Genomic DNA, 144,179 nt, shown 5'->3' on the forward strand with positions numbered 1-144,179 from the left:
TTCCATTCTCCTCCTTCGCCCCCCCCCAATAATAAATCCTGGGTGCGCCACTGTATCAATCTATAATTGTTTATATTCAATAACAATAGTAGATTCAATCAAAGATTCCGTTTGACCAAGCACATATACACAGTGACGTCTTTAGGTAAAGTGCCGCCCTAAAGCAGAATAAAATAATGCAACCCATTCCATTAATATTCTAAAATTGTACGGCTTATTTAGTTAATACTGCATATCGAAGGGTTGCCAGAGTAAACGTTTTATAACTTTTACACTTTTTTGCACTCTTTACTATACTGATAAGCCTCTTTGCGTAATTACCTCGCATAAAATTCGATCAAATGATATTTACTTGTATTAATATAATATATTATTTACTAATAAATAAATAGACAAACAATACAAGTAAAAAAAAAATTTTTAGAATATTTTAAATCATTTTCATCCTAGAGCTGGAGTGCAAAGTTATGAAGCATATACTCTATCAGGGAACTCTGAGTGTGGACATTGGCGACTAAAGTAGAAAGCCGATACATTCACAACGACTGGTCCTACTTTTTCCGCCCCTCTCGTTGTTGTCTATGGATGACCTGTCATTGTTCTATATAGTGCTCATACTGACGCGTCTGTCGTGTTCACACAGGGAATGGCTTGATTTGAATAGATAAGTTACATGATAAATAATACACTAGCATTAACATACCTTCTACAAATGTAATCAAGTAGATCAATGCTACATATTTTTTGGAAATCGATATTACCAACGGTTTTTGTGTGAAATACTAGTCTGACTTTGACCTGGTGATGAATAACAGGAATGTATATTATTTATAAATAACACTGATAGTTAATATATTTTGATTTGAGATTTTTGTATAATTCAATTTGAAACGAGAAAGGGCGAATCAATATGTCAAGCAATCTGGGATCTGATTTTGACAGCTAAACAGTGGACCGCTCGTTGGTTGTGCAAAAAGATATGCTCAGGCTTTATTAATCTAAAGACTGTGCTGGTGTGGAGTAACAGGCAACCGATCGCGAGTGTGGAAGAATATGAGATAAAATTAAGCACGGCGTGTCACACGTCAAATACTGACAACTGCTCTCGGTGTATGCATTGACGCTCATTCAATATTGGTGTATTGAAGGTTGCAACACACACTATTGCACGCCTATAATGTTTGGTTAATTTTCGTAGGACACTCACACATTCAAAAACCTGCTTCAAAATGTAATGTATTGGGGAATAGACTATCGGAATGATATTTATTAATCTATTCTGTGATATGAACTATGTATCATCATCGGCCGGGGTCAATCCACTGCTAGATGAAGGCCTCCCCAAGCTTCTTCCAACTCTCTCGGTCCTGTGTCGTTCGCTGCCACGTATTTCCGCCGAACTTTACCAGTTCGTCAATCCAGCGGCTTTTAGGGCGACCCTGTAGCCGTTTCGTGCCCCTTGGGTACCACTGGATGATGGCGTTTGTCCAGCGGCCGTCCTTTCGGCAAGCAATGTGCCCCGCCCATCTCCATTTCAGCTGTTTGGCAACGTCTATTACATCGCGTACTCCTGTCTACTTCCTAACCCATTCGTTTCTCTTACGGTCGTTTCACGTGATGCCCAACATACACCTCTCCATGCCTCGCTGTGCGACTCTTAGTCTTTGGACATCTCTCGTGTTGAGGGTCCACGTCTCGCAGCCATACGTGAGCACGGGTAGCACACATTGGTTGAACACCCTACGCTTAAGACATAATGGTAGGTCACTCTTGAAGATACTATTCGTCCGGTTACAGTCCGTCGTTACAGACGTCCGAAAGCACTCCATACCAGCTTTGTTATGCGAGCAATTTCATCGTGCATTCTTCCGTCTATGGACACCCGCTGTCCTAGATAGACTTAGCTGCTGACTTGTTCGAGTTGGGTGCCATTAATAGAGATAATAGCAGGGTCCAAAAAACAGTTCCTCATCACTTTTGTCTTTGAGACGTTTATCTTTAGGCCGACCGTTTGACTGACATCCGCGAGTTCTTGCATTCTACCTTGCAACTCTTTTGGGTCTTGTGAGAGTATAACAATATCATCTGCAAAGCGCAGGTGATTGAGGTGCTCCCCATTAATTGGAACACCTTTCTCCTCCCAATCAAGTTTCCTAAATAAGTCCTCAAGAGTAGCGGTGAATAGTTTAGGTGAAATGGTATCACCTTGGCGGACACCTTTGTTAATGGGGAATTTACACGAACGTTTGTGGAGTTTCACGCATGCTGTGGCATCACTGTATATACTGTTCAATATGTTTATGTAGCGTCTGGAAATTCCTTGGTTGCTGAGGATCTATTTTTCAAGATCCCTTTTTATGTAAAACAGACGCTGTTTCCGTAAATATGCAGATTTAATAAATAGATTTGCAAGAGAACGTGGAAGTATTTTAATTGAATTCTACAAAGGACTTTTACTTGAGGTATATCCAAATATAGTTAAAAACGCTTTATTTGTTTGGAAGTACCTATATTTGTGAAAAAACATTTTCTACAATGAGCATTAATAAATCAAACTTATATATATAACATATCGCATCTATTTTGCGTATTCACACCACAAAATTCGAGCTTAGATTACAGTATTTAGTTTCAAACAAACAAAAATATTGCAAAAATCGGTGTGTGTACTTATGTACGCGCGTTAGAAGTTATTCTTCTTTGGCGTCTAAACAAAAACAAAACTTGTAATAACCTAGATTCTTCGGCTAGCTCTGTGGGTCTATTCTATACTTATCGAACACTAAATTGATAAATAGTATCAAACTTAGGGTAGGTTTGTATCAAAATATTAGCACTTATTGTAACAATTACACGAAGCCGGTTTTTATTGTTGCAATAAGTGCGATATTTTAACAGCAGCAAGATAGGTGCTGTTAAAATATAGCACTTATTGCAACAATAAAAACCGGCTTCGTGTAATTGTTACAATAAGTGCTAATATTTTGATACAAACCTACCCTAAGTTTGATAATATTTTTCACTTTATCACTTTAGCGGTCGATAAGCATAGAATAGACCCACAGGTGTGGTGATTTGGAATCAGGTTCACAAAATAAATAAAAGTGTTTCTTTGGTTCATCGAACTATCCAAATTATTTGTTTTTCTTATTGGTAAGAAGTTGAATTGGAGTGCCGCTGGTTTAAAATTATCTTGTTACTTAATTCCGTGTTTATTAATATTATTTACTATTACTATTTTAATTATCTTGTTAAATTACACAGTCAGAAAAAGGCCCTTATTTGAGTGCCGCTGGTTTAAATTATTTTATTCCGCCTAACACAGCGATAAATATTTCAAAGTATTACGCAACCAGAATGCAATATAAATTATAAAAATTATGTGTTACATGGCGGCTGGTGACACGCGAAAAATACACTGATATGTTTTCCTAAACGTGCCAATATAAGTATAACTTCAAAAAAAAGCATCGCCTGGGTTGTATGATGAGTGCCTAGACATTTTCCAGTGCTTTTATAAGAATGTAGACTAAAGTAAATAGTATCATGACACCTACTTTTGTATTTCATAAACCATCATCTACTACCTACACTATACAGGGATTTTATAAGAACCTAATACATTCGCCTAGTATGAAAATATTTTTATTCATTATTTAAATTTAGTAAGAATGCGAAAATTCTAAAAGAAATTACCATGGTAACTATTAAACAATAATCAAAAACGAATTGTCTTTAATTGATTATAAAGCAATATATACCTACATAAGTTTATGAGTGCCTAATACATTTTTTCCAGTGCATCGATAATATTTGAAAAATAGAACATTATGATGATTTTATATTTTGTTCACAAACAATCTACCTTATCTATATTATGAAAGCCTAATACATTTTTTAAAAATATGGAATATCAATATTATTTTTAGCGTAGTAATAAATAGGTGAAAATTGTAGAAGGCATTGTCATTTCTTCATAAACAATCTACCTGCAGGATCTTATGCGAGCCTAATACATTTAAAAAAAAATGCGATATGTGTATTATTTTAAGCTAGGTGAAAATTCTAGAAGACATTGCCATTTTTTAAAAACAATCTACCTGCATGGTTCTATGCGAGCCTGATACATTTTTTTCAAAATATGCGATATGAATATTATTTTAAGATGGGTGAAAATTTTAGAAGACATTGCCATTTTTTTAAAAACAATCTACCTGCAGGGTTCTATGCGAGCCTAATACATTTTTTTAAAATATGCGATATGAACAAAGAGATTAGACTGTGGAGAGTGAACATATCGTCATTTTCTTACGAACACGTACGAACTGACTTTCATACATTATATTTCAAATAAAAACATTTTCGTTTTAATTAATCGATTTTTTGTATGAATCCATATTATATATGCAGGGCTTCTCTGACACGAATACTAAGTCATACCTAATGTAGTTTTAATTTCGGTCAACCCACAATATTCATGTCAAAACATAACACTTAAAAGTACGTAATAAAACCATCGTATTACAAGGGACACACAGCAGACAATTAATTGGTAGGTAAGTATATTATAAATACAATTATATCATATAGGTACCTACATTATTTATAATGTGTAGTTTTGTATTGTAGTAGGTATTCAAAATGAATTAAATAACACCATTTATCTATATAGTTAGGTACATTTATTTATAAACCCTAACTCCGGATATTAGGTACGAGGGTGGGTCAATAAGTCCTTAGAAAAGCCGACAGGTGGCGCGACTAGTACTGCAAGCGGTTTGTTTTCATGCAGCGGCACTACCGATTCAGTATGCTGCGAAGTTTCAATCAGATTGGTCGGGTTGTTGTGTGTTTCTCGTACATTTAAAAAAAAATTTGCTTGTGGAAAATGGAAAAATGGAAAATGGAGAAAATTGAGTTTAGAGTTGTTATTAAACATTTTAATATAAAAGGGTTAACAGCAAAGGAAATAAAAAATGAGTTGGATTTAGTTCACGGCATATCTGCTCCTTCACTTGCAACTATTTATAACTGGTTAAATGAATTTAAACGTGGTCGTACATCAACAAAGGATGAACCACGCTCAGGACGTCCTGTAGAGGTGACTACACCAGAAATGATCAATAAAATCCACGATATGGTATTAAGTGACCGAAGATTAAAGTTCAGTGAGATAATTGAGGTTACAGGGATCTCAAAAGGTAGCGTCATTTCTATTTTACATGACAAATTGGGCATGAAAAATATTTCTGCAAGATGGGTGCCGCGTTTGCTCACAGTCGACAATAAAAGCAGTAGGGTGGTGGCCTCTAAAGCCCTGTTGTCGCTCATGCAACGCAATCTGGATGAATTTTTTCGTCGCTTTGTGACTGTAGATGAAACATGGATACACCACTATACTCCCGAGACGAAAGAACAGTCAAAGCAGTGGATTGCGAAGGCAAACCATGTCCAAAGAAGGCGAAAACCGTAAAATCAGCTGGTAAGGTTATGGCTACTGTATTTTGGGATGCACGTGAAATTATTTTCGTTGACTATTTGGAAAAAGGAAAAACAATAACAGGGGATTATTATGCATCTTTATTGGATCAGCTAAAAAACAAAATTGAAGAAAAACGGCCTCATTTAAACAGGAAAAAAATCCTCTTTCATCAGGACAATGCCCGTGTTCACACATGTTTACGATCAATGGCTAAAATTGAAGAATTGAACTTCGAATTGGTCGACCACCCACCGTATTCGCCAGATTTAGCCCCCAGTGACTTTTTCCTTTTCCCAAACTTAAAAAAATGGCTAAGTGGACAACGTTTTTTTTCAAATGAAGAAGTCATCGATCGGACAAATGCTTATTTTGAGGACCTTCAGAAAACTTATTTTTCTGACGGTTTAAAAAAAATTGAGAAACGTCTAACCAAGTGTATTGAGCTCCAAGGAAATTATGTTGAGAAATAAAAAAAAAATACAAAAATAAAACCTGTTTTAATGCTTTTTTCTAAGGAATTATTGACCCACCCTCGTATATTACAGTGGCCAAATTTGTTTTGTGCACACAATAATAATAGAAGAAACCTACACAATAAACTGACATAATTTCTATACAAGATCATTACCACCTGGATACGTCTTTTGTCTTTTTTATGAAATGCAGTCTCCAAAATACCACCACCAAAATACAACGGATTTGTAATTGATTTATTTCAAAACACTACATTTTAGTTATTGATTTTTTAATTATATTTAGGACGTGTTGGTAGGTACTGCGTACTTTATATATAAAGATCAATATTATCCTAAATGAATTAAATAATAACTGCATTTATCTATATACCTCGGTAAAAACATTTATTTTTTTAAATTGAAGTAGGTATTGCTGTCTTTGTATTTTCAATAATACCTACTTACAATAAGTTTTAATTCAATTAGTCCACTGTCCGCACGCAAAATAATTATGTGTAGGAGGACATTTGATGTGGTTTTATATACAAATATAAATAAGGATACATATTAATACAATAAGAGAACATTTTTCACATATTTTTTTTATTCAAATGTTTTGATAAGATTATAGGAATCTGAATAAAACATTTGAAACCATAATATTCTAATAATAAAGATAATCTCCTAATATAATATTTTACCAATTACCACCAATAGCTGTTGATAATTTATACCATTAAAGAGCAATATTACTTACTCATATACTAATACTAGCTAATACTAATATATTACACAGGGAATTATAAATATAATTTTATTTATTTATAATATTTAACAAAATATTGCTATTTCGGTAACTTACAATATTAATGTCTAAATAAAACACTTAAAAATACGTAATAAAACCATCGTAATACAAGGAACACACATTAACAAATAGGTAGGTAAGTAGATTATAAATACAATCACATCGTATAGGTATAGGTATATTATTTATGTAGTTTCAACATTAAATTATTTAAAACCAATAAAGAAATCTCATAAAATTCGTATTGAATCTAATTGAAACAGCAAACTAGCGCCGCGCCACATGTTGTAGAATTCGTATTCCACGGTGAAATGTATTCCACGGTGAAATGTTCAACGAAGAACTCGTCATTTGATTAAATGTTCCACGAACTCATGCGGCGCACGAATAAGTGTTCTACGTTGAACTGTTTACGTACAAATTTCCGGATACGGGTATAGGTACACCGAGTGCAATAGACAAAAGATCGATAAACGAGAAATTAGGCTGTGAAGAAGAAAACGAGCCTATGGGACTAATTTACATTCTCCTCCTTGCCCCCAATATTAAATCCTGGGTGCGCCACTGTCGATTTGTATGTTTCTTTAAAAGAAAAAAATCTGTAATGCAAAAATCAGAAAATGTGAGACTCGCAGCGCCAGTAAAGGATTCTGCCCTACACATAAATGTCGGCATCAAAACTATAATAATTATTATATTTTAAAATTAATTGTATTTTATACGCATATTTATGAAACACATGAGTTATTTATTTACATCCTCCGTGTTATTTTTGTTCATCTAATGTTTATTATGTTTTGATATGTTTGTATATTCAAACATGTTTACACGTTTAGGGTAAAGGTAATATTATTTATCAAATATTTGCTTCAGCATAGCATTTATTTGTATTAAACTAATATGAAATATGTATAATGGAATCATGTTTAGTAAAACATTATGCGTGGCTTAAGAAATAGTATTAATAAATCCTTAGATATAACTTATAAAATTAAATGATACCATAATTCGGTGAATCACATTAATATTAATTAACGCTTTCGCTGCTGAATAGATAATGAGATTTTAATTGCCCCCTTTAAAATGCACGTTAATTACATCGATCGGCCGCCTGGTCATTACGCACCGTGTGCGTCTTCCGCGTCCAAAGTATTAATGTTTAATAATCATTATTATTTGTGAGCTTACACATTAATCTGGATGGATATACGCGCAATTTCAGCGTCCGGGAAAATTATTATATAAGCTTTTCGAAAACGGGAAGCTTTTTCTGGACATTAAAGGATACCGAACATAAAGCGCACTTTACCCGGCCTTGACATTTCACCTTTAGAGCAGGCAGGCTTTGAACATTGTATGTACAATGTACATAGGTACATGGTCGATTATTCAAATTGTTTGTAAACACGTCTTTCGGCTGAGGTCGCATAGCATAAACATGATTAAAGGCATTGTATTTACTTTTAAAAGAGTTTGCTCAAGATTATCTTTTGTTTGATATTAATTACAAGTGACAGGACACTCTGATGCTACGAGACATTGTTTGGGTTTCTTTGGAAACCAGTCGCCATCAAATAAATTGCTTATTATGTTATTATTATTAACTACAATTTTTTCGAACGTTTCATAGACAAAAAAAATAATTTAGTAAAGGTCACAATATTATATAGTACCTACTCAAGAAATTAAACAAATATAACAAGGTATGTTGTATATGTGTCATCAGAAATATTTTATCTCTGTTATTATTTTGTGTCTACAACACTTCTGTATTTAAAATTTTAGATATTATCTGAAGGTACATACTATGTATTTGTATGTTCAATAATTTATAATCATGTCAAAAATGGTAAATATTTACGTAAAACATACTAAATTTCTGATTTAAAATTAAATAAGTTATAATAATAAAATCAAGCAGTATTTTTTTGTCGACAGTATGCATAATATAGTATTGTATAATTAAATTATTGTTAATAATTAATACGATTTATCTATTTATTTTCTTTTGTTGCTGTCGGGGAGTCTGTTTAGATCGCGCCCGTTGTATCACCTTGAATTGCCTTGTTCCTCTTACCACTATCTTTTATTTTCTGCCCAAATTATTTAACATTACTGGCAATATGGCACGTTTATATTATCGCATATAAATACAAAGATGTACCTATAATTATTATTAATGTATTGATTGGGTGAGAGGATTTAGAAATTTACAAATGTCGGCTGCATATACATGGCAGGTGGAGATGAGGTAACTCAAATCAACCCAGAATAGGTATGGGTATCCTCAAGTAGTCGATTGCAAACTTGAAAGTACTCCGTTAATAATCGCTAATGCTGGATGCCGATAACCTAGAATCGGTCGATCGAACCCTCGGATATCCACTTCCTCTTCCCCGCCCGCTTCTGCACGCGCTTCTGCACGCTTCTTGTCATCTATGAGCAATGCGTGTCCTGCCTACCAAAGTCACCCAATCGAGATACGGTGTCTGATACTCTCATTATTGTATAGTATATCTATTCAATACGGCATGATTTTACCTAATATGCCACATTTCACAGATGTGAGTCGGGTTGTAGATTGTTCGCAGGATTTTCTTTCGAAAATACCCTTTTTAGAAAGTGGCCGAAGGAGCTTTCTGTAGACCAACAATTTTATTTTTCTGGAGAGCTTTTGTTAGCCAATAATAACTTAATAATACTTATTTGCTTTCAGGGTTAGTTAAGTGGGTTGCTTACAAATATAACATTTATTGTAAAAATCAATTTTTCATAAGATATTAATTTTAATAAAAAAAACTTAAAGTTCAAATAAAAAAAAATAGATTGAAGACGAAAACATGTGTGTTTACTGGGCGCTAGCACTATACATTTATGCAAAGGCTCCTCTTTCGGGGAATTATTTCCAGGTAAAACCTTAATGTTTCTAGAGTATAAATTTGTCATCACTAATTCGCGTTACTTGAATTCATTGATTGTGTCTCCAACATATTAATCTATGTGCAATATGGCAAAATTCGATCAACCGTTTATTCCGCGACTCACGATTATAAAATAAGAAACATAGAATTTGATTCATTTAAAAAAAGACGAATAATATATTTTGAAAAAATATATTTTGATGAAAATTTGCATTCGGTGCAGTATGTACCTAAAAGTTAAAATCTACCTACTCGTGTATGTGGTATTTTTCATATACTGCTCGAGTCAGTGATAAAAACGAAAAACATGTGGGTGTTTTTTGTAGGACGATTACCTAACCACGTATACGAAAAAAAATATTGTATGAGCTGAAAAAGGGTATAAATATTTATTACATAGGATCCCAATATAAAAAAAATACTGAGTACATTTAGATTCTGATATAACGCTTTGTCACTAAGCCATGAAAGAAGACGCGTAAAAATATTACATTCCTTTGTATTGTACGGAAATGTCAAAGGTTAAAGAATGCTTTTCAGTTTTATAACTCGAATCAATACGATTGATAATTGAAAATATGTTTTTTCGTGTGGAAACACAACAGAAGCAGGGCGATGTTTGTTCATTGTTTTGATCAATATCAAATTGTAGAATGTACACACAAACATGGAAAATACATATTCAATTACTCCGAACGAAGCTGTAGTGGCGTGCAGGGGCTATATTTATTTTTATACTGCAAATCGCTAGGCTCCATTGTGTGTCTCACTACTTCCACGATAGGTAAAAAGCGCCACAATACACACACAGGCTTAGAATAACTCCTTCTATTTATAGAGGCACATTTTGATTTATGACGTCTAAGGCATGCTTTGAAATAATATTTTTTTAAAGCGATATTTTACTAACGCAACAGAATATAATATGCTTTGTTGTTTACCGAATATATTACGGCACGATGACAATAAAAAATTTGTAGGGTACATTTGTGAACAAATATTATCGAATAATGATCAATCAATCATAAATAGAGCATGGAATTTAAAAAAAATACTTTCTTTTATTATTGTGTGTCTATTTTTCATTTATAATATTCATCGACGCTATCATTGAGGTAACTACGGAACTACCTATCTATTTTTAAATTTCGAACACATCAATATAAGTACAATTGTTTTACACGAAAGAATTTATATACTCGTATAACTAGAGTCATATCTATGAATTATGTATTTATATTACAATACTCCAAAACGTTTTTAGTGTGGTGGAATTGGTAACCATGTCAGTATGACATGTATGTACCTACTATTAATTGCGATTAATTATCTAAATATTGATACATTGAATGAATATATTATAATTGAGTTGAAATACCTGCGGTTTGTGACGTGTGTAGCCGATACTAGTGTGAAGTGTGTTATAAGCGAATCCACAATGTTAAATGACTTTTGCTAATTTTATCGTTCAACTTAGTAACCTTTTTCAGTTTTAATTTTATATAATTAGTCTACAGACCTTCGAAATAAATAGCATACCGTATCTAGCTGAAATAAAGACATTGAGTTAGAGTCAAGCTATCCTTAATGACCATCCTAATAGCCCATCGCTTTATCAAATAATATAATAATCTTTATTAATTAAACCATAAAAAATCTTAATCGGGATATTCTAAACTGACTGTGAGAACTCTGTTTTTTTATATATTAGATTGTAAGTAATTTATATCACTCATTCCTTCTTACATTTACTTATTCCCTTGTTACAATAATCAGTTAATCACTAATTAAATAACCATTATACAATGACAGATTTAAAATTCCTATATCCCAATTCCCAAAAAATCCAAATACTTTCACGTTATTAAATGGGACGGAAAAAAAATGATTTTTTTTTATCCATATCAGATTAAAACTTTCGCTAAGTAGTTTGAAATCAGATTATGATAACAATATATACTTATAAAGTTTATATCTATTATTACTACTTTCAAGATAGCCATTGCAGATATAAATCCATTTATCGTAACATAAAAACCCTTAGCAAAATATGTTCTCGTATTTCACAGGGAGTTTGTTTCTTAACTATAAGAACAAGAAACTAGTTTTATTATATTTCTCATAAAAATAAACAAAATATCACCATAAATATATAAGTCGGGTCTTTGTTTCAAAAATAAAATCACACATTCGTATCGGCCACAAGAGAATTCTTTCAGACATGGCAAACTTCTACCCCGTGGCCTATGAGCAATAAGATTTGTTATATTACTTATTAATCCAGAAAAGTTTCTGTTATTATAATATATAACATCCGGAAAATGAATATAAAAAAACTAGCTAGTTAAAATTTCAGTTAAACGTTAGTAACGATGAATAATTTTATAAAAGAGGTCTTTTTAATATATTATATCGTTTTCATAATAATAGTAATAACGTATGATTTCATATTTCACAATAAATTCAGCCGGTGAAGGAAAAACGCTTTTAAATAATTTGATCCTGTGATTTTTATAAATATATAACGTACAATTTTGACATGTAGGCGTAAGACCTAAATGATTTCTGATGAATTCTAAAAATAAAAATCACAATAAAACGCCTCATTTTTACTCAGACAACTATTCTACCCAGCTCCTCAAATGCATACATCACTCATTGTATTAGCCATTTATTTATATTTTTTAGAAAACAAATCATGGAGTATTAAGACATTTAATATTTTTTTAATATTTTTACCAAAGAATTGCTTCGTAATTAAAAAAATAATATTCTTATAAAACAAATGTGTTTGTTATTTTACCCAATATTGTTTAAATAAGAAGACTGTAATGTAGAATAATTAATTAGAATTTTTATTATGTTCATATGCTAAATTTCCATTTGCACGGTCAGTGACCTTAAAATAATTTAAGTTTTAAACTTCTGGTCTAAATCGGAGCTATATCTTTTCTCGACGAAAGGAGAGCGAGTTGTAAAATATCAGGTTTTACTTGTATCGCTGTTTCATATTCCTCGCATGCTCCATATAGCGCTGTCCCGTTCCATCGTATCGCGGGGGTGGTAGCTCTACCTAGGCTCGGTTTGGTCCTCTCCCGGGCTGTTTCCAGGCTCCACTCTTTGCTTTACCTTTATTTGAAAATCAGCGCGGAGAAACTAATGCCACTGACATGGTCTACGAGATGTCAAAGACAACAATGTTCATTATTTATTAAGAATATTGAATTTTAAATTTTATACTACACTTATCAGTGTCGGGATATTTCGGTGATGTAGGCACATGAGAAGAAAATTGAATAAAAACAGATTACTGTTATATCAATTTTAAGAGTTACCCCATCCATACGTGTGAAATATGCGTTGCTTAAGAGGGGCTGAAGTTAGAAGGCGGCATAAAATATTTCCGGTTTCGTTTTCATTTTACGTCTAGTACATACCGAAATGTTTAAAAATTAACGATCGTTATAAAATACCATGTAACTATTATAAGGAATACACCAAACCACAAAACACCTGTTTTAGCGTAATTAATCATTTTATAATTCTTTACATATTTGAAATAAAATGTGACAGGTAGGTATATTAATTAATCTAATCTTAGCCGCCTCCCATATCGAAACGTGAGCTTATATTAGTATTTAAATACATACAAATCACATTAATAATTCTTTAAATGAAGAATATACGCAGATATGTATTGAATTATAATACATAACTGGGAAAATATATACTTATTCAAAAAAATCGATTTATTGTTCCTTGAAAATTTGCATGTATTTTTTTAAATTAATAGAGAGTGGCAGAGAGACGTCGTTTTGGATTTCGAAAAAATTAACCTATGGTGTATACTGAAAACACTGTCTTATTCTAAATTATACGTTTTACAAAAAGGAAAGAGAATCACCATTTCTTCTCTACGCCTCAAAATGTGGAATGTATTTTTATAGACTTTTACTAGAGTTACCTGATTTTCTAATATTATTATTTTTAATATATAATATATATAATTTCAATATATTTTTAATCAATAAAAATATATTGAATGCAATGAAGAAATTAGGTTTTCTTTGTCGATTTATAGACGTAGGCATCCCAACAATACGTTGGAGTGACAGAGTGACTTATGTTGGCATCCTTGAATGAATGAAAAAGGACGAAAAAGGTCTCTTTAGCATCAACAGCAAAAAACTGCAGAACCTCAGATTATGAAATTACAAAAGAACAACATTCCTCAATTGATTTTCACAGGAAAGTTCAAAGGTATACATGGTACAAAAAGACTGCGCGTTTCGTGGCTTAAGAACTTCCAAAATTGGAAAGAGTGGAACTCCAACTCACTATTTTGGAGAATGAAATAGAGTAGAAATCATTCTGATGGTGGCCGACTTCCGATAAAGGATGGCACAGGAAAAAGAAAGAATATTGTAATTATGCATTTCCGGATGTGAAAATGTCAGATTAATTATCTGAACTGAATTTATTTGATTAAAATATTGTTGAATGTTCTGAATTGAAATAATTTCATAACTATACCCGATTCGTTATATTATATCTACGCATTTATTTTTCCCTCAACAAAAGTGGGCAACGCTGAACATTTTGTATTCTAGGACGTTCTTTTGAGTGGAAGAATGACAAATTGTTATAAAGTTATGTTAAAGTTTTGAAAGTTGTGAGATAAGTGACATAATTTAAAGCGAATCAACTAAGGAAGAATTCGCCATTAACCTTTCAAAGAATTAGGCAAGTTACTTCGACTAACAAAATAAATGTCAAAAAAATTAACAAAGGTCAGCGGCAAATGAAAGATTTTGAAAGGGACCGCAATATATTAAGTAAAAATTTCGCTACGTTTTGATTCGATTTTTAAAAATACGCTTGATTAAATACTATAGTATTTTTAGAAAAATCAATGTGTCGATAATTTTTAATGGAAAACAAACGTCTTAAGTATATAGTTTAAAATAATACAAATACTCCTTTTTGATAACCTAACATTACATAATATTTCGTAATAAAAGTTTAATGCCGTAAATTATATGGTTACAATTAGTATCAATAGAAACAAGTGGACTGTATTAAATGTGGGTTTCACTGCAACTACATTTGAAATGATGGGGGTGAATGTGAATTGACGGCTTGGTGTCATTGGCGTAAAAGTTGTCTTAATTCGATGAACGATCAGAATCCCAGTAGTAATTTGACGTTGATTTGGAAAAGGTGGCTTAAAGACTGGATATGTTTACAATTGAGGTAATTGGAATACTGATTGAACTAAAGTGAATTAACTCAAGTATTCATTGAGTTATGGTTTCATATGGGATCGGGGCGAGGAAAGTAGATAGGATATAATCGGGTCAAACAGAACATTTTAAATATGTAGATATATGTTTTTTATTATTATTCAGAAATACTGTTTATCTTTTCAAACTATGGGTTTCGGAACTTCTTAAACTGCAGGAGGCATTCGCGGCGTTGGTACAAGAATCCAATAACTTAAAAAACAGATAGGTACCGTATATAGTTTTCACAATTTAAGGAGTTTAGATAATCTAAAAAATACATTTAAACATAACTAAATTATATAAGTACTGTATTTTGACATTACTCAGCGATGACTTATCATATTAATTTTTTTATTAATTTTCAAACTTGTCGTAAAACACAAACACATAAGACATGGTACTGATACGACATATCACGTACGAAACGAACCTACGTCGATCTGTCTAAACAACATTAATTAATCGAATGGAATAAAACTACATTTAATGGAGATTTAAAAGAAAAATAAATGTATTTTACTATTATTGTTTAATTTAATAATTCGCATTTTTTTGTAGTACTAATTCCACTTTTAATCAATAAATTAGGACCGGTTTCGTCCGCCTCAGAGGAACATTTTCAACTGTATTTTACTAATTTAGTGACTGAATTGTTTTCGCAGATGTCAAAAAATCAGCAATTGGGGCCTTCACCAGTGTTCAAAAAAATATTATATTATCAATAACAACAAAAACATAGATGTAGTTCCGTATTATTTTAAAACTACTTTAATATGTAATTGACTGAAGAAAGAGAGAGAGTTTATATATATCTAGATATTGTGTGGAGGACAGTTATGTGGTAAAAAGTAAAACAACGTTGTTAACTCTCAAATTATCATAGAGTACCTACCAATTAAAAATATGTCATTATCATCATCAGCTTGAATCTATCCATTGTTAGATGGAAGCCTTTCCAAGCTGATTTCATTCTTATAGGTCCCGTGTGTGGTATTGCCACAGTACTTCTATAGGTAGTTATTCTGTCGATTCAGCGACCTCAACGTCTACCTACCGGCCATTTTAAAACCTCTTGAATATCACTACATATGCTCGTCTTGCCCATTTGCATTTGAGCTTTTTAGCAAACTCTAAACAATAGGTATCTTTATTTATTCTCTTATCAATTTATTCTATTTTTTGTTATTTCGCATATGCCCAGCATACACCTCTCCATGGCACGCTACGCTACTTTAATATTTGAACAATCTGAACCACGTAATTTACTAATGATTAGGATGGGTTTAATTTACACTTTCAATGAAGATTCAATTTGTCGTGTTTTTTATATATTTATTTATATTTCGTTATATTTATTAAATATGATTCTACCTTAATCACATAATATATTATATTTTATATCAACAGATTTCATAGATCTAATATAAAGAACTAATAATACATAGTCTACTTGTATTATTAAAAAATATTTCTATAATATTTGTACACATACAATGAAGTACTTGAAATATGTTAATGTATCAAATTTTCAATTAATATAAGTAATTCTGACAAAACACTAAAACAAGTAAGTATAAAACATTTACCTCCACAATGAAAAGTTTCTTTTAAAACTTTTACTTTGATTAATTACCTACTTGCTGTTTGCTTAAACTCTGGGAAAAGAAATTGATCCCAATACACATATTTCTTAAAAAAAAAAAAAAAAAAACAACCACGTGTGGATTTTACTAAAAGTATTCCCACTCAACACCTGTCAAGCGCAACTTATAACGTAATTTGATATTATGTTGTTTAAAATATATTATTATAATATATAAACCATAAACATCAACATAGTGTTCGATGCTATATTTATTATTTTAATTAACTTAGTAAGCTTGTTGTTTGCGAGCGCGAATAAAAATTGGAATCAAAATATTCATGGGAAAAGGCTTTTGGTTTTTCTTGTCGCGTCAAACGAAGCTTTCTGAGCTTTCGTGCTTTGAGGCTGTTACGCCGGGAAAATTATGCTTTGCGTGGCTCTGGACTGGCCGATTTTGTTATTAAACTTGGAAGATTATTCAAATAATTTCTATATTAAGAAATTCTAACTAAAAATAATGCGCATTCTGAAAAGTTTGCACGTGCCGTAGGTAAATTATAACCATCAATATTAAAAATAACATTTTTGCGGTGAATATATTAAAGATTTCGAATATTTGAATATAAATACCAACTACCTACGCAAGTTGTTTACGTCCATTCTAAATACGAATTTAGACCTTACACGTTGGATGTACAACGCGGATAATTTCATCCACTCAATTGAATTACTTCTTTGATAACGCAATGGTTAGTCAAACTAGTGCAAGTATTGACGCTTTGATCTCTGAAGATAACTGAATTATTGTTTTTAACATGCCTGAATGCACAACAGTGATTGTGGGAGGTTGGTAAAGAATTTTTCTGGGATTGGTGCTAACATAATTGGCCCAAACAGTATTAAAATTAGGTACCTAAGTAAAATAAAACAGGTAAATTAAGTACTTGAGTAGGTATCTAAGTTTTAATAATCATTTTTTGGAGCTTCCGGTATGTGAATATCTTCATGGTTTGATAATAGCCTGTAGTAATGTTTTACAAATTAATATGAAAGATATCGTCAGTATTTTCTCTCTTGTGTCTGCTGACGTGGCCGTAATAAACCCATTCTACGTACCTACATAATAATAGTAAACCGTAAAACAACTCACACACTAACAATGTCGACTACACAGAGAATAATAATAACTAACAACCGGTCTTATAAAGCAAATGTAGGATACGCCATGGCATAAATTCATAACTCTTCATATAAGTACGCCGTTATTGCCAGTTTTCAGTAAACTTTGCTCTTCCGAATTTCCAATCTCAGCAAAGTGAATACGTCAAGTATCGCAATACTCTAAATTATTTTTATTAATGTAACAATGTAACACGTAAACATCTTCTAAGCATACTCTGTATGGTATTTCTACTACGGTTCGTTTTAGTCTCGCATGATTTTTTGGGTTACATGTAAGTTGTACGTATGCAATTCATCGTGGGATACTTATTCGTGCGCCGCAGTACGTGAAACATGAGTTCGTATAACATTTTATCAAATGACGAGTTCTTCGTTGAATATTTCACCGTGGAATACATTTGTACGTATCTTACAAAATGCGGCGATAGTTTGCAAATAGTACTGTTCCAATTAGATTAACCCTAACCTAACCTAGCCTAACCTAGTAAAGACATCTCCGCATGTTGTAGCATACGTACAAATATACTCGACGGTGAAATGTTCAACGAAGACCGCGTCATTTGATTAAATGTTACACGAACTCATGTTTCACTTACTGCGGCGCACGAATAAGTATCCTGCGGTGAACAGTTTACGTACAAATTTCCGAATACGGAGTAGAGATTGTAGTAATATAACAGTGAGATTGAATAGTGGATACAACAATGTTATATCAACCACCACAAGTATCAAGTAGATTATGAAATTCAGATATCTGCTAAACTAATAAGATCCCAATGGTGACATTAAATGACAAATAAAGTTGTAGTCTACTTAGAATGCCGACAAGATATTGTTAAAAATATGGGGTCAGGCAGACCAAAAAATCACGTATTCATAAAACGCGATTAAGTTCTAAGTTAAAGCAGACTTATATATTGCAAAGCTTAGCGATAATGAGTTCAGCTAATCGGAAAAAAATATAGAATGCATATGTAGAAAGTATGACATGTGAAACTATAATATATACACGTTGCGTAGTAAACACACTGTTGTTTGTTCCCTTGGCAGACCTTAAAAAATTGAAAAATCAACATTGTAAAATTTTTAATAAACATATCTTATGATCTAAAAGAAAAAGATAAGATTATAATCACCATTATCAGGAGCAGGTATGTCTTCGCTTCCTCCTTTTTACTCTTTTATACTCTTTTAACTAGTCACTGTTAAAATGGCTGATTTATAAATATTTGGAAAAGCAAATGTCGATCATTGGTAGTGGCATCCAGGCGGCGATTATTATTTTCCGATCTCTTCTCGTACATTGGAAAAGTTGAATTGCGGGTTTAGGAACCAAACCAAAGAATAAAACCATAAATCATACGCTTTAGGAAAAATAAATATTATTGAGAATGACAGTGATGACATATTATTGTTTTTTTTTTTTTGCATGGGCCCCTTTGATATTAAATGCAAGGATTGTGTTGCTTGGAAGGAATTTTAAGACTTTGTATAATTGCTTAATTGTATGACCGATTTGAACTGTTTAAAAGCCCCCTGTTAAATATTCTAATGTATAGATTACTTAAAGTATGTCAAAGAATGGATGAGCTGAATTAGTCAACATTAAAAATAGTTTATATTAATGTTGAGAAGTTGGATAATTTTTTTGGAACATTATGTGATGAACATGACACGTGGCGAAGAAAGTTCAATTGCTAATTATACGTGTTGTGAACTTATAAACTAGGGCCATGTCTCAAGGACGAAACACATCCAACCGTTTAATCGGTTTCTCTTCCGTAAAATATAAGGGGAAAAAATGGTTACGAGGTGATCATACTATGAAGAAAGAGACAGCATTCATGAAACCAGAGCAACGATTTCTAGAGGTGGCTAAGATTCACATTGGGTTGTAGTGCCAATTATTATGATTATAGCTAAATTAATATATTAGAATTGGTACCTTCTGAGGGTGAATGCTGAGAGTCTCATGTATGGGCAAGAAGATGAATGATCCAATTAGCAATGCGCTGGTTTAGTGTAGTATTTGAATGCCGACCTCTAGATAAGAGTATAAATCCGATGGCAAAATTATTTTAGTCTTGATCCTTAGTCATAACACCGTGTTGAAAAATGATAATCCATATTTTGACAAGTCTCACCAGAATATTGGTAAGTACAATTCAATGGAAAGTATCAAGTTATATGAAAATTACGGCAATACCTAATAGTTATTATCAATATTAAATTAATTATCCGCAAGACCTCGTTTTACATTTCAGTGTTTATTACTTACACTTTGAAATGGCGAATTCCGCAAAAATTCTATTTTTAAATATTTAAATTAGCGCCAAATTTGAGTCACGGTATAATTTTGCCGTTATTCTACTGCTACTGAGTCTACGTACAGTAGTTATTACTAGCTAGTACGTAAAATATCCGCGAGTATTTTCGGTGGCGCCGTCTACGATGCTACGCGGATCATTTCAAAAATAACTTCCACTCAATAAAAGCATTTCATTGCAGGCGTACTAAATGGAAAAAGCGCTCCACTTCAAGAAAATGCAGATGATTTGTACCACTTGTGGGGAAACAATTGACTACTCTCCGACGAATAATATAATTTTATGAAAAGATTCAAATAAACAATTTTGAGATAAGAAGATAATATATACACAGTCACGTGCTATGGATGCATCTAAACCTAGAGTATAGAGAGTTTAAACCTAACCTATCTGTTCTTTGAGCCAACCAGAATCCAGTAACGTGGAAAACCGTTAAACACCATCCACAGAAAATACATCAATTAGTAGGATAAGTTTGGTACTCGGTTAAATTTTTTTCTAATTAGTTCGTTTCGGGGGCTGTCCTGAGTAATGTATTTATTATTGTTTAAGTTTAAGATTATAACGGTGAGAAAGTTCTGCTCCCAATAAATTTAGTACCTATGCTTACATTGATAATAACTCAGTAATTAAAATGAACAAAAATTATTGAACTTATAATTACAACATTATAATAATATTAAGTTCATCTGCTTTTCATAAATAATAGTGTTTTGTAAAATTGATTATTTACTTCCATTATAATCATGTTACAATAGAAACATGTGTGAAACATACGTATTATAAGGTATTGATTCTCTGCTATACAGAGATTTATAAAGTGCATCAGATTTTACTGCAATTGACCTGTAATTTAAACAAGTCTATTATCTGGTTGTTCCTAAGATGCCAACTAGACAGCGAAAATCTCGCTCATTGAAGCCATCCGCTATGGGTCCATGACCTGGAATATTCTTCGCACAGTTACAATAAAACAACTTTTTATTGGCAGACAAACATAATGACTTTTTTAATATTATCTATTGATTTATATGAGGTAAAAATTAACTGTTATTCACTATTATATTAATGTTTATATTAAACGATGTTTTTTAATGAACAATAATTACTTACCATAGTTTTATTGAACTTGAATTGTTATTTTGTAAAAAAAATATCAAATAAATACAATATATAATATAATACAGATGCCAGCAGATATTGTAGTATTATGAACTTTACTTAAAATTCTACCAACCGGTATGTATCACAACTGGCAGTGATCGACAACACTATCATTGTCATTATTTAACACGAACGAACGTATCATATTTGGCTGAGGACACTGAGGCGTTTCAATATAACAACTACACTTAGCAACCTATATTTAACTGTCACAAAGAAATACTCAATTTCCTATTTGTCGTGAAAATTATAAGTATCGTTTTCTTTTGAGCACTCATCGTCAAATTACCATCCATGTGCAAAGAACCTACTGCAAACCGATAATGATAAACTACTCTTTCTTTCACTCCTGCGGTAGGCCGTGGATGACGCAACATGAATCAAGTGATACGATGAGGTCACGCGAGTTTTCTCGTGGTTAATTTGAATACGTTAAGGATATACAAATAGGAATGATAATTGCTATTCCTTCAAAATATCAATAAAAGTATATTAAAATAAAACTAAATGTATGGTATGCTTTTAAAGTTTTCACTACTCAATTTCGATCGACCAAAGTCTAGCCTGGCACAGACAATATACATGTTTACTGTTAATTCTGTTTAAAACAAAGAAGCAGATAAGATATTTAAAATTAATATTCTCAAATTAAAGTTGTCAAAAAATACATACATATCTAAATTCAATAAATACGCCTTATAAATATTCTTACAATGAAACATAAGTATCCACCCATACATGATATCATAAAATTGTTGAAAATGAAGTATACTTTTTTTAAGTTAGTATAACGTAAGGATACAGGAAAAAATACCTAAACTATTTGACCAAAAAAGTCTCCTTAATTGAGTCGGGTTTTTTGTGCTTCCAATTTAATCATGCGGTATATTCGCAGCATAAAAACTATGAGGGGTGAGTTTTCTTGAGGGCGAGTCCGAAAGAGGGTTGAAAAGTGAGGCAACATAAATATAAGTGTTTGTCTCATAGTATAATACCCTTGAGAGTGAAAAACGTAAACAAATATTTCATTATAAGAATAACTCTCCAAAAACAAATTGTTAACAATATTATGGTTTTTACAATCACTTCGACGGCTACTTTTCACAGAAAGGCGTAGGTGTGGTTTTATTGAATACCGCAGTGGAATAAATTTTCAGAATTTTGTCTAAATATAGCTTTTGAAACAATGGCTATCATAATATATACCTACCTATTCCAATATTTATTTAATTAATAGTTCTTATTTTACGTATACCAGCGAAGTATATATAAATTTATTTATATAATTCATTGTGATACAGTATACGCACCACAAAAAAGTTTATTTGGTTATATTATAATAAGAATATAAGAGAAAGTCTAAATTTGTTATACTATGAAATAAATAAAATTTTATGAAACTTTATCAATAAAACATATTAAGTACATAAAACTTTATTTATGTACAAGATAACAATCTCTTCTATTTTTTCTTCGACCATATCAACTCCTTAGATGGAGCATATAAATACCGCACGGTGTCTCCAAGAATCCCTGTCGCCTGCCAGTCTTTTTACGTCATTCCAGGTCTCATGCCACCATAATGTAGCTTCACCATATACACTCTATAGATAGTATTTAGTGGCCTTCCAGGATGATGGAACTTGGTTGACTTGAAGAACAGGCAAGCCATGATGTGGAGTATCTGAGACTCACGACTGTACTCCAAAACCAAATGCCGCCTATTCGATGTTTGCATGCTGGTGGTGCTGCTTTACGGTAGCGATACCAACTTCAATCACTGTTGAAGCATCAATAAGTGGTTAAAGTTTTACATTAACGTCATCAGCCTAGATCACCCCATTGTTGGATGAAGATATTTCCAAGCAGTTCCATTCCTCTCAAATTCTTGTATTCCATTGACAAGCACCTCAATCTTCCTATGCTACTGAATCTTCTGGACCTATCTTCCACCTAGGGTACTTATTTTGCATGTAATTATATAGAACACACATTGGTTGATCACTTTGCATTTTATATCACTTTTAAAGTCATGCTTAAACATTGTGAAAACTAATATTATCAAAAGAAGTCAAAAGTATGATCAATGCAATGCGTCAATGATTAAAAATGTTCGAATAGGTATACAACAAAATTACCCACAATAATTTATTTTCAAATCGTATACCTAATTTCCACCCTAAATACACAATGCTAAAAAAAGAACATACGTTTTATAATGCCGTAACTCTTTCAGTATTACGTGACTAAAAATGTTTGCCGGTCTAAGAGAGAACTCAGGGGTTAACTTGCCTTTATATAGTCTAACGAAATTCACACGTGTTGCTTTTCATTATTTTTAGTTCTTTTGTTTACACTTACGTAGGTATATGAAGCCGGCTATATTTTACTGCGTAGATTGTAAGTGCTACGAACCTTGTCGCATAAAAGGTAATGTTCATGGTGCTACGCCATTTGGTAGTACATACATTATATGTTTTTCCTAACTTTTTATCGGATTTTTACGGTTGATTGATCATTATTGAGATATTCTTGCTCTTTGTGGCCTTTTTATCATTACCAATGGCTCTAAAAATTGATTTTCGCTGTCTTCAGGAAAGGTCTTAATTTTCTTCATTCTGAAGCAGGCTTATTCCTCTGCTTTAAACTCAATGATGCCGTGTCTCTTTCTAAATAGTCCAATTACCGAAGTAGATCTCTTCCTCACCTTTTTGGTAAATTGAAAAGGATCTTATTGGATGATTGGGTATCTCCCATCTTTGAAATATCAATATCCCAACGGCGTCAACGGCGTAACCAAATTTATTAGCCAGTGTTCGCCTATCTTCCTGGCTCATCTAATTTGCATATCATTATAGCATTTTAACTAACCTTAAATTTATATCACTGAATAGGTATTTGTATCAGACAATTAAACGTTTTAGGCATTAGGTCTTTTCCTTCTTCTTCGGCCATATGCGCCCCTTAGTTGGAGCATATGGACACCACGCGGCATCTACAAAAACCCTTGTCGCTCGCCAGTCTTCGTGCTTCATTCCAGGTCAAACCAGCAACCCGTAGCTTTGCCATTTACATTCTATAGATAATATTTAGCGACCTTCTAGAACGCCGGAATCCGGTCGGCTTGAAAAACAGGCAGGCTAGGTTAAAGTTCTCTTCTGGCATCCGCAGCACGTGGCCAAATCAGGTCCAAAGTCGCCTCTTCACTCTCAGCATGATGAAAGGCTGCTTGGTGCGTTCTCTTAACTCCTCGTTACTCCTAATGTCATACCGCCACACACCCAGTATGCGTCGCAAACATCTGTTTTCGAAGCTCAGTATACAGTTGCTCTGAGTCTTCGTGAGGTACCATGATTAAATTAGGATTAGACTTTATGTCACTAATTCAATTTATAATCAATAGTAGAATAAAATATACTGGTCATCCTTTTTAAATCTAAAAAGACGACCGAAGTATAGGTACCTACACGGAAATCTATTATGCAAGGTGAATAGTAAAAACATCGGAAATAAAATACCATGTCATTTTCACTGGTGATTGGTACTTTTAATGCATGGCATGGAGCGAACGCACCGAAACACCGTTTCGATTCATGAAATCAACAAAATTATCGTTGTCTCGTGGAAAAAATAATTTGATCATCTGAGCTAGATATGTCATTATAAAAAAAATCAAACACAACATACATAAAATTGATATCCATGTTGATATTTTCGGAAAAACATTGAGCACTCCGGTCCGTAAACTTTATTTCGAGCGCTGTTTTAATATAATACAAATAAACAGAGTTACATTGATTTTAAATAATTGCCAAACTAGATAAAAACGAAAAGGTTGCAACCAATAATGTTTCCATATAGATAAATGATAAATTAATAAAGCCTAGCAACGTGGTAAAAGTATACAAGGAATAACAATAATATAGGTAAAGTAGAAATAAACCAGAAAAGAAAAATAGAAAACGTATATTAATATGTTTTATATAATAATACTGGATTAGATGTATTTGTAAGATTTTTGAGATTTATACATATTATAGTGATAAGAAAATTGAAAAAGATATAACATAAATTTAAACTGGGTACATTATACAATATTATGTTGGAAATGGCGCGTTTAAAGGAAGCATGTGCGTTAATAAATTGATAAATATAACACTTTTGTTAATTGACTATTTCACCTACAACTTTGCTTATGCTCCTGTCAGTGTTGCCATCTTTTTCTATGCTGATTATAGTACAAAAGCATACAAATTATAGTATTTCTGAAAAATATATAGTACAGAAACATTTTTCGTCTTGAATCCCTTAAAATTATAGTATTTTGGTATATTTGGCGTAAAACTATAGTATTTTACATTTTTTGCGGAATTAAAATTATAGTATTGTACTATAATTATAGTACGGTTGGCATCACTGGCTCCTGTTGAAAAACGTAGAAGTCGATTCCTTAAGACCACGGGACCAGATATTATAGACATCAGTGTCATATTCTAATTTTATACACACGTTTTGATTTTGTAATATATCATAATATAACCAATTGCAACATAAATATACGATGCTTTTTCTAGTAGGTACAATATTATGTGGAGTGGTAGCAAGTCGCGTTATGTCACAGTACGTCAATCTATAGATATGTAGATTTCGTATATACCGCACCGTAACAAAAGGAAAATGAAAAAAATATATGTTAATAAATTATGTGAATAATCACGTACTTATCATTTTAATAATACATAATATACCCGCTGAAGAAATACAAGTATAACACCAAAATATTATGTCAACTGGGTGGTTATACCACATCACAATTAAATCCGTTCATTTAATGCTTTTACGGTTCCAAATTTTCACAAATGAACAGTTTATTTTTGTTAGTGATAATATTATATTTTTATACTATTTCCACTATCCAATTGGGAATGTCTAAAGGACGCATCTGGTCATGGAGTAAATAAAAAAATGTGGAAATAGTAAAAAAAAATATAATAAGTAATAAAAATAAAGTGTTTGTTATATATTAATACTAATATTTCCACCAAAAGATAAAAAAAAATAATAATGTAATCCGCAACTTTTTTGATTATCAGAGAACTAAGTATTACGGATTTTTGTTGAGTTTGAATTTTTTGAGATCAGGTGAACGTCGTTTAGGAGAGCACCCAGATACCTAATGTACGTAAAAATCTAAAGAGGCAGTGTCACAGCTGGTACGGATATCCTTGATTCATCAAAAGGGCCAATTATTGAAGAAATAATTTAGTTATTACATTTTTAAAAATATTTAAAAGTGTTTGATGTTGATATGACTAAAAAATATCACATTTGAGACTGTCTGATATTCAAGATTTTTACTAAACTACATAAAAATAGAAACCGTTTAATACGATAACATTGTTTCTAGTTTTAGAGATAATATAAAAACTATTAATACTTTCAGATGGGTACCTTCGATGGTTTGATATTTATTTGATATATTTGTCCCGATTAGAAATTGTAATACCGAATGAAAAAAACAATACCGGTATTTCGGTATTTCCTACTGTACTGTACTGTAATACTGGTTTTGATACCGGTATTAGTAAAATAATTAAAAAAAAAAAACAGAAGTATCTACCAATATATAAGTATATATTATATAAATATCTTTAAAATAATATTATTTTATAGCATGCGTCATTTATGGTTACTGATGAAGGGCCACGGAGGTAAACCATACATCGCGTAACCTTACAAAAAAATTACAGTCCTGTTAAGCTTTTTATGTTAATTAATACATTTTGTTTTCACTTCCGATACCGAATATATCGGTATTATCTAATTTTTAAAACCAGTATTTCGGTATCGACAAATACTGCGATACCGGTTTTGAAATACCAGTATTGCAATCCCTAGTCCCGATTACTATAACGATATTTGCAAATATAGTTACGATATCAACACCAAGTATCGATACCTTGTATAGAGTATTAGACGAAATCACGACACTCGAAATAACAAATACCTTTTTTATTTACCATTATCTGATAAAGTAAATTTACTGGTACCAAAATAGAACCAAAACTTGTTGAAAAACAAAAACAATCCTTTTAGAGAAATGATGCGAATTTTATTTCAGATTAATCTGTTGTAATATTGTTATCATAATATCATGATAATATCGCGCTCCTCCAATTTAATCGAGGCTGAAGGCATTATTGTGTGTAGTAAACACTTATCTTGTTATTGTGGCCATAATCATGTGTGAAGTGGGAGGGAGATAAAGAGCGACATGCGAAAGTATAAATATTGTCAGACAGGTACTTGTTCACGCAAACCTTGGATGGTAATAATGTAAACAAACTTTTAATGTAGGGAACATTTTGCATAGATATAGGAAAAAATATTTTACTGTAATCGATTATCATAAGATGTACAATTTTCATATTATAAGCTCACAATTCTTTCTCTCAAGTTTAAAATAACTGAATAAATAGATAAATAAACAATTAAATAAAGCAACTATTTCACCATAAAATCATGGTAAATAATGAAAAAAAGTGGAGAAACTGGATAAAACTTTGAAACAACATGAATGTCATTGATACAAAGATCAAAAATTAAACTCTGCACTAAAATTGTATGTCTTATTTTGATTAACTAACTCGATGTACCTACATATTATTTATTATCTATGATTTTTTTTAAATGTATGGGTTTGGGTTTGATTCGGTTCACATATTGACACATCGAATAGATTTAACTGCTAGGTTATACGTGTACGAAGAACTTTGCCACAAGAAAAAGTTTCAGAAATATCTCAATGGACAATTTTATTGATATATTCCTAAACCAGTTGTTTTAATCATTTTTGCGATACATCAAAGAATAGGTTCGTATATATTTATTTGTCAATACAAATTTTGCGTACCGCTTATAATGGTTATTTAAAATTGCCTGCTGTATGTAATTCTTTGTAATTTAGGGTTTTCGTATTAATGTAATATATTACGTAAAAATATTAGATATTTTAAAAAACAGGCTGACGACAGGCACGTTTTATAACAATTACTAGTGGTATTGTGAATACTAATGGTTTCAGTTTAGTTTAGAAGTAAATAAAAAATATTTCTAGGTACCTACCTATTTATATTAGAATATTTTTATTATTGAAATGGCATTAAAATAATTACAATGTTACATCGATTTATTCAATACGGCTAATGCGCTTATTTAAAATAACACAAGTTTTCTTTTAATATCTGGGTTGATGCTTGAAAGAGCTAGTTACATTACATTAAAGTGGACAATCTCATATAGGTACATACCTATAACAATTTGATAAAGTAATAATTACAATTAAACAAAATACATGTGGTACATACTTAATCCACATGATTTAATAATGATCGGGACTAGTTTTATCCACTTAGAAAGACACTGTCAACTCTAATCTAATAAATTATTAATACATAATATATTAACCCCACATACATGCAAATATGTAATTATTTCTCTATGAACCACCTTTGTACGAAAAAGTCTAAAATATTTTATAACGTAATAAAAAACTGTGACTGTTTTTCTTAATAAAAAAAATATTTAAAGTTTGCACTGACTTTTATAATATTATATATAATCAATGAACTTATTGATTGAAATACATACACAATATAATGTACTTACGAGTACCTACATGCAGCATTTTTTTACAAACGTTAAAAATAATAAAGCGTTTTCATCGATAAATAAAGTTACCTACATTTATTCTTACTCACCAACATTATCAAGCAATCGTTCACGTAGATTACACAATGAATTCAATTTTGCAACGTGAGAATAGTCATTTGAATGAGAATGCCTAGTGGTTCCTTTTGTAATGGACCGGGTTGAAATTTTGAATAGAGTATTGACAAGTTTAATTGCTAGCTGTCTGATAAACCAATCAATTTACAAAAGAGAGAATGAAATAATAGGGTGAGCTGATCATTTACTGACGGGAAATGTGAACACATAATAGAGTTTTATTTTCTGAGTAGAAATTTTTAAGCAAATAAAACAGTAGGTATTTTCAAACAGAAAACAAATGAGTTTCGTTTATTTATGGTACCTTCCAATGTTTTTACAACGTTTTTATTAGGTCGTATTCTTATTTGTCCGGTGCTTGTTTATCCGGTACAAATCTTGCAATCGATTTTTGACTAACTTCCCGACTAGCTAGGCATTTGAAACTTTTAGAATATATCAGAACACGATGCCAATGCATTTTTTAAATACTTTAACTATCTTTAAGTAGAATTGAATTCATGTTCAGTTAATTCTATTTTGTATGAAAAGTCATTTCGGAAGAAATCCGTAATCCAATCCAGTATTATTGGTTGCTAGGGGTCTGGGCTCCTAGCAACTAAATTATTAATACATACGTGCGTTACTATGGAAATCAATATGAAATGTCAAAATGACATTTCAGTATTATTTCTATCAAGTAAAAATTTTTTTGATCGTTTAAGCTAGTCAAGTCAAGTTTATATGATAATTTAAAAACGTTGTATATAAAAAGTTCTTTTTATCTTGTAATTATTTTACATATAAATAAGAAGAACAATATGATTACCTAATATATATTTATTAAAATAATATAATTACTCTATACTCTCTACTCTTCTGCCACAGCATGCGTGAAACTCCACAAACGGTCGTGTAAATTCCCCATTAACAAAGGTGTCCGGCAAGGTGATACCATTTCACCTAAACTATTCACCGCTACTCTTGAGGACTTATTTAGGAAACTTGATTGGGAGGAAAAAGGTGTTCCAATTAACGGAGAGCACCTCAGTCACCTGCGCTTTGCAGATGATATTGTTATACTCTCACAAGACCCGAAAGACCTCCAAGGTAGAATGCAAGAACTCGCGGATGTCAGTCAAACGGTCGGTCTAAAGATAAATGTCTCAAAGACAAAAGTGATGAGGAACTGTTTTTCGGACCCTGCGATTATCTGTATTTCTGGCACCCAACTCGAGCAAGTCAGCAGCTACATCTATCTCGGACAGCAGGTGTCCATAGACGGAAGCATGCACGATGAAATTGCTCGAAGAACAAAGCTGGGATGGAGTGCTTTCGGACGTCTGAATAGTATCTTCAAGAATGACCTACCATTATGTCTTAAGCGTAGGGTGTTCAACCAATGTGTGCTACCCGTGCTCACGTATGGCTGCGAGACGTGGACCCTCAACACGAGAGATGTCCAAAAGCTAAGAGTCACACAGCGAGGCATGGAGAGGTGCATGTTGGGCATCACGCGAAAGGACCGTAAGAGAAACGAATGGGTTAGGAAGCAGACAAGAGTACGCGATGTAATAGACGTTGCCAAACAGCTGAAATGGAGATGGGCGGGGCACATTGCTCGCCGAAAAGACGGCCGCTGGACAAATGCCGTCATCCAATGGTACCCAAGGGGTACGAAACGGCCACAGGGTCGCCCTAAAAGCCGCTGGATTGACGAACTGGTAAAGTTCGGTGGAAATACGTGGCAGCGAACGACACAGGACCGAGAGAGTTGGAGAAAGCTTAGGGAGGCCTTCATCCAGTAGTGGATTGACCCCGGCTGATGATGATACTCTCTACTATCCAAAAAACTGATAAAAAATATAAGTACTGGATTGTATTTATACTCTAACAGCGCCGCTCTATTGGTAACTATACATATTTTTTAACAATGGGTGCCTATGGCTTTGTTTCTGTGGAAATTTCTATACTGTTACCCTGGCGCTGTATAAATGAATGAATGAATTTCTTACAACAGTAACGTCTAACCCCTTTGGAGCTAAAGGCTATTTTAATAATCCATAACAATTTATCGGCATTTGTTCCAAACTTCCCAGAAATGGGAACCAAACAATCAATAATCCTAATTATTGTGAGACTCTCTAAGTTTGATGCAGGCTTTATTTAGTTTATTTGAATAGAAACCAAACATAACTGTTATTTTTTTGGTGTAAAAATAAAGTTTATTGGAATAATGAATTCAAATAGAATTCCAAAGTGTACTCTAATGGTAGATACAATCCATTCTAGCTTACACAAATTTTATCTAGTTTTTTTTGCAGTAATTTTATGTTCTTGCAGTCAGTTACAGGCTCTATGAGCTTGGACATGTTACCCGATCAATGTCATGTGGCGGAGAAATACAAAATATAAACCACATCTTCTGGGGTGTCTCCTGAAACGTGAAAAAAGAGAAAGGATGCTCAAGTCGGTCCAATCAGTTGTTGGACCCACCAGGACGTCCGACCTAGTCGCCACAAATGCCAATTTTGTTGTTGTTTTTAGTAGAATTGCGGCGTCTTACGGCGGATGTGATGTGTGTTCGTTTGTTTTTTTATTATTACTTTCTACTATTATTATTATTTTTTGTTAGTTATTCGTGCTCCTCTCCCTCAAGGGCACAGTTTTATTAAATAATTCAATTTAAACCCAGTCAAAGCACCCTTGAGTGCGTGATCACATCAGACTTGCGTAACTATTCCTGACACATTCCGAGACGTAAAAACTGCTGATGTATGACATCAAACGTAAGGCCTCGTGATATGCTCGATTAAGATGGAGTGTGGTGATGGGCAGAACGCTTAACGCGTCGCCCGCGCCAACCTGCCGATTAGTGATTCTACTAACGCGATTATTTGCATCTAACTTTGCCATTTGACCTCCGATCGAGCTGAAATAAACAACAATATTTTTTAAATGTACACATTCTAGCGACATTTTCAATAAAAAATGGGGGTTGCAGCTTTAACATCCGCGTTTCAAGGGCCTGTACGAGGCGGCCTTTTCCCGTAAAACCGTAAAACTGTCCCCGGGGTGTAACTGGTTAAATCTGAATCCCCGACCACGTACTCCGGCTCGTTGGCCTCCATCTACTATCTAAATTTTGTCGAAATCCGACTGCGCGTGTGGATTTGTATAAAGAAAAACCGAAGGATGGTACAAACATACAAACTGAACATCCAAATATTATATTCTATAAATTATAGTAAATATTGATGGAAAATGATATAAATTTATCCTCGGTGTACCCAGTACTTTTTTTGATGAACATATTATCATTCTTACTTATTTTCTAACAAATCACTCAATCAATCAGAGCGATTGTAATGTAATTAAGGCCAGCGAAACTTTGCATGCCCATTATGAATATTGAAGTACCAGGTAATGGGAACCTACTGCGGTGGGAGAGGTTGACTCTCAGATTCTTGGAAAATTTCTCATGTAATTATCCGTCACACAATCAACTTAGCAAAGTGCCCCGCTAGAAGTTGCCTTCACTTTACTACTTGTGTAATATTATATGAGGATGCCGACTCAGTGGCGTAGCTATTTAATATCTATGTGTTATTAATAACCGAACGGGGAAGTTTAGTAAAAATGAAAACACCATTTTTGATTTATATATGTGAGGTGTTTAAGGCGAAGTCTTCACTGAGCCTTTTTTAAAGAGGCACCTAGCGGAAAAATACGAAGCTTGCTATTTGAGATATTTTTTTGGTAATTTACAATTTCAACTGTATTAATGAATAAATATGTATCTGAAAACATTAAAAAGAAAAATATTTTTTATTTTAAGTCAAAGATAATTTTACAATTGTAAAAAATGTAATAAAATGTGAATTTGTTGAATCGGACCGCACCCTATTATTATTTATGTATGGTCCTAATATTGAAGCTTGATTTGATATAAATAAAAAGGATTTCAAGTTATAAACATTTATATTTTTTATAAAAATCGATGTTTTTTAAAATAGATATAAAAAATATTAAAACTATGAATTAGTCAAAAATCTCTTAAGTGATGCTTAGAAAACTTAATAAACTAAATTTTAATAATAAATATGACTATAATATGTAATAATAGGGTGCGGTCCGATTCAACCAATTCATATTTTATTACATTTTTTACAATTGTAAGTTTATCTTTGACTTCAAATAAAAAATATTTTTTTAATGTTTTCAGATAAATATTTATTCATTAATACAGTTGAAATTGTAAATTATCAAAAAAATATCTCAAATTGCAAGCTTCGTATTTTTCCGCCAGGTGCCTCTTTAAAAAAGGCTCAGTGAAGACTTCGCCTTAACTACACTATTTATTATGAGATTGTTTACCTACTAATAATTCGCTAGACTCTTTATCACTCTTCTTATTTTAACCACGTGCCATTTTTAACGAAGATTTTCCATCGTCATGGCGATCTTTGCTTTGTCGTCTGATACCCGGAATATTTATATGAAGCTACATTCATATCAATCATGGAAGTTCTTAAACCAATGAAATGCGGTGACGTTTATAGTTGATTTTTCCTCGGATGATGTAACCGTAACCAATGGTTGGTAGTTTAACAAATCATAAAAATAGTTTAATCGATGATTTTTGAAATAAATATAAAATACATTAAAACTATAAATTATCCAAAAAGGTTTTCTATATAATTTTGAAAAAACTTAATATATTTAATAAATTTAACCAAACCTAAATTTAAAAAAAAACACGAAACAAGATGAGATCCTTTGACGGCTTTAACGAATCCATATTTTATAACGTTTTTTTAATCTTTAATTAAAACACTTTAAAATTATAACACTTCTACTGCTACTACTGCTAGGTGCCTCCAGTAGGCAAAGCATTTGGCGACTAAAAGAAATATGGAAATATTATTATAATATTAATACTATCGATCGAGGATACTTGATGGAATTTGAATTTAAATTCTATAGGATTTAAGCTTTGTGCAATTACATTTGAGTTGATACACACAACTACAGTTAATTTTAACTTATATGAATACAATAAAGTATGTAAAACCTTTATCACCCGCCTGTCAAGTTAAGGCTCCTACTAAACAGTAGGTATAACAAACACATTATGAATAGTTTTTTGTAAAAAAACCCTACCTAATTACCAATAATACATACATTTTTTTTCGACCATGTCCGATCCTAATAGGATCATATGGGCCTCCACAGAGTAGAGGTTTGTATTAACAGATTTTTGTTTTTACGAGAAATGGATGTCAGCCACTTGCTCAACCTATTAAGTCCATACCCTGACTCACACACAAATTGAAAAACCCCCACGGTGGCCGCGCGGCTTAAGCGTTGGACCAGCACGCCGTGGGTCTCAGATTCGAATCCAGGGTCTGGCAAGTGCACATAATACATACAATAGGCGTATAAATCGTCAAATCCCTAATAATAGATCATTACTAACTACTCACTAATAACACAATCGATAGGCGTAAAATCGTAATAATTACTAAGTAACGTGTTGGGAATTTAATGTAGTTTACTAATGATAGATAACAATTATTTAAGTACCTACTAATAATAAATAGTACAAAACTTAAATCGATTAAAATTTAGATGCAAATATGCTTAAATACTGGAAAAGGTGTGTATATTGAAATATATTCTGCTATTCACATGTTATGTAAACATTAATTATTTTACAAAATATATATTCAGAAAAATAATTTAAAATCTTATGAAAAATTAACTTATACATACTTCAGACTTACGATAGATGCTAATAGTGAGTAAAAAATGTTCAGAAACTGTAATTTGATCACACAATTCCAGTTTTATTGATTTACAATTCTAAATGACCGGTAACAATTCACGTGGTATTGATATCCCCGATTAGGCTTAGTCTAATCTGCATATTATTCAAACCAACGTGATTTTATTATCCTAAGAGGCAACTTAATACCATCCGTAGACTGTATTCGACAAACAAATCTTCATCTTTACGTAGTGAGAAAACAATATAGAATAATAAGAAAGGTGATCACATTGATTATAATGAAAAGCTTTTTATTTGGATTAGTAGATAGGTATATCGAATTTGAATATAATTCGTATAATTTAATTATGAATGATTTTCATTTTGTCTAACAGAAAAACCACGAGGACAGCACTGAAAATTTCCAAGTAAACAGAGGTAAAGTCATTACGGTGGGCTCGTGTGGCGATGCTCGTATCTCGGGAGGCCTAATGTTTTCTCGAAAACCAGCCAGGCCAAATAATTCATTTCCAAAAATTGAAGGTTGGCTATTATTGAATTATTATGAACGCAGACTTAAACACATTTCCTGAAATTTTGATTAAACCGAAATATTATATTAAGTCTGTTTTAATATTTCATTATAATTCTTTACGTATTTTGAGGTTACAAATATTACAAACGTAATTTACACAGTTTTCAAAAGAGAAAATGGAAATGTGAATTTATAATTCATTTATTATTTCATTGTTTAGCTATAAAAAAATTCCGCTATATTGAACTGGACCCACGTGATATATTTATTGTATATATTAGTATGTTTATTGTTTTATTATTTAAAGCATTGACCCATTTTACTGAAACTTAAATAACAATGTTTTACTATTTATCTATAATTATTTAATCCTTTTTCATAGTATTATGTCCATACTTATAGAGATATTAATATACTGACTCAAAATCTATTGCTCGCGTCATGGTTTTTACGAAGTCGTCAACTACTCTTAATTCTGATGAAAAGTACATTTTTCATTTCATTCATTAACATAAAAAAATATACGGCTGTGCTATAATATATGTCTTAATTGTTGATTATTACATGTCGATTATCAACCATTTTTAATCTGGTTAGTTTCTTTATTGTGAAAAACACTAGAAAATGTGATGATTGTTAATTCACATGCAAGAACTACTTAGTTACAATTGTCGAATTAAGTAGAATGCCACTATATGATAATGGATATATGGGTATATGGAAAAGCACACCGGCGTAAACCCAGCGGTTACATGTTCATGTTCCTTTCGGTGTAGTATTTTTTTTTTCTAAAAAAGATTTTTTCTAGTTAGTATGTGCATGAGATGTTTTTAAATTATGTATATACAAAGTGATGGAAGATTTACGATGGATGATAATTAAATGATAATACACGTAGTTATAAAGTTTTTTTTAATGATTGTTTTAAATGTGTTTTCTCACCGTATTGAAAATATTTTTTTATGATGACGTAATAGGGGGTCGCAGGTTTCTTGGCAACTATATACATACAAAAGTGGGTCGCAACACGAAAAAGTTTGGAAACCAGTGTTCTAAAATACCCATGTGGGATATTAAAAAATAAACAATAGCAATATTTGTATTACCTAGTATAAATAATTGGTATAGGTATGTATTTACAAAGAATTTCATTCTGTTTTTTCAGTGAAACATTGAGTTTTGTGATATATTTTATATAATGTACGTATATATACAATATATTATATGGGTATAATTTCAATGAAGCATTGTATGGATTTTGATAAGTCTTCTATGACATATTATACTATAATATTATTGTACGTAGTAAGTCCCAATATATAAATATCCCCAGAAAAGAAGGGGTGATTACATTTTCCGAAAAATGAATGCGCGGGGATGGGAATATACATAGGGGACCTTTATAAATTAGTGTATGGAAGTCGTGAAATGTGTGAAAAGCAGACGAACGTTTTGCCCTTTCTGTTTGGCCCCTTCCCAGTGCGCCCCATTCTCCAACCGTCGAAGAGCGCGTGGGCGTCTGTAGCAGAATCCACCCCTGGCAGGCTAAAAATAGACCGGGCAGCTGTAGGAAAGCGCACAGCAGAATGGGCAAAGTGTTTGTCCACGTTGCGCAATCAGAAGCACAAGTAGGCCAAATAATATTATATATATGTGAGTACCTACCTGAAGTTCGAAACGTGTCGTGGGCTTTGCGGATTTATGAATTATTCAAGAAGGTATAACAATGATGTTGAATTTGACACTTGACTTGATACATTTAAAATTTTAGTTGAATCTACCATAATACATGGATATTGAACCAATAAATATTACGGATAGTTGGAGCCTTCTAGACGTGGCGGTATAAAAATTTGGCGAAAATACATTGGACTATCAGTATGACTAATACGTCCTCAAACTAATCGGAAATATAGTATTTATGAGATTATTATCCAAAGAAATATCAACGGTATACATGGCTGATGAAGACGTCGCATTTTGTGGTTTATGAATTTTTGTGATTGGTACACGTGCAGTATTACAGAACTGTTTCATGCAGCAGTCAATATTTTGAAGATAATTCTGGTGGTAGACGAGCTATAATATGTGACGAAACAAGAGGAAGCTATTCATAATTAATTTTCTTAAATATGTTTCTCGATAACGTGACATAATTTTTAATATAACGATTAATTTCACCAATAAAACGATGATTGCAAATGGTGGCCCTTGTGAACCAATATGTTAGGCAATGGATTCTAATAGCATCTGTACACGTGCATGGATTTACTTGCACCAATATGTGTGTATTTTAAACTATCGCGATAATAACTGTTTTACACGTAAAAGTGCTGACTGTCTCTCCAATCTCATTCTTCAAGCGTAAGCAAGACGCTATGTTGTCATCGTATGGTGCTATTTGATAGATTCAGACAGGTTTGGATAAGTTCGTAGATAGTCGGTAGACGTCACAGTATTCTGTGCGGTGTGTTCGTATTTTTTCCGGTATGTTTTCCACTATCGCTCTACTGTGCATGCGCACCCACCACGCAAGTACCAATTATTGCGTGAAAATTCAGAACTTTCGAATTTTTTTAATCATGCATGCAATCTTGCAACTTGCTCGTTAATACGTGTTTACACTTACATTTTCTTATTATGGCCACGGTAATACGTACTGTCAGCAGTAAATCCATGCACGTGTAAACGGGGTATAATTTCATTGCTACTAGTACTATTTTATTACGATTGTACCTACTACTTTCATTGGGCTCCGTTGCCTGTTGTAGTGTTAAATGTTTTTGGTATCTAGTATTAACATTTTAAAAAGCCAGTTTTTGTCCATGACTAGTCCATCCATAGTGACATCCAATAAAAAAACCATTACAACTCTTCTATGGAGTTAAATAGGCTTTATATATACGGTACCACAACTAAGTGATGGAAATAATGGGGGAGAGGAGCTTGAAATTTAAACCTAATCTAACATTTACTTTGACATTCGAGATTTTAATTGCAGGGATTGTGACATATCGGATGAACGGAACCTCGTGTAAAGATATATAAAAATAACGAAAAAATCATTTTAAAGGACTTTATATTCACGAACTGTTAAACAATTGAGAATATAAATGAAATATCAACAATATGCGTAAAATGAGCTTGGATAGTTTCATTGTGAGATAATATTGTATCATGATAAATATTTAAGAAGTAGTCACAATTTATATACCATAACATATTATAATTTACCTACATATAACTTGATTTCTTGTTATAATGGAGATTACTTGTTACTTATTACTGTTTGGAACAATCGATATTACATGTACACAAATGGACCACTAACACTTTCAAGTATAATAGTGTCAAACAAACAGGATAAAATTATATTTTTACACAACAAATTAACAAAAAATATAATATATTTATATGTAAAATAATTTACTATATTAAATTCGTAGAATTAAGGAAACTTTAGTAACAAAGTTAACAACATTGCCAAAAACGTTTTATAGTTATGTGCTAAAATTAAGGTATATATCTCCACATTATATATTATTTTAATAACGGCTTTAAAAAAAATTCACCATAGGTAAACTAACTCTATTTACTCTCAATACAGAGTTTATGAAGCATTTTGTGAAGGGATCAGTGTTGCGTAATAAGTAAGCATTTATTATAGACAAATCCTTTTCTGAAGAAAAGGATGTAGTGGGTGGCAAAATCGAATAGGCGGCTGATAATGAATCAGACTACTTTGTTTGTGGTTGAATGCTAACTAGAATAAGGCTTTCTACTAATGATCAAGCTATTCTTTCACATATTAGGTATACATGTATATGAGAAAATGTATGTATGTATGTAATAATATATTCCAAAAATAGACTGTTATACAGTCACAGAATTCAGCTATGGAATATTAATTAAAAGGCAAACAAGTTTGGATTGGCGACTACATAAATTTACTATATTGTATTGGGTATCGGAAAAACTTTCGTATAGAAATTCGTCGCGACGTCGCTTGCAATAAAGCCAAAATCAATGAAAATTTCTTATAAGTAAGTAATAATTATTTTATTCATAATTATGTCTATAATATGTTTCGCTAATAATCTACTCTTTTCAAGAATCAAAAATGATTTTAAACATTATTTAAGATTTAAAATTACAAATAAATTTTTACTCTTTTTTAAATTTAATGGAAAAGCTTATATACTACGTGTGAAGATAAATAATATGACGATTTACTTATTTTACACAATAACGTATTAATAAAATTATTATAGCTACTACATATATTGAAAATTATATTATTTTATGGTACAGTTCAGTTATGAGGAATACAGCGGAAAACACATTTTGAAAATACCCGATATACTGGATTATTTGTAAGTTTGGGTTAGTTTAGGTTAGGTTAGGTTGGGTTAGGTTAGATTAGCGGAAAACACATTTTGAAAATACCCGATATACTGGATTATTTGTTAGTTTGGGTTAGTTTAGGTTAGGTTAGGTTGGATTAGGTTAGGTTAGTTAGGTTAGATTAGGTTAGGTTAACCTAACAAATAATCCAGTATATCGGCTATTTTCAAAATGTGTTTCGGTTCGGTATACCTATTTTATTACTATTTAATAACGGATTTTTTCTTCCTCGTTGTAGTAGTCGCTACTGAGAGTCATAATTTTCATAATCTTTCGTTTACTTTAATGATAGAGGATCTCTATCATTCCTTCATATATTTCTGAATTCTAATAGCCATTAGTAGAGAAAAGCATGAGGCGTGCTTCGCGTGGTCACTGTAGCGAGTCGGAATACTTTCTTTTCCTCTTCGTTGTTCGACTTCCAGTGACTATCAGCATCTAAATTATCAGCGTTTCTGCGGAAACTATAACCGAAGAAAGCGGGCCTTAGTCATAATATCGAGAGCAGAATATACATCAATGGATACAATACTATTTAAAATATTATAAACATTTTTAATTGTACAACATAAACTAGTACAAGTAAATGCGTATAATATTAATAAAATGAGATGTTATTTTCAAACTTGTCAGAATAACAACTATACTTACTAGATTACGTATTCATAAACGAAATAAACAGGGTCTCTCGTGTATGCCCAAAAGATATTTCGTAATCATTGGACTTAACAGCATTTTCCCAAACGTGTAGAAAATAATATATCCTGCCAAGAATAAATTCACTATATTATAAGCTAATAAATATTAAATATACATAGTTTTTCGTTACAATGAATATTAAAATACACTTTCACCATTTATGTCAGAGGTTTTACTTGTCGGATGTTTGATTATCTATTAAAGTTTTGGCTATCTTTCTCCATAATATTTTTTATATAACATTTATTTATTACTCAGAAATCTACCTAATTTATTATTATTATTATTATTTGAAATATGTTCAAACTTTTACAGTGAAATGAGTGAATCCGGCTGATGTGAAAGAAGCCGCCAAGTGGTCTCGTACCGCTATATATCCTTGGGATAAGACCAGGGAACTCAGAAATAATGGGAACTGAAATACGTAACGGGTAAGGCGATAGCAGGTAACCGACTCCAGTAAAGATGAATTTGTGTTAAACTTACACACGTGTCAAGAATACGTTTTACGTCGAATACTGAAAACTGCTGTCAGTTTATGCATTTACGCTCATTTAATGTTGGTGTATTACACACACTATTGCACGTGCATAATGCGTGCTTCATTTTTATAGGATACTCACACATTCAAAAGCCTGCATCAACATGCGGCGTATTGAATATAGCCTATCAGTATTCTATTTATTATCTGTTCTGTGGATAAGACTAACTGCAAGTTAACTTCGTTATGTATCTATAATTTTAAATGAAACTTGAAAAATATAACTATCTCCGGTTGCTTAAACCTAAAAAGTTTCACTTCTGCCGCGTGTGCTTAAGTAAACACATACTTTTTAAAAGCATACTTTATTTTTGTATACGATGAATAGTATAATCTAAATAAAACAGGAAACAAGTAATAACCATTCCCTGCAAGTGACTGTGAGGAAATATGTAAACAATATTGATATACCTAATTGTAGAAATCTACTATATTTTATAATAATTAAAGAAAACATCAGAAATATACATATTAGTAAAATAAAACAATATTTGTTGTACCGAATGGGATGGGTGAAGAACAATTCCGATTAAGATACCCATATACTCGGCGTCCATTCAGAAATTTCCTAAAAACAATGCATTTTCTGTGTTATTTGAATAATATTATTTGGAATTCCTTTTGTAATGTTATTATTAAGGTTTTTTTTGATACATAATGAAAGTAAGGAATGGCCATTTGCATATTTTTTATGACATCTACTGATATATATATAAACAACCATAACGTCGCCATAATGCAACTGAATGAATATTTACATATTATAAATTAAAAGCATAATATGTACATAATATTTTCGCAAAAGCGGAATTCTAAAGATATTTTCCGAATAAATGATCGAGTTTCCGTACCTACCCATTTTTTTCTGTAAATAAAATAGATTTAGGTGGGTACCTACATATTCGTAGATACTGAAATAAATTACCATACAACGCTTAAATGCAGTTTTAATACCTAATATGTAACAGTGTTTCTGCAATAATTTGTGCCTTCGTTTCTAGGTCAAACTATATTACACGAAGCAAATGATAGGGTCAGGGCTTGAGAGCCTTGGATCGTGTATTAGGTAGATACATATTTATTCTCTATTGATATAAAATGCACCAGTAAGTCCAAAATATAGGTAATTGAAATAGATTAGGTAGGTACGTATTTTACAATTTTATTTGACAAATTAATTTTATTTGTAAATATAAAAAATGAGGTGAAGGAAGCACTTATAGGGGTGAAGGTAATACGGCTGAAGATAATAACATTCGTAACTGTATTCTGTGAAAATTAATATGCTTGGTAAATTTCAAAGCATTTTGTTTGACAAAGACTAAGTAGTTTATATTATGTTTCCATTTTCCTCTTTTATGGCTACTATTCTCTTCATTATAGTTTAATTTTTCAAATAATTAACGTAATTATAACACCTTCACTGTCTTAATTGTAACTTTTTACTAACAAAAACCTTTATCAATACGACATTGCTTTATGTGTAGGTTTCTATAAATGCAAATGCATAATATATATTCTAATTTCTATTTTAAAAATGGTTAAAATATAATTATAATTATACTATACTTATCAGGTTTTGAATTATAGAATCGAAATCGTCAATAAATAAATATATTTATAGGTGCCCAATTCAATGAACGAAATTTAATAATTAATTGTAGGCTAATTGAAATTTTGGTATCTTTTTTCCACTGTACGTACTTAAATGTCAATATTTCAAATCCATTCTTAAGTAGGAGAAATCGGTTAACGCCTTTGCAAAATATTAAAAACCCTTGTCACGAGCTTGAAAATCGAATGCCCGTGTTAAAAATAGGCTCGATTATTATTTGGTATGTTTGACAAAAGAAAAAACTCCATGAAAATCGAACGACTATGCTAAAAATAGACGCAAAATGTATACGGTATGATTTTTCGTGCAATGGCAACATTATTCTTGACTTTTATTCACATTTCCACGGTAATTTAATCGGGAAGCTTCCATTCTTGGAGTTTTCGGCATCGTGGAAGAGTCCAACAATAAAAATATCACCAGTTGAGTGGTAATCAGAACTTTTTCTGATACTGTTCACATCTATACTATAGTATGGGTTTATTACGGAACACGGGCAGCTTTCCCACAAAAGGCTTTGTTGCGTATTTAAAATTCGATTTTAAAGGGATTTTTCATGACTATAAAATATAATACATTTACCTAAGTAAAACAATCGATTGATTATGTAGAAGACTATGGTGATAGAATTCAAGATAACAAGTCAACAAATTTTAGCGCAGGTACCGGAAGTGCGGATATGTAGATACTTTCTACAACATTGAGGGATATGTATAATCATACTACTAACAATAATTATTATGTATTTTACCACAAAAGTATTCAATAATTCAATAATTCGAGTTCGTAGACAAATAAATGCGTTAGAGCATTGGATTTTTTTTATTTTATTCTCTTTCAAAATATACATCAACTATAACGGAATAGTAGAATTTTTGGAATAAAAAATCATTTTATTAATTAGTTGTAACGGAAAATTTTGACAAAGTGTTTCGGTTTCCTTCATAAAAATAACATAGTCACAGACGCAGTAGTGTTATTATGGTTTTGGTCTTTCTTTATTAATAATACATAAAAGTTTATTTTAATATAAATAGATTTCGTTGTCTGTATTTGTCTTAATTAATTTAATGACGTATGTCTAAAAGCTCTCCATTGACGTCATTCTATCATCAACCACTAGACACGCGTAGAATATTAACAACAATTTTCTCTATCGGTCAAGGTAAAATAGTAGAGAATAACAATGAAATATTTAATTCTTATATATTGTTTATTTTAGCAAAGGAATGGCATATTATACAATAACATGGTATAGTAGACAATAAAATTTCACTATCAAGGAAGTAAAGTGCATTAAATGTCTCAAGATATTTAGTAACGAATTAAAATATAATGATATACCTAATAGTAAAATTACTCAAGCTTAATTTATTGTCCTTCTAATTTTATAATTAAATTAACCTTACATAATATAATTTTGATGTATAATAAATGTTTTTGTATAAAAATATACCACGTTTCTACGCTCTACTATAGTTTGATAAATTTAATTTATATACAATCATCATCATCATCAGCAGCCTGAATTAACCTCATGTTACATAAAGGCTGTCCAAACTGATTCTACTTTCGGTTCTGTGACCTATTTTTCTACATAATTTAATAGAACTTGTGCATTTCGTCGATCAAAGGGTCTTCAGCGCATCTATTCTATACACAAGACTGCTATCGAGGGTAGTTTTTTATATATACATTTAAAACATTAAAAAGAAATAATTACAAGATAAAAAGAACTTTTTAAATACCACGTTTTTAAATGTTCTGTTGAATCATATAAACTTGACATTTCTATGTATTAATAATTTAGGATTTGTCAACAAATCATTTTTTTGCTATTTTGCAACAAACAAACAGATATAGAATACTGAAATGTCATTTTGATTTCCATAGTAACGCACGTATATATTAATAATTTAGTTGCTATGACCACCTCCTTAGCAACCAATAATAGTGGATTGGATTATAGATTTCTTCCGAAATACTTTTCATACAAAACAGAATTAACTGAAAATGAATTGAATTCTACTTAAAGATGGCTAAAAGTATTAAAAAATGCATTGGCATCGTGTTCTGATATATTCTAAAAGTTTCAAATGTCTAGCTAGTCGGGAAGTTAGTTAAACATCGATTGCAAGATTTGTACTGGATAAACAACCACCGGACAAACAATAATACGAGTTAAGAAAAACGTGATAAAATAAACTTACTTATCGAGCTTCAATATTGGGACCATACCTAAATAAGATTTGATATAAATAAAAAGGATTTCAAGTTACACATTTCTATTTTTTTATAAATATTGATGTTTTTTAAAATAAATATAAAAAATATTAAAACTATGAATTAGTCAAAAATCACTTCGGTTGGTACAATAAAGAAAATTTAATAAAATAATATATTATGTAACAATAAGATGGGACCCTTTAACAAATTCACATTTTTTAATATTGAGTTAAAATAAGAAATATTTTTCTTTTTAATGTTTTCAGATGACTATTTATAAAATATTTTAATGTATTCTGCTAAATCGCAAGTTTTATTTATTAAGTAATAATTAATTTAAAAAAAAACGAAAATGGAAAGTATAGTATGAAAAGAGATAGAGCGTTGACATGGTTCAAAGTATTTTATCTTAAAATTAATTTTCTCCCTTTCCTCTTTTATATAATGATGAATTACAATAGAACACAAATAAATTTGACCCACATCATTTCATCGCAGTTGACTTGAATTTAGGTCAGCAATTTCTTATCTGAAAATAAGTAGATAATAAACTGTTTACTTCCAAAGAAGTGAAGTGAATCTTTGAAGTTTCCACGGAAGCATTTAAATATCTTCCGTGAATTATCATATTCGTGAATGCTAAATTGACATTGCATAAAAAAGATTACATTAAGGTGGCAGATTCCATTTTTAAGCGCGTAAAATACGTTCGTTAGACAATCGATATTTTATTTTGGTTTCGTCCAAGAATGCTCGTCAAATATGTAACAAAGGCTATTTAAAGACTTAACATTTTACCTGTTACTCGTTAGTCTTTACAAAATGTTTTATTCATTGATTTATTCAGCGCGGCAATGTCGATGGGTGCCTTATTATTATTTCATGAGGGATGGACATTTTTATGCTTCTAAAGGGTAAATAACTCCAAAATGTTATGCATAAAATATGGGTTGTCAGTCGTCACAAAGAAGAGTTGAATATAAAAATGTAAATACCGCCATGTATCAATATTCTATTTGTAGCAAAAATGTTGATAGAATTAATCAACCGTTAATTTTTTCTTTGTAAAATGAAAAAAATATGAACGAATTATTGAGAAATCGAATGTGATATCACAGGTAATCTAATTAAAAGATATTTTATTTACTTATACTAATTTTGAAATAGTGTACTTTTAGCTTTTAGGAAAGGAATCCGAAATCATCAGCAAATTATATTATATTTAGTATAATTTATAATTATAGTACTTTTATTATTTTCTTCATTATATTATACTTAAAATATAAAGAATGATTTCACTCAATTTATTCTACAGTAAATTATTGTTATAATTTTATTATTTTTAATATTGAATTCTTACATTATATTTCCCTATTGCGACATCTGTATTGGGAAATTCGTTTCACCTCAAAGCTTCACTTGTATGAAAATATTAAACTTATATCAAACAATAATAGATGTCCAAATTATTTTCAAATATATGTATTTGTTATTAAAGATTATGAGAAAAGTCTAATTTTCTGCAGGTATACGTATAGCAGTTGTTTACTAAATTAGTTTTCCAAGAACCCATATAATGTTGCGATTGTTTTCGATAGATGTCGTTATTATTGGTTAAATTGAAAGATGTTCAAACTTGGCGTAGTTTTATGTGGTTTCCCTATAAAATTGCTAAAGTTACAGTTACAGTTTGAAGCAAGTGCCAGTTTTGTATGGAAAAAATATATCCTAAAGGTTGTTTGCCTCATTTTCATATGTTTAGGGTGTTTAGGCACAGGGGTTATCTCTATATTGAAGATTTCTTTAGAAAATTGCGAATACAAATTGTTCCAAATCAACTAATATGATAAATACATAGAAAATTAATTGAAATTAATGTAATTATTCCGTAATCATACAAATTCGGGATCGAATCATAAAATATATCTTTCGAATCGCTTACATGAGATGGGCCCTTGAACAATAATTATTGATTAAAACACTTATTACCCTAATTAGTTGTGCGCCTACTAGATGCACCTAGCGGAAAAATACAAAGCTTGCAATTCGTTTGTAAAACATTGAAAACAAAAATATTTTTTTTTATTTAAAATCAAAGTTTATACTTAAAATTTAAAAAAATACGTTGTAAAATATGAATTTACAGAATCCATCTCATTATTACATTTTTTTACCATGTAAGATCATAATATATTATAGATTTTTGATTTTACGAAAAATTAATATTAGCCATATGCTCAATCGATTAGGTTCATACTTTGATCCAGACGTACATTGAAAAACAACATGAAAATTTGCCAGGGATTCGGACCGCTCAGCCATTTTATTTTAATTTATTACATAGCTACTATTAATAATTTTATGGTCATGTTTATTATAAAAAAAAACAGTTTATCAAGTTTTCTCTAATGTATTGAAAAAAAGACTCGATTTAATAATATCTAAATAAAAAGGATTTCTAGTTATGCACATTTATTTTTAATAGAAATCAATGTTTTTTAAAAGTAAATATTAAAAAAAACGGTACATAAAACTATGAAATAGTGTATTCATCTGAAACCATGACCAATGCAATTTAAAAATACTCAATAAACTCAACCATAAAAACTGCTACTCCTACAATTAGCGAAAAATGAATAGATTGGTACTTTTCGTATCCAATTGGTGGGTATATTTTTTTTTAATACACCGTATAATTTTTACGACCATTAAAAATTGTATATGTACCTAAGTGGGTATTAGAAAATTGACAAATAATTTTTTGACATTTCGGAAGCTATTTTTTCATAAACGTCAAACTCGAATATTACCTACAATGTGCAGACAGATTTTTTTGGCAGACAAGATGCCAAAATATTAGGAGAGACAAGAATCCGTCTGAAAATTCTAAAATTTGGCAACGTCACAAGTTCATTACAAATCGAGCCAATATGTAAAACGCCGAAAAGAGTCAACGGTAGAAATTAGCCGTCGTGTTGAAGTTTTGACGGAGCGTCTAATAAATTTGTCGACAGATCATCAGGTTGCTTTGAATGAGTTCCAAACATTTTGTTTGAAAAAAAATAAGAAAAAACTTAGTTATTAATTAAATAAAAAGTAAAAATTCGAGATGTGGTTGTTGAATGGCCATTCGCATAAATGTCTTTATATTTGAAAAGTTTGCTCAATACTGAGACAATGAAAAAGGGAATATATACACGTACCTATATATGAGCAAACGATTTGTTTTTAGTTTTTTTAATGACAAAATAATAATGTAACACGAACGGTACCGCACACTAGAATTGCTACTATCAGACCTAGTTTTAGGGTGACTGTACCGATTTGGGTCAAATGGGTATCGCGCCTTGGATTGATCGGGAAAAATAAAAAAAGAGGTAAGTTTTTTTTAATTGAATCATTTTTTTTTGTTAGAGCATTTAAAACGCGGGGGCTCATGTATATTATAATCATAGAATTATGTGGGCAAAATTGAACGCCATTATTTAAAAATATATCTAAGACGTGTTTTTAATAAAAAAAAAACAGGACCACTATCTAGGACCAAGGTCCTAGGAAAGCACGTCATTAGAAATAAGCTAAAAATAAGTTTTGTAAGTGAAAAAAGGCGACTATGCTGTTTGCTGTCATTTACTGCATATACATGGCGGGTGGAGATGGGGTAACTCAAATAATTGTACATTTATTATCAACCACCACGAATAAAAATCTCCATGACATCCATAATAATTAATTGATGTGGATGAACTGTTCATAAATTTTATCACTGTAAATTGTGGCACCGTGGAAAGCTAGTACATATGTACACTATTACAAGCAAGTTGCGTATTGCATAGAATTGGCATACTGTATATAAGAGAATGAGATTTGAATAACACAGTTAGTAGGCATCTTTAGTGAAGAGTTTGTTTTGCCTACGGTGTAAAATAAAATTTACTGCTACGGGAATGTAATATTCGTGCCTCACACTATTTACTATTTAGGACCAACTCTAACCACAATAACAAAAAAGGAATCTATGCCCTGCCTATTCATATAACACGCAAGAAGTTTTTCAGGAGCAGAGTAAAAAAAGAATACCAAATCTGAATGCCAGTGAATCATTTATTGTAATTGAATCAGTTTTGTCGGCAATTGTACTCAGCATGTCAATTTAATTGAAATAATTGAGATAATAATATCATATATTTGACATATATACAAATACTAATTGCTATAATTATTGTAGACTGGAGATGCGTTGAAACCATCGCAGGCTGAATTCTGAAACTCAGAAACACCTGATAATGTGTTGTGACGATTGTCATTTTCCGTGGAACTTTTCGAAAGTGTCACAAGTACGTCAGGTCGAGGTGCGAGGTGGGCGGCCGAGGCAAGGGAGCGAGGTGGGCGTAGGGCGGTCGATACTCACCCGCCTACACACCGCCAGGCCGACGCAGGCGCATGCGCCCTTCGACCATCGATTTCTACTCAATGAACCCGCCGACGTTCGCGCCACTCACCGATATCCGCGACCATCGGTAAGTTGCAATACTGACATTTTCTTATTCGATATTATTTTTGTTTACACAGTGACAGTTTACGTACCTCTGGTTTAATTTTTCAAATACAATTCATTGCTTAAGTCAAACATCTCAAATTTACTGCACATATTACACGAAAACACATTGAATATCTTGTTCACAGTCGACCCATATCTGCCACATATTTTTACATGCATGGAAAATTTTGAATGAAAAAATCAACCTCTAAATTAAACATATTTAATAAAGTATTATGTTTACGTAAAATCAGCTGTTTTATGTAAAGGTAGAATTATATTTTTCATTAATTGGTATAGGAGTTTTACATAATATTTAAAGGTTATATTTAAAATTGTTCAATCCATATTGTTTAATTTTAAAGAAATTTTCTTTGTAATATTTATATACTGTGCATTAATACTAAAATGGTTATTTTTGTATAATATATGTAACTGTAGTATAATATATACAAGTGAATGTTTTCGGTAGACAGATACCATGAATCAATATGGCTTTTAAATGCGGGTCACGTAGATAGTATATTGTAATGCAGTTATATAGCTAAAATTAACAACGTATTTGTATAAAGATATAACGATTTTTATATTTACGTGATGTTAGTTGATAATTTCGTGAATCTACATTCGTTTGAATTTCCATTCATGCTAAAGAACAATATCCAACAGGTGGTGTAACTGAAGGTCAAAATATAGGATCGATCCTTATTTCAGAAACGAATTCTATTTATAGACCATTGTAAAAACGTTTCAATTTATTCTCGATTCAGCGAAGTTTTATAATATTTTTTTTAAACTTAAACAATGAAAACCAAAATTAAGGTATATATTATAAACCTATATATTATTATCGTAAATATTGAATTAAAAAAACACTATTATTAGAAATTTAATACAATTAGTATAAAAAAATCTTCTTGTATATTTCTTTTACGTAAAATTGGAAACATTTTTATTGATAAATTTTCTAAAAGCTCCATCGATTAAATATTGATTTTTGAGGGGCGTATCTTTGACGTCACAGTGATAATTGGATGGGGCGATGTTGATGGGTGTGTAGCTAAAGCTACTGTAGAAGTTGTGGCCAAGCTCGCAAGATTTAATTAATATTATCATGTGAGGGATATTGCATGTTGTCTTGTCACGCGACGTAATATCAACCCTTGCCGAATTTACGGATTTAAAAACCAATAAGATCTCTCAAGCTTCGACGCCTTATCCTCGGTCGAAATAAGGATAATGAATTTGATTTATGATGACTAATCTAACTTTATTGAACATGCTTTTATTACGGTATATGTATTCCAATTGGTTCAAATTGTTTTTTATTTATTCAAACATATTCAAACATATTCAAACGTTATTTGTTCAAACACGCGCGTTAACATAATTTTACTTCCTACTTTAATTATAGTTTGTCAATTTATTGCTACGCCCGTATGTTGTAGCTTAACCACTGGGGAATGCCAAAAGAAATGGCGTATTTCAAAAAAACACTACCTTATTCTTAGGTCAATAATTATTATAAAGCAATCATTATTCATAAGATGTTTATCACACTTGAATGGTCAAAGACATAGCTTATAATAAGTATCTTTATATTTATCTTCAAATGTGTTAATCTTGCCGATTTTTTGAATAATAACATGCCTAATTCTTGTCAATTTGGGATCACAGAGATTATCAATATAATATTTTATCGTGAATATTTTACAAAAATTATCTCGTAATAAATTATACTAATGGTTTTATAAATGCGTTTAAAAATTAATAAATGTAAAAAATCTTAACACCACTGCACAGTTATGTACCGAAATATGACTATATTCCAAAACATTAGAGCGAGAAGTTTAAAAGAATACTATTTTATGTAACAAAAATACTTTAAGCATTCATCAAATGTTTAAAATAACTATAAAGGATAATAAGGCTTCAAATTATATAAATAGATTATCTACAACGTTACAGGAGTGTCCAGGATCATGGTTTGAAAATACAATAAAAACTCAATTTTGACCTTCGACGAGCATGTCCCCCCTTAATTTATTACATAATAATGTTATGAAGTATAAGTATTGAAAATAGACACGAAGAAACGGTCTACACTCTACCTAAATAAAACGATAGGTCGCGGTTTCGATCCGCTGCTGGGCACAAAATTGGTGTTGTTTATATGTATTCACTGAAGGACCCAATGGGTTATAATCCAGACATAGGAATTAGGTCAAAATAATCCCTTACCTGGAAATAATTATTCCTCTCAAGCTTGACACGTGTATAGGGCCAATTTCCAATAAGGGCTACTTCCGCATCTTAGAAAAAAGAGGCCGATTTTAAATATATTCAAGCATTTAAAAAAAATAGTAAATATTCATTATATAATCATTAGATATATAAATGAATTCAAAATTTTAATTGAAAATCTGTTTTTTTTACATTTATTCCTATCCTACAGCTTAGTAACCATGGCAGATACGACGAAAATATTGAAATTAAATAATAATATGTACATTTTTAAATATTTTTTAAAATTCTTATTTGAAACCTTTTTCAATATTTTCAGCTTTTAATAACATATAAAAACTGAAAATTGTCCGTCATTTTCCAAGATGGCGGCCGTGGCACAGCATGTGCGAGTACTAATTTTTTGTGTGCGCTACAGGTGCTAGAACCATACATACTATGCAGTCTCCCTTTAATGTGAATTATTTACAGACAAAACCCTAATATTATGACTGGAATATTGGGCGAATAGCAATCATTTAAATCAATTTTAGTACCTACTACCTATATAAGTTTATTTTAAATTCCACCTATATTATTTACATATATCGCTAGTTATAGTATAATATAGTTGAATCATAATGTATTTATTGTCAATGTTTCAGAGGTCGCTAGCCATTTGACCACAATGGCACTACGCGTGGCGCTCTTGGCGCTGCTAGCTTCCGCCGGAGCTTTGGGCTACTTACCTCATGATGCTGGTCCAAAGGTGAAAGCTTTTTCAAGAATATATTTTTATTTAGCATAATATATAGAAGTAGTTATATAGCCCTAGAATGTCATTAAATGTAGAATATCAAGGATTTTAATGAAACACATGATTGCCGAAACACCTTTTTGCTGGCTTGTTGTTAAAGTAGACAATTCATGTGCTGCTTGGATGCAGCAAATCAAATAACTATTTCGCGGTGATTTAATTTATATAAGCTATACGCGTTGGTAGACGTCTCTATCAGAATTTTAAATATGTACGATGCATGTGTCTTTGAAGATTCAATAAAAAATAGTTGGTCAGTTGTGTAAAAAATAATAATTCCAGAAACTCAATTCAATGCACGCTCTCAAAATTCTGATGCATAGTTAGAATCTTTAGATGGTGTTTTGTTCAGGATGATACCGCAGCAGAAACAGAATTTAAACTGCTCTTCCCTTATCGCATCGGAGTTGAAATCGGATATGACCACTTCTAAATGGCTGATTACTGATCGATGCCGTTTTGGAAAGATTAAAAAAACAGAGAAATGAAAGGATTATCTACTCTTGGCATGACTCGGAAAACTATGACATATTATAGAAATAAATAGATCAATAATATTCTATAATATAAATTATGCACACCTATAAATTCCATATTCTCAGACATCATATCTGTACCTCAGAGGCAGACGGATGCAAGTGCCAAATACCCAATTGTTCAGGAGAGCCAAAAAACAATTTTTATTTTAAAGGAATACTCATAACTTCTAAGAAAATATACATATAATGGTCATTATTTTTTTTATTCTAATTCAATTAAAGTACTTCTGGAATATGTAAGAAAGGAATAAATATAATACAATTTTATATCTAAAAAAAATAAAATAAAAAATGTAGTGTGGATTTGCATCCTTCTGCCTCTAAAGATATTTTGTTAATGTGGATTTGTATCTTATTTACCTAGTAAATACACGCATGTGATTACGGGAAGTACACACTGGTTGAACACTTTGCACTTTAGGCACAGTGGGAGGTCATTTTCGAAGAAATTATTCAGGCGGCCAAAAGCACTCCAGCCTAGCTTTACTCTGCGAACAATTTCATCAAATATACATCCATCTATAGACACTTATTATGCCAGATAGATGTAGTTTTTCACCTTTTCGAGCTGAATGCCATTGATGAGGATCTCTTTTTGGCCCGCAAAGCAGTTGAACATGACTTTCTTCTTTGATACATTTATTTTCAAGCCTACTTTGTTGCTTACTCCAGCGAGTTCCTGCATTCTGCTTTGGAGGTCTTCTGAGTCTTGCAAACTACTATTAATTGTCATCGGCAAAGCGTAGATGACTCACGTATTCTCGATTTATGAGGACCCGTGTCATTCCAGTCAAGTTGTCTAAATCAGTCTTCAAGTGTAGCTGTAAATAGTTTAGGCGAGATTGTATCACCTTGTCGGACTCGTTTGCTGATAGGAAATGCGCGATGGTTTATGGAGATGTTGTTGCGCTACTGTATATATTATTAAAAATATTTATATAGCGTCCGGGGATTCCTTGATTTCGGAGTGCATCGAGTATTGAAAATTTCTTTATGGAATCGAACGCTTTCTCATAGTCTATAAAACCCATGGATAGCGGCAGCTTGTATTCTTGTTACCGCTCTGATTTCTCTGGTGACTTGGATATGGTCCATAGTACTGTATCCTCCTCTAAAACTCGTTCTCCTGGCTGGTTCTCGTCTAGTACATATTGCAGACGGTTTGAGAGAATTTTATCTTAGTGGATTATTGGATTTGCATCCTTCTGCTTCTAAGGTAGGTATGGCATTTGCATCTTTATGCTATGCATATCTTAGACTAGGACTTTCATCTCTCTGCCACTAATAGATAAAGCCTTTAGCATGACGATTCTTAAAAAAACTCATTTCCCCCAAAAACGGAGTTGCATCCGTCTGCCTCTGAGGTACAGATATTATCTTAGCACAAATTGAACTAAAATGTGAGTTTCTGATATTTTTTTTTCTTTATTTGTTTCTTATAATATTTAATTATTTTAAATTTAGAATACATACTAAATTGTAAATGATGTGATAAATGTACCCATATTTTTTTAATAAGTATTGAAACCTGCACATTTTACTTCTAAATATTTGATAAATACGAGGGTGGGTCAATAATTCCTTAGAAAAAAGCATTAAAACAGTTTTTATTTTTGTATTTTTTTTTTATTTCTCAACATAATCTCCTTGGAGCTCAATACACTTGGTAAGACGTTTCTCATTTTTTTTAAACCGTCAGAAAAATAAGTTTTCGGAAGGTCCTCAAAATAAGCATTTGTCCGATCGATGACTTCTTCATTTGAAAAAAAACGTTGTCCACTTAGCCATTTTTTTAAGTTTGGGAAAAGGAAAAAGTCACTGGGGGCTAAATCTGGCGAATACGGTGGGTGGTCGACCAATTCGAACTTCAATTCTTCAATTTTAGCCATTGATCGTAAACATGTGTGAACACGGGCATTGTCCTGATGAAAGAGGATTTTTTTCCTGTTTAAATGAGGCCGTTTTTCTTCAATTTTGTTTTTTAGCTGGTCCAATAAAGATGCATAATAATCCCCTGTTATTGTTTTTCCTTTTTCCAAATAGTCAACGAAAATAATTTCACGTGCATCCCAAAATACAGTAGCCATAACCTTACCAGCTGATTTTACGGTTTTCGCCTTCTTTGGACATGGTTTGCCTTCGCAATCCACTGCTTTGACTGTTCTTTCGTCTCGGGAGTATAGTGGTGTATCCATGTTTCATCCACAGTCACAAAGCGACGAAAAAATTCATCCGGATTGCGTTGCATGAGCGACAACAGGGCTTTAGAGGCCACCACCCTATTGCGTTTATTGTCGACTGTGAGCAAACGCGGCACCCATCTTGCAGAAATAGTTTTCATGCCCAATTTGTCATGTAAAATAGAAATGACGCTACCTTTTGAGATCCCTGTAACCTCAATTATCTCACTCAACTTTAATCTTCGGTCACTTAACACCATATCGTGGATTTTATTGATCATTTCTGGTGTAGTCACCTCTACAGGACGTCCTGAGCGTGGTTCATCCTTTGTTGATGTACGACCACGTTTAAATTCATTTAACCAGTTATAAATAGTTGCAAGTGAAGGAGCAGATATGCCGTGAACTAAATCCAACTAATTTTTTATTTCCTTTGCTGTTAACCCTTTTATATTAAAATGTTTAATAACAGCTCTAAACTCAATTTTCTCCATTTTCCATTTTTCCATTTTCCACAAGCAAATTTTTTTTTTAAATGTACGAGAAACACACAACAACCCGACCAATCTGATTGAAACTTCGCAGCATACTGAATCGGTAGTGCCGCTGCATGAAAACAAACCGCTTACAGTACTAGTCGCGCCACCTGTCGGCTTTTCTAAGGACTTATTGACCCACCCTCGTACTTACCTACCAGAAATTACACATTTAAACAAAAATATCTTGATCATCGTCAATTTGTGTTATGGTAGATACCTAATTATTTTTTTTGAATTTATATGTTATACTTATATAAACATATTTATTATGTTTTATGATTTCCAGGAGCAATACATTTCCAATGCTCTGTTGCGCGAAGTGATTGAGCGAATGGGCAAAGACCTGGCTGACACCTCTGATTCGTACCTGGACTTTCCAGGGTCCGAGTCTCGTCTCTCGCTGATGGCACGCGCCAGTAAAGATCTCGAGAATGAGCAGTTTGACTATGACTCACTTTTGGATGGTAACCCTAATCCAAGCTTGAGGGACCAAGAGTATTTACAGCACAGGTATGATGCTTTAAGAATTTACTAATATCTATGTAGCAAAACTCCATCATGAATGAACTGGTTGATTAAGAATAACTACTCGATACGATATTTTGAATAAAAAAAATAACTGATATATCATATATAACAAACAGTGGCGGCTCGACGACTTTAAAGGTGGTGGGGTTTAGCCAATAATTATTAAATATACACGCCTACTTACTTTCTCATATTATTATACACTATGTAGGTACCAAGTTACTTATAATTTTATTAATGAGGAAATGAGTGATTTTTCACAATAAATAATATGATTATCTGAGTTCTTACTTAATCACATCTATAAAGCGTGCTCAAAAATATTAATTTAATTAATAATAATAATTATTATAAACTTACCATTATCAGTTTTGAACAACGACCTACAGCGAGCGTTTTTTATCACCTAGGGGTCATTTGATTCGCTCCCCAGTATGCGTATACTAACGCTAATGCATTCACACCCTTTGTAAAACGAGATTTATACCGCGGTGACGTGGTGGGACTGAGTGACCCCGGTAATCGAAAAATAGACGCCGTTGCTTTCTTAATTTGTACATAGGTGTCACCGTGAAATAGGGCGTATTTAATTAAATTAAGTATTTTAATACCGCGTAATCATCATTATGTTATTACATAATTTACAATCATTGCTTTATTTATTTGTATAATAATAATACATATCTCTATAAAATAGATCTATATAATTTTGTAACTAAGTAGGTATATTATGAGAATTATAGAAATATCGAACGTATATTTTTGACATGATAACGATGTGAGGATAGTCCCTACAAGCCCTTAAGGTGGAGCCACCCTTGCAAACAAACATATAGCTTGAGTAAGGTTACTGAAGAACGTAAGTATTGTTCCCCATTATGAAAGGCATACAGTAACAGAATACGAAAGATGTGATTTTTTTACAAATAATAGACAATTAATATTTTAGTGTTTTAACATTAAAAAAGAAAAATATATTTTCTAAATTTCAAAGACAAACTTACAATTAAAATAACTGTGCAAAACAATTAAAACATGCGTTCGATCAATCTTATAGGTTGTTTACGATTGTATTTATATTTAAAATTTAGTTTCCTAAATTCTCTAGAAAATTGCGATGTTGAATAGTTATTTTATTGTATTTTTTATTTATATTATGGTAACCCTATAATCGGTAGGTATTATGAAAAAAACCACAGAATATTTTTTTCTTGGTAGAAAAACATCATCGCAATTTTACATATTTATAAAAAATATAAGATTGTTTGTGAATTTTTCAAAAATATAACTGTTTTAATACAATACTTATTGATTACATATTTAGAGCAGTTCAAAATATATTATTATCTACATTATACAACATGTCATGTTTTATATTATTCTGTCGCTATGTGTCCCTAGTAAAACTACGGTAAAGTATGCTACCAAATTACCTTTAAAATAAGAAAAACATTTAATTTTTAATAAATACATAGAAGAAAAAGATCTTGTGACTCTGAATATTTCTATAGTATGTGACATTCTAAAACTGATTTGACATACTTCAATAATTGTAATAATATTCAAAAGAAGCGATTTAGGTTAGTTTGCTGTATTTATATGATATATTATACACCCGATAAAAAAGGTACTTAACAGACATTATGAGATATAACGTTAGTAATAAATTCACTGTTATTTATTTCACGTCATAACTATAATCTAGAATCGTTTATATTTGTTTGTTTTCCGATAGTATCAATATTTATTAGAAACGCTTATCGTATAATAATGATAACCAATCGATTATGGAATGTTCAAAAAAGCTTAATTATTTTTAGTTTACGAATAATATTGGACGACATGGTGTTGGATTTTAATATAATTGTAAAGTATGTATAGACGGCGCCATAGTTTTCTCTTCGGGATGGATTTTCATTCAGTTTAGACAGTTTGACATTTCGCTGATTTGTCAGTTTTACGATTTGCATGTCGTCACTGCCATACAAATTTGGAGTCGTATGCGTAGTCTATTCTGGAGTCTGGCCTTCACAATATCGTCTGACACCACTTCAGGCTGCTAGGCCTAGCAGAATCGCCGATTGCTACCAATGACATTTTAATTTTAATACAATATATGTGTAGGTATGTGCATTTAAATATGATAAATAATTATACATCTCATTCGTTCGAATATACAGCAATAATATGTGATTATCTTAAAAAGCGATCCATTATATCAAAATATTAATCTCTTTCGGGTCCCATTTACATATTAGAAAAAGGTTAGCAGCATAAAAAACAAATTGAAACATTGTTTTATTTCATTGTATATAAAAAATAAATGCCTGCAGCCATAGAATAATATTTACAAAATCAAATTTTGAATTCAAAATTAACCTTAACCAATATAGTTTTCCAGTGCGGGACATTCATATTGAGACAAATGTTAATAAATAATTAAACAATACATATTATATCTGAGAGGAATAGACCAATTCTGATAAAAACAGGAATTTATAAAACCTAAAAATGTAGAATCAGCTTAAAGAGGCCTTCATCCAGCAGTGGATTGATACAGGTTGATGACGATAATGACGGTATAAATGGGTAGGTATATAAAATCACAAATTTAAAAAAATATAGCAGTTTATATGACTAAGAAGAGTAGAATTAGGTTGGGATAACCTTCATCCAGCAGTGGATTGACCTTAGTTGATGATGATAATGACAAAATTATGAATGGGTGAATATAATATCAGCAATTTTGATAAATATAGCAATTCATATGACCGTATGACCGACAGAAATACAAACAAATTAGAAAGGCCTTCATCCATCAGTGGATTGATTCAGGCTCATGATATAATATAAATAGATATAATATAATATCACCAATTTTGATAAATACAGCAATTCAAATGACATAAAGGAGTAGAATCAGGCTAGGGAGGCCTTTATCCAGCAGTGGATTGGTTCAGGTCGATGATGATAAGGACGATAGAAATAGGTATAATATCACAAATTCGTTAAACCTATAGTAGTAGAATTAGGTTGCGGAACCCTTCATCCATCAGTGGATTAATTCAGGCTCATGATATAATATAAATAGATAAATAATATACTCGTAATATCACCAATTTTGATAAATACAGCAATTCATATGACAGAAAGGAGTATAATCAGGCTATGAGAGGCCTTTATCCAGCAGTAGATTGGTTCAGGTCGATGATGATAAGGATGATAAAAATAAGTATAATATCACACATTCGTTAAAACAAACCCTTCATCCAGCAGTGGATTGATGATGATGATGAAATTCAAGACTATCAAGAATACAATCAACGTAGAGAGGTCTTCATCCAGCAGTGGATTTATTAAGGCTCGTGATAATAATGGCATTATAAATATAGATAGGTAGATAGTATAATATCACTGATTTTGATAAATATAATAATTCATGTGTAAGTAAGGAGTATAATAAGGCTGAGGAGGCCTTCATCCAGCAGTGGATAGGTCCAGATTGATGATGATAAGGATGGTAAAAATAGGTAGATATTATATATATTATGATATCACAAATTTTGTTAACTATAACAATTTGTATTAATTTATTTCATTGTTTGCAATGGCAACTTAATATGACTATATTGTAATCTATCGAAATTAGTAGCCTAATTATTCAATAAAAAAGAGTGCGTAAACAGCCACAAAGAAGTAGTAAAAAAAAACAAATTTGTTATTAATTAATAGAAAACTCATCTTACAATAAAAATGTCTTGATTGAAATTGATTATTTAACATGCTAATAGAAATGTCACATTTTTCGATTGTTTCTGCAAATTCTAAATTTGAATTCTGACACGTCAAATGAACTTGTTATAGGCGAAAACAATTGAAAATCAATCATATATTTCAGTTTGACAGATAAGTGGCAGTGAAGTAGTTTTAGATTATATTTTCGTAATAATTAGTGAGGAAATATGTATTTATTTTGTGTTAAAACTCAAGAATACGCCAATGTGCTACTTACAGATTTGAATAATTTTATGGAATATTAATTTAGATATTTTGCAATATTGATTATATAGAAAGTATTAAACGACATTATAATCAATTTGAGGTACACGGACAGCAAGATGCGAAAATGTATGGTGACGGATGTAAAACGCGATTTAAAAACGATAGTATCTGTGATTGTGTCGAGTTTTATCAGATTGTGCCCGATTCAAATGGAAGTAGATTCGGGACTCCAAAAATTGAAGTGAATTCCTTTAATAATCAACAAAGTGGTATTTAAATAAAAAAGTTGACGTATTTTCCAAAATCTCTTAGGATAATAATATATAGGAGATAATATATAGGAGATAATATATAGGAGATAATCATATTATCTATTATATTTAATATGCTTATACAAATTCCACAAAAATCTTCTATTTGATTGTTCATTTTCATTTACCACGAAGGCTGACATGCCCATGGGTCTTCTACGTAGTTCAATTGTTTTTAATCGATGACAGATAAACAAAACAAAAATAGCATCGCTGTCATTGGTGCTACGCAAAGACGTATTGGTGCTACGCGTTGAAAAATAGTTATTGATTAAATTATACGGACATATTGCATATTGTTGTGGTTCCTTAAAATAATGAGAAACAGTTTGCAAAGCATGAAACATGGAGGTATTTTGGCCATTTAAATGACTTTATTAATTATTTTGGAAATAATACTAAATATGTACATATATATAAGTATACCAAGAAATTTTCCTTTGAAAAAATATGCTGGGATTAGTTACCAACTTTATATGGCGACTTTAGGCAACCTTTTTTCTGTTATATTACATTAGCAATGTCCTCGGGTCCTTACCTATATATTCCCAGCATAGTGTTCATAATAAACATTACAATGTTCATAACGCGTGATTTATTCGTGGTAGTTTGTAGCTGTGCCTCTCCTCATTACATTAATATTTATAATTATTTAAAGTACTCTTCTTGGCCAATACCTGAACGGCGATAGCGGCGAAGACAGGTCTGAAGTTCACTCGGCTGCAGCTCCTCGCCCAGCATCACACCTGAAGCCCGACATCACTCTTCCAGCCTACTGCAATCCACCTAATCCATGCCCAGTTGGATACACAGGTAAATATTTCCCATTAAAATCAACACGTTATGTAAAATAAGTTATTAATTGAACAAGCGTTTACGCTGTAGAGAGCTCCATTATATGATTTTGAAACATAGTTTTCGTTTATTAATTCTAGTTTATCTGAGTTATTTATATTAACAGCTATTTCGAGGTATAAACCCATCTGAAAAACGGTCATCTGTAACTTCTTTAAAATAATATTTTGTATAAATATCTCAGATGAAATAAATTCAACAAAAAAACTATTTGAAAACCATTGAAATGGGTTAATTTCTAAGTTTAATAAAGGTTAATCCCTCAAATCTCATCCAAAGACAAGAAGAAGATTAACGATTAACGAGATCTTTATTTTGTCTTCATCATAATCATTTTTTGGCACTACAATTGTTGGCTTCCACCATAAACTTTTCACATCCTCGACGATATAGTACCTAGTGACGTTTTTCAATTCTTTGTTCAGATCTTCTCTTGCCCTCAGGGGATGAGTACATATACGATTCCTTGCTGGAAACTCATACGGCGTTCTAGTCATTGATATTCATAATTGTATAAACTTTGCCGCCAGAAATAATACTATAGATATGGAAGCTACACATTATCATGTCAGCATATACGTGCCAATATTTTCATTACAGATTCATTACATCAAAATATACAGTGTGTGGGCTCTGAGATGCATTTTATAGGGTAATAATTGTAATATGAGAAAAACGTAGCGGTACAAGTATTGCAAGTTTTTATAGAATATGCCATCATTCATCACCATCAGCTGGGGTTCACCTACTGCTGGATAAAAGCCTTCCCTAGATCCTCGATGGTACGTTCTTCCGCTGAACTTTATGAGTTCATCAATCTAGCCGCTAGATAGTTTTAGAGCAATCATGTGGAGGTTTAGTGCCTCTCAGGTATCATTGTATGACTACATTAATTGTCGAGCGGTTGTTTACTCGCCGAGCAACATGTCTAGCCTATTGCAATTTTATCAGCTTAAATATCTCTATTACATTGCGTACGTGGCTCATTATTCATTGGTTTATTTTGTAGTCTCTACGTACCACCTTGCGGTCGTATTATGAAGATTTTAAAAGGGTCATATACTATTATTATTTCATACCAGTATAATATTATGTATAATAGCATCAATATGTTTGAACACGTTCAAACGACAGTTCAATACTTACTCTCTTCTTATACCAAGCTCATCAATTTATCTTCCACTATGTGTGCGTAAATTAACTTTCAGAGGCACATGGCTGCATCACAAACTTCGAAAACACCGCAGCGTTCAGCCGCGAATACCAGGCAGAGCAGGAGTGCATGTGTGATGGAGAGCATATGTTCGAGTGTCCCGGAGGAGTAGGAGGTGGAGACTCTTCAGGAATTGATCGCTTCATCGCCCAGCAGATGCAGCTTGACGAACACAAGAACCTCGTCGCGAAGAAATTCCACGCAAAGAAAGTATGTATTTCGTTTGTTTCGCAGACTACTTAGGTCATTTACATTATTTTTTATCCAGGTTATTTTGATTCGTAACTTATTTGTTGGAAGCCATTGACTTATTAGATTGCAATAAAATGTGTTAATTAAAATAATACGCAATATCTAGTACATACTTAGGTAATTCACACCACTTCCACCCAGCCCAATTGAAGTGGACTAATGAGGAATAAGTAGTAAATGTTGTATTTTATTGTAATTATTACAATGTTTTCTACCAAGAAAAAAAATAATTGTGTGGGGTTTTTTTCATAATACCTAACGATTATAGGGTAAACATAATACATTGATTATTAAAAAGAGATCACCTAACATGGTAATTGTTATGTAAATATATTATACACTTAAGAAAATATACTTAAAAACATAGTTATGTATATGTATCTACATATTATTTAAATTATTTATATTTCTCTAAGGAACAATATTCTTTAGTTAGAGATATGTATTATACTATTGATTTAAGAAATAAGATATCATCTGATAAGTAGGTATGTAACCGTTGACAGGATATGTCTTTGAAAATTGTATTGTAAAAATAGAATATCTCTGATAAACTCAACAGTATGAATACAGGGGCAGCTAAAATGTTTTTTTTTTTTTTTAATTTAAAGTCAAAATAAACATACAATTAAAAAAAACGTTACAAAACGTGAATTCGTTAAACTAAAGGATTCCATCCTATTATTAAATATTATTTATTGGTCATGTTATCAAAATTCAGTTTGCGTCACAATATTCAAACTCGATTTTCAAAAACATTTTAAAATGTAAATTAAAAAAAAAAATGTACCAAATTGTAAGTTTCGTATTTTTCTCTTTGGTAGGGTGGAGTATTATACCTAACGTATTCATCTAATTTGGACGTTCGTTATAGCATAGATTGTTTTAAAAAATAGTTTATTTAATAAAGTATTACTTTTTATTCGACGTATAGGATATATAAGATTTGAGAATGTAACATTCTATATATTGAACATACATAATTTGAAAAAATCTCCTGCATAATGTATGCTCAATATATAGAATGTCACATTCATAATGTTGTGTCTTATTCGTTGAATAAAAAGAAATGGTTTATTAAATTATTAGCAAGTCTAAGTACGTTATAAAAACTAAATAATGTAGTGATCCGCGACGTCGGTTAGTAATTAAGGAATTAATTGATACCTACCATAATTTAATATACTAAAACCGATAGCCAACATTATAACACAATTCGATATGCATTTCATGTAAAAACTACTAGTTAAAATAGTCGTAATTAAGTAGGACGCCCGTAGTATAATTTGAAAAGCACACTGGCGTGAATCTAGTGGATACAAGTTCATGTGCCGTCGGATGTCGTATTTTTTCTACATAAAGATTTTTACTAGTGTGTATATGCATGAGATGTTTTCAAATTATGTATGTTAAATATTTTATTTTGCAATAAATTTCAAGTTGACTGAATACACGAATTATCGGGCTGCATAGTTCCTCGTCCGTATTCTAATTTGATGGGGAATAAAATTTTTGTTAATATTCCTTTAATGATTAAATTAGTGCCGGATAATCAATTAAAATATGTTGTTGTTGTATTTTCAGAGTGTGAACCCGTATTTGACAGGAGAAAAGCTACCAGTAGCCGCCAAGAAAGGAACCAACGTTGATGCGTACACTGACTAAATTTAATACAGAATCACATGACATAATAATATAATTTTATATTTTTATTTGCTAAAACAACATTTAAGTAATCATATTGAAATCTATGTTTCGTTCACCAGGGTTTTTTTTAAAGCTTATTATGATTAAATTTGACACTTACCAATCGATGATTTTTTTTAAAGTTTATAATACTGTATTTTTTTAAATTAAATAAATTGCATTTTTAAATTTTATATTATGACTCCATATGACCCACAATCGTTGACGACTTTGGCAAATGTATAAACGGAAAATGAGTACGACACTTTTCTGAAACTTGTATTTTTTAAATGGCATTCCATTCGATTCGATTAATGTTCGGTAAAATTAAAACTTAGTAGTAATACCAACGCATTGGCATGTCTACTAAATATTTTTAAACTATCATCAATGTTGCTGTACGTAATTAATGAATATAATAATTGTAAATTTGTGCAATCGCATGTTTATGGTTATCTGAAATGTTTAAGTATATAATTAACATACATTTTATTTTAATTTATATCGATGTCTACAGTTGATAAATATTTTTATCATAAAAGAGTGCTGGTACAGTGCGGTGTACTTAGAGAAAAGGGTGTCCTGAAAAGTAATACTGTAATTATTTTAAAAAGGGAATATCAATTAAATTTTTTAATTACTTACTTATCAAGATGCCGAAGATATTATAACGTATTCGAGCAGAATTAAAATATTAGAGACTCAATATACATTTTTTTAGTTTCAACGTATTGTGTTAAGTGTCGCGTAGTGGCCCTATGTTGTCATACTTCACGGTACGGTTTGCATAAAATTATCCGTTTAGCAGATTGTCATCAGTCAAGTATACATCTGATACGCGATATTTAATATAACGTTGCTATCAATCAATAATAAATTTACACAAAGATATCCAGTACAAATTCATCATTTTATCCTCGAATTGAATCTAAAAAAGAATATAAAAACACTCAAAAAATAAGTAAAAATACTGAGGCATTTATTTTACCGATATTATTTCATGAATGTCAATGAAAAGATTAAAACAAGTTATGGGTTCTTGTGTTTTGATTCTTGGATAAAATGGAACAAAAATATACTTATGATAATAATTATTCTAATGTATATTTTATATATATATATATATATATACATATTTATCGGAGGCATCAGAATTAAGTTGTATACGCATATATATGTATGTTAATGAAATATGGTTGAATGATGTGCGATGAGCTATTTAGTCGTGGGCCGTATTGCTTCTCGACAGGTCCACGAATAGTTGGCTCATTCATTTGGTCAACTCAAATTTATAAACATACGCATTTTTGGACACCAGAAGGTTTAATCCATCGTGGAATATATAACGTGGGTGGCATTTATGTTTTTTTTTATATCTTATATATAAAATGTGTCATATTATTAAGCACTTAATTGTTGATCAAAGGAGTGCAATTAACATAGTTGTAAGCTATCTAAAATCTAAGGCATTTTCTTTTTAAAATCATACAATTATTAGGCTACCGTATTTGCTGCTCATTTGAGGCACCGTATTGAGAGCATTGTCGTATTATTTCCATATATATATATATATATTTATTTATTATGTAACAGTAGATTTAGAAATATTTACTCATTGATATTTAAGAAGCATTTATTGGCATACGTAGTTGGTAATAATGCCAATGATAACACTAATAGTAATTTAAATTTTCCGGTATATATATATATATATATAGCGGAATTCTCCGCGGCATGTAGGTACTTAAAAATCAGTAATTATTGTATAAATATGGAAATAAAAACTCCAAAGGCGGATGTTCCATTATTTAACAAACATATATAATTATTATAGAATAATGTTAAAATATAAATGTTTAGGTTAAGAAAATGAAAGATCGCTGACCCAAACATAGCAACACGTAAATATAATAAATATGATTTTTAATATATGTTATATCTTAATATTGAATATATATATTTATTATTACATAATATAAAATGTATGTTATGAATAAAATTAGTCTAATAAATAATATCTCATTTCCTCCAGCAAATGAACCTATTAATTATTGATTACGATAAAGTAAAAATAAAAAGTCTTAGATGAACTAAACATATTTTCAATAATTGCCATAAAGTTTACAATTCGAAGAATTTTTGATTTCGTCAGAAAAACATTATAATTACTATATTTTTTTAAAATTGGCACTAAAATATATTTTACAAAAACCTTGTTGCGTTTTTTTTGATAGGTAACAGTAATTTAGTCTTCATTCTCAAATCATCGATAGATTTATCTTCAGTATTACTATCAGAAACCATTCATATCATTAATTGTAGTTATTTCAATATAAACCAAATCTTTATTTATCGTTGGTGAAAGACTAATAGGAATTAAATAAAATATAAATATTTCATTATTTAAATTTCACACATTTAAAAAAAAAATTTAATAACCAATTCAATACGCAAAAAAACAGCGTTAGTGTGAAAAAAATATTCAGTTGTCTATGTATATTTTAATAAACCAAGGACAGGGAACTAATATCACACATTATGACAGAATATGACTAAACCAAAAATGGTCAGTGTATATCACAAAAACTTTGTAGGTAAGTATATTCTTCCTTAATGTGTATATGGTAAGTAACGTGGGAATTAAATGATTAAGACAAACATTTTAACACTTAAATAATATATTTTGAGTGTCGAGATAAAGCTTTCAGTATCAATTATATATAATTTATATGCCAAAGCTTCAGAAATCTACCAATATACATTTATTAAAACTCTACTCAAATATTTAATACATGTATTAGAAATTATATTTTATAATATCATCTAAATAGAAATACAGAGTATTAGCGATTTTCAACTATCTCAATAAAAATGGCACTATTTATACTTTAGCTAAAATCTATTATACATATAAAAAACGGCGTAGGCCATTCATACAATATAACTGATCACCATTTCAAAATATTCTTATATACAAAAAATATATACTTAGTAAAACTCGAAGCCTAACATTATATTACCTAATATAATATAACTAAACAGTAATCTCTAAATTGAATTTAAAACATTTTCTAAAAATGTTATTGTTTAATTTAATTAATACTACACAAAATCAAGCTTGATAAATAGGTAAGTCACTTTAATAAGTACATTTTAATACTACACCATTAGATGCTACAATAAGTGGGTATATAGTCTATAATTTAAACATAATTAAGTAAGTATTAAATTTATTAAGATATTGAACATTTTTATACATTCCTGAGTGAAAATAGTTTTATTCAACTAACCAATGAGATTAAAAATAAATAATAATACGAGAATGTGTTACAAATAAATTCAATATTATAATAAAAAAATACATACTATAAAAATACATATTATAAATTTAATTTATTAAACTAAAACATAAATAAGAATTCATGATAAAATCAATATCAGAGAACTAAAGTGTATCTAAAAAGAGCAGTTTCGGGAAAACAGAATTTATGATTTTTCAGCCGTTTGATGATTATGGATTGTCGCCTATCTGATTTTAGAAATAAGTAAATATAGAAATGTGAGTTAACTGTGCTTATTTAAGTAAAATTCAAAATGTAGGTATTTATTTATTTCACGTACGATATACTGGCTCTGAATTACTGAAACAATCAAAAGCATGCAATTGTGTCGTTTTTTTGACAAAAATAAAATTAATGGTTTATTAGGATTTCATAGCAGCTATATAGCTCAATAATGAGATGATAAATAATTCTAATTAAAATCATATTGATTGGTATACTTGTCTACCGACTTTTAAAAAAGGTAAATAGATGGTGTCAGAGCAAAAACATTTGAAAATAAATTAAATACTACCCGATTAAAATATAATCTCTTCAGTGTTGATACCAACTGATAAATAATATATTTATATGTTTATTTCTTTTCCATGTTTGATTCTAATAAGATCATAATATGGGCAGAGGTTGTATGTACAGATTTTTTTTACAAAAAATTGATGATAGCCACTTGCTCGACATCGGAAAAAACGACATTGTAAAATTTTCTAGATCCGGGACTCGAAGCCGGGACCTATGATATTATAAACCGACCGGTTATAAATTTTAATAAAATAGACAGATTAAAAAAAATATATTTTGTAAATTATAATTTAAAATGTGTTATTACTAAAGTTAAATCACAATTTTCACTCCAAGATGAAACGTACAGACATCAAGGGTATTGGTGTCTGTCTGCACATGTCTGTCTACACATTCTATAGCGATGTATCGAACCAATTTACGCAATTGATGAGATATTTAATTTGAGATTCACATAGATAACGGAGTTCTCACCCGTAATTCATACACTCATTGCAAACATAATGCGTTGCACAAAACTTTTGTTACACGGTAGCGGGTAGACGATTAAATAAAAAAAAAATAGAAAGAAATATTAATAATATTTGACTCTAAGTCTCTAAATTGACTATGAAAATACATCATAATATTATAAAATGTATTTTAACTGCCAAATCTATATACTTAAGTTTTTTTACAACTTTTAATTTGGTAATTAAAATTCAGTTTTCAATCAAGTTTGGAATGCTCTAATATCTAATATCTAACAAAAGCTCATGTATTATGAAAATATATTACAGTTAAGTTATTAACTTAAAGTGAAAACTGTTCTTTTTTAAATTTATTATCATCAGTGATTTAGAATCATCAATGTCAAAAATCATTAAAAATCACATCTAATTTAGTTCATTTCTATTTACAAAGCAAAATATATATATTTTATATTGATTGACTAAAATATATATCATACACGATAGTATAAATATATGACCTAAAATATGTCTAATTAAATAACACATTAAAACAAAAAAAGTTACACTCACTTCAAGAAAGTACCTAATTAAATTCTTTTTTTCTATTAACTTCGTCAGTGTCTACTAGAATAATTATTTTAAATAGTATTAACAACATAAACGTAAGCACAAAAATAGTAATATTGTGTAATAAATTTCAAAGAAAATAATAACGATCATCCATTCGATCATCAGTGACGTGTGGTGACCTTTGCTTGTATGGATACTGAAAAAATAAAAATTATGATGATATATACAACTATTTGCTAAATTTAACTATTTAGGATTTGTAACTGTGGTATGTGGTTTAAAAAATATTTATGGAATACATAATTATTCACAATATTCTATTATAAATAGTGCTATATCGATTATTCCTGAAGATGCTTCGTATCTACAGCATCTGTAGACCACGCGCCACTGCCGAACATCTATAAAGGATAAACACCTTTTCCAGTAATTTCAGACACATAATTATTATTATTATTGGCTAACATTCTTAAAAATGGTAAGATTATTTATTATCGTGATAAAAATATTATATTATTTTATTAGGAACATTAGTTTTTAAAAATCGTAACAGTTTATTTATTAGACACATAGGTAATGAGAGGAATGTACAGAAAGCAACATGCCAGTAACCGTAGACACGAATTAAAATTTCCCGCAAATAGGGAATACCTAATATGATTTTAACCGGTCACTCGTTATGTCAGATACGTGGAATTAAACATTATATGTATTTCATATTATATACCGTATTGCAATGGTTATACGACGCATATTTTCTCCTATTCTCTGAATTCTGGTTGCGTCTTATACCTAATCGTTATCAAAATCAATATATATATATATTGGAAAACGCTGAGATCAACGGCTTTAAGTCGAAATGTGATAACGAAAAGTTAAAAACTGACCCTGAAGAAGTGTATCACTCGGATGACGAAAGTATATAAATAATATACTTATTTTTATTGTCATTGTATGACATTTATCGTCATAATATAGATTTCATGATCTATTTTAATTTTATTATTTGTATTTGAAAATAAGATTGTGTATTATAATCGAGGGTATCTTAAAATCAATGCAATACGATAATTATAAAATAAACAATGATTTTTTTCCATTCAGTCATTTCTTTTGCTCAGAAACAGCTTCGAAAGCTATTAATGGTTTTCAAAAGCCTCAATCATGAATTTTCTTAACAATTCAATTAACATTAGCAGCCGTGCACTTGCATTGTTTTATCCTTTGTATTCTTTTCTTTCTGAATGGTGGGTTTAGCGACGGGCATCTCAAAGTAACAGTAATCCATGTAAACTTTTTTGGTTTACAAAAAGCACACGATTTGAAAGCTGTTCCGGTTTGGTCAATGTCATCTCTTTCATCTTCTTGTTGCAATTGCGGCCGCAGACGTCGCTTTCGAGGATTCTTAGGAATATAGAATGAATTGCATTGACCATAGCAGAACCTGTTAATAACTGTCCTGGAAAGACATCCCTCTTCTTTGATTCTCTGGACCAAAGGCTCTGTCTTGCACCAATCTTTTTTTAGGTACTCTTTTTTAGTGACTACCAAAGCGTTTCTGCTGGATTTTAATAATTTATGTCCGTTGTAAGCGGCCAGTTCTGCCAACAATTCAGGTGATTGATATGGTGAAGTTGCATTGTATTGCTTCATGAGGATATCAATACCAATTCTGTTGTTATTTTCTCTATTTTTTCGCTTTTCGAATTCAGTTGGAGTATCGGGTGGTTCGTATAATACGGTCTCAGAATTAGATTCCAAAAATTCTTCGTCCAAATCATTCTGGGCAAGATATCTGCGGTCCGGACGGGAAGCGTTCATTCTTCGCGCTGCAATCATTCTTTCTACTTCTTGAGTGTTGATGATTTCTAATATGGAGTCTGAAGATGATCCTCTCTTATGGGCAATAGTACTGGTAATCGTAAGTAGTGCTGATATCGTGATTATGGAGCACACCCTGGGGAAGTTGAAGGAGTATCTGCTTAGACATCGAGCCATCTGGAATAAAAAAACATGGAGTAAGTATCATCATTCTCAAAGACTAGGAAACACAAAAATAATGAATTCTTGGGTGAGATAACGTATAAACTTAAACATGTAATATGTAATGTTTAATAATTCCGTCTATCTATATCATAATATGCATTAAAGTATATGCAAAAGAAATAAACCAATATTGGTAGTATTTTTCGACATTCAGGCGAACTTTCTAATAATAATTGCGTTTATGACCTGACCGTCATTTAGTAGTAAGCCGAAATAAGCTTAAAAGCCAAGGTGTCTGGGTTTTCTATTTTCATCTTATGAATCTATTATGTGATCTTCACCCTTTATGATACATTTAGAATCATGTGAGACCTGCGTTGCCGTGGGTCTTGGCTCATAGAGGTTATCTTATCTATATACATACTACTGTTTAAATAATACTCTCATTATTTCCAATACTATAATATATACGCTGGGTTCTTGCACCGAATCAAACATACGTATACATGGATTGTCGAGTCATAGGGCAACGAGAAGCCTTCGTGTAGTAGAGATAATGACGGATTAATTAAAATACATTAAAATTTAAATACTGTATCAGAAAATGGTGTAAAATTGCATTCTTCGTATCGTGTCGTTAGATGTCCTTGGAACACTGCACGTATCCTTAACAAAAATTGAACGGTTATAATAAAACCAGGTCTGGCTCTGTCTCTAAGTACCATACGGTGAATTGAACAACATGGTCCATGGCTTTACGTGCGTGCTGGATTGTATTAGTAGCTCGGGAGGAGTGGGCGGTTGCGAGCCACGCTGCTGGTATGAAGAACGGCCGCGTGAGGGCGGCAGAGTGGCCGCCGCCGCTCGCGGTGATGTCACTCCGCCCGCGGTCTCAAGTGGCTGCTACTTGCCACATACACAACATCTCAAATGTTATCATTATTATTGATTATGTCCATTAACTTATTCCCGACTATTATAAATTTCATTTAGAACCAATTTTATACTTGTGTTTTAAAATTCGAACAGTTTTAGTAACATCCCTATTACAATTTTGGGGGAAATTACGAAAGAAGAAGATATTTTTTCATAAAGCAGGTGCCTTGCTCGGTGGCTATGTGCTAGGTGACAAGATATCCTAGCGAATGGACGCACACTATACTATCGCAATGGCCACACTGCACGCTTCGCGCCTTGTTACGTGACTATTAGTCACCTAGTGAGTCTCCCGGCTAACAAACGTGTTGGTTATTTTTATTGTGTCACCTAGTGATTTTGCAAGATGGCGGATGTTTCTTCAGTATGACGGACGTCAAACACCGTATATTTTGAGGTTATGGATAATGACGCATGGGATGAATTGACATTATGCACCCAACAAGTTCGAATTTGAGACTTTAGAAGTTTTAAACTTAAATTCTCTGTGAGAAGTAGCTTTCTGGTTAGTTTTGAGAGTAACATCGTTGTTGACTTAAGCGCTCCCAAATAATGTCAAATGAATTTGTATCTAAGCACGTAGCGTGCAATGTGGCAGTAGTATTTTTAGTAGACAAACATAGCACCTAGCTCAGCACTAGCAAAGCACCTACCTATAGTATGTGGTCGAAGCCTAACACTAATTGATAGGAAAGCTCGTAACTTCGTGTGTAGTTAATAAGATAGCACAACAACTTGAAAAAGCGACTGAGTGCATCAAGCATACGCATGGTTTAGGCCATTCGGGATTTTGTCAATGTTATAGGTAAATCATTCTACAGTGGCACCATGGGTACGGAAAAAGCGACTTGCAGTTGTAGTGGTATTGTTTGTTAGCATTAAACCAGGCATTGCAGCAAGCAATTCCAAGACATATGCGTAACGCCTATGGTGCCACTGTAGAATGATTTACCATACCACACGGTCACCCCATAAAAAACTTTGCATATCTCTTCCTGACCGTATGGATTTACATCACGTCATGATTTCTGAAATTAGTAGGTACCTAGGTACAGTACGATTTTTTCCCACTGGACAGCGTGCGAATTCCTCAATAATTAGTACAATTAAGATAATCTCGTATTGTTTGTTTTGTTATGTATTTAAACTTTTAATGTTTTTAATTATACAATATTATGTTCGTTTTTTTGCGCATTTAGTGCATGGCCATAATATGGGACATAACCGTGTCTATATTACAACAGAAATACGAAATACTACTAACATTAGTAGTATCGTATATTATGCAAATAATTGGATACGGCACTAATTTTGTGAAACTTTTATTTAATTTTAATGTGATGTACTTTTATTAAAATAATCATGTTGTTGCCAAATTACTTTAACCTTTACTTCAGTGGAAATCAAAGTAATTGAACGTGAGGGGTTTGCTATGATGAACACAGTAAATTGCACTAACTTTGTCACACTCACAGTATCAGTCAGCCGAGTGAGTGTAGTGCATCATTAATTACCAGTTGTTTGCTACGGTTTGAATGAGGTGGGCTAAAATTGACACAGTATACTTGCAAGATATTTATAATAACTACAATCAATGACATTTGTCATAAACCGATAATTTAATTTTTTAATTGTTCGCAAATGAATACTCTCTAATAGAATTACATTTTCAATTATTTTATGAAATAAATGTATTCAGTAGAAAATTTATCACTACATACTTATAAAATAATTACAACTTGTGTGACTTTGACAGATAATTTTCGAGTTATATTGTCAATTAGCCATGAAGTTACAAGTGAATTGTCAATAGCTAAAGCCCTAAATCAAGAAACGAGTTAAAAAAAATGGCGTGATCTGATTTATTTTGTAAGTTTTTTTTGTTTTATTTTTTGGGTTCTATAGCGCAACAAGGTTTATATGCCACTCTATAGCCAAACCATGTATGTTTATGAGGGTTGGTTATTCAATAATACTTTATTAAGTAATAAACTTGCACATGTGGAGTTACACTGACATTATTGGCAATCCATATCAGGATTATATTTTTGGCCGTAGGATTCCTTCACTGCTCGCTGCGTCATTTCGTTTAATACAAATCGGTTTCGATTGCATATTTATACGTTATATTACGTTTTTATTATACGTCAATATTGTTTTGTAAACATAACAAGACATCTCTAATTGGCAGTTGTGAATTGCGAATAATTTTTAACGACGATTCTGGTCTTTAGAAAAAAATACGCGGGTGTTATAGTGACTTTTATATTACCTATCCAAATATGTATAGTGCATTTATTCACCGGTTACAAGCTGGTTTCCGAGACGCCTTTTATTTTATTATAAACATTGTGTCTACATAATGTTTTATATAAGTATTAATAGGTCGTAAAAAGTAATCGTCAAATGATAGTTTCACACCAATTTGTTGATGACTTAATAAAATTCGCGACATAAAAATATGACATTGAAAGTGAGATGAGATCGTGTTCTTCCTCCTTTTTACTTCGATGTTTCTGGCGTATTGCAGTTATATTTTCACTTGAGAATGACCTCTGAAACGAGCCCAAGAGTCGAGGAAAGAAGAAGGACGATAAAAAAACAAAAAGTGAAAGCAATATGTTGCAAGTAAGAATTGAAATAAATACTGATATAGGTACAATACAACTTTTACGTGGTGGAAAAATAATAACATAATAATATTTAAATATTTATTGCATACAAAAATAATACTTAAATTTGATACTCGTATCTTTCAATCTGTCCATTTTAATGTAGAAAGTAAAGGGTAGATAATTATATGAAATAGGTTAAATAACAGTAAATCCAAAGCGATGAAAACGATTTTTAGCGTTATTGAATTGAAATAGAAAAGTAAGGCTGCAATTTGAAATGAATTGAAGTTAATTTAATGATACGCTCTAGTTCATTATGTTTAATCTTACTTTTATATATTTAGCCTCTCTATCTACAGCAAACAGTTTTTTTCAACATCTCGGCTATTTTCATAGAAATCATATTTTTTTTCTATACCTACCCATAACATTCCAATTAGAATGATTACCTAGAATATTATGTATATCATATTGTAAGGTAATTCTTATATGTACATTGTTGAAAGAATTTATTAAAAATAAGATGAAGTATAAAAAGCTCGTTCATGACTCCAAAATAGTTTTTTGGAGAAAGGATAAAAACTTGTGGATATGCAAATGCGATATTTTTGTTTATATTTTTGATATTTTCTGTGCAAAAGTGGTTGATTACTTTGCGCAAGAATTACAAATTGCAAAAATACTGTTAATGGCCTACAATTAATACTACTTATAAGGTATTATTCGTTCAAGTATATATATATATTGTACTTACCTTATCTAAATCCAATTACCATTACTTTTGATATTGCATATCTGAGATGTGATCGTATTGAATATTGAATGCGTGCAATCGTAACCCATTAATTGCCAATAAAAAATAACACTTTTTACAATGAAAAGAAAACAAGACGAATTATTAAATAAGATTAATAAAATTAAAAAAATCTTTTTTTTTTATATAATTATTCTTATTCAGTATTTGGATTACGGTAATCTTGTATTGGAAGCATCGTAGGTATAGGTACTAGTAACACTCCGATATGGATCTTGGTCAACTCTCGAAGAGGTTTATATGAGAAAAAGGTAGTCAGCTATTTGCTCAAACTATTTGGTACATGCTCTTGATCAAAATATTCAATACAAACATTAAAATTACATGTCAATTTGTTAGACGCTAAATTCGACTTCAGAAACGGGAATTTTCCACTCGATTTCAGAGACCGCCATATTGTTATAATTGTGAGGAAAATAGTAAATTTAAAAAAAGAAATAATATTGTAAAATAAAAAGCTAATATAAAACTGTGGATATGATATTTACGTTAAGAGATCTTCACGTTTTCAGTATGGCGCTGCAAATTTTCTAAATACATCAAAATTAACTTTTGTAGCGACCAGGTCAGACGGTCCGATGGGACTAAAGCTCGTTGAACCGACTTGAGACTTGGATTATAGATCTTCCCTTTATGTACACATTTTAGAACATTCCCAGAGTATGTGATTTGCATCCTGTATTTATCTGCCATAATGGACATGTTGAATGGTCAGTTTTGTATAATAATAACATTATTAACGTGATTATTTGTCCGTATTCGTAAGCACGTTAAAAAAAAATAGCAATCTAGATTCCGATTATCGACAGTGGCGAATAGTCTTTTGGAAGTTAGTAGGCTATGGGGGTAAATTTAAATAACAGAATAAGCAACATTTTGCGAAAAAAAGTTACGGTTTTGAACAATCATACCAATGTAATATTCGCAAATTTATTACGATATTAATTATAGTAGTGTGTTGATTTAATGTAAGAGGGTTACACGGACAACCTGTTCTCGGATGAATGGACGCGAAAGGGAGGGCCGTCGGGGGTGCGGGGGCGAGGTGCAACGTGCAGCGAAGGCATGAATGGGCACCGGTGGGCGCGTGCCCACGAGTCCGGAGAGAGTCCGCGGTGCGCCGCCCGTGCTAACTCGACACCTATGTCGACAAACGTCGGATGCGGCGATAAAAACAATGTGTTTATTGACCGTTTCTCTTATTAGCTGACATGTAATGTCATCAGTGACAATAGTGCATATGAGAATTCAACAATACGCAAGTAACAAGTCTTATTTTATAACGCGGCTGATATAAACTTTATTGGAAGACATAGATTATTAATCGTTTAATGGTTGGCTAAGGCTAGGGCCAAGATACATGAAAAAGTAGACGGAACTGCGTCAACAAGCACGACCATTCTAATTGGATTAATTGATTCTAATTGGATATATTTAGAATTAAGGCTGAGAGTGAAGAGGCGACGTTGGACCTTGCTCGGCCACGTGCTGCGGATGCCAGAAGAGAACCTCAAGCTGGTTTGCCTGTTCTTCAAGCCGATCGGATTCCGGCGTCCTGGAACTATCAGAAATTGAGATACCACCAGAACCGTTGAACGGCTTGCTCATCGGCACGGTTCCAGATTCAAAATTCGCACATTAAATTCATGCTTCCAAATGACTTCGTCCGGAGCAACAGAAATAGTTCACAATACTGCGGCAAATGGTCAACAATTCTATTCAACATTCAAAATCAAAGGCCAAGTATACCACAAAGTAGGCTCATTGCTGCCAATGCCAAACGAACCACATACATTTTTACAAATCTACTTCATGGGCGCGGCGGTGAGGACATCAATCATGTGGATGCACGTTGTGGCTACAATAGCCTCAATTCGCCTAATGCCAGGCGCATCGTCGGCGAACTGGACGCCCTGTTGAATGAGCACAATGAATTATTGAAATTCTTCAAAGCACACATGCACGAATTGCAAAGTGACAATCACGCTATTGTCATCAATCCTGATAAAACACCAGCTGGAGAGCACGTACGTCGATTCAATGCGACTGTTGTTGACGACATTGCTGGAATCATGGTTGGCGACCGCACATCGACGCGAGAAATCGTGATTCGAAGAAGAAACAATAATCTGGAGTTCATCGCTGACACACACCGTTCATACGACGCTCTCCAATATCCGCTAATTTTCTGGAAGGGACACCACGGATATTGCATAAACATTAAACAACGAGATCCTGTCACGGGTAATTCATTCATTATGAACATCATTACTCATTTTGAATTGAGAAAATGAATAGTTGATGTTTTTTTGTTTTTATCGGCGGTCATCGTCTACAGCGCTCTATTCCTCTTTCTGTCATAGATCCCATCCCCACACACTTACGATACATTTTTTATTTAACAACCAAAATATTCACTAGAAACAGCGCTCGAAATGGAAAAATTTACGAACCGGAGCGCTCGACAGTTTTCTGAAGATTTTTACATAGTAAAGTTATCAAAGTTTATGTGTTTTTTTCATAAAAATAAGTGTTAGATTTTCTATTATATGGCCTATCCAGCTCAGACGGTCAAATTATCTATTCCACGAGACGGAGCGAAAATTTTACCGATTTCACGAATAGGAACGGCGCTCCGGTGCGTTTCGGTTCATTTCGAGCCCTGACTAGAAATAATTTATATGGCAGAACAACGTTTGCTGGGTCAGCTAGTATATATATATATATATATATATATATATATATATATCTAGGTATACATGTCATTGTTTACAACTAGGGAATCCAATCCCGAGCCAAAATTCTGATCCCGGGATTACAATTTGACAATCCCGGGATTGGCATTTTTTCCATTGTTAATATAAAATTTTTATATTTACAAATAACATTGATAAAATCGGTCAAAAATAAATCTAGTATAATTTATACTATTTAAGACATTTATTGTTAATATTGTATACGTTCAATCTTGGAAATACACAAATTTAATGGAGTAAATAATATTGTAATATAAATAATAATGGGAATTTAATAGGAGATTGCTGTTTCTGATAGTAAAGACTTAATGAATGGATTAGCGAGATTTAAAATAGTAAAGCAAATAATCATGGCGTACTTATGGCCTTTCCGCTTCATAAATCTAATTAGTCAGCCAAATATGAAACTGCCGTAAAACGTATGATATCATGGTGGAATTACTTTGTTAAAAGTGCGAAGCATTGTTTTTTTCCAATCTTTCCATTTTTTATAATTTATGTGAAAAAATAAAATGAATCGGCAACCTACACAAATGGGTATAAATCAAACTTCATTCAAACTCAGTTTATTTCTAATGTAGTTATTTTTTATTAAAAGTATTTTTTCTGTTATATTTTCGCTTTTATTTTATTTTCCATAAAAATTGATAAAAAAATCAATCCCGAAATCCCGGGATTATGTTTATCAATCCCGGGATTCATAGGTATCGAAAATAGCTCGGGATCCCGGGATTGGAATCCCTAGTTACAACCACTTAATACTAAGAGAGTCACGAATGTTCTACCCCGATTGCCTTACAAAGTGTCGACAATAACATTTATACTTGAAACCTATGTGAATTTAGCTTAAAGAGAAAAAACTAACATTATAATGTGATAAATAAAATGTAGGTACCTGTCCAATGTTTCTAATAAAATTGATACGTAAGTGAGTATGTGTTGAAATTTATAAAAATATTATATCATAGGTCTAAAATTTAAATATAATATTATGCAATAAATAAGATTCAATACATTTAAAAAAGTTATTTTATCTTTTATTGTGGCGCATTGAAACCCAGCCCCCAGGTCCGAACCCCCTCCCCCTAGGAGCGAAAAAATACAAATTATTTAGATGAATGGAATATTACTTCTTCATCAGGATCCCGTGCCTGAGGATAGTGACCCAGATGATATGGCAGTCGAATAGTCTACTTAAAGGGTTGGCCTCACTCCTCTCGATATTCTACAATACGCAGGTTCTGTGTCAGTGGAAGACCGATGGCACTCATGAATTGATTCAATTATCTGTGTCAACGAAAGCTTACTTTAATATTCTGACTAAAAATTTCTAAACGATAAGATACCGCGGACGACACAAACAGACACTAACGATCCTTATAATTATAACCGTTGGATCACGCGCATTCCATAACTACTTGTGGATGCGACGGGTAGTAATACTTACATTGTAAATGATCACCCGTTCTGCATCGCTATACTAAAAGAGTGTCTGAGTATGTGAACGTACCCGGAAAAGTTCAGGTATCCGCGGAGTAATTAATGTAGAAATCAGTGGCACTTGCTATATTTTATTAACCCCACCCCCTCCCGCCGCCGTAAACAATGAATAATAAATGTACCTTCTATACAATTTCTCTGTGTGCACGCTGATAAAATAAAATAAATATGTTATTATTTTATTTTTTTGCAAATTTGGAAATTTTATTCATAATAACATAAAGAACTAACATAATGTATCATTATTTATTCGGTACATATCAAAAAAGGCAGACAACCCTATTGAGTGCAAAAGCAATCATTATGGTAAAATAAAATCACACTAATGGTGGGGTTATTTTATGACCTGAATTCCTAAACATTTATTTTTGTAAATAATATGATAGTCGTAAACAATACATAAGTAATATTGAACTGGCGCCAGGAAGATTATCAATTGACAATAATTTAACCCTCAATTATTTAAGTACCTACCTACAAACATGTGGCCAGAAGAGATAAAATATCTGCCTAAAAAAATAACCTCTCTGTAAATCACGTTATTCTTCATAATTTAAATAATATGTATTATCTGCCTAAATATTGAGTACGCACACCCAACGACGGTTGAAATTTACACATTCTTTTAATAACTTTCTGCTTTCAGATGTTTCCGATTGGCCTAAAGCTGAAAGCTTACCTACCTAGTATAATATGAAGAGGCTGTCATAAAAGCATCTGACCGCGCCGGACCTGCTCACGAAGGTTGAAGGAGGTTTAATATTGTCGGATATGGAATTAGTGGTGCATAAAATCGTATCCTCCTACATATTATTATTACGCCAATGTACATGGCGCTAAGATGGGCGGGAAACTTAGGTAACGCTATACATATCTCTTTGACTTTCAATTTCTTTTAAAAATATATAAGCATTAAATAACAATCATAGATTGATAAGTTATATTAATTTGTGTTTGCATGTTTAATTTTTTTGATTTACTTACGTACTATTTACAAAAAGAATTTGGAATAAAGTTTTCAATAACATTTATTACCTATCTTGTATACAATTATGTTTGTATTTTTAGCTATCAACTACTCTAACTTGGCTAGAGCCAATTCCTAATGAAATTCATCATTAAAAGCTATAAACAATCTATTGGCTGGTTTATTTTGACACAGCTAAATTTCATCCAGTAGAAAAGTTTTGACAAATCGATTAAGTATTACTAACCGAACCTAATATCTAATCCATAAAACGCAGTATATTATTACAATCGACTAGTTTACTATACATAAAAATACATAGAGAACTGTTAAAAAGACGATTTGTATAGTTATTTATAGATAGGAAAAAAATGTTATTCGTGTATTAAGAAAATTGGACAATTAAAATTTGACAAACCAAATTTACAATACGTTAATCTAAATTATTGAATTTGATTGGTTTTTTTGTAATGTCATTATAAATGTGGATGTGAAAATTGTATTTTTGACAATTTAAAATTCTAAGTGATTTTTTTTTTAAATTATATGTTTCAAGTAATATTTATTGTGTTTTAATTTTATTTCTATAGTTTATAGTATCTTTTTGCCAAAGACCGACAGTTTGCATCATTAAATTGGTATTTAATTCCATTTAAAAATACATACGCAAGTAACTTCTCTTTCAATCGCAAAATTTATACATTATTACAAGAGGGTTCGAATTTTGTAAATATATTACGAAAGATAAGATTATAAAATTGACAAATTGTATATAAATACTAAATGTAGACTGGTCTAAACTCTAAAAGAACAACAAAAACTTTTCATTCGTGATTGTAGTCCATATTGCATGGTCTTCTTTTAACATAATATTTATTTACCTAATATAATCAGTGTCTCTAATGATATTGTTTCCCGATTCAAAATATTCTAATTATTAATTTAAATACTAAGTTTAATTATTTTCATTATATTTTTTCACAGAAAAGTATTTCCAAAAATGGAAAAAAATATAGGTACATTCCATTCATGTATAATGATGTTGTGTCATGTAATATTATCACTATTATCAGAATCTATTTTATCTATGTGAAATTGACAAACGTTTCCGATTTTTGATTGAATCCAACTGACTAGACAAATTGTTTGTTTTTGAACAGCAAAACAAAATTAAATGAAGTGCGCCATCAACGGAGCAGTCGACATTAATTTTATTGCAATATGATTATTTGATTACATACGCACTCTCGATAGATAGACAGTAGTAATGCTTTCAAATGATATGATCGTTAAATAAAACATTGCCCCATAAAAACAGTGTTCACAAATAAATTATTAATGTCTGCAAACACGTAAACTAGAATAGTTTCATAATGAGTTGTAATGATATATGTAGCTCAATCATTATTCTGTAAATTCTGGGTTACGGTTGTGAATATTCAATAAAAGTAGGTACCTAGTCTAATAAATGTTTATATTTTACAAAACTCACGTAATACACATAACAATATAGTAATTATTGTATAATGTAGTTGAGTTAGCATTTATCCCACAAACATATTAATATGATTAACTCAAAAATATTGCGTAGTTGGAGAAATTCCTGAATAAATTATCCGAAAATCAAGACTGTCGTGGAGTGCATTTGGGCGTCTGAATAAATATTGTTAACACTGACCTCCCACTTTTCGAGAAGGGTAAATTTTATGACCAATATTGTATTCTTGCAGTATTAACATATGGGTGCCAAATTGAAGTATGAGCTATGAATTCAAAAGATACATGATACTGCAAATCGACGCAGACTGCGATGCCAAAATGCAGGTCCACCTGGAATCAAGAAAGAACCACCACAGTTTGCGTAAATTGCTGCAATTTGTATTGTACTACACACATGGAAAGACAGTGTTGGTCATAACACTCATAACTAGCCGGGGTCGAAAAATAAATGAATTTGATCTAATTGAAAGCATTACGAATTAACACCTCAAAGTGGAAATGGGCAGGCACATTGCTCAAAGAACAAATAATTATTGCCTACAAATGTCATCGTCCAGTCATTGAAGCGATATTAAATTACTTAAAACGGGACCTAGAGCCCATCGGATCGCTGAAACAAATTTAGCGGAAGTATAAAACTATTTTTTTTGATATTACATGCTGATACATGTTGATATTACGAGATAAATTACATTTTTTTGTATGATAGCTAGTATTTATTTTTTTAACTTTGCGTATTTGGGGTTAACTGTCAATTTTAGGTGCAAATAAATTGTATTAAATAAAATAAATTATAATAATATATAGTCCTTATTCTCTATAATTTATTATATATTTATACTAATTATTATTAATCACTACCAACTTCGTCAGCTACAAGAGATCATTGTGAATTTTTATTAAATTATGTTGAATAAGTACTGCAACTTGTGTTTTATTTAATTTAATTTATTAGTTAATAATAATAAAGCCCTTCCTTCAATATAATATGGGCTTTATAGCCGCAGTATGATACGTATTTCTTATTATTAACCGAAACTCTTTACCCATATAAATAAAACAATAATATTGCAAATAATTTTATTTAACCCTTTGGCTGCTACGATGTTGTGCAAAATCCGGTCGAAGATATATAATTATATAGACATACCAATAATTGTCGATAAATTAAAGTATTGTATTATTTTTAGACACCTTACCACTCTAATTGATTCTGCAAAATCGGAATATTATGAAAACACGTTTTGTAATTAGTTTATCGTTTTGGATAGATAATGAGGCTATTAGATATCCCCCACTTCATCTGCCTTTAAAATTAATTGAAATTCTCTTTCTCGCTCTATCATACTGACGACCACGTGTGCGATCGAAACGAACTATCGAGTTTTTATTTTTAACAGCTATTGGAAACAATCCCACACGAGGGATAATACAAAATAGTGGAATTTGGAAATTACCCGGCCGAAAAGAAAAAGTTTGCATTGTTTGCAGTAGGAAAAATGGTGGCCCCGTTAAAAGATCGCGTACAATATGCTTGAGATGTCAAAAGGTCTTCATGGTGTTTGCTTATCGGAACATTTAAAATATAGCAAATGATTTTTATTTCATTATTTTTTTTATAAATGAAATTGTTTTTATGTAGTATAAATCCACTTTAATTTAATAGAAAATCTACGGTCACTTCAGGGAGTCACGATCCGTGTATTTTACTTTAGTAAATTAGAAATAAGTAAGTTAGTATTAATTAAGTTAGTACTTATAATCTTTAGTATTTTTAGGGAAACACTGTTCTAAAATACTTTTTCCACTGTTTCAAATGTATAATATTAAATAAAAAATTGGCATTCCACCCAGAATTTGACTGTAAACAAATAAAAAACGAAATTTATTTATATTGTAAACTGAAATTTGTATTTGAAATTAATGCTTTTATTATAAAAATGCTGATGCGATGAAAAAAAATACAATAGTTATAAGTTCTAACCCTACCCAGTCACAAAACATATATAAATCAAGTTATATTACACAACAATAAAACTAAATACTTATATCAAAAATGTTTCATACCGCTAAAGCAGTAGTATGTTCCAAAATTAATTTAACATTTCAGGCATCAAATGCAAAACGACGATCGTTGTGGCCAATATCAAAAACAACGATATATCGTTGCGTAGCATTCTAAGGGTTAAATAATATATAGATCCTAATGGCGTTAAAACCAATATGGGAAGACCCTTAGCGCCGATGCGCCAAACCATTATTGGTTTTCGTACAGAAAAATTATAATCGCTTCAACTGATTTATTCTTGCACATACTCCCGACATTCCCAAAACAGGGCCATTCAATAAGAAGAATAACCCAGAATCTATTGAACGAGCACCGGAAGCATGCGTGCTTCGGAATAATAAGCTTGTTATTTAAAAAATGCCTATTAGTAATATCCTTGACACTTTGTATTTTGTTTAGAAACGGAACAAACATGCCACACACAGAATTCAGGTTTTATTTTCGCGCTTTTGTTCGGAGAAACGTTGGTGTCACTTTGTGCGCATCTCTCGCCGCACTTAAACTGTGTTTTACTCGTGTGAAAACATACAGGTGACGGATAATCTGTGGTTCTTTGAACAATGTCAATATGATTAGTCAGTAGGTAGTAACAAAACTCCTTTTGGGTCCGGACGAAATAGTGTAGGAATTGTTGGAGTGAAGGCAAAGAAAATGTTGTTAATTGGAAAATGAGACTATGATTAAGAAACTAATGTTTTGGCAATACATGTGAGCCTTATTTATTTAAATATACACTAGTACAGTAAAAGTAATTACAGCATGGTTAATAGTACAATATTTAAATCCATTTATATCAACGAAATGTATTACTTTTGGAGGGAATTAAATTTACATCGATTAACTTTGTACATTATTAGGAAGTTCCAGCTTTACATAAGATTTTTGTAATATTTTCGCTGCGATCCATGACATCCGCCCGACACGGGAATGACCGAGAGCTTCCGGATTGCTTGCCGTATCCCAAGAATGTTTGAAGGTAATTAACATAATACGAATATGGAACACTTCCTATGGGGAAAAATATTTGATAGTGAAACATAGAATTGATAGATATTATAGATATTTTAAATATTGGCTTTAACATCGCATAAAGTGGAATACTATACTACTTGCTCACTCCACGCGCATTTTTGTTAGATGAGAAATTCTTAGATCTGCGCTTGCCTTATGGGGTACTTACCCATAAATTTAGAATCATTTTTGAGTTATAAATAAAATGATATTTCAAATGAATATAATATGTACCTAATTCATTACTTTTAGGAACATATACATTGTAATTAATTTATAATTATGTTGTCGACGTCATAAGAACAAGAATAATTAAGTACCTATAAGTATTTGACTAAATAATTGAAGTTCATATGCATATTTTTTTTTGTTGAATTTGATATTTCTTTAATAATTCCAAAATTAAAATATATTTTAAACATGGTACACGTTGTATAAATACTGATATAGTTTTGGGACATATCTATATGTCTTGATAAGTTGCTTATTATGGCACCAAACTTATTTGAAGAACATATTATAAAGATGACACTTTAATATCCGCATGTTATGGTATTGCCATTTTGTAAGAGGTTTCCATAAAAATTCCAATAAAAAATGGATCTGAAATTTTCACAGCAAAGATAACAGATTTTTGAAATCAATTCTTCAATACAAATTAGTATAATCTAACCACTTCTATTAATCCGTTTGTCAAAAATACATTTTAAATTTGAAGTGGGTTAATTAAACATAAATCTATTTAACCAGATGACAATATGAAAAGTACAAACAGTATTTTACCACGTTTTTATTAACTCGTTTTCTTGTTTGTCCAGTACAAATCTTGCAATTGATTTTTAACTAACTTCCCGACTAGCTAGACATTTGAAACTTTAAGAATATACCAGAACACGACGACAATGCATTCTTTTAATACTTTTAGCCATCTTCAAGCAGAATTGAATTCATTTTCAGTTATTTCTGTTTTGTATGGAAAGTTATTTCGGAAAAAATCCGCAGGGTGGCGCTTCGATCGAATTCAATGCTTGCACTTTGCGTAACGGCGTTCGACGATTTTGAAAAAAGAATTAACTCGCTTTCTTGTTTTTTTGTCTGTTTTTACTTCATATCAAGTAAAAGTTTTAAAAATCTCATAGGTATATATTATTCACTTAATAAATGTTTGAAAATCTCTTTAAATTGCTCTCTTTATTACGCATTTGATCATTTTCTTTCAAGTTGATAGGATAATTTATCAAAAAAAAAAAGTATTTATTAATATATAAAATTGTCAAGTTTATATGATTCAACAGAATTTAAAAATGTGGTATAGGTATAAAAAGTTTTTTTTATCTTGTAATTATTTATATTTTACTTTATGGAGTTCCGATAATCCTCCATAGTATGTAATCTGGCTATACGCTATAGAAGGCAAGTCGCGAAGGTTTAATCTTCCCCCCCATTATGAATATCACGAATGCGTCTCTCTGAATTTATGGCGGCGCTTCCATTACACACATAATACACCTTTACGATCTCATATTCATATATTTAATGTCGATTTTTTGTCACTGTAAGGATTTAAATTCTTTTCATTAGATTCTACGACCATCTTGTTAATTCTCAATTTTTACACAATCGTTCACTTCGATCCTAAGACGATCAGATGGGTCTCCACAGAGTGGAGATTTGTATTAGTAGATTTTTGTTTTTATTTTTTATAAGAAATTGATGTAAGCCACTTGTTTAACCTATTAGGTCCATACTCTGACTCAATGGTACTCAACCTTTTTTTTCTTCGGGCCAAATACATATACTTATTTGTAAAGTAACGCGGGCCGCATCACTACTGTTGTAACGAAAAAAATCATGAAACCCCCCTTTTTTACAAAACATTTTTGAGATTTTAAAAATTATGCGTGTTTTTTAAATTAATCGTGTGCAATAGAAACACTCTTATACCAGATCTGATGTGGACCATAATGACAATCCTCTTCGGGTGTCACTATCTGTGCGTCAAAGTCGAAACGAATCTCAAGATATACGAAATTCCTGATAATAATGTGTTTCGGGCCGCACATAAAAGCTTAAATGGCCGCAGGTTGAGTATCGCTGTTCTAACTCCAAACGCAAATTGAAAAACAATATGTGTATTTGCCAGACCCAGGATTCGAACCTGTACCCGAACGAACCCACAACACTATAAGCCGACACGTTAGCCTATCGGCCATCGTGGGCGTACTTTGAAACACTAACATATAATTTAAATAATATTACAATATCTAAAGTAGCATATCATTTTACTTATTTACATAAAGTAATTACCATTTTTGCTTCGGAGCATATAATATTGAGTCTAAAAAGTGGAGGTTTACAGAAATCTTCCTGATGAATGGTTGTTAGCTATTTTAAAACCCAATTGTTACTGCTCTGCATCGAATATAAGAAATAGTGTTTCTTTTCAGCGGCAAGATTTGAACCCGCATGAATATCTTCAAAGATGGCATTCTAACCATTACTTGGGGATTATAATTTATAATTTAAATGGTAAGTATGTTTACTGGAAGCCAGGCGGGAACAGCGGCAATTTTCATAGCCGATTTCCACAAAATTCATGAATTCAAGAATGATAATCCAACGCTAACCTAACAAATAATCCAGTATATCAGCTATTTTTAAAAATTGTTTACCGCTGGCTTTCACTACTTAGAGAAGAACCATGATTTAAACTAATAATTTTATATTTATTTTTAATTCTAAAGAAATTTAACCAATATTTACATTTTATACTGTGATATAAATTACGAAAATTAGCTAAATTTATCTATAAGATAAAATCATCAGTGCTTTTGTTGTGTCGTTAGTATTACATAGTAAACGATTAATTTCTTTACGGGGTGGACTATAGGAGTTTGAGAATTTGAATGATTGTGCCAGTGAGAAACACCGATTCTTTATAGTAGAAAAGGATCTCTGATTACGGACTCTCAATAGACGTTTCGGGGAAACTGGGCTGACTAACACGGTTCATTCATTGTGAGACTTCGAACGGACAGCACAATGGCGAGATGGAATAGATGAAATTCTTGGTGTAAAAAATCTTTTTGTCAATGAAGGTTTTATGATGACGCCTGGTATTTTGTGAGGTGTTGAACACCAATAAATAAGAGGTGTTAAATATTTGAAATATTTCCTTTATTCCATTATTATAAATATTTGGAATGTAAAATGATTTAATTGTGTTTTAAATGTAATGTTCTCAACATCTTGTGGATTACTACTACATACTTATATTTTATAATAGTACCGCTTAACAATAAAGGTGCCCAGATAATTATAATGTCTTACCGGGTTACATGTAAATTGTATGTAAAACATTTCACCGTAGCACAGTTCGCCGTGAGCTTTCGTATCGGAAAGAGATGACTGTATCTTTACGGTTTCCAATTTTATTAGATTCAATATGAACATTAATTCAATTTTCATAGCTGATTTTGGCAAAACTCATGAATTCAAGAATGAAAACCTAACTTAACCTAACAAATAATACAGTATATTGGCTATTTTCAAAATTTAGTTTGCTGCTGGCTTCCTGTAAACCGACAAGAACCGTGTTTTATTTATACATGAATTTTATATCAGTACTATCCTTAAATGTATTTCTTTAAATTAAATATTTAATTTCTCAGATCTTAAACATCGATCTCGAGCTTGCTATGTAAGATAACTTACCAGCTAAAGTTGTTTTTTTTCCAAAATCTTAAAACTTCATCCATAACTTAACCAAATATACTCAATTGTGCATCATTACTAACGATTGATAACAATATATTTCATGACCATGATTAAGTTAAATTAATTTATTAAAATATTTTCCAAGCATGGAAGTTTTTCTCACTTAAATTTTTTTAGTGCCTCGCGCCCTGGACTTTAAGTGTCTTAAATCGCCACCGATTACCAATCACGTTGTGTGTTGGAAAACGTCAGTTGAAACGTAGGCTTGAAGTTATTTATTATAATGGTGATCACTGACATTTATAAAATAATGTAAACAGAAATCGAAATCTGCACTGAATGCACTTAATGAAATTTAAAAAAAATATCTTGGCTGCTTATACATAGGCAATTGACTTGGTAAGTACTAAGCAAAAGAAAGATGCGTTGTTCAGTGCCCACGTGATTTCACTCTATAAATAGAATATTCTTCCCACGTGAATGTAGGTACAAGTCGGTGAGCAGACGACCATCCAACCTGCTGTCAGTCAACTAAGTATTAAATTTGATTATAACTTTCAAACTTCCATTGTCAGATACGAAGTATATTAGTTTTATTCAGTTTTAAATAAGTCCGGGATATTTTTATCTCGGGTTTTATTATAAATCATATTGTTATTGTAAAAGAGTAGAACAAGCTTACAAATAAACAAACCGATAAGTATAAAATATAATATTTGCGTCAAATACTATAAAATATGTGTTTTTTTAGAAAGCAAAAAACGTTGTAATGACCAGATAGATACTGTACATATTATGCTTATTGTATTTCCAGAATCGTGAAAATTACGACTAACGTTGGGCAGGATACTGGATTCAATAAAATGGCATTGACTTGATGAAACCAACGGATCACGCCCAGGGATAACACAAAAATAGTTATAATTGTAGATCACGCCATAATATGTTAACATTATTTAAATAATTTGTCAATTCACGGTTTCACCTAATTATATACATTTATAAAAGGTAGTCGTCATTAAGGATGGGTCATTTTTATTATAGATATAAAATATAATTATATGTTATAAAGTAATGGATTGTCTTTTATATAGATCGACTATAATATTCACTTCGATTATTGAATGATTTAGGGGAAGAGGAGAATAATATTAAAATGTAAATAGTGTAATAATGTTTGTACACCCATCGCAAATAATCAACCGATTAGGTACCTAGGTAGTGAATAATTTATTGCAGTATTTTTGTATGATACATATTCAAATGGAGGGTCCAAAAGCGTCTAAATTCCGAGACGTCCCTAGGGAAAATGCCGCCCTTAGGTAAATGTAGAATTGTAGTAAATTTTACTCTATTTTATTATCCCTTCATTGTTGGCAAACAGAAAATTAATGCAACTAGAAGCTTGAAAAAAATTACATACACACCAACCACTGACGATTATCGCATTTTCACGAAACTTACTCTCAAACATCTAAAGTTTTAGGTACGTAGAAGTCTGTGGCACTGACAATTTTGGAGGCCCGCTTGTGATTTTTTAAAAACTAAGATGCCAGGTATTTTTAACGACGCGAACGCATCGTCCGCTTCACAGAAACCCGCCACTTCTTTGTTTTTTTTTCTTGATCGTATTCGTTTCGTCGTTCGTCGCCTTTTATAATGAGCCGCCTTTAAGCAACGCATGATCTGCCTACCCCCACGAGACGTCTCTGCTCAAACCCGAGGTTTTTATATTCATTTGGTTATTTTTAATTTACTGATTCGACAATGAAGGTATTCACGACAAGATATGGAAATATAAAGGAAAGATAATATATATGCCTACGTATAATATAATAATATATTATACTCGTAGATTGAATAATAAAATAAGATTAAAAAAAATAAAAAACGATGTAATAAGAAAACATAATAATATACAAAATCATAAAAAGTACAAGGAAGTACAGCAAGTAAGTGACCCTATCTTAAGAAGTTATAAAAAAATATAAACTTACAATTTAATACCTCTATGTTTACAACCTTCAGAGTGCGACAAAGGTCGTAAGTTACAATTTTGGCATGATTGCATAGACAATTCAAGCATATTCCCAACTCCGAGGAACGTTTCGTGTAATATCCCACTTCAAAAAACGCTACCACATGACCAAAGCGAGAAAGTTCCAAACATTTAAATTTAACGATATGTAATTAAGAAATATTTACATATAATATAAAACGAACAAAATCATTAAATAATAAATACATCTGGAAAAAACGTTAATTTGTTTCATATTTGAATCAATAAAACAAGCAATAATAAGACTTGCTAAGTAATAATATAACGAGAAAGAAAAAAAAAGATTTATACAAAAAAAAACCGATTACCATTCACTGTTTTGAGATAATTAAATACACCCAGTAATAATGATTATGGAGATGTTATTCAATATGCCAAAATAACTCAAATATAATATGACGTAACGCCTCCTTGTAGCGATTATCTCCTAATAAATTACGGTGACATAAGACATTCTTTCAATTTCCTCACTTCCATTTCCGCAGCTTTCAATCACTCCAATGATAAAGCTTCTTGTAGAGATTGAAGAATTATGTGATTTAAAAAATAGAATTTTTTAGTGTAATTAATAATTTTCGTTCGTTTATTCGAGTTTTAAATGACTTTTAACTCATCGCACTTGATTTTATCTCGTGCATTATTTTCTAGTGTCTACCTAATTAGTAATATGTGTGTAGCTTGAAATATTTTTATCTATACTGAATCGAGCTTCAGCGTGATCATAATATCGAAAATCGATTAGGTGTAATTAAAGAAAGATTTCAAGTTCAACCTTTTTTTTTTTTTTTTTGAAAAATCGATAAAACAAAACAAAGAATTATTTTTTGAATTTAACGATAAATATTAAAAATAAATACATAAGAATCGGTTCTTCAACGCACATATATTAAATTATATACCGTTTGTGTAATTATTGTACCCACGTTTATCTTTGAATTAAAAATGTTTTTATTTTTGGATTATTTTAAACAGCTTCAAATATAAATTATCAGAAAAAAAAAATAATTAATGGCATGCTACGTATCCTGTCACTAGATATCGCATCTAGAATTATCGTAAAAATCTATTTCGCCTTCAGCGATACATGCTACGTGTATTAATTACAGGATTATTGTAAGTATTAATTAGCTATTTCAATATTTTTTTAGGGATTCAATGAACGCTTACTCGAGTTAATCAGTATTTTTGGCGATTAAATGAAGAGTTTTATTAGCAATTTGTGTGCTTATTATTATTTTTTGTTTGCGTTGCGTGATTTGGCTATTTAAAATTTGGTTCAATTTACCTTCTGACCAGTAAGTACATTTATGTGCTGAAACCATTGCTGACACGTACCGGCTGCAAAACGCAGTCGACTGCAACCAGATAAAAACGACCGCATGTTCGCAAAAACAGAATTGTATGCACTAACTACTAGTAAGTATATAAATGATTGTATGACACTCTGCTGACGACAGCAATTTTCTCATCTTGTAAAATTGTAGGGCAGTAAGCCACTGATATTTTTTCTCAAATATTATTGGGAAATATTCTGCTCATATCTTATAAATAATTGATTTAGTGTTTATTAACTTTTACCGATTGGTCATCGAAATTTTATGAAAAATACCTTTTATGGTGTATTTATTACTTAATTAAATGTCAGAAAATTCTTCGTGAGAGATACGCTTAATATGTGAAACCATCCTACATGTAGAGTTCGTCTCGTTGAATTTGTCGTGGGAGAAAACTAATCACACAAGTTTCCATTTAAAACACATTTCATTAAGACCCATTCACGTTCGCGGGTCAGATCCGTAGGATTTTACCTGTCATTCTGAGCCTCTTTGAGCAGATGGTTAACCGTCAAACCATCACGCTATGATAACACTATTATAATATTTATGTTATAATATAATATAACATGTTGACGACTGTAGGTAAACATAAACTAGAAATATTTGTCAAATCTGTCGTATGTAAGGAATTCAATTCTGTATTTATTGCATAATATTATAATCTACCGTTCAGTACTTTATTAAAATATTATACGTAGGTATTGGTTAGGTTAAATGAATTTTTGAAATCATATAGGGTGATATATGGTGAATAGTATTTTAGAGCTTCAAGTTTCTTTTAAAATGACTTTCATCGACTATATAATTCATTAGATTATGAAAAAAAGGAATGGTATCATATTATTATATTGTAAAGGAAATTTTCAGGTATACCTAATAAGTATGTTTATATATTTCTATGCAACATTTATAGTCACACCAAATTTTAATTTTGAAATAAATTATTTTGATGCACATTTTACACACGATTCGCATTACGTACTGGCGTCGAGTGGCCAAGATAGATTTATTAACTTCTTTACATAGGTAATTGTTATTCCTAGTGATATATTATGCTAATTATGTTCGATTTTTATATAATATGAAAACCAAAATATAAAAAAATTCCACTATAGATACGAGTAAAATTTTTCACTAGGTACCAAATAAAAAGTTTTACACAAAACTATATTTGATTTCAAAGGGAGAAGTACCGGATTGCTGTAATTAATATTATTTATTGTACGTAATATCCTCGTATACTCCTTACATGTGATAAATAGAGATTGAATTTGCATTAATTACTTAGACCAAAATACTCAAATACACAATTTAATATTATGTTGCAACAAAAATAATAATCCCATAATGAATAATTTAAACTGAATACTCTAAATAATATGCCAGAATTAGAAAAAAATCCTATTATGTTATTTGTTTGTTTTAATTATTTGATGAATTATAAACTAATCGATAAACACCAATAACTTCCCATTCAATACCTTTTGAGAAGCCAATTAAATTATGTCTAATGAGTTGTTTATTTTTATTAGTAGTCAACTAGAATTGATTTGGCAGGTGAACTTAGTTCTTTATCTTAATTAAAACATCAACCCATCACTAGCTTTCGTCTTCTCCAATGTTTAAAACCTCCAATTTTGGCCATTGACTGTCCTATTAATTTTACAACATGAATCACTTCCTCTTTTTCCTCGTTATACAATATAAATATATTCACATTATTCCGATGGTAGATATAAGTCAATATAAGATATATCGACGTATTCCTTTTTTATAAACACAATTATTTTTAAAATTGTCTAAGGTAGTAAGTATGTCTATGCACATAGATATAAAATAAATTTACATTAATAATATTATTTTGTGATATTTCTTACTTAATTGACTCGTGTAAATTTATTGGTTTTTCAATCAATATGGCGCTAACAATTTTTATATAAACAGTAAATTAATGCTTGTTGATATAGTCTTTTACATATGACTTTATTGGGCTTCCAAAAATTGCACCTACAAAAAATATTACGAAATTATTTTCGAACGCCCACGAATTTCAATAAAAATTAGTATGTAAGATTTGCAAATAAGCCGACGTGAGAACAATAAAGTGGCGCTTCTATTAGACATTGTCAAGTGTTCTACAATACATTCAAAATAGTTAGTAGTATTTTTTTAATTAATGGCCAGTATTTATTAATTATGGTAAGTTTTAAATTTAATAATATTATATGGTAAGTACCCAAATACACAAAAAACTTACAGCACTCTTTTATTATGTTTCAAATGCCTGCATTTACATGACGTACAAAACATATTTTATATTTGAATAATTTTATTAATGAAATTAATTAATTAGCTGTGGCATTTACTTAATATAAATTAGTAGAATTCATTTAAAAAAAAACTTCATATCAATTAAAACTATCATACAAGTGAGGATTCTATAATGCTGGGTCCACACTGGCAACAAGTTGCTGGCAACCTCGTTAGATTTAACGATAATTATCGTAAAATTTAATGAGGTTGCCAGCAACTTGTTGCCAGTGTGGACACGGCATAATGATAAACATAGTGTACTTTCTGGCTTACAAATATGTTTGTAAATAAATAAATATATTATTATACAGACAATAGGTATTGATGCTAAACCGTGTAATCTGAGATTAATTGCCAACCTACTTATCATTCGATATAAATACTTGCCTATTTTTCACACTCACCAAAACATAAAAATACTCGTATTCCCTTTTTGTGGGAATAATGATTAATAGAGTATGTGGAATATTTGTTAAAAAAGTTAAAAACAAAACACTGTGGACAAAATCATAATTCAAGACGTTCACAACATGAAATTTAAATTGAAAAAAATAAATATATATATATAAATTACGAATATTACTCTCAGAAGATAGAAAAAAAAATAATATACTTACATTGTTATACAATATAATTTCAAAAACAAAATACACAGCATTTCACTGAAATATCTATGCCTTTGGGGAGCGCATTGACTAGTGTTGCACTCCCTGCTAATGGTGTCCGATAAGCTTGACACGATTAAACAATTTTGACCCAGAATAATTGGTCATGGTTACTACAACGTCGGTAATTGACAGGTGCATATAATTTCAAATTCTTTAAATCTTAGGATATCGGAATTGGAAACCACTCCTATATGATCTGTTGGTTTCATAATGTTGTCAATTATAATGCGTCCTAACAGCGCCATCTTTAGATTAATAAAGCCTGAGCATATCTTTTTTCACAAGCAATGAGTGGTCCACTGTTCCGCTGCCAAAATCAGATCCCAGACTGCTTGACATATTGATTCGCCCTTTGTCGTTTCAAATTGAATTATAAAAACTTCTCAAAGCAAAATATATATTAACTACCAGTGTTATTTATAAATAGTATACATCTTGTTATTTATCAGCTGTCAAAGTCAGGCTAGTCCTTCACAAAAAAACCGGTGGTAATATAGATTTCCAAAAAATATGTAGCATTGATCTATGCATTACATTTGTAGAAGGTGTGTTAATGCTAGTGTATTATTTATCATGTAACTCATCTATCCAAATCAAACCATTCCCTGTGTCAAGACAGCTGTAAATATCGATTTGTAATAACCACTAAATCAGATGAACTCCAAGGTCATCAAGATACGTTAAAATAATCTGAAAGAAATTGCAACTAAGAATATTCTGACAAATGAACACGACAGACGCGTCAGTATGAGCACTCTATAGAACAATGACAGGTCATCCATAGACAACGGGAGGGGCGGAAAAGGACTAGTCGTGAATGTTTCGGCTTTCTCTTGAGTCGGCAATGGTCCTAATCATCATACTATGAATAGTGAGCTAATGAAGGCGATGCATCATTATTGTGGTTATAGAAGAGACCCTTAAATGCTTGAAATATTCACGGTCATCGACGCTTTTCATGAAGCTTACATGGGACCCGAGATTTCGATATGCAATTATGAGATTATAAAATGACCTATTCAGTGTCTACCTACTTTTTATTACGTGGGTATTATCATTATGACACAAGCAGGAAATAAAACATTTTTCAGATTTATTTCTAAGAATTTAAAAACATCAATCAGGCTATTTATTGTGTAACGAACATTATGATATAAATATTCTACTCTCTTCAAATAAATCATCTTAACTGCTTAGTATTTAAATCGCTCGGTGAGGCTAAATTCTCATACCTATTTATATAAGTATCAATAATGTGTTGAATTAAGATATACTTAAATAAACTAATTTTAATTTAAATAAAGAATATATTCATGCTGAGGATATTTTGCACTTACATAATATGTATACAATTATTAGGTTTTTATAAAATTGTGGGAACATGTCTAATATTAAGATTTTTGGTAAGCAGTTTTGTAAAGTTAATGAAAACTAACAACCTATCAACCGTAAATGCACCATGACAAAGATTTGGATTCTATGTAAAATTTAAATAATAAATACATGCATACTATTTAACACTACAACAGGCCACGAGGCCAGTGTTGTTCATAATATAAGTTAAACAATCATATATATACACCCAGAATAGGAGAAAGTCACATAAATATTATGATTGTGACTAGAGTTGGGTATTTCCCAGGAAAATCTGAATCTCGAGATTCGGGATTTCCCGAAATGATGAAATGTTTAATTCTCGAGATTCGGGATTTGGCGTCTCTCAGCTCCCGGTTAACCTCTCTTCCATGGAAAGTCGCACACACCCGAGAGAAATACACCACAGTATAAAAATACGAGTAAATACAATACACATCCAAATACAATCTCCAATAGTTTTCATTGAGTTTTCTAGTAATGAAATATTATGGAAGATATTTTGTGTAACCACCAAGCTGATTAATGGATTTTTATCAGTTTACTTATATTTTTTAGTCATACAAGTATTGAGACAATGCAATTTTATATCTGAATATGTAATTGGTATTTAAGTTTGACGATTGGTCACGATGATCCGTGTCCGGAAACTTGTACGTATGCAGTTCGCCGTATCACACTTCACCGTGAAATGTTGTATCGGAAATATATGGTCGTATATGTGTGATTAGATGTCCCTAGTAGTTACACTACTAACACTACTGTAGCACTTCACTAACCTAACCTTAAATAGCAATAGAATAATAATATTGTATATTTATGCGTTGAAAAATTAATTCTACCTACATTGCAATAATAGTACAATATTCCAAATTCGCATTCATGTTCATGATTTTTAACCTATTCTGCTACGTGTCCGAAAGTACATATGCAGTTCGCCGTATCACACTTCACCGTGAAATGTTGTACGTATCGGAAATATATGGTCGTATATTAAAGACCATCCAACCTTTTTGGGTCGTATAGTACTGACATAAAATTCATGTCTAAATAAAACACGGTTCTTGTCGGCTTACAGGAAGCCAGCAGCAAATGAATTTTGAAAATTGCCGAAATACTGGATTATTTTTTAGGTTAGGTTAAGTTTTCATTCATGAATTTTGCCAAAATCAGCTGTGAAAATTGAATTAATGTTCATATTGAATCTAATAAAATTGGAGACAGTATACTATATGGTCATCTCTTTCCGATAAGAAAACTCACGGCGAACTGTGCCACGTTAAAATGTTTTACGTACAATTTAAATGTAACCACGATGCGAGCTGGTCGTGTAATTAGAGCATTAGGCGGGACGAAAGGCGTCATGTGTAGGATTTTGTGCGCAAAGCAATGAGTTGTATTATTGCAAACAGTACAAACTAAATACGGCTGCATCCGGTGGCGAGTAATGGCGAAGTCCTTTGATCAGGTTTACTTATTTATTGAGTCTTCTTAGTAGGCCAGCCACCTGAGTCTTGATAAAAATATATAACACCTGTTAATTAAGTACATGAAAACATCTTAAAACTAAAAAGTTAGATATGTAACTGCAGATTTATTTTAGAAAAAACACAATTTTAAAAACCTCAGAAACATATATATTGGAAAAATTTGGGATGAGCCTTTTCCACCTTACACTGTCTATCGTATCGTCAGTGCCTTGTGGTGGGAGAAGGTGGTAAGTATTGGACACGAGCAGGTGATAGTAATTTGAAAGCCAGTCGCCATGGACAAAGGATTTGAAGCCGGATTCAGTGTATTACTTTAGCATGATCAACTAAAAAAAACCCAAGTAATACAAAGTGCACCGAATGTCCTCAAATATTACCAATATTGAATGCGCGTTTTATTTAGGTGACAAACTTTGATGCATACTATTGAAAGTAACATATCCTTTAATATACGTGTAATATAAGTTTATCCCTTATTTCGCTACACACAAGATTTAAACCTTCTTGCAGCGTCACTCAGAAAGCAGTCAATTTTCCATTTTTATTGTATTTCCTGGTACTACATTATTATTAAATTCCGATAGAAATACTAATTACTTCTAAATCTAATTTTTTTCTATATTATGTTAATGCGTAGATGAGAATATCAACCTATTATAATTATTATCTACTATTATAGGAACGAAATTATTATGAATATTATAATTATAAACCTTACGTCTCTGAAAAATAATTTAGCTAAGTGTATAATGTAACTTAGTTAAAGACACACGTGTTTTACTTAAAACTGATAAAAGTTTCCTAGAAGTTTATTATCTTGACTACCCTTTTGCAAAACATTGTATTAAAAAGTTTCAGTAGGTAGCTGAAGGCACACATGTTAAGGTTACGCCGCCGTTATAGGATTGTTTGTTTGCCTTGTTATCTACTGAGTTTGGCGCCGATTTTCTGTTTTCTTCAAATATGTACAGAGCGCATTGCAAGAGGTGCATGAATTGACCGCCCCCTTGTAAAATTATTGTGCTTGTATTGAAATATGGGCAACATCTGTAGGATATGTTCGCAGTTATGTTATTACTTTAAAAGGATGTGACGCCACTTTTTTTGACACCACTATTAAATTTATTGTATTGATGATTGTTTTAACAGATTTGAATAGGTGGATAGATATATATTATGGAGGTATATGACATGAAATTTGCATTGCATAGTAGCGAAGCTCGATGCATTACTTCATTAGTATAAAAACAATAAATCACACCATGATTTTTTGATAGAAGGTGGGTGATGAATTGCTTGAAAATTATCGTGTAAATTAAATCTATTAATTATTATATTATAAACTCAAATGACAATTTATTTACATTAAAATGAAATATATTTATTAGGATCAATATAATGGATAAATAATTTTTCACTGTGGAGGCGGTGGCGGAAACGAATGCCGAATAGTATTTTATCACCCCACAATATAATAGTACTTATTCCGAATAATTTAATAAAGATCAGGATCGTTTTAGACCACTTAGTGGAATATTTTAACCTGATGAGATCAGTTTAAGATTGTACTGAAAAGCAGTCGAAACCGGTCCAAATCTTTAGTAAATTAATCCGAATAACTGCCTACTATATCGTGTGCTTTATTTTAATCATTACAATGGCCTTTCACTAGGAATTACCATACAATAAAGTGATTAGTTTTTAATACAAATAAATTACACGTAGGATTATATTCTTATTTTACAGATAAGCTGATAACTAGTAAGATCACGGAAAATGGATAGCACTTTAAATGAATGTCTAGCCCAAATACTGCCTATTCAACGCTTATATTCTGATGTTGCTACTTTATGGTATCCAATCATGAGCTGACTGTTATTCTGAGATACGTAATTATATGATTTAGTTAGGTGGTGGTAATTTTTTAGGAGTAACGAGGAGATAAGGGAACGGGATGAGGTGACATTTGACTTTGTTAGGTAATGTGCTGCGGAAGCCTCAAAAGAATCTTAATATGGCTTGCCTGTTCTTCAAGATACCATGATTCCGGCGTCCTGGAAAGCAGTTATATACCATCCACAGAATATATACGATGGAGCAGCGGGATGCTGGCATGACTTAAGATGATGTAAGAAGACTGGCGAGCGACAGGAATTCTTAGAGGCGCTGTGTGGTGTCCATATGCTCTAATTGAGGAGCGGATATGGTTATGGTCACTAAAGAATCTATCATAAACGCTGTTATTTATTTTCTTTCTTTTTAGCACGACAACGAAGTAATGAAATAAATATGCTGAGAAAATCACTTACCTATGTATTATGACCTCACCGGGAATCAAAACTGTAGCTTTGAGCATGGACCATGAGAGCCGTCGCGGTAGCAGATTATATCAGTGGTAGCTCGCGTACGATGTTTTGATTGACAAATTATCTTAGTTTTTCATTTTTGTAAAGATTCTTCTTCGATTTTAGTAAAACGCCAAATCAATAAATTTTGTTCACTTTTCGTAAGCCAAAAAATATTATTCAAATAAATTAGTAGAAAAACATTATAGTATTTAAAACACAATATGTAATACTTCTAACACATAATTTAACAATGGCCAGGACCGGTTTTGTCTGCTTCAATAGAACATTGACAATTGGTGGAAATAAATATTTTTTTGTGAATTACGTTTCAGGGCTTAGACTATAGATACATCTATTCCTATTCTATATACTATTCCAAATACACGATCACATGTTTTCATTATTTTTCTTGATCCGAAATAAAACATATCGCTCAGGTGAATTCTCTGTACAAGGTGGTGATCGAAATTGCAAGTGCATGCGCCTTGCCACCGACATTTATTTTTATATTTTACAATTTGGATGTTTGTTTGGTCTAAAGAAGAACTGGAATTATGTGCTTATTGGTTAGTTTTATTGTTGTAATAAATATGGCGTTTATAATAGATGTTACATTGTATATTCTAAATAATACAAAGGTACAGTAAAACCAGAACGATGATCCGGTTGGTCGATGGTGTGCGTGCGGATGTTTAAACCTACTAGTGCTACTAATTACCTGGGAGTCGGTGTGCCCGTAGCGCTGACTACGGTATACGTATTCGTACGCATACAATCCACAAACCGAATCATTGTTTTGTTTTTACTGTACACTGCCTTTTCATTTTGTTGAAAATATTTCCCGTTTTCAGTGACATTTTTCATAGCTAACGGGTGTGTAATATACCAACTCTAGCTTAGCGCGCAGCGTGGAAACGCCGTTGTAACAATGTAAGTTTTTTTTAAATCGCCGCATTTCAACATATATTTGTCGTCCTCTATCTCGTTTTCAGTAGGTAGCACGGTTATCTGGGCCCGTGTTGATAAACATCACGCCTGACAGTACAGATCCCGGATTATAATATAGCACATTTATTTTATTTTTTGTCGATTTTGTAGTTAAAATGATATGTTAGAATTGCCCTGCTGACCATTTTTGGTTTCAAATACATAAAATTTAAATTTAAAAAGTGGCTCACATGCTTATTGAGTTTGGTGACCACTGGGCTATACGTGTGCCATTTACCTTCTAGATTAAAATATTGTATATTTACAATTTTAATATATTATGTAAAATTATTATTATAATTGGTAGATTGTGAGAAAGATGGAGGGTGATTTACTATAGAAAATTAATAAACACAAATGTAATAATCATTCTGATATCTTCGTGAGTCAGTATAGATCGAATTAATTGATTATTGTCCTTACATCAGAACTAATTCCTGGTTATTATGATGCATATTATGATTTAGTAAGTCATTGCTTAGGTGCATAATTTATTCTGAGAATGGATGTTGTTACGTTCTGTCAATCATACCATAGTATCTCCCACACCTTTATGAGGCTGTACATATACAAATGAATGCATCTTCTATCTACATATGTGTCATTTCAAATGCTAAGTGCACAGATTACGTTAAATAAATCTAAGTGAAAGATTTTAAGCCAATAATAAAATCTTTTACTTACGCTATTTTTAAATCTTTGCCTTCTAGAGGTAGGTAGGTACCTGGCGGTAAATATGAAACTTGCGATAATTACAGTAGGTACACATATTATTATTGATTACTACGCATTTATAAATTAATAAAGAAATGACACCATCGCGTGAAGGTACTTGAAGGTATTTGAATTTAAATTTTGTACCATTCCATTTGTTAGTGGCGAAGACTCCATACTAGGCGATTATTTGAAGCCTACCTTCTTAATAAAAATATTTTTTAATTGCATATTGACTTATTTATATAATCACTTCATTGTATATTCTATAAAATAATTTATTTTGCCAACGAGAGATGCCGTATGTGTAGAAATATATTACACAGATAATAATTATAAAATAATCTGTAAAGGTTTTAAAAAATATACCACGCCATATTCTGTCTTGACGTAAATAAAGGTCGGATTATGTTTCAAATAATTCTCAATTTTTTTCATATGGACTTTACGTCACGTAGCCCCGCCCAGTCTATCGAATGGTATGAACTAAGGTAAGCTTCAATCGCAGAGCCTAAAACTAAATAATTAATAATTAGATAATTTCAAAAAATATTTTCTATGGCGTTTAATCGAATATTAATAAATATCTAAGTATAGAGTTTTTTTAAAATAAAAATAACTTTTATCTAATGATTTTTGATGTGTATAAATGTTTTGAAAAAATACGTACTTAATTTAAACTGATCGCTTAATTTTATGTCGTCAGTGAGTTTTTGAAGTTTCATTAAATTAGCGTGTCGTTGTCATTAGTGTGTACCTATTCATTCATCGTATTATCTTCTATATTTTATTTCTATACTATATTTCTCGTAAGTATACCTGAAAAGTGTGTTCTTTTTATCAGATCTCCACAGCCTACCTCTTTCCAAAAGTCACCCTTCGCCACTGCCATTTGTTGAGTATATTATGTTTGCGAGACGGGTTTCGCCTTTCGATATTTTAAGATACTATGTAGGTACTATGTACATTTACCAACGACTAATTAATACACACTGACAAAAACACAGTTATAGTCCTACAAACTAATCTGAAGAACGGTCAAACATGGAACTACGAACTACCATATGGACGCCATATTGAAAACATCATTCAAATGTCAGATTCTGTCTAGTTACGAGTCTTGGTTGGGTAATTTAAGACTGTGGCTCCCCCATCGATTGTTCAGATAAGTCTGTAGGTCTATAATTTTACTGTTGGCATTGGTGAGTGCGCATAGTGCCAGAAGATACCGAAAAAACGTAACCCTGCAACATGACTCAAATGGAATAAAAGGATATCATCGTATTATTAGTTATCTACTTAGGTACGTATTATTTTATAATTATTTTTGTAATTAAAATGAAGTTACTTAATAATTATGTCCTTCTAATATACCGCACACGATGGCCGAGCGGTTACGCGTGAAGACTATAATGTCGCGGGCTAGAATCCCGGGTCCGGCAAATTTACGTATTATTTTTCAATGTGTGTTTGGACCCATAGTATGGACCCAATTGGTTGAGCAAGTGGCTAACATCCACTTCTTTAAAAAAAGAAAAATCTATTAATACAACCGCCTCACTGGATTTAAAAAAATATCGAAAAGCTTTTTGAATAATTCGTAGTACCTATATTATATTTAATTAAAAAACATATTCAAATCTATGTAACTTGCAAAGCTTTTAATTTATATCAAATAAGTCTTCAATATTGTGAAAATACAGAACATGGTTATTTTAAAATTAAATATAAAATACATTAAACTGCATATATATTATGTGGATATCATCATTGTGTGACTATACTGTTATATTATATTGATGAAATAAAACCTTTAAATGCAACTATTACGTAAGCAAATAGTAGGTACTCAATATGCAAAGTACCTCCATTTCAACAATAACAGATAAACTTTAATTTGTTTCATTTAAATAATGATATATTTCTGCATCCGTCTTCTCAGATGGCGAGACAAAACGTTGTCATTAGATCTTAGGAGTGTATACTCAAAATGCATTAATGTTCTGCTAATGGTTATTAAGAATAATGCAATTATTATAATTGTTAAGTTTCTTGCAATTTACGATATGATACCGATTAAATCTATGAATCATCTAGTGAAATTTTCCGCTTATTTATTTTTGCGACATTGAAAATAATCAAACGAAATGAAACACATGCCATAAACAATAAAATAGAATGGGGGATTTATTTAAACAATCTGATTGACTAGCTATTATAAGTAGCCTTGTCTCATGACTTTTTTAATGGGAAAATATTTCCTGTGAATTTATAAATGTTTAGGATAAACCCGGAGACTTCGAATTAAAATGGAATTATGAGACGTATAATTCTTGAAAAATGTTCAAGGATATTTCTATAGAATTTTATACAAATGCGAACCTTTTATGGTGTTCATATTTTTAATTAAAGAATATTCTTGATTATTCAATTTTAAAATATAAAATTTTAAGAAATTTTATATTGTATTAATTAGGATGAATAAACGGCTATGATAAGGCTAAGCCAAAATGGCGTGACAATTTCTAACTTCGAGAAATTTTAAGAAGGAATCTATTGGTCTCTTCACATATTTTTTTAAATAATGACATAATACAAAAAAAATAAAATATAGTTGTAACTCCGTCATGGAATAATTATTCTTAGTAGATACATAAAGCTTTCTTGGGATACTCAAGAAGACATACACCATATTGAAAAGAAGTAGAAAGCTAAATAAAGTTAAATGCGTTTCTCATTAAAGAATGCAAATATGGTTGTGATATTGGACACTGCAGGTAAAATTATAATTTAATAAATTAAAATAAACCGTGAATGAAGGGATGAATTGAAGAACCAGGGTAGGGTGGATTTGGGTTGGAAGTAAACGAAAAGTAATCGATGTGTGATTCTAGTGCAAACGAAAAATATAAGAGGTTCAAAAACACAGTGAGATGAAAAGGCGTATGTTGGAGTTATTGTATGTAAATTGTACGTAAAAAAATCACCGTGGTACAATTCACCGTGAGCTTTGTTATAGGAAAGAGATGACCGTATAGGTACTATACGGTCCACAATTTTATTAGATTCAATATGAATATTAATTCAATTTTCATAGCTGATTTTGGTAAAATTCATGAATTCAAGAATGAAAACATAACCTAACCTAAAAAATAATCCAGTATATCGGATACTTTCAAGATTTGCTTCCTGCTGGCTTCCTGTAAAGTGTAAATCGACAAGAACCGTGTTTTATTTAGACATAAATTTTATGTCAGTACTATACGACCCAAAAGAGGTTGGACGGTCTTTAATATATTTTCAGCCGGGGTCAATCCACTGTTGGATGAAGGCCTCCCCCAGCTCCCTCCACTCTTCTCGGTTCCTTGTTTTTCTCTGCCACGTACTTCCACCAAACCTGACAAGTTCGTCAATCCAGCGGGTTTTCGGGCGTCCTTGTTGCTCTCCGCTTAGTGCCCCTCGAGTACCACTGAATGACTGCATTCGTCCAGCGGCCGTCCATTTGCCGTGCAATGTGTCCGGCCCACCGCCATTTCATCAATTTGGTGACCTCTATCACATCTCTCACTCTTGTTTGCTATCTTATCCATTGGTACCTTCTGCGGTCCTTACGCGGTATGCCCAACATGCACCTTTCCATGCCTTGTTGCGCAACTCTCAATTTTTATATCTCTCGTGTGTTGAGAGTCCATGTTTCGCAAGCATACGTTAGCACTGGTAGCACACATTGGTTGAACACTTTACGCTTCAGGCATATTGGAAAGTCGCTCTTGAATATATTACTTAAGCGTCCGAATGCACTCCAAGCTAGCTTAGCTCTTCGAGCAATCTCGTCATCTATGTCTCCATCTACAGACATTTGCTGTCCGAGTAGACATAGCTGTTGGTTCTCTCGATTTGATTGCCGTTGATGAATATCGGTTTTGGATCAGCGAAGTGGTTTATCATTACTTTTGTCTTTGAGATATTAATCTTTAAACCTACTATCAAGCTTTTATTTGCGAGCTCTTGCATCATGCCCTGGAGTTCTTCTTGGGTCTCCGCGAAGTCTTTAATATACGTTCATATATTACCGATACAACATTTCACGGTAAAGTGTGATACGGCGAACAGCATACGTAGTTTTCGGACACGGTATATAGGGCGCAACGTGAAAGTATACGAACTATAATCAATGGGGAAGAAAAACTATAAAAATAATCAATGTGATAAAGGTCGCCAAATATATGAAATGGCAACATGCTGGTTATATCGGTATAAGACGATGTAGTTGCTTAATATATTCACTTATCTAGTGAAAACCAAAAGTTATGAATAAGTTTGCAGGAACTACGTGGCAACGCAACACGAGGGAAGGAGAGGATTTGGGAAAACTTGGGAATAACTTCATCAAGCAATGGATCGTCCATGAAATAAACTGATAATATGGTAAAGCAGTAAGTAACTATTGTTGGCTTGGAGTCTACTCTAAAACCATAATAATGACATATATTTTGTATAATGTAATTGAATGCATTAGTATTATTAGCCTACACCTGAAATGGGCGTTCGAATCATATAAATTGAATATTGATTTGAATCAAAAATGAGAACATGACCGCATTGTATCGACATTGTTTTGATCAATATTACCAATTCATGCTCTATAATAATTCGTGATGATGACACTTACATGAATCGTGATTGTGGATAAGTGTGCCCAGTCTACAAAAATAACATGATCATTTTGGGAATTCCAGCAGATAGATAGCAGCGACTTTTTGATAAATAATGTGTTCTAAGGAAATAATGAATTTATTCAAATAGGTATATTGTTTGTATGTTTAACAGCCCACAACAGAAATAAGTAATCCACTTAAATAGATGTGAATTAATTTCATATCAACTATAGGAAATAATTACATTGTATTTCAAACTAATAATCGATTAAATATTTGTCAATACGTGATTTATACGCTCAACATAATAATCGTTATGATTTATAGTTTAATTTTATACACAAGCTGTCTAGTATTTAACAAAAATCAAGTGTATGTTTCATACCAAAATAATAACATGAAAAAAACTGAATATTTTAATAATGGACACGTTAAAAAAATTGTCAATGGCATGAATGCTAATTTACAATAATCACCTTTATCGAAATGTATGCACAATGCATTTTTTAATAACACACAATAATGTGCAGTATACAATGTATACAATAATATAATATGCAGACACCAGTAGACTCGACCTGTTAAAATGTCCTAGTAATACCTTTAATATATACCGTTGTCTACATAGCTGAAAGATTGAGTGTCCCGTAGCGTCCTTTTCATGTGGACGATTCCCGTTTTCCACACCAACTCTCTTTATTCTGTGTGACGATGAGTCTTTCCAAATTATTATGATTCTTTATAGCTATCCAAATAACTACATAAACTCTCTAGAAACATATTTTAGAGAGCCAGACTTTTATGTATATTTGACCTGTGGAAAATTGGGGAAGAATAAATGCTATGCGGCCACCCCGAAAACCATTTGAAAACCAGACGGATGGATGCGCCATGCAGCAGCTGAGTTTAGCACATCCAGCTAGTCGTTTATGCAAGTAGAGCTACTTCGATTTGTCAGATTTCCCCTCGCGTATATAAAATAATACTATTCGCTTAATCATGTATGGTTGCTACATCAGTCCAGTGCAGCTTCGTTTCGGTATAGGTAAGTGTGGTACTATTTTTTTTCATTCTGACACGTTTATAGCATCATGGAAGGTGGCCGTGCATAAATCGCGGCTACATATATATGGCGGGTGGTGATGGAGTAACTCAAATTGTATTCGCCAAAATGGTATAAGAATATAGGAGAATAAACCTTATAAAATATAGCTGTGTTCCAATTCAATCCTCCAACAGATCCAAATTATTCCCAAAGTTCTTTTTCCTATCCACAGAATACCTACTTATTATTTGCTTCTAACACGCATGTCAAATTAATTATCAATATTTTAATGGTTGGAGATACTTTCTTTGGAAATGATTTATAGGAATATAAATTATACCTTTTAAATAATATTATGGATTGATTGAACTAGCGCCTACATTATTATAATAAGAAAAATATTTCAACCCAATTATATTATAATCTATACTTTAAATTTCATTGTATTGTTTTTTTTAATATTGTAATGTAAAATTGATTTTATCTAGGGTCATATTTTAACTTGTATATTTGTAATACAGAAATAGATTTTATATTAAATAGTCATTCACAAATTGTGAATTATAATTGTACCATTCAAATGATTTGTAAATAATTAGCATATTTTCCGCGTTAGTGTCGTCATCAATTAAAATCAGCCCAAAGACTGTCGTTTTCAACTGCAAACATGTCTTGGCAAAGCGTCGTGCTTTATGGAAACAGGTAAATTACGTGTAATTACACGTCGTGTCCTTTCGTTTCACGACACTTGTAATAAAGTGAACGACTGTATTTACAATGACCATAATGATATTAAATTTACTCAATGACTGAATCAATTATGCATAAACAAACTGAAATTATGCGGATTGCGAGGCTGAAATCCGATCACTTTTTATGCAGACTTAAAGTCAGTGACCAGAATGAACTAAAGTTTAAAACAGATTAAATTTGAATAATTTGAAAATATTAGCCTGAAATCCCACATAACTACACTGTAATAATAATTTACTTCTTTAACATAATGATTATATTAATTAACTTAATAGTAACAAAATTTAAAATATGAGGTGTCTTATAATAAACACCGATAAGTCCATTATCTAATATTAGTGGGAAATTGTTTTTTTTTGTGTTAAGCGTATTTGGTTAGTTTTATTACGTGAGTATCTTTTTGCCATCATTCAAAATTTTTAAATTAAAACAATATGCATGTCTCTGCTAGCTAAATAACATATTTTTGTAATAAATCCATTAAAAATAAATGTACGTGTCAGCCATCCAACTAACCAACTTTAAAATTAAGTTCCTGTAAATAATTAGGTTTTTTCGTGTGATTGGACTTTTAAAAGTTATAGATAGACCATTAGATACTATGTGAAATTGCATAAAGTATATATACGTATTTGTTGTTACATTTTGACCACATGAAGCGCTTAGTTTCAAAAGCCCCTAAAACGGTTTTTGAAAATTTTTGAGTTAGATATGTATGTATTTAGATGAATATTTTTGTTACCTATATGATGGCCAAAAATTTAACTTGAAAAACGCCAAAAACCGTCAATACGTAGATCAAAAATTACGGTACATTTCAAAACCCGCGAAAATGGTTGGCTGTGCTTTTCAAATACCCCTAAAATGGAAAGCCATAATACTCTTTTGAATGTAACGAATTAAAAAATAAATACATAAAGTTCACAGATTTAATAGATATGTTTTTTCTCATTTTTCTCAAAACTACCTAAAATAGTTTTTCTCATTTTTCTCAGAACTACCTAAATCGTTTTAGGGGCTTTTGAAACTAGGCGCTTCACATGTGGCTTTTTTATTATGACACGCTTCATATTATAATATGTCGATAAAAATATTTCAAGTAAATAATTAGTTAGTTAATTGATATTAATTTTCATAGCCACCTACGTAAAAGCTACATTTAATTCCGGCGTCCAGAAATATTGTCATTCAGTAGGTACGGTTTAATATTCGGCTTCGAGTGGTAAACGGGACGGGAAAAATAAAATCAGTTTTTCCATATACCCGCACTATAATGCATCGCAATATTTTTCTAGACACAATCGGTGGTTGGTGGCTAAGTGCCTCTGTTTCCAAAATCATCCCAGACGTCCAAAATCAGTCAAAACTAATCGCATGAGCTCTAAATGTATACTTACCAAAAAATTTTCCGCGAAGCTTCGAAGTATTGTCTTGAATTTTTTTTTATTTTTTTTTATAATATTATGATTATATTATTAAATGAAATAAAATTATATCATAAAATAAAAATTTAAACAGAATAACAACCGGACTGGTGGCTTATTTTTTTATTATTATATAAATACGAATAACAAAAAAAATAATGCACCTATTATTGGGTTTGGTTGTAAAAAATAGTGAGTGTGGTGATATGAGTTCTACTTATCGTAATATTATTTATTATATTACAACACACATTTATTATATTACACCTACGATTTAAAATACAGGAGATGTTTTTTTTTTACTGAAAACGAAATTGTATGCTTCATCGAAATCATACAATTTAATAGATTACTGACGAGATTCACAAATATTACTTAGAATTATATAAATGGAGTAGGTCTCTATGTTTTTATTTAGTACTATTATTTAAATTATTAGGTTAAAATAAATGTATGTAAATATGTTTGAATTTTATTTCTTTCAAATCGATGCATTAATAATATAAACATGGTGTTTTTACTCTGATAATTAAGACACTATACACTCATTACGTTGTTATCCAACCAGTAACTAGATTGAACACACACTTGAATCCTAAATATCCCCTTCGAATAATCCAATATAGTGTTAAAAATTAAATATCCGAATAGAAACTGAAAAGAAAATAACAACATTATTGAAATGGGTTTTTAAAGAAATCGATCTAAAAAGGTTAATTTAAATGAAATTAAGTCACCCTTATTAATCCATGAAAATATGTACATATTGGCGAGGCATACATCTAAGATGTTAACTAATATTTATATTTTGCTCTTAATTACACGGTAATTTGGTAGCGTTGGCAGAGTTCCACGATTGGCTTATTATCTTTATAATAAGTAAAGATATTACATTACGTAAGCTTTAATTTTAGGAAAATCAATTATTTTGAGTGTTTGTGTTTATGTATATTATAATTTATTCACATGAAGATATAGTGACTTGCAAGGAATTTTAGAGGATCATATCCTCCGTAACAAATGTTTAATTTATACAAAAATGAATGGAATAGTGCGTACCAGGGCCACGCCAAGGGTGCGTGTCTCCCGGGTGCAAGCCAAAAATCAGCCGCCCCCTCATAATAAAAAACTGGTAGGTACAATATATAGGAAATATTTTTTTTTTTTTTAACAAAAATATTATATTATGTAAAATAATAAATATATAACGTCTTTATCAATTAGGTATAACGTATAGCAAATTGAAACAACTGAATCGAGCATATTTTTTTTAAAAATCAATGAGATGAAGATGACTTTTTTGAGACCTATTGCTTTTTATAATAAAATAATTTGTTGTACCTTAATGAATCTAATGATTTTCAGGCTCCTTGTCATACAAAAAAATATATGTGCGTAGAAACGATTTATTTATTTTACTAATACTGATCCATCTTAAAGAGACTTTGAAGATTTGTGTTTAAGTGTTTCTTCGTATAACTGTGATAAAATAGTTATAAAGTAAATAGTTATAGATCCAGGATTTAAATGCCAAAATAAAAATATAAGTTATACATACATATTTGTATATTTCTCGTTAACTCTTCGATTTACTGATTCGTGGTAAGGGCCGCCTTTCAGCAGGTGGTTAACGTACGTATGTAAGTTCTTCATATATTTCAACAGTTTATGTAATGTAATGAAGTATGTTTTAATAGAACCATTTAAAACACGTTTTTCGGACATTCGCGGCCCCTTGAAACGAAATGTGTCGTGATAAAAAGCTCATATGACGTTAATAAAAAATAGTTTAAAAACTTATTAAATTAATAAATCACGCAAGTAGGTGAGTACCATAAAATTTTACATATTTTATTATTAAAAAAAAAATATTGTAATACTATATAATAAATACATTACCTATCTACATAAGTGAATTTGAAACGGCAGTTTCGAAAACAAAAAACAAATAATTTCTCACAAGAAATATAAATGTGTTTACTAAATTTCACACATAAAACTATTTAGAATATAACTCTTAAGGTTTTTCGTAGAAATTTCTGTCCTATTGTGTTTATTAGCTTTTGAAAAAAACGAATGTCGACCGGAAAATATAGGTTGATAAAACTTTTCAATTTTACGAGTTTACAGTGTACACCTTGTGTACACAGAAAATATAATATCAATAGATTGAATATATTGATTTTGAATATATTATTTTATTTGTTAAGTTCCTACCTAATGATACAGGTTTTTATCCACGGTTTTATTATTTATGACATCGTAGGCCCGCGTATTCTTTCTCCTTCTTTCATCACTGTTTCGAACTCGTTGCAGAGTCTATTTTCGGGAGATAATATCGTTAAAAATCTGTTATCATTATCAATTGATAAATATATTTTTTCATGTTAAGAATATTAATAAGACGGATATGACATCCTTAACGGCCCACGTGCTCGTCGTAGGTCAAAATTGAGTTTTTATTGTATTTTCAAACCATGATCCTGGACACTCCTTAAACGTTGTAGATAATCTATTTATATAATTTTGAAGCCTTATTATCCTTTATAGTTATTTTAAACATTTGATGACTGCATAAAGTATTTTTGTTACATAAAATAGTATTCTTTTAAACCTCTCGCTCTAATGTTTTAGAATATAGTCATATTTCGGTACATAACTGTGCAGTGGTGTTAAGATTTTTTACATTTATTAATTTTTAAACGAATAAATTTTTAAACGAATAAAATTTAAATGAATATTTTTTCATGATACATATCAAGATAGAGATATAACTTCTTTCATGAGTTCAGGGTATTTCAAGACGACATTGCGGTCGTTTAATGACATACTAATTATACTAGTGATAAAGAATCTACACATATTAAACTATTGTTGGTTAACCTGGGTTCATCATTGTTTTCATATTCGATAACCACCCTGTATTTGTGTGGGTATGTTTTTTTTTTGAAATGAAATATATTATATTATAGTTTGAACACTTCGTACGAATAAATCAAGAAAGAATTATCTATGAAGTACAATATTGGTTTTATATAACCTTCGTTATTTTAAATATGACTAAAACACTTTTTCAGGTGATTTACTAACACAAAGCTTTTGCGAAACAAATCATGTTCTTCGATATGCGAAAAACTATAAAGATGAAGAAAGTAATAAAAACATTTTTTTTTTGGTTTAACTTAAGTCTATGGATTATTTAGATATTTATGAATTTAGGATTGGTACGTTGACAATAAGTAGAAATGTTGTTTTTACTTGTTACTTAGGTACTGTTAAAAAGTTTTTTTGGCGAGAGCGCGTTATTTAAAAAAAAATATACAAGTACTTACGTATTATAAGTTAAGGCTATACGCTGGGGCACGGTCTAAAACGATCGTGACTACGCGACGCGCAGATTATTCAAATGTCGCATGCAGAACAAAACATTATTTGTCATAAAAAGTCAACATGCGTCCATTTAATGCCATGTTTATTGTTCTATTACTACTAATAATAATAATATATTAATTGACATGTTATCTTTTTCAAGTAAATGGGTAACGTTTTTTAGTCATTTTTACACGATTTAAGAATTAATTTCCCCGTCACCATCACGAAACAAATTGACGTGTTCACAGGTCGACTTTCGCTCTCCGATTGCCAGCCAGTCCAGAATTTCGTCGCACCTATAGTTGAAAATTATTTGCCGTTCCACTGAAGTACCGTCTTAACGATTTTCCATAAATTTTCGTCTGTCGTCTGTGGGAGAGCTTATGATTTCTTGTTTGTTTTATCATTTCACGGGATTCGAGAATTTTCCAAATCAAAAATATGTACATAATTGTTTTCTCGAAAATTCGAGATAGGTTTTTTGATTTCTCGAGAATTTTCGAGAAATCCATTAAGTATTATAAAATTACCTCTTCTTGCCGATTTTTTCTGTTTTTAGATTTCCGGCCAAATAAAAAATGCTAACAAATTTAAGAAATTTCATCCAGAATCAACTTCATCCTGAAGCCCTTTCCCAGAGAAATTAAATTTTCTTGAGAAATTTCATTCGGTTTTTTGAAAATTCTGGTGCGGCCGGGAGTTTAGCCCAGTAACAATTTATCGACATCTCAACAATCCTGTTGATCATTTTCGAGAAATAGGAGTAATTTCAGAAATATTTGAGATTGTCGTATTCTGATTATTTGTCGAGAATACTCCACTTATAAACCAGCCATTAAACACATACAAATTTAAGAAATTAAATAACAAATTAATTCTATCAACTGACGGTACTTCCTGAAGTTTTAATTGAAGAATTGTTAAATCATTCCATTTGAAGTATTTTAGTGACATGGGTGTCTACTTTAAGCATCTTCAGGCATGTGTTCGAAATATATAGTTGCTTATTTCTTCTGCACTAAATTATTATTCATGTCAGTTGTATATTTATCATACGGTAATTTGAATAGTGCCCGAAGAAAACAATTCATAAATCAAATCAAATAGTACAAAGCTTGACTTAATTAGAATCTAAAGAACAATTAATGAAGTTTGTCTAGCCATCAATTTAACATTATTCTGTGTATGATTATATAAGTCCTACCTAATAATTATTTACTAACCACTTAAAATATATTACTTTTATCATATTTTCTGTAAAATATTTAATTAACTAATTGAGTGGTTCAATAAAATATATAAATAAATTGTCGCAAATTAATTAAATTAATAAAAATTACGTGAGACCCAAGTAATAAATTATATTGAATTGAAATTAGCAGCTAGTTATTTTATAGATGAAAACACGAGATAACATAATATTTCACTTACTCTCAATTTGTTTCAGGATACCGGATATGAGATTTTCACCAAAACATAATTTTCACAGACATTCCCGGAAGCTTTTTGTTTCTCGTGTCTGATATTAAATAACGTTCGCTTGATTTACTCCTATATTTTCTGCTTTCCGCTCACAGAGCAAGTATATTATCTATCAAAAAAGTTTGATTTTCACTTTTCACGATGAACACAAACAATGAATAAATAACAAATCAAAAATCTCGCGCCAATAATGAAATGTGGCGATATACGAGAAGAAGATTTGTAGATTATTTTAAAGTATGGTATATCAATATAATACAATATTGTATACAAAATAATATTAAAACACACATCAAATTTTTTTACATCACTGGCAAGACTCAATCACATCAGCTCAGATAAAATGATATATAAATTTGAATCTGTCACTTTTTTGAAATTCGAACGTATTTTGACATATCAGTCGCGAGTGCATACGATGCGTTCAACAGGCCGGCGAGCGAGTTAGTGAGTGAACTTTCGGCTCGCTAGCCGCCATGTGCCGCCCGCCGTGTGATCCCGCCTTATCCCTTCAACTCCCTCTTTGGTGGCGTATTATCACTACGTTATGATCTGATGATTACCGGTGTTGCGATGGTGTCTTTATTTTAACGAATGAGGGAAAATATATTTGTAAAACCACTTACATATTTTTAAATAAATCTTTTTTCTTTGAAGGGAAGAGAACAATTAGTGTTTATGAAATTCTGAAAATGACATTTATTTGTAAATGTGTGTGTAGAGCACGTAAGATGTAGTGATAGTTACGAATCCGACTATCCGGTATATCTCGAAACCACTTGTTAAAGCACCACGATCTTTCAATGGACTATAATTAAAATAATTAGACAACAAAAATAAATAAGAGACTGCAACATAAATAATATAGTGGTATGTGTAATAATACGTTATGCCATAAAGAATAATTGAAAATAAATTCAAAAAGAAGATATCCATTTGCTAACAACTTATTAAATATGGCACGTTATCACACATTGATTAAAATTTGCCATAAATATCTAGAAAATAGTAGTCCACCTCATTCAAACTGTAACAAAGAACTTTAGTGGTAGGTCATAGATCCACTATCCACGATGCAGACGTTAGCCACTCTCTTGACTGATTGATATTGTCAGTGTGACAAAGAGAGGACAATGCGTTGTTCTCACCATAGCTAGCACATTGGTTTTAATTGTCGTTTCACTTCAATTTTAAAATTACAAATTAAAAGTAATTTCACTACAAAAAATGTATGTGCGTTGCGAGCACAAATAGAAGTGAAACTTTTTGTTTTGTTGGCCATTCTCGGACACGTAGTTCTAAGTACCAGCCACAGTGTAATTAACATAACACATACTTTTAACAGAATGACAATTTTATAATAATATTTAATAATAAAAATCGACTAAGAGAAAAAATACTTAATTTAAATGTTTTTAACATAGAAAATTTAATAAAAAATAATAATACGTGGCATGAGCTAATGTATATTTATATGAACGACGAAATAAAAAAAAATACAACGATATTGTAGTATTATTAATATATATACATTAAAAATAATTATACACATTTCCATAAAAGATTATTTTCTGAAACAAATTACAGGTAAATAATCAACAACATTGATTCCTAAAAATGTGTTTGAGAAACACGATAATAGTATAAATTAAATATTTAACTGTATTGAAGTGATAATTGCTCTTCCCCTCCCCGTCATCAATATTTTATTATACTGGCGGCAAAACCATGACATCTACAGCCTGCGGAAGCTCACTTCTTATCCGGTGGGTAGACAGTCATTTAAATTTGGAACGGCAAAAACAAACTTTAATATTGTTCTAATAATCTTGGCAAACGAAATGTTATTGCGTTTCATGCCGTAATTAAAAAAGCTCACTAAATTGATTGGTTCTTATGGGGCTTGCACCAATCCACTGACTGCCCTTCCTCACTCCTTGGTCTTTCTGAAAGACATGGTAATGGATATAATACAATAAACCCTTTGAATGCTAAACAATGATATAGTGTTTTTTTATAATGCTAACCACGATCGTTGTTGACGACACAATGTTTAGAATCCTAATTATTTTGGAAAATTTGTACAACCTATACCTTTTTAAACTGGTTTTTATTACGTTTACTTACTTACCATACTTTTCGATTATTTTTTAACATTTCTTTTGTGGGTTAGATGATTTATTGATTTGAAATTCAAGTTATTTATAAAAGGGGAAATCCAAATCCAGGTATGATGTGATTACGTCGTGTTAAAACTTCTAATTGACATTCAAATGGTATAATTAATTACGTGAACTTAATGGGCCATTGGTGTTATTTATAATTATACTACATATCTATTACTATAATTGTGTCGTATTCTGAATACAATACAATAAAATCATAAACAAATAACGTAATCAAGCGTGAATAATCTGAGACTGTTGGCAATTATCTAATCAATATGACTGTCGCAGTTAATAATAAAACTATTAGAATGACCTTCGAAAAAATTTGTGCAAAGAGAAAATGCATGTGTGACAAATTATAAAAACAGCATACTTATGTGTGACAGGAAATGTATTATATAGAATATAGAATGCAGTCATCTACCCTCAATCGCCAATTTTTTCAGGTAATCGTCTATTCTGTTCGATTCAACCTTTTGCGAGTTATTAAAATATTAACCCGACGTTGAATAATCAATAAGCAGTAGGTAAGATAGGGTGTTAAAATAATACTATAATTTTTATCAACAATAATTACTTATAAATTATTGTAGCATGGAATTTTGATAAACGTCGTAGCAACCAAAGGTATAGTATTACCAAACTTTAAGTATTTTAATATACTACTACCAGCGCGAAAAGATAACAATGGTATGGCGGAGGAAGGGCGGAGGATTTGAAAAAATATTCGTAATAATTTTTTATTTATTTTAGTTTACGCACCCCTGCATCGTGATGCAACTTACTACGCAGTTAGGCAAGTCCACAGCAAGCTAGTGCCACTGATTTCCATTTATATCACGGTTTGCCGCTTCTTTTCACTTTTCCGAGTCTAGCGGTCCTAATTATTAAGACCGTTAATGTCCACTTGTATCGTTGATTTGCGAATCACGTGTTTTTTTGTAATTTAGACATGTTGCTTGGTAACATAGGCTTTTCTTTTACTATCACCGCGTTAAGTAATATTCCAAAAATCTAATTAATTTGTAACATTTTTTCATTCTCTGGTGAATCGGGTCGGAACCCAAGAACCCATAATTATCTTGTGTACACACCTGGTCTACTTAGTGCAAATATACCTAAGTAATAATTACTATATGACGTATACATTTATCGTATGTTATAAAACGTCTGTTTTTAAAAGTAATCAGATTTCATACTGGAATTTTTCGAAGTTTAACTATATTTTTTAGAACTTTGAAATAAAGTGATGATTTTAATAATAATGAAAAACTTCAGTCATACTACAATTTTATTGAAAAATAATGCTCCGCTGTGTGGAAAACTTATTCTTCTATTCAGTTTCATAGAATTGCATACAATGCGACGCTGTTCTGTGACACAGATTCAGAATGTTGAAACTTTTCAAAATCTACATAAATATATGAAAGCTCTTGTAATAATACGATATTGAAAAGCAGTTTTCAGTTCAACTGAAATTGTCCTTGGGGAAGTTTCAAAGATCTCTTGAATTTCAATCAAATCCATAGAAGTTGCGGTGTATGAATAGTTTATATTATATTTTTACATCTGCATGAATATTTGATAGGTACCTAAAATATCTACGATAACAAATTATTACGAATAGTATTATGGTAAATTTTCAGATATTCATAATAATAATAATTTAATATATTATTTACAGGAAATGAATTCTAATAAGCATTATAGAATTATTGACTGATTATTTATCGTAAGAGAAAAAGAAGAATGAATGTTAAGTAAGTCTTATAAATTAAATAATAATATAATAACATACAAGGACGGATTTACTATTAGACTTAAGGAACTATAGTCCAGGGCAGGGGTGTATCAAGCTGTTTTAGCACCCGGGAGAGTGGAGCAAAACATGCGCCACTTATTTAATACAAAACTTTTAACCATACTACCTAATCATTTTAAGTTCACCTATGTTCAGTTTACATTACCTAATAGATTTAAACAATATGTATGTTGCATCGGCCAATCTGCGAAGGTCCATTTGATAACGTTTGTTTCTTGGTTTACGATGACGTCACATCGACGAATTCGTCGTAAGACGCATGCGGCGAGTTCTGATGTGCGAGCCCTCTTAGGTCCACACTCTGACTACAGAGGCAAATTTAAAAACAATATTAGTGTATTTGACAAACCCAGGATTCAAACATGGGACCCTCACACTATAAACCAACGCGTAAGCCGCTCGGTCATTGTGGGTGTATCGTAAGTACCGTAAGATAACAGTACTAACCAATAATCGAAATTTATTTTAATAAATAACAATTTTTAACAATATATTATTATTCAATAACGTAATATTAGAATTAAATTTCCCGATCATTATTTTTTCTCTCCGTCCTTAAAATTTCCTACGATCTGGAATGACTGCACTGATGACAAATGAACAATATAGGATCTATAATAGAATAGAGGGGAAGGGAGTATACCCAGCATAAACTCCCCTTCTCGAGATATTGATTTTAAGATCTAACATATCTTTTATTTTCTATCAATGATATAATATGAAGATTTTCTTATTATTGCATGTTCAACGAAACTCCGTTTATGCGCCCCAACCTAGTCTGCGCCCAGGTCTCCAGCCCAGCTCACCCATCCTTTGCTATGCCACTGACACACGACCTGTAATTGCATCCGCAATCCGAAAAATAAAATTTGCCGATATGTATGATAAAGCAGACGTCAGCGTCCACGAGCTCGAAAATAGTAGATATACTCTTATTATAAAAATATCGATTATAAAATATGTCCCGAAAAAAATGTTTACAATGCATACATTTGTCAATCAGAAACCACGGAAACATTCAGAAGTGTTGATACAAAAAAATATATAAATCACGTAAAACATTTGGTGTCGAAAGACGTGCAATGAATCTGCAGAACATTTTGTAAAAATTCGTTTTAATAAATTGTTTTTCTGGGACCCTCAATATGCATTAGCCCAGGCGCAATTCAACCGCACTTGGGGGTCTATTCTATACTTATCGACAGCTAAAGTGATAAAGTCAGAGCGTTGGAACGGAGCTTGGAACAGGAGAATGGAGCACCGGAGCAATGGGATTTTACCTGGAGCAGGAGCGGAGCCGGAGCACCAAAAATTTGTAGTGCTCCACTATTCCGGATGTTTTTTTTATTATTAAATTTTCGTCCTAAAATCCAATGAAAATTGTATATTTTGACGCTTTGCAATACTGGAATTATTTTAAATATGGCAACACTGCCGAGTGATACATCTTTGACAGATCTTTGATAGAAGAGGCAAAAAATAACATTTGTATAAATATACCTCTAGAGCGGAGCAACTCAGAAAATGGTCCGCTCCAATGCTCTGAATAAAGTGATAAATATTATCAAACTTAGGGTAGGTTTGTATTAAAGTATTAGCACTTATTGTAACAATTACAATAATTTGGTTGTAATTTGTGCAATAAGTGCTATATTTTAACAGCATCTCTCTTGGCTGTGATAAAATTTAGAGCGAGGTAGACAGTTTTGACTGTTTAGACGGCTAACTTATTGTAACAATTATAATACCTCAATACATAAATGTAATAAATACTGACTTTATCACTTTAGCGGTCGATAGTCGCTTTGTGTATAGAATAGATCCGCATATATATTTGAGTCGCTTAGAATCATAACTCACATATTGCAATTTTGTCGTTTTTTAGTTAAATATGCCAAGTGATTCTAAATGAATTAATCTATATACCGAAAAATAGTTGAGTATTAAAAGTCAATTTAAACCATGTGAAAATCGTTGACAAAGTTCATTGTTGGTGTAATATGTCGTATATTTCAAATAATAGAGTTTTGTCACCAACGCCTTCCTAACCAATCGGGGAGCTCTATTTCTCATAGTATGCTGTATGTCTGCAACGTTAGGAGTATTAGGTATATATATTTAAAAAAAAAAAGTTATTCGACTCTCTCACTCATTAATATTCTAGGGAGTTCAATACTGTTCTTCTAATTACAAAAAATAGTGCTCTGTTGGTTTTTAGCGATTATCTCAAAACTTGATTTTTGGAATATGTGAGTTATGATTCTAAGCGACTCATTTTAATTGATTTAAATTCTTATAAGAAAATTATTCCTTCGACAAATAATTATAATTTATATTTATGTACCATGAATAAAAAGTCAGATTAGAATCAAATAAGATTAAGAGATAGTATTTTTTATCTTAAATTTTGATTGTAAAAGGTAAATTATATGAAGAAAGATACTTGCCAATGGTTTTCAAATGACTTTATTTGACGTATGATTTGTAAAAAAAAATACAATAATTGATATAGGGTTACTAGTTACGTGCATATAGTATATTAAATGACTTAATAAACAATACTATACCTAGTATAATGGTCGCATCCAGAAATACTACGAATTGACATAGATTTAATATTATACCTCTATGGCTCTATGTCTTGTGTGAATGCGACCGGTATCAAAGATTGGCATGAAACATGCATGGCATAATAATATATTACTTTGTTTTGGTCGCAACTCGTAACCGATATAATATTATCTAAACCTGAGACATATTTATAAAAATGACAATAACAACGATTTGAATATCTTCTTTCTAAATTATATTTGCTGATTTAAAAAAATATATTTATACTTTACTTAGTTTATCTTACTAATTGTGTATCAGTGGCAAAGGGTGGAGGTAGTCTGTTAAGATTCGGCATAAATAGTGCACACTAAACTTTGTCGGTAAAAAACTCACACTGTAATATGTATTTTTAATTCAACGAAAACAAATAAGTATGACTGATAAAGTGTGCACTATTTTTGTTGGATCACCCATAGCATACCTAAACTATTATGATTTGTTTTAGGCGGGGTTTAATTACATTTTAAAAACTAACAAGCACCATCTGTAAATTGTTTTCTTAGTTTAATGTAAATAAATAAGTATAATTACAATGTTTGGTGTGCACTGTTTATGTCGAATCTTAACAACCTGCTTCTACTCTTTGTCAATGAAGTGTTTACATATTTATAGTAAGAGTATAATATATTTTGAAGCGACAGTCTGACTTACGAATATTAATTATTAGTAAACATAATATGAATAACCACGTAATTTTGTAGGGTAATAATATATGTAATACAAAATACATTTATATACATTACATAATACCTTGTTATATTTTAATTATATAGATATACTAAAAGTTAAGGTAAACCTGTTTAACTGATACGACGAATTTGTTTTAAATTTAAATTCAATACTGTTTTAGAAAATAAGATAGGTACCATTTTACTGTTGTAATTATTTCCAAAGATCCATTGTAGGTAGGTAATAACTAGGTATATGTGACGAAACAATGCCTAAATAAATATGCAACGAGGCCAAAATTTCCATTGATTTATTTATAAATACACCTACCCTGATATTACATTATTTCACTATGAATAAATAAGAAAAATGCACCTTGTTTGTTCGCAGAAGAAAATTGGCAACTGACATTGCAGATTTATTAAGTCGATAAGACAAACAAATTGATGCATGGGTTATTTGAACCAACAAACAGCAAAAGAAGAATATTATTTAGTGTATCAAACATACCTACTTACCTTCTAATGCAACTTACAGTAAACTGCTTTAAAAGTGGATAACATGAATTGCAAAAATATTTTTAGGCAAAACAATTTAGACATCTACGAATTCATTTTTAAAAATCTATTTTTAGATGATTTATTGTTTATGAGTTTAAAGATTTAAAGCGTTTATCTATGGCCCGATCCGAATGTTGAATCCGTGATCCGAGATGACGGTCCGATGTGGTAGCCTTCACATTTATATATTTACGCTGTGTGTCCCCAGAATGATCTCGGACATTATATGGACGGCTTATCGTCTCTAAATAATGAAGACTGATTACCTATGATATAATTTATTGTGTTTCAAATTTACATACCTACCCATTTTCTTCTATTCTTTCCATTGTATCCCGGTAGATTTTATTACGTATTTTCAAAAGTGTTTTATTTGATCTCAAGACTATACGGACATTAATTTCCGATGTAACAACTTACGACGAACTTGTGATACGACCAACTGTATACGTAAAATTTTTCCGATACGATATTTTGTGCATCACGCACCCGTCTTTTAGTATTTTTAAGGTATTTTTTAAAAATTAATAATAATGTGTGTGTAATAACTAAGAAGAAAATTACATTGTTAGTATAATATATAAAGTTGTTTATAATATATTATGTTCATAGAATGTCTAGAATATTTGGTACAATTCGGTTATGAGGAATACAGCGGAAAACGCATTTTGAAAATAGCCGATATACTGAATTATTTGTTAGTTTAATCTAACCAAACCTAACCTAACCTAACCTTACCTAACCTAAACTAACCCAAACTTACAAATAATCCAGTATATCGGGTATTTTCAAAATGTGTTTTCCGCTGTATTCCTCATAACCGGACTGTACCGAATATTTTTTTAAATGTGTAAATAATTATATAAAAAAATCGGTGTATGTACTTATGTATGCGCGTTAGAAATTATACTTTTTTGGCTTAACAAAACTTGTGATAAACTAGATTTTTTGACTAGCTCTTAAGAACGCTTATTGGAACGCCGTTGGTTTATTTCTATATACTTTAACTTATATTACTGAATTATATAATGGTTTCTCGTTGTTTTTATTTTTTTTAAGTACCAACTGTCTGACGTTTAATCGTTTGTTTACGTAAGGAATTGCAAATCGCCGAAAATAATAAATTCCCTGCCTGGGCAACGGAACAATTCTAAACTATAATATAATACTGTATAATCGTCACGATCGCAGTATCAGTGGCGTAAAGGTAGTGCGTTCGGTTGATAACAGAACAATCGGCGGTTCGAATCCAATCGAGTGCGTTTTTTTTTCGTGTGAAAAAATAGATTATGTGTTACATGTCACACGCCAAAAATACACTCTGATCTGATTTTCCAAACGCGCCAAAAGAACTATAACTTATATATAACTTACATAAATAAGTGGGTACCCATTTAATTGATAAAGTGACAATATTATCACATGATAGGTATTTACTTCAAAATAATAATACAATGATTTACGCTACCTACGTGTTTTCCATACATAGTGGGATTTATCAAGTATATACCAATTATTTAAAATATATGTATATCTTTTCGGTAAATCAAGTCATTCAAATAGCATTCTCTGTATGGTTCCAATATCATTTTTATCATAATTAAAGTCACTACTATAATTTGATGCTCATTTTATCAGATTTATTTGATGTTGGATAAATGGACTTAAAAATGATTAAGTTTGACCAACCCAACCATATAAAAATTAATGAGAGGAATATGCACATACCCATCTATACATATATACAAACATTTTATGTTCATATTGTCACAATAAGACGTGGAAAAAGTACTTAACAGCTCATTACAATGCTTGAAGAATTACTAATATTATCTACAGAAAGAGCGATTGTTACAGTTTTTAATACTGTCTGATGTATTAATTTTTTTTTATATTGGTGTTAGCACTGATTGATGTATTCCGATACATTACTTGTATCTTGTATGATTTTTCCACAAAAACATAAAAGCTAAGGAAATTGGAGCAATCAATCAATCAAAAAAAAAAATTGTTTACTATATAAAAATTCTTTGTTCATATAATAGATTGTTTTTTTTATAACATTCAATAAAATTACACCGTCATATTAGAATACCTTTATTATATGCCAGAGATTGGCAATCTTTCTGTCACGGAGAATACTATAATAAAATTAGAATCATCAAGGACTGATAAAAATATAGACAAACAGATATTTTTAGCTGTTTAAATGCCTAAAACTTAGTAATCTCTTATCGCGCAAAACTGAAAAAAAACTCTTTTTAAGGGGAATCCTTATACCAACAGAGGCACCAATCGGAAAAATACGAAGCTTGAAATTTGAGACAATTTTTTGATAATTTACAATTTCAACTGTATTAAATTAATACATATTATGTATCTGAAAACATTAAAAAGATTTTTTTTAAGTCGAAGACAAAAAATGTGAATTTGTTACATATTTATGTCACGAATAACGTTAATATTACATTATATTTATAGTAATATTTATTATTAAAATTTAGTTTATCAAGTTTTCAATTTTTGACCATTTAGATTTTTGACTAATTCATCGTTTTAATATTTTTTATATTTATTTTAAAAAATATCGATTTTTATAAACATATAAATGTGTATAACTTGAAATCCTTTATTTTGGTATATCAAATCAAGCTTCAATATTGGGACCATACCTAAAATAAAAAAAAATTATATTTTTAATGTTTTCAGATAAGTACATATTTATTAAATAATACAGTTGAAATTGTAAATTATTAAAAAAATGTCTCAAATTGCAAGCTTCGTATTTTTCCGCTCGGTGCCTCTGCTGGCATGCCTCTCCCCCTTAAAATATTACGACATACCAACCATGCGGTAAAATTATTGTAGTGGTCAAAACAGTAATATGGCAGTAGCAGGGAGACAATCACGGACTATGAAGACCACCGTTACAATGCATGGATTAAATTAAATTTATAAGTCAATATTTTTTTTTCTTTTTAATAAGAATTTTCATGGTTTAGTTTAAGGGAAATGGAGAAAAGCATTTTACAAATTTAGTGGTGGGCACCGTAAAAATGTTTTGCGAGTAGGTACTTACCAGAGAACACGTAACCTCTGTTCGATGCACTTTTTTATTTCTTCAACAGTACTTAAATATCGATTGGTTAGGATTGTTCTACTAATTAAATGGAGATATTATGAGACCACTTTTCGTGTATTTGGATATTAGATTTTGGGTTCAATATTGATTAAATGCAGTCAATTATTGTTAGTTATAAAAATAAAAGAATCCAAATATATTCTGTTTGTAAAGTATTATAGAAAATTCTATTAATAACAATAATATATAACATATTATCACATATGAGTTACGAATAGGATAACAGATACGTGTGATATATTGTATCGTCAATTTTGAACCCATATAGAAAGAAATTGCGAAGTAGATGAAAAGCATTTAGGAAAACTATAATTGATTATATCATTAAGTAAATTCTGAATAAAAATTGCCGACACACTATTAAAATAAAATACGAAATCGAGCAGACCATTGCAGATTTACACGACTGAAAAATGTATTATATGGCCACGACATCAGAAAAAAGAAATCAGTTAAAAAGTGGCTAGATGCCATGGCATTTCGGCCCTTCTGTACAAAGTGCAGGCATGGAACATTATGTGTAATGTATATATAATATATATTATAATATTCAAAAAGCTCCAAACTATTCTTATAAAAATATGGTCATTACCAGCTGCAGCATAGTTAGTTACAAACGAACATCTAAGTGATAATGACTAAGCTCATAAAAATAATCAATAAAGCAAAAACTTGGAAGCTAAGAATTATTTATTTAAGCTATGTTACATCCCCAGTAGTATACAGTTTTCATCATATTATTGAGGAGCGACTTTCGTTACGTGTTACCCCGGCAGAAGAAACACTTCTTGACTCAGAGGATCAGTGAGAGCGGTGTGAACAGAAGAGCAGAGGATGATGCAAAGCAAAATGAAGAATATTACGTTAATTTTATTGTACAACGCCAGAAAAGTTATTTTGAGAGTGCAAAGGCGATTGGCTACAATCTTTTTATATTCAAATACCTAGGGCATCTATGTTATTTATTTTGAAATTGTGAAAAAAAATATTTAAAATATTGTAGATATATAATTTAATACAAACATTCTTTATTGAACATGCATAGTTTCGAAATTAGATTACATATCAATTTATATATTGATTCCTATTAATGCTACCTAATTACAATGCTAAGAAAATCTGAAAAGATTCTGACGCTGATTAGCAATCAAGAAAAGTTCATATGTATTGGTACCTACCATGATTGAAAACACAAAACCCAATTGCTAATATTAGCGAAATTTTTAAAGCTCTTCAGTTGCATGATTATCTATTAATTTCATCGTAATTTGGTAAGATGCATATGGCGAAATTGGTAAAGCATATTTTTCGGAATCCGATGAATGCATGTTCGAGTCCTGTCCGGCGCCATATATTTTTCAAGATTTTTTTCTAATATGTATGTTTCTGAGCTATTTCCAAAGAAAATTATGTATATTTAATCTGAAAACACTTCTGAGAAAATAATATACCTATAACCAATAAAAAAAATGACACTCAGCAGGAATCGAACCTGCGTCTCTCGCATATTGACCGCAATGCTATTGGTATCTTATCTCTTATCTAATTGCGACAATTTTTAACTCTCACAATACTCTCCGAAGCGCTTTCAAAATTTTATATCGGTTATACCTATATTATTTTCTCAGAAAGTGTTTTGAAATTATGTATGTTCAATACAAAAAGAATCTTACATTATGAAATCTTGTTAATTATTCGTTGAATAAAAAAAAGTTAATAAAATTATGTATGTTTGATAAATAATGTTTCTCAAATATAGTAAATTATTCTTTGAATAAATAGTTATAGTAAGTATTTTTTAATAAAAATTTCAGTGTCTCCCACCTCACAGACGGAGTAAAGGAAGATTATTGTAATATGGACACCATCTATTCCTATGGTTTTGCATAGATTTTCGGAGTGTAGTTTTGATATATGAGATTTCGCAGAATGTTTTTGGAGTTTGAATGGAGAATTTGAATAATGCAGGAGGTGTTTCAGATCTACAACTTCCGAGGCGTTTCATTTTGTGACATATTTTGTTTGAGGAAAACAGCAAATTACTGCCACTTTATGATTTTAATACGGGTGTGGTTTCCAGACGTCAACAATTTTATGCCAGGTCTTATTATGTTTTTATCTTTTTGCGGTAAGATTGAATAATGTGTCTATTTTTAAACTAAACCATTAACATATTTTGAAGAATAAATTTGGTTTTTAACACAAAACATAATATTGTATTGTGACGTATTTTAATATAAAACTTAAGAAGCGTTAATGAAAAACAAATTTTTGATGAAATTATTAAACGTTTTGCGCGAATCAAAACTTATTATTTCCAGCTAAATTTAATAAACGACGGGTACATACTTCAATATAGTTATTAAAATTATAAATTTAAATCCAGAAAGTTTATTGTAAACGAGAGCATTGCTTATATTTTAATCAATGACATTAATATTTGAATACAAATAAATAAATAATATTTATTATTTATCAGGTAGTCACAGATTGATAAGAGGTCAGGTCAGATAGGGTTCCATCCTTGCTACGTTTCTCTTCGCTGTCCTTTCCGCCTTAATATTACAGAAGTCAATAAAACTTAATCGGTATCAACCACACTTTTATACTGTGCAACCTAGAATAAACAGATGATGTTGATGATGATTTAATAATTCTAAATAATTCACAAGAGATAATTAACATGCTACGTGACAAATTAGTCTTGCGTTGTCCAGAAAATCAGCATTATATGTAACAGCACCTGTTCTAATCCAGATTTTCATCAGATCACCGTTGGAGAGACTTTTGACAGTTTTAAATACCAAGGAGTGCACATCAATGAAGATGGCACTTTTTAAAAACAGATCGCTAACATTATATTAATTAAATAAATTTAACTCAATGCGGAATGTCTGGGACTCACAGTTATACCTACTTGGTGAAAACTAAATAACACCAGTTAAATAATTGCTTTATCACGGTTGGAAATCCTGGCATGTCAATAAGTCTATAGACGTAGGCTTTGGTGAGTGGCAAGGATTCTTAAAAGAGCAGCGTACTGTCCATATAATCCACGTACGAATCAGACATATACAAAGAAGATGAATAAATCTTGATAATTGTTTGACAACCGAAATGGCTATTGACAAATAACTTAAATGTAGAATTTAATATAACCATCTGTGAAGTATGTTTATATACTATTATACTCTAGTATATTTTTTATTTAATATTAATAAATACCTAATTAATGTTTTAATGTACGCAGAATATTTGCCAAAATTATACAATAATTTTTAGTAGATTGATGTATCAGAATTCATGTAAAAAATATGTATTCTTATGTAGATACAATAATTGTAAAAACGATTCGTTGGCAATTTTTAGTACTGAAAAAAAACTCAAATCAATTGAGTGGAAAATTGTGCAGACTATTTTTCAATTGGAATTTTTCTTTCATTGATGCCAAATATTTTTTGTAAATAAATGGTTAAGATGCATTCATTATAAATGAGTGATTTTATACATGTAGTAACCGTATTTAAATACATGTCAAATAATTTTAATCAATACTCGTCAAATTCTAAATTGTGTCATAGAAATTAGCTTGTCAATTTATTATTTCAAATATTTTGAATAAGTTTCGAGTATTGGCATCTTCTAATATTTTTACTCATCTAGTTCTCTTGAAATTTCACATTTTAAATAATATTATTTTATTGTTTTATACTACAATAATGATTATGGAATTATTTTTATTTACATTTTTTTGCAATGTCAACTGTTAGCTTACTAGTCATGTATCTCACAATGATACAAAATAACAACCACCTTTTTTTGCATTCTTATAATAATTTTATAATTAAGTATTTTTTTATTGAATGAATAATTTGCAAGATTTGATAATAGAATATTGTTATATTGGACACACATAATTTTAAAACATCTATTGGAAGATTTTTTTTTTGAAAAAAAAACACGACGCCCTGTTGGACTCGAATCCGCATACATTTGGATTTGCACCAATATAATTTATTCTTGTGAATTTGCATTGGATACAGACATAGTTCTGTACAGTACCTTTTTCTAACAGGTATGTTTCAGTTGTGTTCCAAATTAATTTTTATTATGTATTTAACTGTTTATTATATGTAAAGTGCAAAAAAACAGAACGAGATAAAGATTCGAGTTTGAGAGTTTAATAACAGAGATTTTAATGAATATATAATATAATAATTTATTTGAACTTTTGTAAATTCCTACTCATCACTGCATACATAACTACCTATACTACCAAACATTAGTTATATCTTACAAAAAATAATAATCATTAAGCCATATTGAGTTATAAAAAGGTCTGGTCCAGTTATTAATCTTGCGCAGGCCTATTTAAATATATTTTAATGAGCGCAGACGACCTTTGGATGGTAAAAGCTCGTGTCAGCCTTGCCTCTCGGTGCATATCGAAGCTTAATTTAGTTGCGAGGCGCCGGTCTAGCATTTGTCTGCTTCTATGATATTTTGAACGGAGCTTTTGAATTTACTTAGGTGAGTATAGGTACGGACTTGTTAATAAATGAAACGTTTCGCCTGTCTATGAAAACATTACGTCAGATATCAAAGTGACATGCGCCCAGTGCTCGAAATGGAAAATTTCACGAACAGGAACGCTGTATAATTTTCCGAAACTAAGTACTTATGCTAATCCTTTCTTTACGTACGTACGTACTTTTGATATAAAAATGCAACAATAAACTTTAAACTTCTTACGTGGGTCTATATTGGGCAGGTTGGTAAGGATTTTCAGCGCCGCAGGCGAAATAATCTTGTTTTAACAAAGTATACCGTCAAAAATTGTATTATTCTTTATTCTTACTTTATCTACCACTATAACCAGTGCATGATACCTCTACCACCACTCGTCACTGATTATAACTTATATTACTGTCTCATTTGAGATAGATAAGTTTGTAATTAATTAGTCATAACAAACAACATATCCACATAAGTACCTTATAGATTCAAATTAAAAAATTATTTACGTACTTATAGAAAATTTTACAAATTCCATTTAAATACGAGCACAGAATATCAAACATCAAGAAATAGTATTAAAATAGTGTTTAAAAAATAAAGAAATAGTATTAGAAAAAACAGTAAGTGCTTACCTATACCAAGAATTTATAAAATAACGTTCACATAAACTCGTTCTCACGCAGGTGGAATATACGATTATCCGAAGCGATTTGGTTGAACATAGTTATTTCCTGCCCAATTATCATTAGCAATTATTGCACCTTGGCAGAACAAACAACTTAGATTATCAAGAAAGTTATAAAATAATATATAATAAAATCAATACTAAGTACCAATAATGGCAGAGTTCTCATTTGTACTGGGTAGATATAAGTTGGAAAAAGTACGTAGCCTAAATACCTAGTTCTCTTTTTAACTTTCAGAATACAGTATGTAAGCATACGTCTTGAGAAATCAATCGGATAAAACCATGGATAGTATCCACTATCCACACAGCTTTAAACGATTCTCAAAGATTTATTTTGAACCTTCTCCACTATAAGGGGCATAAGGCCGTACCTACATCTAATAAAAGTTTCAAGTCATCCAAACAACGTAAACATAGCATTATTTGTAATAAAATTACCAATGGTGTGTCATTTTCATTTATATAAGATAAAACATGTCGGAAGGTGAAACTCAGGTTGCTAAGCGCGATTCTTATAGAATAATATAAAATTGTCATTAGTTAGTACCTACTATATTCAACATTATAAGGACTAATATTGTATTGTATGCATGTTATGTTACAATGGTGATGCTTTGGTTACGATTATTGTAATATACATCTACCACCGTATTTATTTAATAATCTATGACTAACACCATCTAAGATAATTAGATGTCCGCACTGGACACACAGGTACCTAATTTGTTAGTACCTACTTATTCTAAACGATTCAATCTATGTTGTTTGTCCTTCCCTACTCACATTATTATTGCCATGGAAATGATAATAGGTACCTACATACAATACAGATATTATGATAGTCGTACATTTTTATTGAAGGATATTCCTATATTTTTTTTAAACAAATTTACAAACAAAAATTAAGTAAAAGTTCTCTCCACACTACCTACGTATTATTTCTGTTATGTATTTTTAAAGTCACAAGCTACAATGCATTTAATAATAATTGTAATACAATAGGAACGTCCCAAATAAATAAACTCTGCAGAAGGCTATTCAATATTTTCTGCCCAAACCATCAATGGCCCAAAAACACATTTTTGTAGAAAAAATCATTCATTATTAATTGTAAAAATTGGGGTTTACGACTTCTCATAAATATTTTTTTAACACGAGTCAAGTTGAGATGATAATACCTAATTATTGAATCACAGAACAGATGTTGCCACTGTATTGTCCACCGGAAAGAATTCCTAATGTTTTAGCAGATTTACATGAAGTACTTACTACGTAATTAAGCCTTCATTATTTTTATAAATATCCACAAAATTATTCAATTCATTTATTCAATTCATTTATTTTTTTAACATATTGTGGACATTACAAATTATAAGTTTAAGACGTTCACAACATGACACTTAGAAACAAAGTATATAAATATAACAGTATTACATAAAAAAAGAGATATATCAGTAGATGAATTAGATAGGTACAAGGAAGTACACCGGATGAGTTAAGCAGACCAAATCGTGCGTCAAATTGTGCGTGTGGCCAGAATTATCTTAAATCAGTTTGGATACCAGCGACAATAGTATATAGGTATATATGTAATAATATAATTATGTAAAAATGGCGAATTTGTATCCCACAGGAAAGTACTTATTAAAAACGATAATTGTAAGGGTGATTATCCACTTAGTGTTACAAATAAAAAGCGAATTTAACATAATAGACTTTTTAAAATATTATATTATAAAGCCTATTATAAGGACAGTATTCATCCACAGGTAATTAATAAATAAATGTCAAAGGTTAAAAATTCACCTCCTGTAAAATAGTATTTTGGTTAATTCGCCCTTTTTACAATACACCGATGATATAAAGGTATTCGTATCGCCTGCTGAGAATTTTAACTAACTTTTAAGAGAACAAATTGTTATTAAAAAATATGTTCAACACAAAGTTAAAATTAAAACACAAAACTTACCAGTGGGTCTATTCTATACTTATCGAACACTAAATTGATAAATAGTATCAAACTTAGGGTAGGTTTGTATCAAAATATTAGCACTTATTGTAACAATTACACGAAGCCGGTTTTTATTGTTGCAATAAGTGCGATATTTTAACAGCAGCAAGATAGGTGCTGTTAAAATATAGCACTTATTGCAACAATAAAAACCGGCTTCGTGTAATTGTTACAATAAGTGCTAATATTTTGATACAAACCTACCCTAAGTTTGATAATATTTTTCACTTTATCACTTTAGCGGTCGATAAGCATAGAATAGACCCACTGAAGCAACAAAATTCACTTACAAAAAAGTATACCTACTCATCATGACCTATGGCAAATAAATGAATGAATGTAGTAGTTATATCACAAGATTTATTGTACTATAGTCGCAATTCAACAATAATGTAAATTACAAAACAAATGTAAACATCGTAAAAATAGGGGTTTACGACACGTCATAAGCTTTTTTTAACAAAAGTCAATTGTTGAGATGAATACCATCTGTTGCCACTTAAATGGTTATTGGAGTGAATTCCTAATGTAATGTAATGTGGTTTTAGCAGATTTACATGAATTACCTACTACTTTATTATACCTTCATTATTTTTATAAATAACCACTCAATATCATTTTTTAAATGATCAAATTGTGTAGGTATGTGGCCAGCGTTACGTTACCTGCGACAAAATATTTTTCAATAGTTTCGTTTAACACGTTTCGCCTGATGACATTTTTGACCAACTTTTAGGTCTTTAGGAGAACAATTTTTTATTAAAAAATCAAGTTAAACACACAGTTAAAATTAAAACACAAAACTTACTAGAATGTAGCAAAAAAAACACCAAACTAATAATATAAACAATTTTGTTTAGAAACGTATTTATATCTTAAATAATACAAAATATTTTAAAAGGCAACTAATAGGAATATTATAGCGGATTGCACGAGTCAAATTATCAAACTTTTTTGTATTAATTTAACCATCGAAAACACAATTCATTCACCCGAATATAAATGGCGAAGTAATAATTTTTGTCACTCCGAATAAAATAATATAATAAATTAGTAGGTAAGTAAATTAACAATGCGTAAGTCAAAGGCAAGATTGTATTGAGATTTGAAATGTTTCATCCTTTAGAAATTATTAAACAATGTATACTTTATTTTTTAAGAGTTTTCAAATAGTGTCAGCAAGGCACATTTTTTTGGGTAATAAAGTAATTTACGCTTGCAGCTGGTAGTTACTTGTTATTTAGACAATGCATTTAGGCATGGACATATCGACACAAAATAAGAAGGTTGAAAGAAATTTAGGGATGTCATAATTTTTATTTTTAACCCTTGCACGCCCGGCATAACATAACTTCGTTAATTTTTAATTTTGAGAAAAACTTTAAAAGATACATTCATATATAATTATCTCAATCTAACGAACCGCAACGCAATTTTAAATGAATTCACGAGCCGGAACGGTATATTTTGGAATTCCACGAACCACAACGGCGCTCCGGTGCGTTCCTGTCCATTCCGAGCGCTGCATGCGCCAGAATGAGGTTAACCATTAATAATGGTAGTTATGGGAAACATTCGCTGCGAAAACAATAACCGAAATTAAAGTAAACAAAACATTTAAGTATTAAAACAACGCTTTATTTTTCATTTAATTAACGTTCGATACATGAAACGTCAATCGAACATATTGTCAATTTTATGGAATATTAATTTAAATATTGATTGTTTGTAGCATACATCTACGCTCTAAACTCTACAGTCTACAGAAATCAGTTATAATGCAACTTGTTTCGCCTTTTGGCATCTTCAATATATCTATGCTAAATAATAACTGATTAAAATTAAAGTATTGTACTGTTTATATACCTTCTAACTAAATTAACATCGTAAAAATGACATTATTCATAATGTTTAGAATTGGCCGAGGCATTCACGTGTTTTTTTTTAAACATTACGTAGAAATTATATTACTATTAATTAAAATGAGTTTAATGGTAGGTATATTGGTACCTAATAATATTTTAAGTGAACTATTTTCAGCAAATAATAGTTAAAATCGAACAGAGCCAAAAACGTAAGATTTTATGAACTGGAGCGCTAGATAATTTTGTGATAATTTTATGTATATTATATGCAAATAATTTTTTTTTATTATTAAATTATTAATTACATATTTACCTAGCTCAGACCGTCAAATGGATAGTCTTTAAACTTATGCCATGAAAATGTAGTCAGCGCCGCAGGCAATAAACAGTGAATAAACAGTGTTTATGACACGTCATTAATAGTATTCTATACAATGAGCCCGACAAATTTCGTAATAAGACACGTAATAAGTGAATTTAATTATTTTTTATTGTAATTTATTTACTCACAAACCAGTCGCAATTTTTGCAATCTGGTACACTCTGTTCCATTTCAAGCACTGAAAAGCAAAATAATCTAAAAGGTAAGCAAATAAAGTGAAATAACCTTATTTTATAAACGTCAGTAAAACCTACAATGTAGTTGATGTATGACATTATAGTGTATTAAAAAAAAAACATAATGTTTAAAGTATTTCGCTCTGATTAATATTTAATAGAACATATTATTATACTAGTATGAACAAAACAAGAATGTAAAATATAAAATCAAGATGATAGAACAATGAAATATTTTTTTATGAACATTATATTGTATCACTACATTGGCAAAATAATATTATGAACAAGTTGCGAAGTTATGACTTATAAACTTTCTGTTCGTATTTGCTTTATAAATGTCGGCTAAGTATTGTCTCTGTGATACAATGAGGGTAGGTATATTAGAAAAACATTGAAGCTTTTTATGTAAAGGTCGATCAATGTTATCCACGTAGACAAAAAGTTCAAGGATACGACAAAGCAATAAATAATTATTTCTGAAAGTTCACAATGATAATATTTTACTGTCAACTAATCAGATTTTTTTCAAACTTTTTTTGTTCAATCGAAAATATTCGTATATTTAGCACATTAAGTAATATGCAGACCGACAAAAATTGACATAAAACATATTATTTTATTCGATTTAGAGGTGTTTTATTCAGACTTCAGAAAACCATTTCAACATATTTTTACCATGAACATATTTCAGACTTCAATATAAATTATGCAGTGTTTGTCGTTAGTTAGGTATATACATGTATTGCATTAAAATTTGTAGTCATAATAAATTTAAGGCATTTTAATTTTTTGGGACATTTTTTTTTATCAAAAACCTTTTGTTTTATTTATCACCAAAATGAAATTAATATAATACTGAAAAAAGTACGACACCTACATACGGAAATTAAATATTTTTAATTACTTATGAATGGTAGAAAATCGGAGCATTATGTGGGTGACTACAATCATAGTGTAAAGCAATTCTCGCAATATATTTTGTACATCTAAATATGAGATGATACGTATAGTCATGTGTAATAGTGGAAGCTAACACTGTCATAGCAAAAGGTAGGCCGGAATTTACTATGGCTTCCATCCCACGGTTACCGGTTCGTATCCCGTCAAAGTAGTAAAGCATGCGATAGCCGTAATACAAGTTGATTTATGTCGGTAGCAGGAGATTCTTTATTGTGTACATTTTAAAGTAATTAAACTAATTGCTTATAATATATATAAATATAATATATATGAAACGTAAATTAGCAGGTACTCATACTTCTTCTTCTTATTCTTCTACCCTGTCACGTCTCAACATTGGGGCATAGGGCAAACACAAGTTGGCGCCACTTCCCTCGGTCCAACGCCAACTCCTGCGCCTCCCGCCATGTCAGACCTGTAGCACGTAGGTCGCTTTTGTAGCATCGCTGCAGGGTGAGGGAGGGCCGGCCACAGCGACGGAACCCTTGAGGCTGTGCCACAAGGGTACGAAGTGCCGCACTTTTTGGCGGCATCTGGAATACGTGTCCCAGCCACGTAAATCGTCTCTTCGTGATAACTTCAATCACCGAAGGCTGTTGTGTCTGCTCACTCATACTAGGTAATATATATTATTATAATACTCCGTATTACATTATAAACATGGAACACACACATAATGTGAAGTGCGTTATCTTCTAGGTATGGAGACATATATTATGGAATAAACTTAGACACATGTTAAATAATAAGATGTTTTCTATACATATTTAAGACTGCAAAGTTTATTACGTATATGTAGGTATGCATTACGCATTCAATATTGATAATATTTGAGAATTTTCATGAGGCTTTCTTAATGACTTGGCCCTCATTAAACCATAATCCAAAACTACCACCAAAGTTTTGGTCAATAGCGACTAGATTTTGTTTATTAATCTGATCCGAGCTTTTAATCTACTACGACTAGGCCATCCCCAGGAAACGTTTCCATTTTCCATAAGCTCCATGAAATACCTTAGCCATTAAGATAAAACGCCTCTTTCTATGCTACTGTATAATATATTATCACTCGAGGTTGATTTACAGCTGGATGAAGGTCTCCAGAGCTCCTCCTACTCTTCTCGGCCTTTAGTTCATTGCTGTCACGTACATCCATTGGACTTATTAACTTTGTTGTTTCTGTGGGTTTTTGTTTATTTCCTTATATATTAATTAAAAAAAAAACAATATAATGACATAACAGTTATTAGTCAAAACATCGTTGCACATAATAAAAAAAACATGTTATACTGTTATAAAAAATTAAAAGTTATCCACTTTTCAAGTGACGTGTCCAGTCCATTGATATTTCATCAGGTTGGCGACTTCTTTCAAATCGCGTACTTTAGTTTGCCTTCATATCTATTGGTCTCCTTTGTTGTCTTTCCGCGGTTAGATATAACATTGGATATAATATAAAAATATATTCGCATCAAATTGTCAAGGGAGATAAGTGGAATCAATGTCAGTCAATTTCACATACAAGTATAGAAGTTCACATACAAAACTCAATGTTCTTTTGGTCTCCTGAGAATAAGTGTTTTTAAGGTGATCTCTATTTTCATTTCGCATATAGATTTATTTTAGATTAAGTTGAAAAAAATAGCTTCATGTACCTATCTATCCAGGAAAATATAGTTTCATTGCAATTTCATAAAATTATATAATATATATTATATCCATATTATGGAAGTACATACTTGATAACTCGCACCATATGATTAAAACAAGGTATTTTTTATATGTCGTAAATAGCTCATTTTATAAAATAAAATATCATAAAATACCTGAACACAGTGAAGTATCACAAAGTGAACACCTAATCAATCATTATCACAAATCATTATCACAAAGTGATCACAGTGAAGTATCACAAAGTGAACACCTAATCTTTGGAAAAGATCATCATATAATAATTACAAGATAAAAAGAACTTTTTATATACTTACAGCGTTTTAAAATTTTCTGTTGAATCATATAAACTTGACTTGACTTGACTAGCTTAAACGATCAAAAAAAAAATTGCACTTGATAGAAATAATACTGAAACTGAGATGGCCAAAAGTATTAAAAAATGCATTTGCATCGTGTTCTGATATATTCTAAAAGTTTCAAATGTCTAGCTAGTCGGGAAGTTAGTTAAAAATCGATTGCAAGATTTGTAACGGACAAAGAACCACCGGACAAATAAGAATACGAGATAAGAAAAACGTTGTAAAAAGTCAAGATCCATAGAGCCTCGTAGTAAAGATAGTTGATATGTTTTTATGTTGTTTATTGAATTTAATATCTTATACATTTTTTTAACATGTCTGATCATATAAGATGATCATAATATGGGTCTCCACAGAGTGGAGATTGTATTACCAGATTTTTTACGGGAAATGGAGTTTAGCCATTTGCTCAACCTATTAGATCAATACTCTGGGTCCAAACGCACACTGAAAAACGACATGTGAATTTTGCCAGATTCGAGATTACAATCCGGGACCCACTACATTATAAGGCCATCATTATGGCACAATACAAATAAATAACCAATTTTGTATTGTTATCTTTTTTAATCTAATTTTTCAAACCGTGAAACTTTTTAATAATATTGTGATTCGATATTGATAGAACATCATTCTTATCTTATCATAAGTATTAAATTTTAGCAAGTATCAGCACGATATGAAATATTGGAATCTAAAATATCTTCCGCTTCATATCATAATGCAATCTAAATTAAATGTTATTCTCTACGTAGACAATATCATTACATGTCTTTATTACAGGGATGGTACATGCGAGTCTCGTCTGATACCCTCACCTTTCCAGTCCAGGAGTATCGTAGCGTGGCGAGGGTCACGAAGAAACCTGCACGAGTCATAGTACATATAATAATATGTAGGTACTCCGTATATCAACAGTCTGCCGGAATAATAATATGGCGAAGGGTATCGCGCCATGTGGTACGCGTACCGCCATTGGTACGCAAACCAAACAAATTATTTTTTTTATCAAATAACTAAATTATTAATGATTAAGACATATTATTGTACAGTTTCTATGCGTTTTAATGGAACCAAACTACTAAGACCATTTCGTACAGAAGAACTTAATTTATTCGGACTTTTCGCCATTATATTACCCATTGACGTCCCTAGACAAAATGCCGCCCCTAGGCAAGGCCATAATGCTGCCCCATTTTTTTATAAAATATTTTTAATCATCCGTGCTTGTGTCGTTTCTGGTCACCAATGACGTCGAAGGGCAACGGGAGTAAGCTAGACATTGCAAACCCGACAAAAAATACAGTCCTGTTAAACCATTTATGTTAATTAATACATTTTGTTTCCAACCATTGAGCTGATTTTTTTAAGGAAAGATATCTTCGTTATTAAGTACTCAGTTTAGGTAGCTATTTCTATATAAACCAAATTATTCTCTTCGATTTGCCGCCCTTCGAGTAACTGCCGCCCCCAAGCGACGCTCAATTTGCCTACCCCCACGGGACGTCACTGATATTACATATTCCTTTCAAGGAATGATAATTATATATATATATACGTCTTGCGATGATATACAATTATAGACAATAATTAATGTTGATAAAAATAAAATACATTGTGCTTACTATAATAATATACGCATACCACATAAGCGCGAAGTTTGATAGTTTAGACTGAAAATAAGACGTAGTTGGAGCAACGCCGAGCTAGAGAAAACGATACAGAAGGCTTCATGTAAGAGCAGTCGGCAATAATAATTCAATTTACCCTGTGTAATTCATGCGGACTAGAAGACATCGCAATCTGCGCAAGTTCAAGGTTAAGTTATTCTACTATAATAACTTATCTATTTTTATTCCACATAATTTATTAAAGACATAGATTCGTAAACTAAACAGAATATTGTCAGCTATCATCGCTCTTCTAATTAGACGAAACCAGTCCTGATTGTTTTTCAATAATTTGAATAAAGCAATTTGTAGAATTTATTTGTGATTATATTATTATTTTGTAAAATGAAATACTACTAAGTAAATGCTAATTCAATTAATAATATGTGAATTAAGTAGGTATATACTTAATTTGAGTAAAGAGAAGTACCTAATTCTGATTTATTTTATATTTAGAATACCGTTTTTCTACCGAAAATTGAAAATTAACCTCATTAAAGTAACTAGAATTTTTCAAATAAAACTAATGAACCTAAGTTTATTAAATAGGTACCTAGATACTAAAAAAATATTTTTGTTACCGCTTTTGGTTTAGTTCTAAACATGTCAAAAATCTTTAAAGATGGACGTAGACGATTCTTCAATATAGATATTTATTATTGTATAGTTATAGTTCCAATATTATTAAATTTAGTTAAATTACAACAAAATAAATAAGTGTTAGTATAAAAACATACTATGTCTGCCGCCTACAGAATAAATAAGTATTAGGTACCTATGGTTTAATTGATATATGTTTTTATACTTATAAAAATAATATCTTCATCATTATTAACAACGTATAATTAATTATTTTTAAAACAGTGGTATTATTACTGAGACTTGAGGCGGCGGGTAAAAGGTTGTAGACTTCTGTTTTACCAGATTCGACGGTGAAAAAATCAGTTGGCGCCACCTCAGTCGATCCTATATTGACCAATGCGCGGTGGCAAATGGTTAAAACTCGCTCTAATCCAAATATTGTATAAGCACTCTCATTTTTTAAATGTTTGTTCTTAAAAAAAGGAATAATTCTCATTTTAGAGATGTGTCGCTAAACCACGGATTGCCTATGGAATCCTTGCTTATTGCTATAAACCACCATTAATTCATACATAATTGGGAAAGAAATAATTTTGTTTTAATTTATTAAAAATTATTATAATTAGTAACAAATATAATTTGAATTACCATACACGTACGCCTGTCGTGAAAATGTGGCTGGCATCTTCTCTCGAGGGTCGTGGTTTCGATTTTCGATATGTTAATATGATTTTTTATTCAATCATAAATCAAAATTTTGTGTGATCACACATCGAGTCATTGGGTAGAGCGAATGGTTAAAATCTAGTCATAAAAAGTCTACTAGCAGCCGGCAGGTGTACCCTCTCTTTTTAGAGATTTATAATCTCACTATTGACGGGGAATTGTCTGCGAAAAAAATTCAGAAAGTGTCATTATCAGATGAATTTAACTAAGTATATATTTGTAATTATTATAATATAAAGTATTTAAAAATGTATTTTGTGTAAATATATGATTTAATTATAATAAACTATCTCTTTTACTCAACGAATAAGACACAAGATTTCAGAATGTAACATTCTATATTATAACTGAATATACATAATTTGAAAACGAATCCAGCAGATACAGGTTCAAGTCCCGTCGGGTGTCGTATTTTTTCTTCTTCTATAAAACGATTTTTTCTAGTGTGTATATGCATGAGATGTTTTCAAATAATGTATATTTATTATCAATTTTTTTATTGTAAAAAATGTTGAGTATTGTAAAAAAAGACAAACCTGTTTTTATATTCTTGACGTTTAATGATGTAATCAAAAGGAACAAGTGAAAAAGTGACTCAATTGTTTTAAAACAAATTAAAATAATAATGAGTGAAGGCATGACTCATTTGTTTTTTTAAAACAAATGAAAATGCAGTAAACTGCATTACCGCTCGAGCTTTCATTTATTATTTTCGCTAATTGATGTCACTACAAAATGACACCTACGTCAAACTGAAAATTGTTATTTTATTCTGTTCAGCTAAAAGCCACTTGAAAAATAAAAATGTTGGTCGTTTTTTGTCTTTAATAATTTTTAAATTATAAGTACATATTTATGAAAATATTATTGAATAAATTAATATTGTATTGTACCTATTGATGATTTTAAACGTATAACTATGTTATCATTATTGGAAAATTTCAATTCAACTAAATGGGGCTAAAGATTTTTCTTCAGTCTTTTAAAAAAATGCAAATCGGTATTTAGCACAGCAAAGTGTATTTCTTTCAAAACAGTAACGTTATATTAAAATACACTAGCTATCGCATAAAAATAACCCTATGTGTATTGATATGTGTCGGACGATCTTCAAATTGGTGGCGCCTATGCCGCGATCGTAATACATACAAATATGTACCAAAATTCCATTTGGGCTGTGGGTAACACATACTAATATAAGCAATATAATATTATTTCGATCTGGCAACAGACTCGGTAGTAAGGGCGTATGATAAAGATGATTAATTAGCAGTATTGTTTGTTTGTTTGTTTCTATTATACGAAGTTAACTATTAACAACATTGTTTTAGACATTGAACTAATTCTCGAGGTATTTTTGCCTCAACATAGTTAATGAAAAGAATAATATTCAGAGTAGGTAGATGATTTTAGGTAGACTACTTTATGGTGGTTGGTGACTCAGAGTAATAATATAGAAAGAGTGTGTATTGTTTGGCAAAACGAAGCCGTATTTCTTGCGTTTTATAACGCACAGTAGAACCTGAATTTTATTATTATTAATTTAACTATGAAACGTTCTACTACCATGTTGCTTCTCAGTACAGCTACCAAATTTAAACACAACATAGTTAATGATATTTTCTAATAAATTAACTAAAAATAATTACCACTAATTTTATATTTAACACAAAAACAATAAAATGAACAAAAAACGCATGCTCGCAGTTTTTAAATGACTGTAGTCATCCAAATCGATATTTACCGGCGATGTGTACAAAAAATATTTAATTCAGCTGTAGAAATTCTATATTACTGTAAAGCGAACGCATATTGCGGAGATATGAGTATGCCGAATGCTTTCTCACTCGCACTTATGTTTCATGTTTGTGCAGGCCTTGGTTGGTGTTTACTTTGTTGTTATCTATTTCTTGAAATTAATAAAAGCAAAAAAAAATTGCGACGCAGGTCTCTTTTGTTATTTTATGAGACAGGAATGGAGAAAACATATAACTTTTCGACAAAATTTATAAACTTTAGGAAGAAATTTGATAATATTCTAGAGGTTATTTTTTTACGTACCTTGTTTATTCCACTTTTGAACAGGCTTATAATTCAGATATCGGGATATAACTTACTTACTTATATATTATCAAAACACTAATTTATTTTAATAGGTTTATTAAATATTAAAGTTAAAAATAAACAATTATTTTTGTTTACCCGCGCTCGTGGGACACTGTTGGGAACCCCTGCTCTAGTTATTATTTATTATAAACGTCGTCGTTTAGAAATTGCGAATAAGCCATTTTTGAATTACACATTTAATTAAATTCTTTTTGAATTTATTATAATGTTGGAGAAATGAAATTGTAATATTTTGCT

At 31.1% G+C, this 144,179-nt stretch overlaps 2 protein-coding genes across 3 annotated transcripts; one reads left to right on the plus strand and one right to left on the minus strand.

Moving 5' to 3' along the window:
- Positions 1-49,238: 49,238 nt before the first annotated feature.
- Positions 49,239-65,381, plus strand: 7B2 (Secretogranin_V domain-containing protein 7B2). Of its 2 annotated transcripts, none has more exons than XM_085957175.1 (6): positions 49,239-49,286; positions 52,195-52,298; positions 55,891-56,114; positions 61,104-61,258; positions 62,509-62,723; positions 64,350-65,381. In XM_085957175.1, the coding sequence occupies exons 2-6, from the start codon at positions 52,218-52,220 to the stop codon at positions 64,428-64,430; spliced, it is 756 nt and encodes a 251-aa protein (XP_085813301.1). In that variant the 5' UTR covers positions 49,239-49,286; positions 52,195-52,217; the 3' UTR covers positions 64,431-65,381. The 2 variants fall into 2 exon arrangements, with proteins under 2 accessions (XP_085813301.1, XP_085813306.1); XM_085957180.1 differs by lacking the exon at positions 49,239-49,286 and adding an exon at positions 49,333-49,575.
- Positions 65,382-70,428: 5,047 nt separating this feature from the next.
- Positions 70,429-115,618, minus strand: LOC147078462 (uncharacterized). The gene is made up of 2 exons (XM_085957191.1): positions 115,177-115,618; positions 70,429-71,331 (listed from the first exon to the last, which is right to left on the minus strand). The coding sequence occupies exon 2, from the start codon at positions 71,329-71,331 to the stop codon at positions 70,516-70,518; it is 816 nt and encodes a 271-aa protein (XP_085813317.1). The 5' UTR covers positions 115,177-115,618; the 3' UTR covers positions 70,429-70,515.
- Positions 115,619-144,179: the final 28,561 nt, after the last annotated feature.

The sequence above is a fragment of the Rhyacophila brunnea genome, unplaced genomic scaffold (genome assembly GCF_057557595.1).
Source record: "Rhyacophila brunnea isolate RB1 unplaced genomic scaffold, BYU_Rbru_1.0 scaffold_11, whole genome shotgun sequence".
NCBI classification, from domain to species: domain Eukaryota; kingdom Metazoa; phylum Arthropoda; class Insecta; order Trichoptera; family Rhyacophilidae; genus Rhyacophila; species Rhyacophila brunnea.

Coding starts and splice junctions, on each gene's coding strand:
- LOC147078462 (XM_085957191.1), bottom strand. CDS start 71,331: ATGGCTCGATGTCTAAGCAGATACTCCTTCAACTTCCCCAGGGTGTGC.
- 7B2 (XM_085957175.1), top strand. CDS start 52,218: ATGGCACTACGCGTGGCGCTCTTGGCGCTGCTAGCTTCCGCCGGAGCT. Junction 52,299..55,890: donor CTCATGATGCTGGTCCAAAG/GTGAAAGCTTTT, acceptor TATGATTTCCAG/GAGCAATACATTTCCAATGC. Junction 62,724..64,349: donor AGAAATTCCACGCAAAGAAA/GTATGTATTTCG, acceptor TTGTATTTTCAG/AGTGTGAACCCGTATTTGAC.